This window comes from Oryctolagus cuniculus, chromosome 3 (assembly GCF_051225735.1).
Source record: "Oryctolagus cuniculus isolate XC-2025 breed Fujian yellow rabbit chromosome 3, ASM5122573v1, whole genome shotgun sequence".
Lineage (NCBI taxonomy): Eukaryota > Metazoa > Chordata > Mammalia > Lagomorpha > Leporidae > Oryctolagus > Oryctolagus cuniculus.
Window position 1 is genome coordinate 60,514,662 of NC_142869.1, and position 144,179 is coordinate 60,658,840.

A 144,179-nucleotide genomic window follows, 5' to 3' on the forward strand; every position below is an offset into this window, starting at 1 on the left:
TTGAAAATCTTGTAGCAACAAAACTTTACAAAAATATTTGGATAAGTATTTCCCAAGTTACAGGATGAATGAAATTATCCAAATGCTATATTTATAATTTTGCATACAAAATATGTGCCAGCAGGGATTCCATACTGAATACAATTAACTTTTTCCTTTTAGACATATTAATTAGTATCTATAATGTGGTAGGAAATGTTTTAGACATTGGAGAGGTATGGTACAAATCAATACAAGTAAGAATCCTTGACTTCATGGGTTTTATATTCAGCTCAGGGAGGCAGAATGTAAAACTGTAAATTTTTTAAAAATACATAATACAGTAAAAAGTTAAAATCTTTTAAAGGCAAAGAATGATAAAAATATTGATGAAGGATGATGTCTTAGTCCATTTGCGTCACTATAACAAAATATCTGGGCCTGAGTAAGTTATAAGAAGTTTATTTTGGCTCATAAAGATTGGGGCATGGTACTTTCTCAGCTTCTGGTAAGGGCCTCATGGTGGATTACAACATGACAGAGAGTGGAAAGGGAAGTGGAAATGTGCCAAAAAGGACAAAGGAGCTGAGCAGTTGTGTAACAACCTGCTTTTGCAATAATTAATCCAGTCTCAGGGGAACTACATTAATCCCTCAGTGAAGTTGAAGCCCCCGTGATCTACTCACCTCTTACATGCCCAACCATTTCTCAACCCTGTTACTTTGAACACCAAGCCTCAACGTGATTTTTTGGGGTAAAAACACACTCAAACAATGGTAGATGGGAATAAGAGTGGGAAGTTTCGATTTTGTGCTAGAGAAGTACCTCACTCAGAAAATTAATTGAGCTGATCTTTCTCTGAGGATAAGCACCAAAGGGAAACAGCAATTTCAATGTCCCTGAGGCAGCATTTAATCTGACTTGTGTAAAAAATAGCAAGGTGGGGTGGAATTTGGTGTAGCAGTTAAGTCTCTGCTTTGGACGTCTCATCCCATTTGGGAGTGCTTGGCTGTATTCTCCACTCTATTTCAGATCCAGGCTCCTGCTAATGCACACCCTGAAAGGCATCACCACAAGATGACTTTTCAAGTACCTGAGTCCACGTCATACATGTAGGAGATCCAGATGGAGTTATGGGGTCATGGCTTTGGCCTGGCCCAGCCCTGGCTCTTGTGAACATTTGGGGAGTGAACCATGGCTGGAAGAATGATCTCTTACTCTCGCTTCCTCTCACTCTCTCTCCTCTTCCCTCCCTTTCCCTTCAAATAAAATGAAATCTAAACAATAATTTTTTTATTTTTTATTTTTTTTATTTATTTATATTTTTTACAGGCAGAATGGACAGTGAGAGAGAGAGACAGAGAGAAAGGTCTTCCTTTTGCCGTTGGTTCATCCTCCAATGGCAGGAGCCAGGTACTTATCCTGGTCTCCCATGGGGTGCAGGGCCCAAGCACTTGGGCCATCCTCCACTGCACTTCCCTGGCCACAGCAGAGAGCTGGCCTAGAAGAGGGGCAACCGGGACAGAATCCGGCGCCCCGACCGGGACTAGAACCCCGTGTGCCGGCGCCGCATGGCGGAGATTTAGCCTAGTGAGCCGCGGCACCGGCCTTAAACAATAAATTTTAAAAATGTAAAAAAGAATAGTAAGGTGGCTAGTGTGGCCATTGATGAGTGAAGGAAGGAAAGATGTTAAGAACAGGGACTGCAAGGTAATGGGGAGCAGAAACAGGTCATCCGTACCTTGGCCATCACAGGGAGGATGTTGGCTTTACCCTGCAGGTGATGAGACATCCATGGAGCATTTTGAACACAGTGGACATGGCAGTTCAGGCTCCAACAGGACCACTGTGGCTATTCTGAGTAGTAGTAGAATGGGGCAAAATTACAGAGAGAAAAATTCGCAGTTAACTCCAATGATCAAAGTGGCAAATGGGAAGGACTCATCCATGAAGGTGGCAGCAGGACTGAGGAGAAGTGGTCAGATCGCGTAGCACATAGGATTTCTCAAGTGTGCAGACTGTTTCTAGCGGTGAAAATTTTGAATCTAAAATGTCTTTATCTTCATTTAATGAAGTGTGCTTTTTTAAAAACCATGGTACTAAATCTGTCTATGATCTTTATTATCTGTTCATTCATTTCACTCATGTTTAGCAAAGAGATACATTTCTGAAGTTTAATGTTTCTTGTTGGCCTGTGGATGTTTTATTGATGAAGTTTTGATTGTACCTTAGCTTAGTATTGAATAATGAAGAAATGTTCAAGAATCTATAAACTTTATTCCTAGTGTCATGTTAAAGAAGATCCTTGAAGGAAAATACTATTGAAAAAGTTATTTACCTTAGTCAGCTCCAGATAAGTGAAAATTAACTCTTGGTTGCCTAGAAAGGGAGAAGAAAAGGAACAGAGTAGAGTTCTGAATATGTTTTCAAGGGGTATTTGCTATCTCTATTGATAACTAACTCTATTGCTAACTATCTCTACCTCCCAAAGGTGGCATTTTTTGACTCAATGATTGTTTAAATACCCACAGCGGTTTTACTTTATATTGCAATCCTCATAATGCTGAGAAAACCATCAAATATTCCTTCTGACACAAAACAGCCAGTGTGTGTGGCAATCTAGGGCAACTGCTTGCCAAGTAACCTATGGACTCTTAAGCATCCTCAAATATTTGGCCATTTTCTCTGGTCTCTTAGTTCTGCATGGGTTCCTCTTCCCCAGTGCCTTTCTCTAGCTTAGTCATGAAACTCAGTTCAACCCCATGCATGTTAAGGTGACACTTCCTATATTAAAGCCTCACCATTTTTCAAACTAAAAAGGAACTATTCCCTCTCCTCTCCCACTTCCGTATCTCTCTCTCTCCTGACTCTTTTTGGCCCAGTAACATGGTTAGTATCACACCCCCAATCCAAGCCCCATCAGAGTCTTTAGAATAAAATCTTTCTATATACTTCATTTTTGACAAAAATGCCTTGTGAATGTCTCTTGAATTTATTTCACATCCACTGGGCCTGTGTTTATAGCTAAACCTGGCCAAAAAGGAATGCCAATTCTTGAACAATTTGCATTATGATGATTATTAGAAATATTGTGCCAATTATATTTGATAAAGAAAGCCAAATTATTAGCATTCTAAAATGTCAGGAAAAGAAAAAAAAGCAAAAAGAGAGTAATAGGCTAGGATACTTATCAGATGCCAAGCAAGCAATAGGTCTGGTTCTAGGTAGATCTTATATCCAAGAAAGAATAAAAACAAAGACTTTATGTATAAAAATTAACATCAGTAGAATCAAATAAATTCCTATCAAGGAGGTAGAATAAAAAAATTAAAATGATTCTAAGGATTTAAGAAGGGGGCCAGAATTGTCACACAGCAGGTTAAGGTGCTGTTTGCGATGTTGTTATCCCATATCAGTGATGCTACAAATCCCAGGTGCTCTGTTTCTGATAAGCTTCTTGCTAATGTACCTGGGAAGGCAACAGATGATAGACCAAGTACTTGGGTCCCTGCCACCCATGTGGGAGACAAAGAATTTCTGACTCATTGCTTTAGCCTGGCTCATCCCTGGCTATTTTAGCCTTTGGGGAGTTAACCAACCAATGGGAACTCTCTCTGTCTCCCTCTCTCTGTCACTCTGACTTTCAAATAAATGAATAAATAAATAAATCTTTACAAAAACTTAAGGAAAATGACATAAGCCTGGTAAAAGTATGGATAAATTTACACCAAGTCCATTAAGAGCTAGAGGCATGTCATCTATTGTCCAAACAATATCTTTGGTGTAACAAAACAATTGTGCAGACATGTGTAATCAGCTAATTGCAAAATGGCACCTATAGATGCTTTTCTGAAAATTTAAATGTAATTCCAGTCATCAATAAGTTGGAATCAAGGTCAAAAATGTATTAGTATGACATATTTTGAAAGCAGGCAAAATATTCCTGGAAAAAAGCTGATTGTTATTAACACAGGACAATCTAAGATGAATTTTCTTTCAAAGAAGCTGAAGAAACGAACTAACATGAGATCAGAATATGAAATCAGATTCATCTGACTCAGATTTTAATATCAAACCTTTCTAATAAAAAATTATTAGGCATTTAAGAGACTCAGATGAAGTAGAATGGAATCAAGCCATCAAGGGCAGTGACATTTACCCACCTATAGCCTATGATAATAGATAAGGTCTTTAGAGGAGGCTCATGGAACAGGAGGGCATGATTAAACTGTGAAACATCTCAATTTTCTACTCAGTACAGTTTTGCACCCTATGTAACAATCCTCTAGGGAGCCATGCATCACAGATCCTGTGATCCTTTGACAGGGACATCTTGTCAAGAGCATTTCTTCCTCTTATCAAATGATGTTAGTCTATTTAAATAGACATCCACTGGACAAAGAGATCACATTGAGTACCTGACTTCTTTCCCTTCCATGACAGACATCTCCCTAGTTAAATGAAGAAACGGACTATGCGGATTCTGGACAATAGCTCAAATACGTTATCTAAACTTCCTGCCAGGAGAAGCCTTGTTTCTTATGACAATGTAGTGCTTTTAGTAAGCAAGTGTAAGGTAAATTTCAGGAGAATGAGGGGGAAAGAATTTTAAAAGAATTAAGATGAACTCGTGCTTTTAAAGCCCCTGAGTCTAAAATTTGATGACAAAATAATAACAATATTAGGAGAAAATGTAAAACATTAAAAATAAAAGCTTTGCTGTTTTTGCTTCCTGCAGCTGAACAAGAAGCCAATAGATGCTCAGGGAATTTCAAGACGGACTATCTGCAAGACATTGGCATAGGTCAAGAGTTACTGGAAAAGAAAAGAGAAGCACAGGCAATCAAAACCAAAATTGACAAATGGGATTGCATCAAGCTGAGAAGCTTCTGCACTGCAAAAGAAACACCCAGCAAAGTAAATGACAACTGATAAACTGGGAGAAAATATTTGCAAACTACACAACTGATAAAGGGTTGATATTCAGAATCTATAAAGAGCTCAAGAAACTCAACAATAAAAAAACAATTCAGTTGAGAAATGGGCAAAGGACGTGAACGGTCATTTTTCAAGAGAGGAAATCCAAATGGTCAACAGACATTTGAAACAAATGCTTAGGATCATTAGCCATCAGGAAAATGCAAATCAAAACCACAGTGAAGTTCTACCTCACCCCCTGTTAGAATGGCCCTCATACAGAAATCAACAAACAACAAATGCTAGTGAAAATGTGGGGGAAAAGGAAACCTAATTGGAATGTAAACTGGTGCAGCCACTGTGGAAGACAGTATGATACCTCAGATATATGAATATAGACCTATGCTATGATCCAGCCATCCCACTCCTGGAAATTTACCCAAACCAAAAGAAATTAGTATATGAAAGATTTATTTGTACCCCTGTGTTCATTGCAGCTTAATCCACAATGCAAAGTTATATGGAATCAACCCAAATGTTTATCAATTGATGACTGGATAAAGAAATTATGGTTTATATACACTATGGAATACTACTCAGCTGTAAAAATAAAATAAAATCCTTTTCTTTTGCAACAAAATGGATGTAACTGGAAACCATTGTACTTAATGAATTAAGCCAGTCCCAAAAAGAAACAAGGTAACGACAGGGAGAGGGAGAAGAAAGATAAGGGTTTTCTGTGATCAGGCTCTGTTTGTTGCCAACATCAATGAGTGAGAAAGAAAGATTTCATTGTGAATCAAATTCAGAGTTGATTGCTACCTGGGTCTGGACATTTTTAATTACTGAATGGAGAAGGTGAGATGTGTGTGTGTGACTTCTATTACCTCCTCAGAAACAATGTTTATCCAATTATCAAGATGGGGTCAACACATGTGATTAGATTTAAAGACACTGTGGGGAACAAAACAGTTGTCTTTCCATGATATGAAAAACGATGTTTAAGGTACTAGTCACTTTTCATTACTAACTTTAACCTTAATATTTTCTCAGAAAACATAGTGAGCATAGCTAACAGTACCTTAATTTATAAATAAGAAAACTGAATCTAAAGGAAAAAAAACATGATTTGCATCAGTTTCTATTCATTAAAAAATTCAAAAGTCCATATAGACAAAAAGTACATATTTATCACTTTACAAGCTTTTGACGTGCATATATACAAAAAGGAAAAATTGTGCTGTATATTATAGACAACAGTCACTATTCACATATTAGGTTTTTTGTTTTCAAATTTTCCACAGACAGGATCTTCTGTGAATATTTATTTCCACCAAAAATATATGTATATTAAATTTCCATTTCAAAATACATCTTTTAAATATTAAAGGCAGTAGTAAATCCTATTTAACTACCCACTAATTTCAGGTATACTGCATAATCTTATATTATTACAAGCAATAATTTTATGCCCTTCGTTATATATTTTTCCTGCGTTCCTACTCATTTTAAGAATGAATTCTTGAGGATCTGACACCGTGGCACAGTATGTTAATCCTCCACCTGCGGCGCCGGCATCCCATATGGGCACCATTCTAGAGTTCTAGTCCCAGCTGCTCCTCTACCAATCCAGCTCTCTGCTGCGGCCTGGGAAAGCAGTAGAAGATGGCCCAAGTCCTTGGGCACCTGCACCCACATGGGAAACCAGGAAAAAGCACTCCTGGCTTCGGATGGGTGCAGCTCTGGCCACTGCGGCCTTTGGGGAATGAACCAACGGAAGGAAGACCTTTCTTTCTGTCTCTCCCTCTCACTGTCGGTAACTCTACCTCTCAAATAAATAAATAAAATCTAAAAAAAAAAAAAAAAATGAATTCTTGAAAATAGAATAAAAGGTTCAAAATACATGCATTTTATTCATGCCAAATTCTTCAGACAATTATTAGTCCAATTTCCACTTCATTCTTGACAGTATGTAGAAATCATCTTAATCTTTATCTGAGATTTGAAAAATAGTACCTCATTACTCTTTTATATTAGTTTCCTAAGGCTACCATAACAAAGTACCATAAACTGGTAGCTTGAAATAACAATTATGATTGTCTCACAGTTCTGGAGCCTGTTGTTGCTTAAGTATTTAAGAAGGAAGGTAGTTTAAGCAGATGAGAATTCCCAAGTCATTACTGCATTGTGCATAGTCTTAGCATTGCAGTGCATGAGGGCAACAACCAGTATCAGTTGCAAGATTGGTGAGAATGAAGATTAAGGAAGGGACACAGATGAAGAAAGAAAGTAAAGAGCACATGCACATGGTTTTCTTAGGAAGACTCTGGAAATCTGCTAGACAACTCTACTGCTTACATCTCTCTGGCCACATGTTTCATGTAGCTGTACCTATTCCTGTGAGAAGCAGCCAAATATAATCCTTATCCTGAACTTTCTTTAGGTCAGCTGAAAATTCTAGAACCATGGAAGAAGAGGAAAGCAGTTCAATAAATACTAGCTGTATCTATTTAAATATAACTAGTAGTTCACTAATTATTTCAAGTATTTCTTTTTCTTTCAGTATTGAGCTGTCACTTTAAAATAAATTTTATTTTAACAGACACATACCATTGTACACATTTATGGGGTACCGTGTGACATTTCAATACATGTATATGCATTGGGCAATGTCCAATCAGGGTAAACATATCTATCTCCTCAAAGTTTTCTGTGGTGAAATCATTCAAAAGCCTTTCTTCTAGTAGTGTTTTAGAGAAATATACAGGATATTATCACCATCTCTTGTCACCCGACTGTGAAAGCAGACCTCTGAGCTTCTTTTTGTATCTATTACATAGGAGCACAACAACCCTGTTTTGTTATGAAAATAGCTATCTTCAGAATTCCCTTTTACACTTCCAGTTTTTCTTTATAGAGGTAATCATTATCAATTCCTTGGATATTTCATACTTAAAATTATCTTTATCTAAAACTTTATCTTTAAAAGTTTATCTTTAAAAATAGACTTATTCTGCCATTTTATTTTTTCTTTGTAAATTTTATGAAGATTAAAAGAGAACAAATTTCATGTATTTCATAGATAAAATTCTGAGATCATCAAACTTCCCTCTCTCAATCCCCCCTCCTTCCTTACATTTATTCTTTAATTTTTAACACCATAATTTCAAATTACTTTATAATTACAGGTGTAATGCACCACTAACCATAATGCTCAACAAATAAAAAGTAGAAAGACCACTGTTCCATAGGAGTATAGATAAGGACTAAAAGCAATAATCAAGTCACAAGATGTCAAATCACAAGATGTGTAATTCTTACACATTTTTGTATTCTATATTAATTACTACATATCAGAGAAAACATATTTATCTTTTTTGGAATTGGCTTATTTCACTAAGCATAATGGTCTCCAGTTGCATCCACTTTGTTGCAAAAGATAGAATATTCTTTTTATGGCTAAGAAGTATTCATTATGTACATATGCCACATTTTCTTTATATTTCCATTTTAAAGATTTGTTTGTTTATCTTGGTTGTACAGGATTGGCTTTTCCACCAATACTGTCCCTCATAGATGTATTTTCCCTCCATCCAGGATGGAGGTTAGCTCAGAATTTTGTTTTGAAGATAACTTCAAATAAGTCAGTTTTAAAAGATGAGAAATGTAGTATAAAATTATTTCATTTTTTCTTGTATATTTTCCCCCAATTAATAGTTGTCTGTTTTTTTGCTTAAATTTTTTTTTTGTTATACATATACCTGGTTACTTTTGGAGGGGGGAACATAAAATACATTCTTTCAGAAAAGTCTTGATAAACCACGGAGTATTAACTGTAGTCACCCTGCCACATATTAGATCTCTAGACTTACTCATCCTACGCAACTCCAAGTTAGTACCCTCTGGCCAACACAACCCCATTTTTGTCCCCTCCTTCTCACTGATAGCCACCATTCTACCCTTTGTTTCTAAGCCTTTGACATGTTTTTCCATTCCAAATACAAGTGATATAATGTAGCATTTGTCTATTTCACTTGGTAAAATATCCTCCAGTTTTTACCCATTTTTATCTCAAATGGCAGTATCTCCTTTTTAAAGACTGAAGTATTCTACTGTGTTTATATACCATATTTTTAAATCCATTCAATCAGTGATGGATACTTAGGTTGTTTCCATATCTTTGCAATCGTGAATAAAGTTGTAATGAATATGGGAGTGCAGATGTCTTTATGAGGTACTCATATTTCCTTTAGATATATATCCAGCTGTGGGATCACTGGGTTATTTGTCTTCAATTTTAAATTCTTCCCTACAGCATCGACCAAGAGTCATTCTCTCCATTTTATCTTTTTTGGCTTTCATATCCCACAGCTCACATCTGTACTGATTTATCACTAGTTAGTGCACACCTGCCATCCTTCCCTTCAGTACCATCCTGAAGATTCTATTCACTCCTCTCCTGTGTAAGCTTCTGATTCTTGACCACTATATCCTTTCCTTAGCTTAATTAATTGAAGTAAGTCTTCCAACAGTTAACTGAGATTGCTGTCTGTATGACAAGCTTTTGAGAATTTTCCATTTTGCAAATATTATAGAAACTTGTTCTTAATATTAATTTTATGTTTGAATATATGTTTAAATTCTTGCTATCTAAAATATAGATAAATGTCTGTATTTGTTATATGCTGTGAACCCTTTATAACTGATTTAATTTGATGCAAAGATTTCTAAAAATTAATGTACATTTTGTCAACCTTAAAGTCCTGAAATACAATTTTTTAAATAACTTGACCTGAATCTACTTCATAAACATCCGGGCTTCTTGTGTGATTGAATTTGATCTCTTTTTTGGCACTTTATGCCTAAGGTAGAGAGGGCTCTAGCTGTCTGAAGAGGTATCTTTTGTATTCGGGAAAGCATTTCCTTGCATCCTGGTGAACTCAGCAGTCAAAGAGAAAATTTAGGCCAGAGAAAATCTCGGCATTGACAGTCTTTTTATTTGGGTTAGCAATGAACTTGATCTCCTGTTGCTATATGGCTGAATGTAAATCCTTTGTTGCATTAAAGGTGACACTCAGTGCTCCTATCTGTTCGTGGGCTGGATCTACCTTTCCATCTTTCTTCTCACTAGTGATGATAACACTTTGCCTAGATTTTTATCTGCTGCATTTCCTGACAGGGTACTGCTTACTCTGTTTAGCTGGGGCTAAGCTAGCCTCATCTATACTCAAGCAATAAGTACTTTAAATTAATGAAATATTGAAAATTTTTTTAATTTCATTGGTACCATTTTTTGCCTGGCTCTACCCTCTGATAGTTATAGTGATTTCTTTGAGAAAAATTTGGAAATTCTCTCCTCTTTTCATCTTCCTGACATTTCTTCACTTTCAATAAGTAAGATACAGAATGATATTTCATAATAAACTAGATTTCATCATTTTGTTGGGAAATTTAGGAGAAAAAAGACAGCATAACCTAAAAAATTTAACGGAATGGTGATAGACTTTTTTTCCCTATGTCATCAGACTTAATTACTGAATCCAGAGTGGAGGATAAAATGTCACATATCCATCAATGTGAAAAGAACAAAATTATGGAGGAGAAGAGAAAAGGAAACCACTTTAGAATTTATTAGAAGATGGTTAAACTTGCTCTGCAACCATCAACAGTTCTCCCAGAACTCCCTCACCACAGGCGACACACAATGAAAACTAAAGCAGTAAGGAGAGATGTGAGAGGGAGGAAATCTTAGAAGTCCTGAGACATTGGCTGTAGTCAGAGCGAGAGTCTGCAGAGAGTCAAGGTAGAGGATATCCAATAGAATAAGATGCTATAACCAAGGGAATTTCATTCCTCAACAGAACATGGGTACAGTAGCAAATGTGTAGATATTCTCTCTCTATCTGCTTCAGCTGGCAAGAAATGAGATGGAAAGAGACAGCAGGGCAGAGAAGAGCTCAACACTTTCATCATTTGGAATGGCAATTTTGATTACTTTTCTGGTGGCTCAAATAGATACTGTGGTTGTTAGCCTGAACTGTGTATAATTTATTGAAGAGGACCACCTGCTCAAAGAATAACCTCAGTAATGAGAAACCATGGGGAGTTCTTCTGGGTTATATAAAAAAGGAAAAGCAGGAAAATTGTAGTAGCAATAAGGATGCTCCTACAAGATATTTGAAGAACTCAACTGTACCTTCAACTAAAGTGAGAGTATTTGTCTATCATCAAGAGAAAAACTAATCACCAGGCAAAGATCACCTGAGAAGCAGAAATAGCCAAGGGAAAAATCACAATATCAAAAAAGTTGCAGGTGTGTCTGGCCTTTTCTATCTTATCTATTCCCTTATCTCAGTAGACAGAATGATTAGAAGTGAGAGGGAGGGGAGCAATGGAAGAGTAGGCTGTGTCCCATTCCCAACTTCAAGATGAAATTAATTTGGATATGAAATATATGTATTTTAAACTGAGTACAAATAAAAATAACTTTAATAATTGAAAATCATAAAAAGTTATAGAATCTGAAATAGCTTTAAGGGGGACAACAAAGAGAAATTCTTAATGTTCAACTGGAACAGCAATTAGAGGAAAAGAATAAGCAAATGTTGTTATTTTAGTATCCTATTGGGTTAATACAATTAATAGGAATAAATAAAAAGGAAAAAGTAGTGAAAAATGTAAATAAGTCCTAATAAAACTATGGAGATAAATGTGAATTGTATTTGAAATCAGAGGGTTAGGAGTGAGGATGTTAAGGAGATGCCAAAGGATTTAAAGAATCTAAAATTGCCAATAAAAAAGCTATGAGATATGATTTCCAGGTTTTGAGGGATCAAAGAGAATAAATGATCAGAAACATCTGCATGCATTCTTTTATTCAACTGATTGAACATCTTTATCTGTCAAATGCTGGATAACTCACTAGGACATAGTAGGCTGCTCCTGCCCTTTTGGAACTTAACGTTCTTTCGCTCTAGGTGCTCAGAAGACAAGTTTAGGACTAATTAGTAAAGACACAGAAATTCCAATGATGCATGATCTTTCATGCAAAAGGGAAATATAGCTTGCTGTGCAGTTGCTATGAGTTAGTTTCTTTCAGAATATTTAATCCTCAACTTAAATACAAACTCCTTACCCCTATGTGGAGAAACTCAGAATTATGATGTGATGTGCTCCCACTAACCCACCCACACAGAAGTAAGTGATATTGTAAGACCAATTATGTCTAGTACCAAACCTTATGTTTTTTACTACATCTTGTTACTCTCTGTGAAACAACCATGTACAAATACACTAAGCATACGGAAGAGGTATCTTAAATTTACAATCTAGAGATAAAAGCAATGTGGAGACATCTTAATGTGAATATTACTGAGCAAATTCTATACAATGTGGGGTCATTTTGGATTTATCCTTAAGATATACTTTCATAAGAATTATGGAATTGTGTTTTTGAGCCTCTGGATAAGATGACCCATTTAAAATCATATAAAGTAGATGAAAGTAATTTTGGTTATTTAGAAGTAAAGTGCTATATTATTTAAAGGAGCTTCAGTTTATTTTTGGAATTTCCTAATTAATTGTTGTGACTCCATGATTTTAAAATATTAACAAAAATCAATTTCCTTTGTTGCATTACCATACTACAGAGAATGTCTACCACCATTCCCCAAATATGAAAATATAAAGAAAAAAGAAGTAATAATTATCTTCCTATGGTAGATAATACTATAAACCCCATCATGTAATAAAATATGCAGTACTTTCTCTTATATGATCAGAAAAGCCACAATGTCATGACAAAGTGGTTAAAAGACTAAATTCTGACTCCTGGAATATGCTGATCTGCCCAATTATTAAATGATCTCAAGAGAAGATAGTCATAAAATTATTATTCTTAGACACATCCTACCATTTATAATTTTAATGGAATGTGCTCATTTTTTGAAATTCTTTTATTGAACAGCATTTAGAAGACAGTTACTCTGTCCTATTTGGTATGAGAAATGAGAAGAAAAACAACAGAATTGCTATCATTTGGAGATGCATGTAATTCAACACTTTTGGAAAATAATTTCTTTTAACTCCATTTTCCATGAACTTTTTGAAGTCCCATCATGTTCTGGGAGATCGATATGTTGTTTTCTTTCTGTATTATACTGTTTTTTTTAAAATATATTTATATTTAAAGATGTATTTTACCTGATAATATTAACAAATTTGCACCTCCACCAGACTATTTATCATATGATGTAATTTCAGTGTTTTTGGCCAAGTGAATTTAAATTCAGGTTGTTAAAAAATGGGAGCCTCAGTTATGAAACATCTCAAAGAAGTACTGTAACTCCTTTCTATGTATAGCAACGGGCAATGTTAAACATAAAGACTGTCTCCATATTGAAATAAGTACAGTTATTTCCTGAAGAAGCCTCTGTTATTTATTTTGTTGGCCCTCTCTCTTCTATCAGCAAGTGCAAGCACAATGAGATCCTGGAACAAATGAGCTTATTAAGATCACGGTTAGACATATCGTTTTTCAAATCACACATTACAAGACAGATATGCTGGCAAAGCTGTAATAAATGTCAAGGCTCAAGGAATCCACCATTCTTTTCAGCAGCATGATGGCTTGGCTAGAAAAGCTTTTCATAAATTTCCGTGCACACCTGTCAAGTGGCAGGTGTGATAGTCTGCTATCACCCAGGAGCCTAAGTTGTGATTTCTGGGCAGGCAGCACTGTTATCGTTTTCAGCACAATCATGTGCTTTTCTCTGTTTGTGACCAATGAAATCTGTGATCACACTGAGAATCTGTGCGTGTTGGCAGATCTGCCAGTGGTACTCAACACATTGAGATTATTTTAGATTGGCTGCCATGAGGTGTAATTTCCCATTTGTTAACGCAATGGGGTTTCACAACTATGACAATTGAAATACATTCATTTCTATTTGGGTTTTGTCCTTGTTGAAGACACAAAAACCCAATTCTCTCTCTTCTATAACTCCTATAACCTTTTATACATCAATCGTCTACCTGAAATAACTGTGGTACTATTTTGTCACATCCTTCTTAGGTGAGAAACAGAAAAATATTTATTTTAAATAAATTTTGGAATCCTAATTAAATGAAATAAAATTATAATTCACATATATGCATATGTGCATACTTAGAACATTTCTGAATGGAAACTCATAAACTGCTGACAAGATACCACAAAAGGTCCGGTGTTCTGTTACGTTCAGTTCGGTCATCAATGGTGCTGTTATCATTCCATGCTGGAGTTCTGGTTTAAGTCCCAGCAGCTCCAATTCCAAACCAGTTCCCTGTTGATGCACCTGTTGAGAGCAATGGAGGATGTTCTAGATGCTTGGAACCCTGCCACTCCTGTGGAAAACCCAGATGGAAGTCTGGACTAATGGCTACAGTCTGGATTCATTCATTCATATTCACTCTCTCTCTCCCTCTCTCTCTCCCTCTCTCTCTCTCTTTCTCTCTTTCGAGAAAATACCACTAAAAAGAAAGGGAGATTTGGAGGGATGTGAGTCAAGGGCCTTCCAATTTCTTCTCTGTATAATAGGGCAACGCTTGATTTTCTATGATGATACTATATCCATGTATTTCATATATAATAAAAAGAAAATTTTAAATCAAATATTGATAATAACAAAAGAATAGGGGAGCAAGCATTTGGTGCAGCTGGTAAGCTACATCTTGGCCTGCTTGCATCCCATATTAGACTGCCTACATTAGAATCCTGGCTATGCTCCTGATTTCAGATTCCTGATAATGTGCACTCTGGGAGGCAGTAGATGATGGTTCAAGTTCTTAGGTCACTGCCACTCACATGGGGAATCTGAATTGAATCCTGCATGCTAGACTGTAACTTGGCGCAGGCCCAACTTCTGTGGTCACTTGGGGAGTGGCCCAGTGGATGACAGATCTCTGTCTCTCTGTGCCTGTCTTTCAAATAAACATAAACAAATTTTTTAAAAGAAGATGAGAATAGGAGATCCTAAAAGCAGACTTTCTTAAACAGTGACATTATTTTTACAGTGTTCTCACATATATTGTATCAAAATCCTCAGAGAAACTCAGAGGCTGGCATGAATAGATTCAGATATTAGCTATTTTATATATCATTATACATAATAATTTTATGTATAATAGTTATGTATTTATATTATAACAGCTATTAAAATAGATATTCCAGAGAACATTCTACCTTATTTGCATAGGTGAAATCTGACACTTCATGAGGTTCTGTGATGTGGTTAAGTTTCCAGACCAGATTCTAAACTAGAACTGAGTTCTAGTTGAAGCCTCTAGACCTTCAAACTCCCACTCCCACGACTTCACTGTTCTCTGCCCTAAAGCAACATCACATGTTATTTTCCCATTTTTACATTTTTCTTTCTTTCTTTCTTTTTTTTTTTTTTTTTTTTTTTTTTTTTTTTTGACAGGCAGAGTGGACAGTGAGAGAGAGAGAGACAGAGAGAAAGGTCTTCCTTTTGAAGTTGGTTCATCCTCCAATGCCCGCCGCGACCGGCGCACCGCGCTGATCCGATGGTAGGAGCCAGGAGCCAGGAGCCAGGTGCTTCTCCTGGTCTCCCATGGGGTGCAGGGCCCAAGTACTTGGGCCATCCTCCACTGCACTCCCGGGCCATAGCAGAGAGCTGGCCTGGTAGAGGGGCAACCGGGACAGAATCCGGCGCCCCGACCGGGACTAGAACCCGGTGTGCCGGCGCCGCAAGGTGGAGGATTAGCCTATTGAGCTGCGGCGCCGGCCCATTTTTACATTTTTCTAACATGTATACACTGTGTATTATTTCAAGTTACCAATACAGTAATAATTCTATATTAATAAACTAGATCAATTATGTTGTAGAATTGTTCACACAAAACAGAAATTTAAATTCTGGAACACAAATAGAATTTTCAAAAATATGCTTTCAAGTGAAGACAAAAATAACTGTAATTATGTTTAATACAATACTTTTTTTTGCAAGATATGGAAAATGTTGGGTCTCTGGTTTGTCAACTGATGTATGTCTATTATTTAAATGCCATTTTAAAAATAACTACTTTTGTAAATATTAGTTTCTATTCATAGCCTAGAGTAGTAGAGTAGAATTTATAAAAAAAAAAAATCTACCAGTTTAGTACTGGTACACTTTCAAAAACTCTAACAAATAATCACTAGGGAAAAAAATCTTATATGAGAAGTTTAGGGAAATGCTCACCTGCCCACCCCTGCTGTACCCCAAATTGCTGCCCTTTTATGGCAATATAATTTATAATTATTTTTTCTTCCTTAACCCCTTTTGTAAATGTTTTAGAGGAGAGTCTAAATATTGGAAAAGGACTTACTTCATGTTTACATCATCAGCTCACCCCACCATGGATAACTGATTTTTATTTAGTTTAATTTTAATTGGTTTTTAACAGATTCAATGAGCTTTGTAGAAACAATTCTACAAATATAATAATATCTGGAGCCAGGACTGTGGTGTAGTGTGTTAAAGCAGTACTAGCATACCATATGGGTTCCAGTTCGAGTCCTAGCTGCTCCACTTTCAATCCAGCTCTCTGCTATGGCCTGGGAAGGCAGTAGAGTATGGCCCAGGCCCTTGGGACCCTACACCCATGTGAGAGACCTGGAGAAAGCTCCTGGCTTCAGATCAGCCCAGCTCTGGCTGTTGCAGCCATTTGTGGTTTGATTGTGCAGATGGAAGATCAATCTCCCTCTCTCTCTCTCTCTCTCTTTCTCTCTCTATTTCTCCCTCTCTCTCCGCCTCTGCTTCTGCCTCTGCCTCTCTGTAACTGTGACTTTCAAATAAATAAATCTTTAAAAAAGATAGAATATGATATTCCCTTCCTTCTTTAGTCCCTCCATCCCCTTCTCTCCTTCCTATCCTCCTTTCTGCTCCCTTTTTATTTTTTTAGTTTTTGAGGTAATATATTTTAAATTTACATTACAATGAAAAGGCTTAAAATTCACAGAATAAGAAGTTTAAAAAGTAAAAAGCAAAAAGACCCAAGTTTATTGGGAATATAGACAACAGCTATAGACAATAATCAAATGGCAAAATAACAATTTTAAAAATACACAGTAAATTGTAAAGTAATTATAGATCATTAAAACTATAGTGATATAACATGCTTAACCATTGGTTTCACAAAAGTATAAAACAAGGTTTTTCAAGCTATATTTGTAGCAGTATTGATAGACACAGACATTTCTTTCTTTTTTCTTCTTTTTTATTTTTAAATTGTAGTTCCCACATCTAAGGGAGAATGTGTGGTATTTATCTTTCTGGATTTAGCTTATTTCACTTAACATAATCCTCCAATTGTGTCCATTTTGCTGCAAATGAAACAATGTCATTTTTTCATGGCAGAATAATATTCCATTGTGTATATGCATCACATTTTCTTTAGCCATTCATCTGCTGATGGACAGATTGGTCGATTCCAAGTTCTGTCTATTATGAACAGTGTTGCTATGAATATAGTGGTGCAGGTATCTCTTTGATATAATGTGTTCAAGCCTTTTGGGTACATACCCAGTAATGAGAGTCCTAGATCAGATGGCAACTCTATTTCTAGTATTTTAAGAAATCTCCACAGTTTTCTGCAGTCTACATTCCCACCAACAGTGTACAAGTCTTCCCCTTCATCCACATCCTCACCAGCATTTGTTACTCTCTGTGTTTTGAATTTTAGCCATTCTGACAGAGGTGAAACAATATCTTATTGCGGTTTTGATTTTACATAATCAGTGTTAGAACTAAAACAATAGCACATATTCTAATCTCTATGCAGAAAGACCACATTCACACACTGAAAATTTCTTGGTAATCTTGAAACTTCACCCGAAGCCACAGGACCTTATCACAGTGATTCTCAACTCTGCTCCTGGGACTCTTTGGAACTAGGGTAGGAATCAGGAATAAATACATGAAGAGTTTAAAATTTCCCAAACAACATTAAGCAAATCATCAGAATCAACTAAGCAGTCATAACCACCAGATAGCAGATTCTCACTTGCCTTTCAAAAGCTCCATGCTGCCCTTTGCGGCAGTCACTGTTTCTATGAGTTCCCTCTGAACTTGTTCCGGAAGGCAAAGCGCAAGCCAATGCTTGACTATACACTGGGGATGCTAACTATGCACCTCAACTGGAAACACCGACTCTCTTTTAGCAAACTCACTGACTGTTTTCAGCTAGCATTCACCCTGGCACACACACCTGTGGCGGGCCATGATCAGTGACCACCACAGAACACAGGTTGAGAACTACAGCTCCATTCCTTCTCTAGGCGAGTCCACAGTTGAAGTTAGCACAATGACACTTGCAAGTGGCCAACCATTTCCCAAGAGTGCCTGTCGCACTAGACTGCATAGTCCCCTTGAGACAGCTGTGATTTATGCATTCCATATCTTCCCTGAAATCCCCTGGATCTGCACTAGTGGCTGTCCATCTATTGCCTGTCTTACTTGCTGGATGGACGAGCTTTGAGTCCCATCTTTTGTTCCTGGGACCTTGGACGCAAAAGATACAAACTCATCACACTGAACAAGCAAGTGCCAATTTCATATTTGTCTTTATTTCCAACCTATCTATCTTTCCTCCGAAAATTGTGAATATTTATTAAATATGAACCATATATTTTTATTCATTTATATAAAGGAACATTTCATGAATTTCATATGCATAGATTTAAGAACATAATGATACTTTCTAACCTTTCTCCTCCTTCCTTTTTTATTTTTCTTTTAATTTTTGCAATGGCATACTTTCAATTTACTTTATGATCACAAGCTTAATCCTCCACTAAATAAAGAATCCAACAAATAGTAAACAGAAAGGCCATACTTTCTTAGATGTATAGGCGGGGCCATACACAATAATTAGATTTCAAGTTGTCAGTTTCACTCATGCATTACCCTTTCTTGTACTCTGTGTATTCCTTTTTTTTTTTTTTTTGCAACAAAATGTATGCAATTGTAGACTGGTACACTTAGTGAAATAAGCCAGTACAAAAAGGCAAATATCATGTTTTTCAGGTGTATTTCTAAAAGCTTTACATAAACCAAATCATTTAATCCTCAAATTAACCCTAAAAGAAAAGTACTGCCTTGTCCACATTTCATGAATGAGCTAATCAAAGCACAGAGAGACTAAGGAATTTGTCTAAGAAGAGAAATTTGGAAAGCGTCAACGTGCTCTGGAGTTTGTGGTCTTAACTACCATATGAGGGGGTTTCATTGACAGACTTTACTGCTCACTGATTTGTCTACTGCTTGTGTCTCCATCTGGAAAACAGGGCTGAAAATTTCTGACCCCTTGGCCTCTATACAGTCTCATGGATTGAAAAACAAACTAATGTAATTAAACTGTTTATTCTGGAATCAATTTTTTTGTTTTTATTTTATAGTATTCAAAATTTTAAAAGGTTTCTAAAGCTTGGCCTTAAATTTTTTTTAGCATCTCATTTTTATTAAATAAAGCACATAAATTTATAAATTGAATTAGGGAGCAGTGCAACGCCAGATTATTATTTAAATTTGCTGGTAAAATAGATGTGTCTCATTATGCAGTCACTTTTTTTTGAAACTTTTACTAAAAATTTGTTTTTTTTAATTTGAAAAATGGAGTGATGAGGTGGAGTAGAGACAGAGAGAGACAGAGAAATTCCATCCATTGGTTCACTCCTCAAATACCTGCAACAGCTGAGGATGGGCCAAAGTCAGGAGCCAGAATCTCCATCTAAATCTCCCACACGGATGGCAGGGGGTTGAGTACTGGAGACTCCATCTGCTACTTCCAAGGATGTGCCTTACTGAGAAGCTGAATCAGAGACTGTAATTGAGACTTGAACCAAGCGCTCAAATACGGGATGCCAGTGTCCCAGGCAGTGGCTTAACCTGCTGTGACACATATCTGCTCCCAAGAATGAATCCTCGGGCCAGCACTGTGGTGTAGTGGGTAAAGCCACGACCTGCAGTGTAGACATCACATTTAGGCGCCAGTTCGGGTCCCAGCTGCTCCACTTCTGATCCAGCTCTCTGCTATGGTGGCCTTAATTTTTAATGTATAACATTTATCTCTAGAATGCTTAAGTGGTACCCTCCAAAGGCCATGCATTTTATGGAAATAGGTGAATTTTTTAAGTCCTCTTCCCCCTCAAAGTCTTAGGAGCTAACCTTGAAATCCCTGCTGGCCTCTTAGCACCTTATAAGAAATGCTCTGGCTCTCTCTGTGCACATGTGCCTTTCCTTTAAAAAGCTATTGAAGTTGTCACTTGACAAGGGATTGAGAGGAATTGTGAATAATCAGAAAGGGCATGCACCACGATTCTACACCTCAAAAGTGACATTCTGTCTTTGATGAAATAATGCATCATGTAACTGTAGATTTCATAAAAGGCTTTAATGGAAGTTCTGGCACTTAAAGGAATTCACAGCTTGTTTCCAGCATGAAATGAATGTTTTAATTGACAACCTTCTTTGCTATCCTTTGGTAGGGGCTTCTTCTCCCTCCCTTTTCCTGCCTGCGGCTGAGTGCCTGGCACTGTTCTAGGTCGCAGAGGTGCAGAGACAGAGTCTATAGCATTGCCTGATTCCCAGGATTTCAGTTAGTTCTTACAGAAATGTCAACACCAGGAGATACATGATTTCCAGGGGCCAGCTTTGCACTCATATATTAGCTTGCTAGTTTTCCAGTTTCTAAGTTATACTAGCTATTCTATTGTCCTATCTGTTTTCCCACTAGTCTTGGAAACAAATATTCCATTCTTATCTAAACTGTTGATCAAAAATTGTTAAGTATGTGAATAAAACAATGAAGACTATCAATCCAAAGGAAATGCTCATTAAGTGCTGACAGCGAAATCATTACTACTTGAATAGTTTCAGGGAAAGTAATCAGACTCCTGATTAATTCAAAACTGTGATCCTCTGGCAGCCAATGCAACCCTGAATGAAATGGGCTTTTCCTGATCTAGCTCATTCCCTACAAGGAAAGGATTTAAAGGAGAAATAACACCTATAAATAGCTCTTGGGCTGCGGCACTGGGGAGCTGATAAATTTAAACAGAGGATAAGTGGCTCAGTGCTTTATTTCTCTGATGTTCTTGCAATAAAGACTTGCATGATGGCCTTCCAAAAAATTTTTAGAGGGTTGTATGTTCAATTTGACAAGAAACAATTGTTTTTACTTAAGAAAGGTGTGGGGTGATTATTTTTCATTTACAAAACAAAAGCACTATTTTATTTGCTTTAGTGTAAACATTGCAATGTTCCCCCAGATGCATTACTGAGGCTTTGTCACACCCATTAAGCCACCTACTGGCCACAGCGCCAACATCCTTCACTGACAACAAGCAACATGTGCACACTTTGCCTTCTGGGCACGCCAAGACCTTTGGTCACTTGCTACTTGAATATGCTTATACAGAAAATTAACATGGAAATCTGAGGTACCATCATTCCTTTACAGGTAGCCACGTCATTAATATGAATTTAAAAATCACAAGATCAAATAAAACCATCTGTTACTTACTGAGACAAATCACATAAAAAATGCTCAGTAATTGTTAAACTTCCTCATTGACACCATCATTGACTTTATGAGAGAACTGTGTAACTAGGTCATATGATATCTGTAAATTAGTTTTCATAGGTACGTGAGGTAGGTAGTACCATTATTTATAGTTTAACATATAAGGAACAGAGGCTAAGAAAGAACAAATGACTTGCTCAAGTTCATTTAGCGGTCAACTATCCAATCAAGATAGAAACTATGGTCTGTATGATTCCAGAATTTAAGTGTGTCCTGGACCAATCTGCTACTTAGATTGAGATGTTAAAGCAATGTAAGCTATTAGCTCCTTTCACAGCACTAGAGGAAAGTCAATTTGCAGTCACCACTGAGTTAAATATGTTCAACCCTTAGTTTCTTATTGTGACAGGTTACAATAAAGCTCTGTCTCACACACACACACACAAATTATCCATATTATGCTTATTCTTTTTAAAATAAGAATGGAATAGTTTTTACATTATGTCTTTTTTTTTAACTTTTATTTAATGAATATAAATTTCCAAAGTACAGCTTATGGATTACAATGGCTCCCCCCCCATAACTTCCCTCCCACCCGCAACCCTCCCCTTTCCCACTCCCTCCCCCCTTCCATTCACATCAAGATTCATTTTCATTTCTCTTTATATACAGAAGATCAGTTTAGCATACATTAAGTAAAGATTTCAACAGTTTGCACCCACATAGAAACACAAAGTGAAAAATACTGTTTGAGTACTAGTTATAGCATTAAATCACAATGTACAGCACATTAAGGACAGAGATCCTACATGAGGAGTAAGTGCACAGTGACTCCTGTTGTTGACTTAACAAATTGACACTCCTGTCTATGGCATCAGTAATCACCCTAGGCTCTTGTCATGAGCTGCCAAGGCTATGGAAGCCCCCTGAGTTCACCGACTCTGATCATATTTAGACAAGGCCATGGTCAAAGTGGAAGTTCTCTCCTCCCTTCAGAGAAAGGTACCTCCTTCTTTGATGACCCTGTTGTTTCCACTGGGATCTCACTCGTGGAGATCTTTTATTTAGGTTTTTTTTTCCCCCAGAGTTTCTTGGCTTTCCATGCGTGAAATACTCTCATGGGCTTTTCAGCCAGATCTGCGTGCCTTAGGGCTGATTCTGAGGCCAGAGTGCTGTTTAGGACATCTGCCATTCTATGGGTCTGCTGTGTATCTCACTTCCCATGTTGGTTCATTCTCTCCCTTTTTTATTCTATCAGCTAGTATGTGCAGACACTAGTCTTGTTTATGTGATCCCTTTGGCTCTTAGTCCTATCATTATGATCAATTGTGAACAGAAATTGATCACTGGGACTAGTGAGATGGCATTGGTACATGCCACCTTGATGGGATTGAATTCGAATCCCCTGGTATGTTTCTAACTCTACTGTTTGAGGTAAGTCAGCTTGAGCATGACCCGAATTGCACATCTCTTCCCTCTCTTACTCCCACTCTTATATTTAACAGCAATCACTTTTCAGTTAAGTTTCAGCACTTAAGAAGAATTGTGTATTGATTACAATATTCAACCAAAAGTATTAAGTAGAACAAACAAAAAAAAATACTAAAAGGGATAACATATTTAGTTGTTCATCAACAGTCAGGGCAAGGGCTGATCAAGTCACCGTTTCCCATAGTGTTCATTTCACTTTAACAGGTTTCCTTTTTGGTGCTCAGTTAGTTGTCACCGATCAGGGAGAACATATGGTATTTGTCCCTTTGGGACTGGCTTATTTCACTCAGCATAATGCTTTCCAAATTCCTAACAGGGATCACTTTTCAGTTAAAATTTAAACACCTAAGAATAATTGTGTGTTAATTACAGAGTTCAACCAATAGTACTAGAACAAAAAAAAATACTAAAATGGATAAAGTATTACATTGTACATCAACAGTATGTCTTTAATTTTTAACTATTTCATGGGCATCTGTTAAAGTTAATACATACTGATCAAACTGATTTCTTGTAATTGCCTTCTATATCATGGCATGGAGTAACTAGCCATATCTAAATATTCTTCTATTGGAGGACATATAAGTTGTTTCCAAGTTTGGGTCTAACAAACAATGTCACAATAGTTTCTGGGTATGCATACGTACACGCACATACCACGCAAACATATCTATTTGTTTCTGTGTATTATATGTATATAAAAAGTGTGTGTGTCAGTGGGGACTTACTTTTCACTGATAGCTTGCTAAATAAATTTAACAAACACTACATTTTCTAAACTTGTATTATTTCTACTTTCCCTAGTAATGCATGAGAATATCTCTCTCTCCATTTCTTCTCTACATCTGACTCTATTACTATTTTTACTTATTGTCAATCTAATGGGTAAAAAGAAGATATCTCATTTTATTTTACCTTTCCTGATCACTAAAAATGTAAGATATTAAAACACAGATTTTTACATTTTACTTTCTACTAAATGTTCGTTATAGTGTTGATCTATTCTATTTGGCTTGGATATTTTTGAATTGTGTTGTTTAAGGTCATTGTGTAATTGTCAAGACCTGTGTGATCTATAGCAAGTTAGTCAGCAACAGTTCTGTGATTCTGGAAGAAAATACAAGACTCCTGGCTCAGAAACAAAGACCATTACTTCTCACATCACAGGAAGCAGCAGGGGCATCAGCACATTTGTGTCACTTTTCCTTGCCTCCAACTCCCACAGTGATGTCAACAATAGACTCACATGATTCTGCAAAGGCAGTGGGTTGTACTACTAAAAAGAAACCCAACGTTTTATAGGAGACAGTAAGCAGTCCTTCCCTTTGTTCCAACAGGAGACGCTGTATCTTCCAAGGATGTTTGGTATCCATACAACCTGGACCAAACAGGCCAGAACAAAGGGAAGTTAATGGCTCACATAATGTGCAAAAACACTCAAGAACCACAGAGAATTGTTTCCCAGCCATTAGCAATACCCCCCTTGTCTAGGGCATTGCATATGTTCTTTCCCAATAGCTATTTATAGTAGTGTTTATATGCTGTCCTTTCCTGGCCTTCTTCCTATCATCCTTGTTCTGATTTGTGTATTATTCTCATTTTAAATTCAGTATAATATGGAAATCATCTCCCTAATTTTGCAGACAAATTGTTGCTTTGCTCCTGGTTAAAATTATAACAGATAGTGTCCAATTGCTGTTTTGTGAAAATATATATCTTTTGTTATTTCTATTGTTTTTGCCCTGACAAATAAGAAGTAAAAATGTAGAAAGACAAGACCACAGGGACTTTTAGCTCAATCAAAACGTAAACAAAAAGCTCATAGCTCCTTAGTGTCAGTGCAGTTCAAATGTTAGCAACGTCAGGACCCCACACGGAGGAAGGCACGGGGTAGATCTATGCTTTGTGGGAATTGAAACTTCTACAACTTGGCAAGGGAGGGAAGCAGCAAGGCCTGGAGTGTAAGAATACAAAACTACAAACACAACATGGCCATAGTCTAGCTCAGAGTCCTTCCAAGTGTGACATCCTAAAACATCAGCTAAACTCCTTTGGCTTCACAGTAAATCTAGGTTAATCTGATAAAACAGTGAAAGAAAACACTGCAGACAATCTCAGCATGCCATTTTTGATTTTGTGGCCCAAAATTCTTCTTTATCAGTTCAGCTATGTATGCAGCACTGTTCCTTCAAGGAAAACATTCCATCGTTTCTGCCCTTCCTCATCCTGCATGATGCCGACCTCCAGTCCAAGATGAGTGCTATTTTATTGATTATATTAAGAGGTACAAAAATTCTCACACCAGCTTTAGCAGGACTGAATACTTTAGGGCTGTGTGGAAATGGAGCTGGTGGTGGATATGAATTGAATGAATGAATTAGGTCAGAGACAAAGGAGTAAAGTATTTTCAAGCAGCCCGAATTGCTCCTGTTTTATCTTTCTGATTATTTATTTATATATGTATCTTATGATATATATACACAAACACATACACAGCCCTCCTTATCTCTGTGTACTGCATATGTGGATTCATCCAACCACGGATTCAAAGTGTCACATTATTGCTGCTGTGTTCTATGTATTTAGGACTGTGATGGTTATCTGTGTACTAAATATGGATGTACTTTTACTCTTGTCATTATTTCCTGAACATTGTAGTAAAACAAATATTTATATGGCACTTACATTGTACCACACACATATCACAGATAATCTATAGAATACTTAAAGTATAGGGTATAATGTGTGTAGATTATCCATAAGAACTTGCACATTCATGGATTTTAGTATTACAGGCTATCCTGAAATCAGTCTCCCTCAGATACCAAGCAATGTCATATATATATGACAGCATTTGGTAGAAATGCCTTTTTTCTCTGAACTGTCCCAGTCACTTGCCTCTGTTTAATAGTTAGCTTAAAAAAGTAAATAAATAATATAAATTATATGCCTTAGCTCCATGTGTTATTATTCAAACTATCAATATGTAAATATTGCTAAATATTTTTGTAAATATTTTGTAAACATTATTAAATATTCTTACAGAATTTAACTATCTTCTTATAGGTTTGAAACAAATACATCGATATATACAATACCAGATAGAATATGCTTAGTGGCCTGAGAGAGCCACAGGAATTCACGGGAATCTAAAGCAGAAATTCTTCATAGAGGGAATACCACTAAAAATGAAGCTTGTGCACAGATAGAAGAAAGTATTCCAGGGAGATCGGAGAGGGGGATGCAGATCTCTGAGGAGCAGAACATTGCAAGAGACAGGTCAAATTTCAGTTTTACTTGAACAGCACATTAGAATCAAAGCAATCAAGTGAGAAAGGCAGTGGGACATCATCGACAACTTTGCACCTCCATCCCAGTGTAAATGGGGAGCCATCTTCAGCAGGCAAATGGACTGAATGAGGAAGTAATTTTGGAAATTAATAATTATTAATAATAATAATTAATCTGAAAGAAATGCTGTTTAGGAGATGACAATACAAAAGAACCAACCGCTAAAGGCAGAAGTGCAGAGAGACCAAAGAAACAGGTTTCCAAACTGAGGATTACTCAATGTGTCACACATTATGGTGGGGGAGAGGCTTACTCACAGACACATGGTTTTGTCCCACCCCTGCTCTGTGAGACATGGAATTCCATGTCCCCAGTCAGTAATAAACAGTTTATATGTTCAGCCAGGTGTCCCCTGGCTAACTTAAGTGCACATCGACCTTCCCAAAAAATATTAACATTCCGGGCATTAGCTAAGGGACATTTCAGAGTTCAGCCCTGTGAGACAAGCCCACCTGGTTACTTTAATGACTTTCCTTATCCCATAAGGCTTAGGATGATCATCAGCATTATCTAAGGGGCAAGATTTCAGTTATGACGAAAGTGGTTGTGGTCATGTCAAGCTGAATCCCCACAAGTGCATAAATTTGATTATGGAGAAGAGACTGAAAAACACTTGGAGGTCAGTTTGGTGGCTGACAAAGTAAGCAAGGCATTGTGGTGGATATGGAAGGCAAAAAACAGAAAGAGGCTGTTTATAGACCTCACTGCAGAGATTAATCCATACAAAAGAAATAATAGGGAGATACAGCAAGGAAGAGAATGATAGACATCACTCTGATCTGTGACTTTGGGACCCTGAAGGGCAAACTATTTTATTTGCAGTACATTTTCATGCTGACCGTGCATGTTCTTTCGCTCTTCTTCACCATTTCATTCACTCAGTTTTAGTAGTAACACTGTGGACATTGCACAATGTACCAGAGAATAAGAGAGCTCAAGTACTCTTCTTTAAGGAGTAGATGAACAACTTCCTAGAGATTTAAACACAGGCAATTGCAAGTGACAAAAACATGCAAACAGAAATATCACTAAGTACCTCAAAGTGTATTAAAAAGAACACCAACAACAAGTGGATATCCCCCAAGGGAAGAAGGAAAGAAAAGACAGGAACATGGAGAGAGGATGGTTTTTCAGAACAACCATGAATATCCTGTTCCTACATTTTATTTCTTCACCTCCATCTTCATCCCAACCATGCCCAGAGTGCAAGTGAGTGATTCAATAGGAAAGATGACATAATGTTATAATATATTATAAAGAATTATCTTGGGGTGGGAGTTTGGCACAGTGGTAAAGATGCCACTTGGGATGTCTGTATCCCATATTGGAATGGAGTTCTGGGGTTTGAGTCCCCACTCTGCTTCAATTTCCAGCACATTCTGGAAGGCAGCAAGTGATGGCTCAACTAACTGAGCCCTGCCCACTCACACTGGAGACTCAGTTTGAGTTCTGGGTTTCTGACTTTTGTCTGGTACAGCTCTAGTTTTTGCAGACATTTAGGGGATGAACCAGCAGATAGATGATCTCTCTTTATCTGTTCTGTCTCTGTTTTTTAAAGAAGCAAATGAAAATTTCAAAAACAAAGTATCATCTCATTCCTATGTAGTACCTCTTCCCACGTATTTTTGTACTTTGCAGTTTTGTAAACAAAGAATTATGCAATCTTGATTTTGCCTACAAAATATCAACAGATTCTTGACAGCTATCAATAAAGACAGAATGTAGTCCAAGGCTCTGTGCCAGAAAAGTGGATTACATTCTACCTGAAAAGAGGTCAACTCGGCATCACTTTTAAAGGACTTAAAATTTTGCCTCTAAAAGTAGAATATTTGTCAAGGATTTCAGCAGGTCCCTTAATATGTGTGGGCAAGAATAAGTACTCAAGCTTAAGAACCAGGAATCTAAGTGTGTTCCATACCTTACTGGTTGGTTTGATGTGCTACAGGGTCCTTTTGAATATCTAATGAAGCAAAAAGCATTAAAAATTCCATAAACTATGAAGTTTTATCTCTGCAAAAGCCTTATACAGTTATTTCTACAGGTTCCATAATTTGTTGTGTCACTCAAATCCTAGAGTTGGCAGAGATTTGGAGAAGGCTGTCAGAAATGGTTCTCACATAGAATTCTTGAGCTTTTCAGTTCTTCTTTGTGAACTGGCCACTACTTCCTAGCAGGACAACCAATATTCTGAAGGAAGCAAAGCAATTTTCACTTCACTAGATCCTATGAAATTTGTTAGAAGATATAAACAAAGGTCAGATCAGGTTTTCTCAGACCCCAACCTATAGTTCAGAGACTTCTCCTAGAAATAGAATACAAAATCACAACTATATAATTTGGCACAAAATGAACATTTCTGTAGAATGAGGAATCACAGCAATTTCAAATTTTGAAAGGCTGATGAAAAGTCCATATTTTCCAGGAAAATAACATGACAAAAATTTAATAAATACCTGACACAAATCCAAAAACATTTTTATCTAAAATGTTTGGCTACCTACTCTTTTATTACCTTTTCATATGACCATAATGTTGTAATAACACTTTCCAAAGAGAAAGCACAATTTAGTCTGTCCTCTAGAGTGGTTGATTAACATATTTTTATTACAGGTAACTGAAACATTTAAAACATGGCTCTTCACATTTAGATGTGCTATCTCTTTTGTAATAGTGTTTCATTGTACCTTCATACCACAAATTCTAGCAAATTCTATTATCTCTGTGAAGATTAACTTATTTATATGAAAAGTAGAATGACACAAAAAAGAGAAACAGAGATTGCCCACCCACTGATTCACTCCCCAAACTGGTTCCAATAGCCCTGGCTAGACCAGGCCAAAGCCAGGAGCCTGGAACTCCATCTGGGTCTCCCACATGGGTGACAGGGACCAAGGAACTTGCACCATTTTCCACTGCTTTCTCAGATCCATTAGCAGAATGCTAGATCAAAAGCAGAACAGGTGGGACTCAAACTAGCACTCATGTGGAATGCCAGCACCACAAGTGGCAGCTTAAACTGCTCCCCCACCATGCCAGCCCCTCCATATCTCTTTAAAATCTGCTATGTACAATACACTTTTAGCTGGGTATATTTATTATTAAGAATATTCTTGGGGCTGGCACCATGGTGCAGTAGCTTAATCCTCTGCATGCGGCACTGGCATCCCATATGGGCACTGGTTCTAGTCCCAGCTGCCCCTCTTCCCATCCAGCTGTCTGCTATGCCTGGGAAAGCAGTAGAAGATGGCCCAAGTGCTTGGGCCCCTGAACCCGCATGGGAGACCAAGAAGCAGCACCTGGCTCCTGGCTTCGGATCAGCACAGCTCCGGCCATTGAGGCCATCTGGGGAGCGAACCAACAGAAGGAAGACCTTTCTCTCTGTCTCTCCCTCTCACTGTCTCTAACTCTACCTCTCAAATAAATAAATAAAATCTTTAAAAGAAAAAAAAAGAATATTATTGATAGGAGATACTTCTGTTTAGAATTTATACAGATGAGAACAGAATCTTTGGCTTAAAATTTTATACACCTGTAACGGACATTCAGTCTATGGGTTAAGTTCCTGTGTCTCACATAAGAGTACTTGGGTTTGATTCCCAGCTTCAGCTCCTGATTTCAGCTGCCTACTAATGCAGACTTTGGGAAACAGTCATGATGCCTCAAGTGGTCGAGTTCCTGACATCCTTGTGGGAGATGGGGATTGAGTTCCTGGCTTCTGGCTTCAGCCCCTGCCCAGTCCCAGTCACTGTGGATATTTTAGGAGTGTACCAGTGATGAAAACTATCTAGCTAACACACATACACATCCTCTCTCTCTCTGCCCCTCAATTATATAAGTTTAAAAAACACTTTATACACCTGATGATTGAAAAAAGTTAACAGTAACTACTTCTGCCTTTATATGTTTTCAACATTGCTTGTTTGTCCACATATATCCTGTGATAGGACCTATTCAAATCTGTTATAATTTATAGCCTCACAACTTCCTCCCATGTCACTGGGTGAGAAAGCAACTAGGAGCAAATATTACCTTGAGCCGTGGATATGACCATACTACACCTCCCTGATCGGCGACAACTAACTGAGCACCAAAGGGGAAACCTGTTAAAGTGAAATGAACACTATGAGAAACAGTGACTTGATCAGCTCTTGTCCTGATTGTTGATGTACAATGTAATACTTTATGCATTTTAGTATTTTTTTTGTTCTAGTACCATTGGTTAAACTCTGTAATTAACACACAATTATTCTTCGGTGTTTAAATTTTAACTGAAAAGTGATCCCTGTTAAATATAAGAGTGGGAATAAGAGAGGGAGGAGATGTACAATTTGGGACATGCTCAATCAGACTTGCCCCAAATGGTGGAGTTAGAAACGTGCCAGGGGATTCCAATACAATCCCATTAAAGTGACATGTACCAATGCCATCTCACTAGTCCAAGTGATCAATTTCAGTTCACAATTGATCACACTGATAGGTCTAAGAGTCAAAGGGATCACACAAACAATACTAGTGTCTGCTAATACTAACTGATAGAATCAAAAAGGGAGAGAATGATCCAACATGGGAAGCGGGATACACATCTGGCCTCAGAATCAGCCCTTAAGGCATTCGGATCTGGCTGAAAAGCCCATGAGAGTATTTTAGGCATGGAAAGCCAAGACACTCTGGCAAAAAAAAAAAAAAAAAAAAAAATGACCTAAATGAAAGATCTCTGAGAGTGAGATCCCAGGGGAAAGAACAGGGCCATCAAAGAAGGAGGTACCTTTCTCTGAAGGGAGAAGAGAACTTCCACTTTGACTGTGACCCTGTTGGAATAAGATCGAAGTTGGCGAACTCAAAAGGCTTCCATAGCCTTGGCAACTCATGACTAGAGCCTAGGGAGATTACTGACACCATAAACAAGAGTGTCAAATTGTTAAGTCAACAACAGGAGTCACTGTGTACTTACTCCTCATGTGGGATCTGTCCTTAATGTGTTATCCAATGTGAAGTAATGCTATAACTAGTACTGAAACAGTATTTTACACTTTGTGTTTCTATGTGGGTGCAAACTGATGAAATCTTTACTGAATATATCAATCTTCTGCATATAAAGATAATTGAAAATGAATCTGGATGTGAATGGAATGGGAGAGGGAGCGGGAGAGGGGAGGGTTGCAGGTGGGAGGGAAGTTATGGGGGGGAAGCCATTGTAACCCATAAACTGTACTTTGGAAATTTATATTTACTAAATAAAAATAAAAAATAAACCTTTTTTTCAGTGTCTTCAGCTAGAAATAAGATGTATCAATTTGTGAAAATTCTCTTCATGTGAATGATGTGTAATAAACTATTTAAAGGACTAGACAAGTAATGAAAAGGGGGGAAATAAAAATAGAGCAAGGGTGATTGACAGCCCAAGATATCAGTCTGAAAATGGCCAAGGTCTGCTCTTACTGGTGAATATTTTTTCAGACACATTTAAAAAAACTCCAATATAATGTTGTTTAATCTTAATAAAATAGCTGCTTTTTTATTTGGATAAATCTATCTGTTTAGAATGCTTGGGCCATTAATCCATATCACACACATTAGCTCTCTACAAACATTTTCAGTCAACTGTTCACTTCTGTTATAACTATTATATTCTATGTAATAAAAGTATTTTTAACATTTTAAAAAAATATATGTTCCTTTATAAATATTTTCAAACCACATGGATATGTGAGCACACTGCTAGGGCCATCTCTAGCCCTTGGTAGTGGCCCAAGAAAATGGCAGCCCTAAAGGTAAAGCTTAATTAGCCTCATGGTAAATCTACCTATGAATCAATGATGTATGAAACCAACACATTGATTTCATTCTCATTCCTATGAGTATCACAGGAGATGAATTTCAAGTAGAGATTGGGGACAAGTCATAGTTCTTCAAGGTTGATCAGGATCAGGGTGTGGGGTCATGCAGGTACAGCAAAAGGCAGTTTATCCAGGAAAATAGCATGACAGCATTGGAATTCTCGTGATGCTGTAAGAAGTATCAGATCCAAGAGACAGCAATGAAAAAACAGAGATCAGAGTTCAGGATGGGGTGCAACCAAAGAAGCAGCCGGACCTAAAGCTGCTTCCTCCATTGGACCCCGGTTTTCTAACATCTGGACATTTTCTAAATTCATATGTCACAAAGGACAGTCAATATAAAGACCCATTCACCTTAGAAACAAAGAACAGAAACCACACTGGAGTTAGTATGAACTGTTAAATGCTGAGAGAAACTGCTGCTCTCTCCCATGCGGTTGTCATTCTGGGGCTTTACCAGGAATTTCAAATTCTCCTTCAAATGAGTTGTCTGTCAATGGGTAACTGCTGAGGAGAGGACAAGGCTGTGCCCGCAGTGCTTGGAGTGCAGTAACAATGACAGGTAAAGAAGTCCCAAACATTATCTTTTGGGACCTTTGGACTTTTTTTAAGCTAAGAAATTTATAGTCATGGGGAGAGACTACCAGCGAGAAACCTTATAAAAAGAATCCCCTGCCCCAGAAAAAAAAATCCTCAAACTTGTAGAAAAATGTCACCATACCGCTTTTGGTTCCACTTCAACTCAGGGAACGGGATAGCAAGAAAGAAGATGAGATTAGAGGCCTGTGTAAACTGCCATTCTCCTTGAAATATCTCTTTCCTGAAAAGTTACAAAATTTAAATGGTTCAGGGAGGAGTCATATGGAAAACCTAACTATGCATTCTGAAATAGTGTCTCTCAAAGGGTGATTCAAAGGGTGCCTCTCTGAAATGTAGAATCCCCAGCTCACAGAGAGATAAAGGGATTGGATTCTGCATGCAGAGCCCACAGATGTGTTCTGTTGATAGGTATCCCAGAAAATTCTTCTGACCAGTGTTCTAACTCTTGAAAATGACAGAAGCTCTCAAAAAGGAGTAGGGGTTTTGGCAGGGTCCAAAATAGTACAAGGAATTACTGCAAGTCCCAATTCTGCAGCTAATTACAAAAGGATGACCACATTCGAAGTCTCTCTTTCATTCTCCCTGAGCTATCCTTCCTGAAGGTTAATTCTAATACCAATTCCACTTTGTTGCTTCCTGTCACTGCTCCCTTTCCTGTCTCCCCTATATTTTTCTCTGATGCCAGTTAATCTAGGATGTTTCCATGGCCCTCCTGCTCATTCTGAACCCTTAGGACTGATAACAAATGTTTATTTCCTACTTTTTAAAAGACGACCTACTTATTTGCTTGAAAGTTGGGGTTACAGAGAGAGAGGGAGACACAAAGAGAGATATTTCTTCCACTGGTTCACTCCCCACAGGGCCACAGCAGCTAGGGCTGGGCCAGGCCAAAGCCAGGAAACAGAAACTCCATCTGGGTCTCCCACATGGGTGGCAGGGGCCCAAGCACTTGGACCATCTTCTGCTGTTTTCCTAGGTGCATTTTCAGGGAGTTGGATTGGAAGTGGAGCAGCTGGACCTGAACCAGCATTCATATGTGATGCCAGTGTCACAGGCAGATGCTTAATGTAACTATGCCATAATACCAGCCCCTGAAGATCTTAAACCCACCATTGTTTTCATTCCTCTACAATATTCCTGCAATGTTACCATATGACTTCAGTTTGACTGGCTCTATTGAGAGAAAGCTCAGGGTTGTTTGTTCCCATTTCTAGACACTACTGATCATGATCAAGTCATGGCTCCCTATAGTTAGCACCACTGATCACAGTTGTACCTTCTGAAAATATGTCTGGCAATTGTGCTCCCCTTCGATCCAGATCTCATGCGCAGAGTCATCACTGCTGTTTCCTGTGGTCTGCATAGGAAGCTAGAGTCAGGAGCTGGAGCTGGGTATTGAACTCAGTTACTCTGATGTGGGGAGCTGGCATTTTAACCACTAGGTTAAACACCTGCCCCAGTGCTTGCCTTACGTAAGTAGAGTTTAAGTGCTTATTGAAGATTGATTTCTAATGTCTTATATCAAAGTGAGATGGTCATCCACCGACAATTGTTCTATTTTAGAAGTAGAAGGGGATTGATTTTCTCAGACCAGAGAGACTATAAATGGGCATACATCTATCAAAGACATCCAAGCATCCAGCATTTTCCCTATGGTATCAAAATGAATTTCTAAACGATTATGTGACTTTCAATGATGGTCCTAATTTTTAAAAGTACACTTATATGCAATTTTCTAGGTGAAAGGTGACAAGGAATGTGAAAATTTCAGCTGTTTTGAAAGGAATACCAAAAGATAATGATTAGCAAATAGCCCTATACTAATTGTGAGCATTTGAGAATAAATTAGCAGATGGGAGCTCTGCCTCTCAAATAAATAAAAAATAAGTAAGCATTAATGTAAATATGTTCAAATTTATGTTATCTTAAAATGAAGCCAAAAAAACTTTCGAAATGTGCGTTTATTTTTACCTGTTTGAAAGGCAAAGTAATAGAGAAGAGAAATCTTCCATCTGCTAGTTCACTCCCCAAATGCCCACAAAAGCAGGACTGTAACTAAAGAGCCTGGAACTCAGAGGCAGAGGCACAAGCATTTGAGCCATCATCCATTGCCTTCCAGGGTGTTCATTAGCAGTAAACTGGACAGGAATTAGAAGTGCACTATGCTATTGGATGCAGGTGTCTCAAGCAGAGGCTTAACCCACTGTGCCTCAATACCTTCCCCGCAAAGTAATTTTTAAACATTATGATTGCTTTGAGTTTTACAATTACTCATGAGGTATTTAATATGTGTCAGATGATAATGATATCAATATAAAAAAGACATGACCCTTGCCCTTGACATAAAAACTGGGGAAGGAGACAAATACAAATGGTTTACCTGAAGCTAATAACCTTCTGCCCATTCTAAAGACTGAATTAATCAGAAAAGACCTTCTTCATTCTTCTGCCACTAATTCTTCCATCCTACCAACATCTATAACCATATATGCATTGCCTCTACAAGTGACTCAATGGATTCATTCTCCTTGTTCTGCTTGTATCCTCCCACATACTGGATTTCATTCCTGCCTTACTCAGGGCATTAGCTGTGTGATTACCTCCTCTATCTTCTGCTTCGTCACATCATTATTTCCCTCTCTTTTTAAAATTGATGGAATCATAAAAACTTGCTGAGTATCTGTTACAATGAGCCCACAGGCCATCTCTATCCCCACCCCTTCTCAGTCTCCATTCACCCTCTTAGCTCAGATTTTCAGTGTCTTTAGCTCTACTTCATCACTCCCTCTTCCTTAAGTTTTTTTTTTTTTTGTATCTTGAAATTCAGTGCATATTTTCTTGATTTATTTTCTACCCATCTGGCTACTCCTTCTCAGTCTCCTCTGCTAGATTCTCTTCATCTCCCCCTCCATGATGTCCTGCACTAAGGTGATCCCACCTACCCCAATGATCTTCAATATATCCTACATGCTGACTCCCAAATTTAGATCTCCCTCTCAAACCTCTTCTCTGAATCTTTACACATGCTACAGTACACCTAATGCACATTTCAACTTTATCAAATCAGAAACTGACCTCTGGGTGCTCTCCCTTATCCCTTGCCAATCATGTTCCTTTAAAGATCCCCATCAGTGAAGTCATTACTAGAAAAGATCCACTTTCATAGGGGAAGACTTTGGAGTCGTCAACGATTCCACTCCATTTCTTATAACTTACTTTCAATTCATCAAATGGATCCTATTGGGTTGACATTCAAATATGATACAGCATGTAATCACTTTTCCCTCTACCAGCTTAATCTAAGCTATTGACATCTATCTCCTGTGTTCATCTCCCCCTTTTTCCAAGCATTCTTCCACTTCTGCTATGGCAAATCAACTTCCAGTCTCCCAAGGGCAGCCAGAGTGAGTCTTTCAAAAGGAGACCATGTCATATCAGTGTGCTCCTGGATGACCTGCAGTTTCCAAATACATGGAATAGGGCCGGCACCACGGCTCACTTGGCTAATCCTCCACCTGCAGCGCCGGCTCCCGGGGTTCTAGTCCCAGTTGCTCCTCTTCCAGTCCAGCTCTCTGATGTGGCCCGAGAAGGCAGTGGAGGATGGCCCAAGTGCTTGGACCCCTGCACCTGCATGGGAGACTAGGAGGAAGCACCTGGCTCCTGGTTTCAGATCAGCACAGCGCATCAGCTGTAGCAGCCATTTGGGGGGTGAACCAACAGTAGGAAGACCTTTCTGTTTCTCTCTCTCTCTCTCTCTCTCTCTCTCTCACTGTATAACTCTGCCTGTCAAAAAAAAAAAAAAAACACACAGAATAGTCCTAAATCCCTATTGCAGTCTATTAGATCCTACCTGATCTGGCTCCTCTACTCTCTACTCCCATTTTCTGCATTTTCTCTCCTTGCCCATGAGGCTTTGTTGGCCTCTTTGCAAGACTCAAGCAATCTCCTGCCTCAGTATCTTTATAATTACTGTAACTTCTTCTTGAAATAATCTTCCCCAGATAGTCACACAGCTCATCACCTGCCTTCATTCATGTCCCTGCCAAATGTTATCTCCTCAGAGACAACTCTGACAACACTACCCTTTCTCCATTTCCCTATCTTGCTATAATTTTCTTCCCTGAATTTATCAGAACCAGATAATGTATTATGATTTAATTGTTCTTGTATTTCTTGTTTATCCTATTGTCATATAAGCTCCTAACCACAGAGTTTTATTTTGCTCTCACTTTTATTCCTGGTGACAAAAACTATCCTTGGAATATCACAGACACCCCGTAAGCATTTGCAGAATAACTGAATGTCACTATTCTACCCGACATCACCTAGAGCATATATTTTCAACTTTTGTAAGCCTTTCTTCTTTCACCTATTTGTCAACCTTGTGCTTTCAGAAGCAGTATGCACATGATGTTTAGAGTTAACTAAAAAAAATGTATTTACAATACCACCTATCTTTGGCAAATCTTGTCCTGAGGTGACATCAGACAATATATAGCACAGTAAATGCAAAACCACAGCTTACTAAGAAGTTGGTAAATAAATTACCATTATATCACATTAATTTTTCATTTTTAATTATCTCTATGTACAGAAGATCAACTTAGTATATACTAAAAAAGATTTCAACAGTTTGTACCCACACAGACACACAAAGTATAAAGTACTGTTTGAAGACTATTTTTACCGGTAATTCTCATAGTACATATACAACACATTAAGGACAGAGATCCTACATGGAGAGTAAGTGCACAGTGACTCCTGTTGTTGATTTAACAATTGTCACTCTTATTTATGACGTCAGTGATCTCCCGAGGCTCTTGTCCATGAGCTGCCAAGGCTATGGAAGCCTCTTGAGTTCACCTACTCCAACCTTATTTAGACAATGCCATAGTCAAAATGGAAGTTCTCTCCTCCCTTCAGAGAAAAGTACCTCCTTCTTTGATGGCCTGTTCTTTCCACTGAGATCTCACTAGTGGAGATCTTTCATTTAGGTTTTTTTTTTTTTTTTTTTTTTTTTTTTTTTTTTTTTTTTTGCCAGACTGCCTTGGCTTTCCATGCCCGAAATACTCTCATGGGCTTTTTAGCTGGATCCAAATGCTTTAAGGGCTCATTCTGAGGCCAGAGTGCTGTTTAGGACATCTGCCATTCCATGAGTCTGCTGTGTATTCCACTTCCATGTTGGATTGTTCTCTCCTTTTTAATTCTATCAGTTAGTATTAGCAGACACTAGTCTTGTTTATGTGTCCCTTTGACACTTAATCCCATCATTATGATCAATTATGAATTTAAACTGATCACTTTGACAAGTAAGATGACATTGGTACATGTCACCTTAACGGGATTGTATTGGAATCCCCTGGTGCATTTCTAGCTCTACCATTAGGGGTAAGTCCGAGTGAACATGTGCCAAACTGTACATCTCCTCCCTCTCTTATTCCCACTCTTATATTTAACAGGGATCACTTTTCAGTTAAATTTAAACACCTAAGAATAATATTTTTAATATTTTAATGTTAAGCAAAACTATTTACAAGAGTTTGTATACATTTCCACTAGAAAAGAATGATCTCTAGGTGCTAGCTTACAATTGGAGAAATTGTAACTCTTCAAAGAGAATTGCAGTATATCTAATGGCTTTACAACATATTGATGCAAAAAGCCATTACTCTGTTTTCTCAATTAAGTTTTGATTCACTCCCTGACCTGTAGGGTTTAAAGTTTGAAAAGTTGACAACACTGTAAATGCACTCTATCAATGGCAAGTGGATACACATATTTGAGAATTTTCCTAATAAGTAAGCCACCTAAAATAAATATAAATGCTAAGGAGTCCTAGCATGCAGAGACTAAATGGACTGAAGCTTCTATTATCCCTGCATAGACTTGGATATACTATATACCTCTTTAAGGTACGCAAAATCAGGAGTAAAGGGCTCTTCCTTCTCAATCTTGTTAAGAATAAATTTTCTAATGCTTTTAATTTGGCACTAACAAATTAACTAAATCTCCAATATGGTATTCGAGCCATTGATCAAGAAGGAAGAGGTCTGACTTGTAGTCTTTGGTCATCTACTGAGTGGATGTATTGTATATGCCTCAATTTCTATTTCCCTCATTAATTAATAAGAGGAAGAAGTGATAATTCTTTGTGTCTTCTACTAGATAATAATTTACAACATTAAACCATAAGCCACTATTAGAAAGGTAAGATTTAAACTTGTATCAGGATAAACAAATTTACATTTGGGTAACAACCAACCTTCAACTCAAGTGACTTAAAACAATAAAAGTCTATTTAATTCATGCAACAAGTTAGCAGGCACAGTGTGCTGCTAATTCAGATATCTGGTGAACAGAGGTTCCATCTTAACACAAACTTCCACAATCACTGAGGGAGAAAGAAGAGAATGTGGGACTTAAGCCTTCTGACTTGAAGTAATACACATCACTTCTCCTCACATTTCATTAGTCAAAGTGACATGGGTACACATAACTTCAAATGAACTGGGAAAACAAATCCCTCTATGGATTTCCCCCTAAATGGCCACAATGGCCAGGACTGGGCCAGGCTGAAGCCAGGAGTCAGGAGCTTTATCTGTGTCTCCTATATAGGTAGGGGTGGCAGGGGCTCAAGTACTTGAGTCATCTGCTGCCTTCCCAGACACATTAGCAGGGAGTTGAATCAGAAGTTGAGCAGCAGGGACACAAAATATTGCCCATATAGGATGTTGGTGTTGCAGACAGCAGCTTAACCACAATGCTGGCCCTTAACTTATAGCAATTTTAATCTCAGAGATTAGTGTATAGCTAGATTTATCATTCTTTCTTTAGTTGTGTTTTTGTTTTATTGTGTATTGTAAACCCTGAAAAGTATTTTGAACACCAGTATTATAGAAAAATCCTGTTACTTCTAATTTTTATAGTTGCTATGGTGTCAGGTTGTAGAATTAAGTCTTTAATCCATGTTGAGTGAATTTTTGTGTAAGGTGAAAGGTAGGGGTCTTGCTTCATTATTCTGCACGTGGAAATCCAATTTTCCCAGCACCATTTATTGAATAGACTGTCCTTACTCCAGGGATTGGTTTTAGATCCTTGTTCAAATATGAGTTGGCTGTAGATGTTTGGATTGCTTTCTGGTGTTTCAATTCTGTTCCATTGGTCTATCCATCTGTTTCTGTACCAGTACCATGCTGTTTTGATAACAACTGCCCTGTAGTATGTCCTGAAATCTGATTTTGTGATGCCTCTGTAATTAACACACAATTATTCTTAGGTGTTTAAATTTTAACTGAAAAGTGATCCCTGTTAGGAATTTGGAAAGCATTATGGTGAGTGAAATAAGCCAATCCCAAAGGGACAAATACCACATGTTCTCCTTGATAGGTGACAACTAACTGAGCACCAAAAAGGAAACCTGTTAAAGTGAAATGAACACTGGCAGCGGAGCCAAGATGGCGGAATAGTGAGGGCGCGCACCGATAGTCCGGGAAAATTTAGTTTAATAAAAGGGGAGTTACGGTAGCCGCAGAAAATAGAACCAAACAAAAATTGCAGGGGAAACCCTTCTGAATGGAGCAGGCGTGAATCGGACGACCTACTGGGAGAACAAGGTCGCCCACAGCACGGAAGCAAAGTCGCGGGACCCAGCCGCAGAAGCCCCAGGGTCTGCGCGACAGTGCTCCAAGGAGAGTGCACGCCACACAGAAAACAGCGGGGAGACTTGAGATGCTCAGGGCTCCGAGTCCACACATCGGCGCTGGAAGGGGAGGTGAGCTCAATAACCCGAGACATTGGTGGGGAAACGGGGGTCAGAATCTAGAGGGGGGCCGGAAAGTGCAGCAAACTCACTACCGGAAAGAAGGAAAAAAAAAAGCTTTGGGGTTTCTCTTCCCCCTAACCTTGCAAAGGTTACAAGGCTGCAAGACTTGAAGAATTCCCAAGAGACAAAGAGCAGGCCTCCTCTTTGGATTTACATATCAGTGGGGGAGAGTTAAGGAACTGAGTCACTACAATTCAGTAGCCTAGGCAACCCAGTGGGAGTCCAGAGGAGCCAAAGACTGGAAGCTAAATACCATCAATTCTGCACAGCCCTGCCCTGCAGTGTTACTTACCCCCTGAATAAATAAAATAAATAAAAAGAGAGAGATTTACCACGCATAACCTGAGGGTGTCACCTTTGCACACCCTTAACCTGGAAGAACCAGGCAGAGCTCTCAGGCCGCACCCATCTCAAGCCTCCAAGGCTCCTCCAACAGCAGGCAGTCCACTTAACACGGACACAGTATAAAAAAAAAAAAAAAAAGAAAAAAGAAAAAAAAAAGCGCACAGTGACGCAAGAAGAATTAACTATGCCGAGTAACAAACACAGAAATAGAGGGAGCAAGATCAACGATGACACTATGATGCCTCCAAATAAGCAAAACACCCCAAGCCAAGAGTATGAAGATGATGAGATAGAAGAAATGCAAGATACGGATTTCAAAAAATTTATGATAAGAACATTCAGAAGTTTTCAAAAGCAAATCCTTGAACTACAGAAATCCTTAATGGACAAGATTGAAAATCTTTCTCGTGAAAATGAAATTTTAAGGAAGAGTCAAAATGAAACTCAGAAACTAGTAGAACAGGAAAGTGTAATAGTCAAGAGAAATCAAAATGAAATGAAGAGCTCAATAGATCAAATGACAAACACATTAGAAAGCCTTAAAAACAGAATGGGTGAAGCAGAAGAGAGAATATCGGACTTAGAAGATGGAGCACAGGAAAACATACAGTCAAACCAAAGAAAAGAAGAGGAAATTAGAAACCTGAAAAATATTGTTGGGAATCTACAGGATACTATTAAAAAAAACAACATTCGAGTTCTAGGAGTTCCTGAAGGCATGGAGAGAGAGAAAGGATTGGAAGGCCTTTTTAGTGAGATACTAGCAGAGAACTTTCCAGGTTTGGAGAAGGACAGAGATATCCTAGTACAGGAAGCTCATAGAACCCCCAATAAACATGACCAAAAGAGATCCTCACCACGACACGTGGTAATTAAACTTACCACAGTGAAACATAAAGAAAAGATCCTAAAATGTGCAAGAGAGAAACGTCAGATTACTCTCAGAGGATCTCCAATCAGACTCACAGCTGACTTCTCATCAGAAACCCTACAAGCTAGGAGGGAATGGCGAGACATAGCACAGGTGCTAAGAGAGAAAAATTGCCAGCCCAGAATATTATATCCTGCCAAGCTCTCATTTGTGAATGAAGGTGAAATAAAGACCTTTCATAGCAAACAGAAATTGAAAGACTTTGTGGACACTCGTCCGGCCCTGCAAAAGATACTTAAAGATGTGCTACACTCAGAAACACAGAAACACGGCCATCAATATGAAAGAAGGGAAAGGAAGAACACCTACCAGTAAAAGAGCATGGGAAGCTCAAAGCGTATACTAGAAAATATTTCCGGGAAAATGGCAGGGCAAAGTCACTACGTATCAATTGTCACATTGAACATTAATGGTCTGAATTCTTCAGTTAAAAGACACCGTTTAGCTGACTGGCTCACAGAACACAACCCAACTATTTGTTGCCTACAAGAAACACATCTCTCTAACAAAGAGGCATGCAGACTGAAAGTGAAAGGTTGGAAAAAGATATTCCATGCCAACAGAAACCAAAAAAAAGCAGGTGTAGCCATATTAATATCAGACAAAATAAACTTTAATACAAAAACTGTTAAGAGAGACAAAGAGGGACACTATATAATGATTAAGGGTTCAATTCAACAGGAAGATGTAACTATTATAAATGTATATGCACCTAATTACAGGGCACCGGTCTATTTAAAAGATATGTTAAGGGACTTAAAGGGAGATTTAGATTCCAATACAATAGTACTGGGGGACTTCAATACTCCACTCTCAGAAATAGACAGATCATCCGGACAGAAGATCAACAAGGAAACAGCAGATTTAATTGACACTATTGCCCAAATGGATCTAACAGATATCTACAGAACTTTCAACCCTACATCTACAGACTTCACATTCTTCTCAGCAGCGCATGGAACCTTCTCTAGGATTGATCACATACTAGGACATAAAGCAAATCTCAGCAAATTTAAAAGAATTAGAATCATACCATGCAGCTTCTCAGACCACAGCGGGATGAAGCTGGAAATTAGCAACTCAGGAAACCCCAGAAAGTATGCAAACACATGGAGACTGAACAACATGCTCCTGAATGAACACTGGGTCATTCAAGAAATCAAAAGAGAAATCAAAAACTTTCTGGAAGTAAATGAAGACAACAACACAACATATCAAAACTTATGGGATACAGCAAAAGCAGTATTGAGAGGCAAATTTATAGCAATAGGTGCCTATATCAAGAAATTGGAAAGGTACCAAATAAATGAGCTTTCAGCGCACCTCAAGGACCTAGAAAAACTGCAGCAAACCAAACCCAAATCTAGTAGGAGAAGAGAAATAATTAAAACCAGAGAAGAAATTAACAGGATTGAATCCAAAAAAACATTACAAAAAATCAGCCAAGCGAGAAGCTGGTTTTTTGAAAAAATAAACAAAATTGACACCCCATTGGCCCAACTAACTAAAAAAAGAAGAGAAAAGACCCAAATCAATAAAATCAGAGATGAAAAAGGAAACGTAACAACAGACACCACAGAAATAAAAAGAATCATCAGAAATTACTACAAGGACCTGTATGCCAGCAAACAGGAAAACCTATCAGAAATGGATAGATTCCTGGACACATGCAATCTACCAAGATTGAACCAAGAAGACATCGAAAACCTAAATAGACCCATAACTGAAACAGAAATTGAAACAGTAATAAAGGCCCTCCCAACAAAGAAAAGCCCAGGACCAGATGGATTCACTGCTGAATTCTACCAGACATTTAAAGAAGAACTAATCCCATTTCTTCTCAAACTATTCAGAACAATCGAAAAAGATGGAATCCTCCCAAATTCTTTCTATGAAGCCAGCATCACCTTAATCCCTAAGCCAGAGAAAGATGCAGCACTGAAAGAAAATTACAGACCAATATCCCTGATGAACATAGATGCAAAAATCCTCAATAAAATTCTGGCCAATAGAATACAACAACACATCAGGAAAATCATCCACCCAGACCAAGTGGGATTCATCCCTGGTATGCAGGGATGGTTCAACATTCGCAAATCAATCAATGTGATTCACCACATTAACAGACTGCAGAAGAAAAACCATATGATTATCTCAATAGATGCAGAGAAAGCATTCGATAAGATTCAACACCCTTTCATGATGAAAACTCTAAGCAAATTGGGTATAGAAGGAACATTCCTCAATATAATCAAAGCAATTTATAAAAAACCCACAGCCAGCATCCTATTGAATGGGGAAAAGTTGGAAGCATTTCCACTGAAATCTGGCACCAGGCAGGGATGCCCACTCTCACCACTGCTATTTAACATAGTTCTGGAAGTTTTAGCCAGAGCCATCAGACAAGAAAAAGAAATCAAAGGAATACAAATCAAGAAGGAAGAAGTCAAACTATCCCTCTTTGCAGACGATATGATTCTGTACTTAGAGGATCCAAAGAACTCTACTAAGAGACTATTGGAACTCATAGAGGAGTTTGGCAAAGTGGCAGGATATAAAATCAATGCACAAAAATCAACAGCCTTTGTATACACAAGTAATGCCATGACTGAGAAAGAACTGCTAAGATCAATCCCATTCACAATAGCTACAAAAACAATCAAATACCTTGGAATAAACTTAACCAAGGACGTTAAAGATCTCTACGATGAAAATTACAAAACCTTAAAGAAAGAAATAGAAGAGGATACCAAAAAATGGAAAAATCTTCCATGCTCATGGATTGGAAGAATCAACATCATCAAAATGTCCATTCTCCCAAAAGCAATTTATAGATTCAATGCAATCCCAATCAAGATACCAAAGACATTCTTCGCAGATCTAGAAAAAATGATGCTGAAATTCATATGGAGGCACAAGAGACCTCGAATAGCTAAAGCAATCTTGTACAACAAAAACAAAGCCGGAGGCATCACAATACCAGATTTCAGGACATACTACAGGGCAGTTGTAATCAAAACAGCATGGTACTGGTACAGAAACAGATGGATAGACCAATGGAACAGAATTGAAACACCAGAAATCAATCCAAACATCTACAGCCAACTTATATTTGATCAAGGATCTAAAACTAATTCCTGGAGCAAGGACAGTCTATTCAATAAATGGTGCTGGGAAAACTGGATTTCCACGTGCAGAAGCATGAAGCAAGACCCCTACCTTACACCTTACACAAAAATCCACTCAACGTGGATTAAAGACCTAAATCTACGTCCTGACACCATTAAGTTATTAGAGAACATTGGAGAAACCCTTCAAGATATTGGCACAGGCAAAGAATTTCTGGAAAAGACCCGGGAGGCACAGACAGTCAAAGCCAAAATCAACTATTGGGATTGCATCAAATTGAGAAGTTTCTGTACTGCAAAAGAAACAGTCAGGAGAGTGAAGAGACAACCGACAGAATGGGAAAAAATATTTGCAAACTATGCAACAGATAAAGGGTTAATAACCAGAATCTACAAAGAGATCAAGAAATTCCACAAAAACAAAACCAACAACCCACTTAAGAGATGGGCCAAGGACTTCAATAGACATTTTTCAAAAGAGGAAATCCAAATGGCCAACAGGCACATGAAAAAATGTTCAAGGTCACTAGCAATCAGGGAAATGCAAATCAAAAGCACAATGAGGTTTCACCTCACCCCAGTTAGAATGGCTCACATACAGAAATCTACCAACAACAGATGCTGGCGAGGATGTGGGGAAAAAGGGACACTAACCCACTGTTGGTGGGAATGCAAACTGGTCAAGCCACTATGGAAATCAGTCTGGAGATTCCTCAGAAACCTGAAGATAACCCTACCGTTCGACCCAGCCATCCCACTCCTTGGAATTTACCCAAAGGAGTTTAAATTGATAAAGAAAAAAGCGGTCTGCACCCTAATGTTTATTGCAGCACAATTCACAATAGCCAAGACCTGGAACCAACCTAAATGCCCATCAATGGTAGACTGGATAAAGAAATTATGGGATATGTATTCTTTAGAATACTATACCGCAGTAAGAAACAACGAAATCCAGTCATTTGCAACAAAATGGAGGAATCTGGAACACATCATGCTGAGTGAAGTAAGCCAGTCCCAAAGGGACAAATACCATATGTTCTCCCTGATCGGTGACAACTGACTGAACACCAAAAAGGAAACCTCCTGAAGTGAAATGGACACTATGAGAAATGGTGACTTGATCAGCATAGCCCTGACTGCTAATGGACAACTTAATACATTATCCCTCATAGTATTTTTTTTTTGTCTGTTCTACTTAATATGACTGGTTTAATTCTGTAATTATCACACAGTTATTCTTAAGTGTTGAAAATTAACTGAAATGTGATCCCTGTTAAACATAAAAGTGGGAATAAGAGAGGGAAGAGATGTATAATTTGGGGCATGCTCGGGCTGACTTGCCCCAATTGGTAGAGTTGGAAACATACTAGGGGATTCCAATTCAATCCCATCAAGGTGGCATGTGCCAATGCCATCTCACTATTCCAAGTGATCAATTTCAGTTCACAATTGATCATAATGAAAGGACTAAGAGTCAAAGGGAGCCCATAAACAAGTCTAGTATCTGCTAACACTAACCGATAGAATAAATAAAGGGGAGAGTGATCCAACATGGGAAGTGAGATACTCAGCAGACTCATAGAATGGCGGATGTCCTAAATAGCACTCTGGCCTCAGAATCAGCCCTAAAGGCACTCGGATCTGGCTGAAAAGCCCATGAGAGTATTTCAGGCATGGAAAGCCAAGACACTCTGGCAAAAAGATCTCTGTGAGTGAGATCCCAGTGGAAAGAACAGGTCTTCAAAGAGGGAGGTGCCTTTCTCTGAAGGGAGGAGAGAACCTCCACTTTGACTATGACCTTGTCTAAACAAGATAAGAGTCGGAGAACTCAAGGGGCTTCCATAGCCTTGGAAACTCATGACTGGTGCATAGGGAGATTACTGATGCCAAAAACAGGAGTGTCAATTTGTAAAGTCAACAACAGGAGTCACTGTGCACTTACTCCTCATGTAGGATCTCTGTCCTTAATGTGCTGTACACTGAGGCTTAATGCTATAATGAGTACTCAAACAGTATATTTCACTTTGTGTTTCTATGGGGGTGCAAACTGTTGAAATCTTTACTTAATGTACACTAAACTGATCTTCTGTTAAAAAAAAAAAAAAAAAAGAAACTATCAATTCCCAACTTGACTCTCACTGGGATTAAACATGACAATAGGTCTGATCTGATTTCATCATCATTTAAAAAAAAATCATCTATTATTTTTCACTTTATGTTTTTGTGTGGGAACAAACTGTTGAAATCCTTACTTAAGGTATAATAAGCTGATCTTCTGTATACTAAGATAATCGAAAATGAATCTTGATGTGAATGGAAGGGGAGAGGGAGTGGGAAAGGGGAGGGTGGTGGGTGGGAGGGACGGTATGGGGGGGAAAGCCATTGTAACCCATGAGACGTACTTTGGAAATTTATATTCATTAAATAAAAGATAAAAAAAAAAAAAAAAGTGAAATGAACACTATGAGAAACGGTGACTTGATCAGCCCTCACCCTGACTGTTGATGAATAACTTAATATGTTATCCCTCTTAGTATTTTTTTTTGTTTGTTCTACTTAATACTTTTGGTTGAATACTGTAATCAATACACAATTCTTGTTAAGTGCTGAAACTTAACTGAAAAGTGATTGCTGTTAAATATAAGAGTGGGAATAAGAGAGGGAAGAGATGTGCTATTCGGGACATCCTCAAGCTGACTTACCTCAAATGGTAGAGTTAGAAACATACCAGGGGATTCCAATTCAATCCCATCAAGGTGGCATGTACCAATGCCATCTCACTAGTCCCAGTGATCAATTTCTGTTCACAATTGATCATAATGATAGGACTAAGAACCAAAGGGATCACTTAAACAAGACTAGTGTGGGCACATACTAGCTGATAGAATCAAAAAGGAAGAGAACGATCCAACATGGGAAGTGAGATACACAGCAGACCCATAGAATGGCAAATGTCCTATACAGCACTCTGGCCTCAGAATCAGCCCTTAAGGCTTGCGGATCCAGCTGAAAAGCCCATGAGAGTATTTCACGCATGGAAAGTCAAGACACTCTGGGGAAAAAAAATCTAAATAAAAGATCTCCACGAGTGAGATCCCAGTGTAAAGAACGGGTCATCAAAGAAGGAGGTACCTTTCTCTGAAGGGAGGAGAGAACTTCCACTTTGACCATGGCCTTGTCTAAATATGATCAGAGTCGGTGAACTCAGGGGGCTTCCATAGCCTTGGCAGCTCATGACAAGAGCCTAGGGTGATTACTGAGGCCATAAACAAGAGTGTCAATTTGTTGAGTCAACAACAGGAGTCACTGTGCACTTACTCCTCATGTAGGATCTTTGTCCTTAGTGTGCTGTTCATTGAGATTTAATGCTATAACTAGTACTCAAACAGTATTTTTCACTTTATGTTTCTGTGGGAGCAAACTATTGAAATTTTTACTTAATGTATGCTAAACTGATCTTCTGTATATAAAGAGAATCGAAAATGAATCCTCATGTGAATGGAAGGGGAGAGGGAGTGGGAAAGGGGAGGGTTGCGGGTGGGAGGGACATTATGGGGGGGAAGCCATTGTAATCCATAAGCTGTACTTTGGAAAGTTATATTCATTAAATAAAAGTTAAAAAAAGAAAAAAAGAAAAGAAAAGTTCATATTCCTAAGAATCGGAAAGACCACACACAAGGACTGGGTTGTGTATATACCCAAGGCCATGTGTATGCTCAGGAAAGATTTGAAATGACACTTAGCTCTCACGTCAGTCTCTATAAAATCAAGAAGTGAAGACTAACGCATAGTTGTAAACTATCAGAACATCTAAGGTATCTCCTAACACACACACAAATCCCCTTAACTAACTGGAAGACTTATTTTTTGCTCTACTCAATCATAAGGTGCCATTAAGCTAAAGAAACAGTGATTTCAATGTGTATGGAGTTCAGACTTTACAGAATTAGTTTATGAAAGTTGATGAACAAACAGCAAAAAGACTCAAGAGGAGATCTAATTTCTACAGTTGCCACATATATTAAGATTCCCAGTTTTTCACAAAAAAAATGAAGTATGAATTGAACAGTGAAGAATAGCCCATATTTAAAAAATAGCCTATAATCCAGTGAAGATAGCCCATATCTAAGAAAGCTTAGATGTTAGACTCAGTAGATAATTTTTTAATCAGCTACTGTAAGTATAAATACCATAAGAAACAATGCCTAAAGAACTAAAGGAAACATAAAAAAGATGTTTTACAAAATGTAAACAATAAAGATATCTAAGTTTTATTTTAAAACAACAATCAAAATGTAATTCTAGAGTTAAAAATGTAATAACTAAAATAAATGTCTTAACTGTAGAAAATTTTTTTTTAATAGTAACATTATTTTTAATAACCAAAAAATTAAAAATGAATAGCTCAAATTCACTGATGAACAGATGAACAAAATGTGATATATCCATACAATGAAATATTATTTGCCCATGAAAAGGAATAAAGTTACCAGTATATGCTCCAACCCGACGGATGAGCCTTGACAACATTATGCTAAATGAAAGAAGCCAGTCATAATAGACCACACATTGAATGACTTTAATGTGAAATATTTAGGATAGGCAAATCTGTGGAGACAAGAAAATAGATTAGGGACAGAGAGTAAGGGTGGAAAATGGGCAGTGACTGCTAATGGTTTAGAATTCCTTTTTGGGTTGTTGAAAGTATTAAGATGAGATTGTAGTGATGGTAACACAGTTATTTAAATGTACTAAAAACCAGTGACTGTGTACTTGGAACGGGCAAATTTTATGGTGTCTTAATTTCTTTCATGTGATGGTCAGTCAGGTGTAGCCACAAGAAGAGAAGCACAGAAAACAAAGTTTATTGCACTTAAGATTCCCCGAGAGGAGGAGACTGTCATATAGGATCACGGGGATGGTCAGATGGCAGAAGACAGGAATGAGGAGCGGGCTTAAGATTGTATCTTTTCTTGGTAGTCTCCTTTGGACGAGTAAGGCAGTTTCAGATTGGTGGATTTAAGCTACTGGAGAGGTATTTAGGCACCTTGTACCCAGCTTTGGGATGATTAAGTGAGAGAAACTTGGCTCCCTAATGTGGCAGGCCAATACAGTGTGACCCCACATTGGTGGGTTTATACATCACAGACCAGCTCCTGCCTGTTGTCTCTTTTTTTTTTTTTTTTTTTTTTTTTTTTTTGGAATAGGTAGAGTGGACAGTGAGAGAGAGAGACAGAGAGAAAGAGAAAGGTCTTCCTTTGCTGTTGGTTCACCCTCCAATGGCTGCCGCGGCCGTCGCGCTGCAGCCGGCGCACCGCGCTGATCTGATGGTAGGAGCCAGGTACTTCTCCTGGTCTCCCATGGGGTGCAGGGCCCAAGCACTTGGGCCATCCTCCACTGCACTCCCTGGCCACAGCAGAGAGCTGGCCTGGAAGAGGGGCAACCGGGACAGAATCCGGTACCCTGACCGGGACTAGAACCTGGTGTGCTGGCGCCGCAAGGCGTAGGATTAGTCTAGTGAGCCGTGGCGCCGGCCCCTGTTGTCTCTTTTTTTTTGTTTTTTTTTTGTTTTTTTTTTTTTTGTTTGTTTTTTTAATTTATTTAATGAGCATAAATTTCCAAAGTACAGCTTATGGACCACAATAGCCTCCCCCCCCCCCCGCCCGTGTCTTCCCTCCCATCCACAATGCTCCCCTCTCCCACTCCCTCTCCCCTTCCCCTTCACATCACAATTAATTTTCAATTATCTTTATATACAGAAGATCAATTTAGCGTATATTAAGTAAAGATTACCACATTTTGCTCCCACACAGAAACATAAAGTGTAAAATACTATTTGAGTACTAGTTATAGCATTAATTAAACACCTAAGAGTAATTGTGTATTAATTACAGAGCTCAACCAATAGTTTTAAGTAGAATATAAAATGCATCTTTTGCATTGTTGTGGCTTCCCCCCGACCTCCCTCCCTCCTGTGGCCCTCCCCTCACCCACTTCCTCTCCCCTCTCCCCCCTTCATCACGTTTCATTTTCGGTTACCTTCATATACCGAAGATCAATTTAGTCTATACTAAGCAGGGATTTCAACAGGTTGCACTCACACAACCGAACCAGGGATAGGGTATTGTTCGACTAGTAGTGTTGTTTTTGAGTTTCATAGATAAACATATTAAGGACAGAGATCCTGCGAGGGGAGCATGAACCCAGTGACTCCGTTGCTGATTTAACAATTGGCACTCTTATTTATGACGTCAGCAATCACCCGAGACTCTTGCTATGAGCTGTCTAGGCTATGGAGGCCCCTTGAGTTCACCAACTCTGAATTTGTTTAGTCAAGGCCATATCACAGTGGAGGTTCCTTCCTCCCTTCAGAGAAAGGCGCCTCCCTCCTTGATGGCCTGATCCTTCTGCTGGAGTGTTGTTCGCCAGGATCCTTCATTTAGATTGTTTTTTGCCACCGTGTCATGGCTTTCCATGCCTGCGAGACTCTCATGGACCTTTTAGTCAGATCCGAATGTCCCAAGGGTTGATTCTGAGGCAGGAGTGCTGTTTTGGGCATTTGCCATTCTATGAGTCTGCTGTGTGACCTGCTTCCCCCGCAGGATCATTCTCAACCCTTTTGATTCTATCTTTCATTATTTGCTTACACTGGTCTTATTTGTGTACTCTCTTCGACACTTACCCTATCTCTTGGATCAGTTGTGTATTTATATTTGTCTCTTTACCAAGTGTGCTGGCATTGGTACCTGCCTCCTTGGTAAGATTGAGTTGAAATCCCCTGGCACATTTCCAGTTCCACCATTGGAGGTAGGTCTGATTGAGTATGTGCCGTCCTATATATCTCCTCCCTCTCTTATTCCCACTCCCATGTTCCACAGAGATCAATTTCCTATTAATTTTTAAATGCTTAAGAATGGTTGTGCATTGATTGCAGAGTTCAACCAGTGGTCTTGTGTAGAGCATACCGAGCAACAACAACAAAAATACTAAAGGAACAAAATAGTAAGTTTTTCCTCAACAGTCTAGACAAGGGCTGCTCATGTCATTGTCTCTCATAGTGTCCATTTCACTTCAATGGGTATCATTTTAGGTGCTCGTTTAGTTGCCATCAATCAGGGAGAACATGTGATATTTATCCCTTTTGGACTGGCTTATTTCACTCAGCATGATGTTTTCCAGCTTCCTCCATTTTGTTGTGAATGCCCGGATTTCGTTGTTTTTTACTGCTGTATAGTGTTCCATAGAGTACATATCCCATAGTTTCTTTATCCAGTCATCCGTTGATGGACATTTAGGTTGATTACATGTCTTAGCTATTGTGAATTGAGCTGCAACAAATATTGAGGTGCAAATGGCTTTTTTCACCCCTTTAATTCCATTTGGGTATATTCCAAGGAGTGGGATGGCTGGGTCCTGTGGTAGTGCTATGTTCAGGTTTCTGAGGACTCTCCAGACTGTCTTCCATAGTGGCTTTACCAGCTTGCATTCCCACCAACAGTGGATTAGTGTCCCCTTTTCTCCACATCCTCGCCAGCATCTGTTGTTGGTTGATTTCTGTATGTAAGCCAATCTAACCGGAGTGAGGTGGTATCTCATTGTGGTTTTGATCTGCATTTCCCTGATGGCTAGGGATCCTGAGCATTTTTTCATGTGCCTGTTGGCCATTTGGATTTCCTCTTTTGAAAAATGCCTGTTAAGGTCCTTGACCCATTTTTTATTGGGTTGTTTGTTTTGATTCTGTGGTGTTTTTTGATCATTGTGTAGATTCTAGTTGTTAATCCTTTATCTGTTGTGTAGTTTGCGAATAACGTCTCCCATTCTGTTGGTTGCCTCTTCGCTTTCCTGACTGTTTCCTTTGCTGTTAAGAAACTCTTCAATTTTAGGTAATCCCATTTGTTTATTTTATCTTTGATTACCCGTGCCTGTGGGGTCTTCTCCAGGAATTCTTCGCCTATTACGATATCTTGGAGGGTTTCCCCTATGCTCTCAATTAGTTTCATGGTGTCATGGCGCAACTCTAGTTCTTTGATCCATGTTGAGTGGATTTTTGTATAAGGTGTAAGGTTGGGGTCTTGCTTCATACTGCGGCATGTGGACATCCAGTTTTCCCAGCACCATTTGTTGAAGAGGCTGTCCTTGTTCCAGGGGTTGGTTTTAGGTCCTTTGTCAAATATGAGTTGGTTATAGATGTTTGGATTGATCTCCGGTGATTCTATTCTGTTCCATTGGTCTATCCATCTGTTTTTGTACCAGTACCAGGCTGTTTTGATTATAACTGCCCTGTAGTATGCTTTGAAGTCTGGAATTGTGATGCCTCCGGCCTTGTTTTTATTGTAAAGGATTGCTTTAGCTATTCTGGGTCTCCTGTTTCTCCCTATGAATTTCAGCATCGTTTTTTCTAGGTCTTTGAAGAATGACTTTGGTATTTTGATTGGTATTGCATTGAACTTGTAAATTGCTTTTGGGAGAATGGACATTTTGATGATATTGATTCTTCCAATCCATGAGCATGGCAGGTTTTTCCATTTTTTTGTGTCGTCTTCTATTTCTTTCTTTAGTGTTTTGTAATTTTCATCATAGAGGTCTTTGACCTCCTTGGTTAAATTTATTCCAAGGTACTTTATTGTTTTTGTGGCTATTGTGAATGGGATTGATCTTAGTAGTTCTTCCTCGGCCCTGGCATTGTCCATGTATACGAAGGCTGTTGATTTCTGAGCGTTGACTTTGTATCCTGCTACTTTACCAAACTCTTCTATGAGTTTCAGTAGCCTCTTATAGGAGTTTATTGGGTCCTCTATATATAGTATCATGTCATCTGCAAACAGGGATAGTTTGACTTCCTCCTTTCCCATTTGTATCCCTTTAATTTCTTTTTCTTGCCTGATGGCTCTGGCTAAGACTTCTAGGACTATATTGAATAGCAATGGTGAGAGTGGGCATCCCTGTCTGGTGCCAGTTCTCAATGGAAATGCCTCCAACTTTTCCCCATTCAATATGATGCTGGCCTTTGGTTTATCATAGATTGCCTTAATTGTGTTGAGGAATGTTCCTTCTAACCCCAATTTGCTTAGGGTTTTCATCATGAAGGGGTGTTGTATTTTGTCAAATGCTTTCTCTGCATCTATTGAGATAACCATATGATTTTTGTTTCTCAATTTGTTAATGTGCTGGATTACGTTGATTGACTTTCGAATATTGAACCATCCCTGCATACCAGGGATAAATCCCACTTGGTCCGGGCGAATGATCTTTCTGATGTGTAGTTGGATTCGGTTTGCCAGAATTTTATTGAGTATTTTTGCATCTATGTTCATCAGGGAGATAGGTCTGTAGTTTTCTTTCTCTGCTGTGTCTTTTCCGGGCTTAGGAATTAAGGTGATATTGGCTTCGTAGAAGGAATTTGGGAGGATTCCCTCTCTTTCAATCGTTTGGAATAATTTGAGAAGAACTGGGGTTAGTTGTTCTCTAAATGCCTGGTAAAATTCGGCAGTGAAGCCATCCGGTCCTGGGCTCTTCTTTTTCGGTAGTGTGTTTATTACTGATTCAATTTCTTCCATGGTTATGGGTCTGTTTAGATTTTCTATATCTTCACGGCTCAGTTTAGGAAGGTTGCATTTGTCCAGGAATCTATCCATTTCTTCCAGGTTCCCCAATTTGTTAGCATACATCTCTTTGTAGTAGTTTCTGATGATTCTTTTTATTTCTATTGTGTCAGTTGTTACATTTCCATTACTATCTTTGATTTTACAGATTTGGGTCTTCTCTCTCCTTTTTTTGGTTAGTTGGGCCAATGGTGTGTCAATTTTGTTTATTTTTTCAAAGAACCAGCTCCTGGTTTTGTTGATCTTTTGTATTGTTTTTTTGGTTTCAATTCTGTTTATTTCTTCTCTGATCTTTAGTATTTCTTTCCTCCTTTTGGATTTGGGCTTGATTTGCTGCTGTTTTTCTAGTTCCTTGAGGTGCATAGAGAGTTCATTTGTTTGGTTCCTTTCCAGCTTCTTGATGTAGGCACTAATTGCTATAAACTTTCCTCTTAGCACTGCTTTTGCTGTGTCCCACAGGTTTTGATAGGTTGTGTTATCATTTTCATTTGTTTCTAGAAATCTTTTGATTTCTCTTTTAATTTCTTCGATGACCCACTGTTCATTTAGGATCATGTTGTCCATTCTCCATATATTTGCATATGGTGTAGAGATTCTTGGGTTGTTGATTTCAAGTTTCACTGCACTATGGTCTGAGAAGCTGCATGGTATAGTTTCAATTTTTTTGAACTTGTTGAGGCTCCCTTGATGGCCTAGTATATGGTCAATCCTAGAGAATGTTCCATGTACTGGGGAGAAATACGTGAACTCTGTGTCTGTGGGGTGGAGGGTTCTGAAGATATCTATTAGGTCTATTTGGTCTATGGCGTCAATTAGCTCAGTTGTTTCCTTGTTGAATTTCTGTCTGGTTGATCTGTCCATTGGTGAGAGTGGGGTGTTGAAGTCCCCTGTTACTATTGTATTTGAGTCTATATCTCCCTTTAAATCCTTTAGTAATTCTTTCAGGTAGCCAGGCGCCCTGTAATTAGGTGCATATACATTTATAATAGTAATGTCTTCCTGTTGGATAGATCCTTTAATCACTATATAGTGCCCTTCTCTGTCTCTTTTAATAGTTTTTATGTTAAAGTCTATTTTGTCTGATATTAGGATGGCCACACCAGCTCTTTTTTGACTTCCATTAGCTTGGAGTATCTTTTTCCATCCTTTCACTTTCAGTCTGCATGCATCTTTGCTGATGAGGTTTGTCTCCTGAAGGCAGCATATAGTTGGATCCTCTTGTTTTATCCAATCTGCTAGTCTGTGCCTCTTTGTCGTGGAATTAAGACCATTCACATTCAATGTGATTACTGTTAAGTACTGTCTTTTTCCCTTCATGTTTCCTGAAACGAGCTGTTTATGTATTTTGAACTTTGTTTGTGGGTTACTCTACATTCGCTTTTTTTTTTTGTAGTGAAGTTCTTGTTTTTGTATTTCTGTGTGCAGCACGTCTTTGAGCAAGTGTTGTAGGGTTGGACGTGTGGATACAAATTCTTTCAGTTTCTGTTTGTCGTGGAAGATCTTTATTTCCCCTTCATTCACAAATGATAGCTTTGCAGGATATAGTATTCTAGGTTGGCATTGTTTGTCTTTTAAAACTTGGAATATATCATGCCATTGTCTCCTTGCCTGTAGTGTTTGCGATGAGAAGTCTGGGGTGAGTCTGATTGACTTACCCCTGAATGTGATTTGTCGCTTTTCTCTGGCACATTTTAGGATTTGTTCTTTGTGTGTCACTGAACTGAGTGTTGCCACAATGTGTCGTGGTGAATTTCTCTTCTGGTCTACTCTGTTTGGGGTCCTGGTTATCTGTTGTATTTGTGTGTTGTTATCCAGCTGCCTTTGTTTAAAGTTTTCTGATATTATTTCATTGAAGACACCGTCTAATCCATTCTCTCTTTCCACCCCCTCAGGGACTCCTATTATCCGAACATTACACCGTTTGATTGAATCTTGTAGGTCTCCGACCGTGTTTTTTAATTTTTTAATTTCTTCTTCCTGCGATTGAACTGACTGTATTATTTCTGGAAGTTTGTCTTCGAATTCTGATATTCGGTCTTCTATTTCATCTGTTCGATTTCCGAGGGATTCCACGGTGTTTTTTATATGGTCAATTGAGTTTTTCAGTTCTAGTATCTCATTCTGGCTTCTCTTTAAGATCTCTAATCCTTGGGCTTGTTTTTCATTCAGCTCTTGACACTGTTTCTCATTATTTCTAAGTATTCTGATTATTAATTTTCTGAATTCTTTTTCTGGCATGTTTTCAACTTCTTCTTCTTCTGCCTCTGTTGGTTTAGCCTGCTCCATTGGCAAATTTATATTATCTTCTATGTTTTTTTGGTTTTTGGTTTTGTTTTTTGGCATTCCGTCTGGGTGATTTTTCAGGTTGATTTCCCTCTACTATAGGCTGCTGTGAGTCTCTACCAATATTCAGTGTAACTAGGCTGCTCTACACAGCCCGCAGGTAAACAAACAGGGTGGCTGCTCTCTGCCCACTGCAGCTCTGGATCCTGTGCTTTTTCCCCACCAGGAGGCGCTATTCAGTAACTTGAGTAGTCGGGTCTCAGGACTTTGGGCTGCCCTCCCTGGAGCACCCTCAGCTCCACCTTTGGGCTCCGCCTCCGAAGGTTAGTGTGGAGGCAAAGATAGTTCTCCTTTAAGCCCGAATGTAAACAAACAAAATGGCTGCTTCCCGCCCGCCGGGGCTCCAGGGAGGCTCCAAGAGACACTGGCTTACTCAGTCTCTCAATTAGTGTCCCTGAATCGTGCACTCTCACCGCCGGCACCACTCACTCTGTTCCCGTTCTCTATTTCCTCTCCCACTCAGTCGTGCATGTCCCAGTGTCCGTCCCAGGATGTGTTGGGGGAGGGGCGGCGGCAGCTGTGCCGCGGTGCTGGGCAAGTGCCCCGTCTCACCTCGGCCTCCAGCGCTGGTGCGTACACGCTCCTGCTGGTGTCCTGAGTCCCAGGCGTCCGCGTCCTCCCCGCTCGAGGGAGGGCAGCCCCAACACCCCAGATTGAGGAAAGGCTTAAAAACTACAAATTTTCATCCCTCTTTGAACCTTCCCTTAGTGGAGCTTCGCTGTGCTCCCTCCCTCTCTATTCTGCCATCTTCCGCGATCCCCCCAACTGTAGAAAATTAATAACATATTTGTGCTATCAGAAGAATCACCAGTCTTGAAAATAGGTCAATTGAGAATACCTAGTTTGGAGTACTGAAAGAAAAAAAATGAATAAAAATGAACAGAGACCTACATACTTACAGGGCACATATGCAAAATGGGAGTCTCAAAGGAGAGAAGAAAGAAAAGTGTAGAAAGACTATGTGTAACCATATTGGCATAAAATGTTACACACTTGAAGAAAGACAGTAATTAATACATCCAAGAAGTTTAACAAATTCAAAGTAGAATAAGCTTAAGAATATGCATGCCCACACTCATCAAAGTACAAAATTTAAAAGCCAGGCACAAAGACAAAAATCTAGAACACAATGAGAGAAGTGGTTAATCATATCCCAGCAATCATCAGTACAACTAATAGCTGGGGTCCAGAGGTCAGTGGGATGAAATTTTCTAAGTACTGAGACCAAAAATCTATATCCAACAAAACTATTCTTTTTTTTAACTTTTATTTAATGAATATAACTTTCCAAAGTACAGCTTATGGATTACAATGCCTTCCCCCCCCATAACGTCCCTCCCACCCGCAACCCTCCCCTTTCCCACTCCCTCTCCCCTTCCATTCACATGAGGATTCATTTTCGATTCTCTTTATATACAGAAGATCAGTTTAGCATACATTAAGTAAAGATCAACAGTTTGCTCCCACACAGAAACATAAAGTGAAAAATAATAGATGATTTTTTAAATGATGATGAAATCAGATCAGAACTATTGTCATGTTTAATTCCAGTGAGAGTCAAGTTGGGAATTGATCATATCTTCTTCTTTTTTTTTTTTTTTTTTTTTTTTACAGACGATCAGTTTAGTATACATTAACTAAAGATTTCAACAGTTTGCACCCACATAGAAACACAAAGTGAAATATACTGTTTGAGTACTCGTTATAGCATTAAGTCTCAATGTACAGCACATTAAGGACAGAGATCCTACATGAGGAGTAAGTGCACAGTGACTCCTGTTGTTGACTTAACAAATTGACACTCTTGTTTATGGCATCAGTAATCTCCCTATGCACCAGTCATGAGTTTCCAAGGCTATGGAAGCCCCTTGAGTTCTCCGACTCTTATCTTGTTTAGACAAGGTCATAGTCAAAGTGGAGGGTCTCTCCTCCCTTCAGAGAAAGGTACCTCCTTCTTTGAAGACCTGTTCTTTCCACTGGGATCTCACCCACAGAGATCTTTCATTTAGGTTTTTGTTGTTTTTTTTTTTGTTTTTTGTTTTTTGTTTTTTTTCCATAGTGTCTTGGCTTTCCATGCCTGAAATACTCTCATGGGCTTTTCAGCCAGATCGGAATGCCTTTAGGGATGATTCTGAGGCCAGAGTGCTATTTAGGACATCTGCCATTCTATGAGTCTGCTGTGTATCTTGCTTCCCATGTTGGATCACTCTCCCCTTTATTTATTCTATCGGTTAGTATTAGCAGGTACTAGACTTGTTTATGTGCTCCCTTTGACTCTTAGTCCTTTCATTATGATCAATTGTGAACTGAAATTGATCACTTGGACTAGTGAGATGGCATTGGTACATGCCACCTTGATGGGATTGAATTGGAGTCCCCTGGTATGTTTCTAACTCTACCGTTTGGGGTAAGAGCTCTCAGGCCACACCCATCTCAAGCTGCTAAGCTCCATCAAAAACAGACAGTCCACTTAATCTAGAGTCATAGTATAACAAGAAAAAGCACCACAGTGAAGAAACCAAATATCTCCAAGATGCCAAACAACAAACGCAAAAACCGAGGTAATAAAAACAAGGAAGTCACCATGACGCCCCCAAATGAAAAAGGCACCCCAATTCAAGATTATGAAGATGATGAGATAGAAGAAATGCAAGAAGCAGATCTCAAAAAATTGATAAGAACATTAAGAAGTTCTCAAAAACAAATTCTTGAACTACAGAAATCCTTAATGGACAAGATAGAAAATCTCTCTCGTGAAAATGAAATATTAAGGAGGAATCAAAATGAAACGAAACTACTAGTACAACAGGAAACTGATAGTGACGAGAAATCATAATGAAGTGAAGAATTCAATAGATCAAATGAAAAACACAATAGATAGCCTTACAAACAGAATGGGTGAAGCAGAAGAGAGAATATCGGACCTAGAAGACAGAGAACAGGAAAGGATACAGTCAGACCAAAGAAAAGAAGAGGAAATTAGAAATCTAAAACATATTGTCAGGAATCTTCAGGATACTATTAAAAAACCCAACATCCGGGTTCTAGGAGTTCCTGAAGGCATGGAGAGGGAGAAAGGATTAGAAGGCCTTTTTAGTGAGATATTAGCAGAAAATTTCCCAGGTTTGGAGAAGGACAGAGAAATCCTAGTACAGGAAGCTCACAGAACCCCTAATAAACACAACCAAAAGAGATCCTCACCACGACACGTTGTAATTAAACTCATACCAACAAAACTATTCTTAAAAAAATGAAGGTGTTGGGGCCAGCACTGTGGCATAGTGGGCCAAGCTGCCATATGCTGTGTCAGCATCCCATATGGGCACCAGTTCGAGTCCCAGCTCCTCTGCTTCCGAATCGGCTCTCTGCAGATGGCACCTTGGAAAGCAGCAGAAGATGGCCCATGCACCAACATGAGCTCCTGGTTCCCAGTTTTGGCTTAGCCAGCCCAGCCATTGTGGCCATCTGGGGAGTGAACCTGTGGATGGAGGATCTCCTCCTCTTCTCTTCTCTTTCATCTTTCATCTCTCGTCTCTCGTCCCTCATCCCTCGTCCCTCTTCCCTCTTCTCTAAGTCTTTCAAATGAATTAATGAATCTTTACAACAGGAGTCACTGTGCACTTACTCCCCATGTAGGATCTCTGTCCTTAATGTGTTGTACTATGTAAATTAACGGTAAAACTAGTACTCAAACAGTACTTTATACTTTGTGTGTCTGTGTGGGTGCAAACTGTTGAAATGTTTACTTAGTATATACTAAATTGATCTTCTTTATATAAAGAGAATTGAAAATGAATCTTGATGTGAATGGGATGGGAGAGGGAGCGGGAGATGGGAATGTTGCGGTGGGAAGGAGGTTATGGGGGGAAAAGCCGCTGTAATCCAAAAGTTGTACTTTGGAAATTTATATTTATTAAATAAAATTAAAAAATACATTAATACATTCATGAGTAACCAAAAACTAAGATAATCCATTGATATTCTACCTGTACTGTGAGAGATAACATAGGGAGTCCTTTCAGCTGAAATGTAATACTAGAAAGAAAGTCAATTCCACTCTGAGGATTGAGAACACAATAAAAGAAACTATGAGTGAAAAAAGATGAATGAAAAAATGAAAAGATGAATGAAAAAAGTTTCAACTAGATGAAAAAAGAATAAGTGTATTTTTGTACTCTTTTAGTCCATTACATTTAAAAGAAAATAAAAGAGAATCACATAAATTGACAAGTAGAAATGATGCATATAATGCACAAAGATATAATGCATAAAATTATAATGCATAACCATCACAATAATGGCACAAGAGAGGAAGCAAATATAAAGTTTCTATCACTATTCAAATTAAACTGGTATTAATATTAAATAGATCATTATAAGTTAATATGCTAATTATTTATTTAAAACAAAAGTAAAAAGGAGTAACAAAAGAAATTATAGATATATGGGATGTAGAAGGCAAGGAACAAATCGATAGACATAAATCCTGTTTTACTGGGAGTTACATTAAATGTAAACGGATAAACACTCTAAAGAAAAAAGATATTAACTAAATGAATGAAAACATTATTCAACTATATGCTATCTAGAAGAGACATACTTGAGAACATGTAAATAGATGAAGAATAAAAGGATGAAAGAAGATATATGATACAAGAGAGATAAATTGACCATAGTAAATCAGATAAAATAGACCATTAGGAGAAAAACTGCTATTATAGATACAGAAGAAAGCTTCATAATAAGGAAATAGTTAATGTATTAGGAAGATATTACAACCAAATATGCACCTAACAATGCCTCAAAATATATAATGCAAAAACTGAAAGAACTGAAGACAAAATGGATAATTTAACATTAAGAGTTAGAGACTGTAATAACTCAGTTTTATTAAGTACTGTACTATATTACTGTAATATAAGAAGACTTGAAAAAGACTGTAAGCCAAGTTAACCTAACAGATATCCTTGGAACACTCCATTAAGCAATAGCAGAATACATATTCTTCTCAAGCATGTATGGGTCATCTCTAGTATAGATCATTTTAAGAACAAAAATGAGTCTTCATACATGTAAAATGTTTAAAATAAAGTATGTTTTAAGTTCACAATGGAATGAAATTAAAAATTAAAACTGAGGAATTGAAAAAACTTACTGAATTCACACATTTTAGAAATTAAATGAGTAATCAGTGTAATTCTAATGAGTAATCCTAAATAATCAGTGGGTTGGGAGAAAAATATTAGAGATGAATTAAAACAAAACATATCAAAGTTATGAGATACAGATAAAGCAGAACTTGTCAGGAAATTTATAGCTGCAGATGCCTATGTTATAAAAGAAGAAATGTGTAAAATAAACATTATGAAGTGTTGCTGTTGCTGTCGTTTAATGAGGATTTGCAGTTATCTGTCTTCCTTCACAATTTTAAACCTTCATTTAAGATAGCATTGGCAATCATAATTGATTTTTGTTAACTCTACTGATTGAATTAAGCATAGATTCATCAGCTCAGTTTCTTTATAACTAATATGTGTGATAGTGCATTTTTTCAACAGTTTAGCAAGAAAATGCTAGTTTCGCCATCTAGTAACTGAAGAAGAAACATTTAATTTTTAAGGTGATCCTCTTTAAATTATCAAAACTGAGACATATATGAAGATATGTGTGAAGATGAATTTAGTTGTTATACATTCGAAATCATTCCTATGTTAATGTTCACTTTTGATGTATTATACTGTGCTCATACATACCCTTACTATTAGTTTGGCAGAATTTAAGTCACCATATATATATATATATATATATATACATAAATATATATATATATACACACACACACACGTGTGTGTGAGTGTTTTCCAATCTATTTCATTTGTAAATGTTAAGACTAAATTTTTTTTTACCTTTTGCAGATAACTGATATTCTATACAGCGTTACCTGATACTTTTTCATACCTAGAAATTGCATTACTTTTCATTACTATAGTACAAGTTCTCCAGGTCTCTTTGAGGTTACAGTTGGCATGCCCTCAGTTATTTAAACATTAAACATTTCTTGAGTGTGTATGTTGAGGTCACTTAAGTTTATAACAGACATGACAGTCATGTTATTCCTGCATCATGCACACTTACTATATATTGCTGTGGTAAAAAAGTGAAGAAAAATAGCAATATATGTCATTATTTTTCATACTCTTATTCTATAACATTTTTTATTTTTTGTTTTGTTTTATAGAAAAAGGTGATAGGACAACAATAAAACCAAGAGATTTTACTGTCAGTGATTTATCTGAACTCTCCTGGCCAATAGACTTACATAGAGCCAAATTAAGATACTAGAGTAGCAATTTTGAAAGTCCCCAAACGACAAATATCACATTTTTCTCTGATATATGGTAGTTTATATAGAATACAAAAAACACAATATATAAGAATGAAACTGAAATTATTTTATTATTGTTTATAGTCCTTGTCTATATTCCTGTATGAAACAGACATGATTTGATTGTTGCTTATAGTCCTTGTCTATATTCCTGTGGAACAGTGGTCTTTCCATTTTGTACTTCTTAAACATAAAGTTTATGGGTGCATTAATCCAGTCCTTATAAAGTAAATTAAATGTACATTATTGAAAAAATTAAAGGAAATAAAAAATAAGGAAGGAGGGGGAATTTGGGGGTAGGGTATGGTTATCCTCTTAGAATTATATCCATGAAGCACATGAAATCCATTCTCTGTATATTAACAAAATTAAAAAATTTTAAAAGCTATTTTTTTCTTGTAATTTTATATGAACTACCAGTACCATGAATAATAAAAGAGCTTTCAAGGAAAATCAAGTGATTTTCTAGTTGTGCTTGTGTCAACTAAAGCAGCAGCATGGACATAGATATAACCAGTCAACTTTATGCACTATCATAAATATTAAGATTCCTAGTTGTGATTGGAGTGGCAAAACCATAAACCATACATATTTTTGTAAATTTTCAGATTTTTATATAGAAAGAATTTATATGACATAAATGTTATAAAAGTAATATGTTTATTTTTTTAATGAAAATTTTTTTAACTTTTATTTAATGAATATAAATTTCCAAAGTACAGCTTATGGATTACAATGGCTTCCCCCACCTTAACGTCCCTCCCACCCGCAACCCTTCCCTTTCCCACTCCCTCTCCCCTTCCATTCACATCAAGATTCATTTTCAATTCTCTTTATATACAGATCGGTTTAGCATACATTAAGTAAAGATTTCAACAGTTTGCTCCCACATAGAAACACAAAGTGAAAAATACTGTTTGAGTACTCGTTATAGCATTAAATCTCAATGTACAGCACATTAAGGACAGAGATCCTACATGAGGAGTAAGTGCACAGTGACTCCTGTTGTTGACTTAACAAATTGACACTCTTGTTTATGGCATCAGTAATCACCCTAGGCTCTTGTCATGAGCTGCCAAGGCTATGGAAGCCCCCTGAGTTCACCAACTCTGATCATATTTAGACAAGGCCATGGTCAAAGTGGAAGTTCTCTCCTCCCTTCAGAGAAAGGTACCTCCCTCTTTGATGACCCGTTCTTTCCACTGGGATCTCACTCACAGATCTTTCATTTAGGTTTTTTTTTTTTTTATTCCCCAAGAGTGTCTTGGCTTTCCATGCCTGAAATACTCTCATGGGCTTTTCAGCCAGATCCGCATACCTTAAGGGCTGATTCTGAGGCCAGAGTGCTGTTTAGGACATCTGCCATTCTATGGGTCTGCTGTGTATCTCACTTCCCATGTTGGATCGTTCTCTCCCTTTTTGATTCTATCAGCTAGTATGTGCAGACATTAGTCTTGTTTAAGTGATCCCTTTGGTTCTTAGTTCTATCATTATGATCAATGTGAACAGAAATTGATCACTGGGACTAGTGAGATGGCATTGGTACATGCCACCTTGATGGGATTGAATTCGAATCCCCTGGTATGTTTCTAACTCTACCGTTTGAGGTAAGTCAGCTTGAGGATGTCCTGAATTGCACATCTCTTCCCTCTCTTATTCCCACTCTTATATTTAACAGTGATCACTTTTCAGTTAAGTTTCAGCACTTAACAAGAATTGTGTATTGATTACAGTATTCAACCAAAAGTAAAGTAGAACAAACAAAAAAAATACTAAGAGGGATAACATATTAAGTTGTTCATCAACAGTCAGGGCGAGGGCTGATCAAGTCACTGTTTCTCATAGTATTCATTTCACTTTAACAGGTTTCCTTTTTGGTGCTCAGTTAGTTATATCCTATCAGGGAGAACATGTGGTATTTGTCCCTTTGGGATTGGCTTATTTCACTCAGCATAATGTTTTCCAATTAGCTAAAAAATTATACAAGGAAATTAACACACTATGTCATTATTTTCAATATGCAATCAACTATTAAACTAAAGTGTTTATATACATTCCATCACCGTTTGTTGAAAAGTCTATTTTTTCCTCATTGAATATCTTTGTATCTTTCTCAAAGGTCAACTGACCATAATGTAAAGGTTTATTTCTGGATTCCTAATTCTGTTCCATTAAACTGTATGTCTTATATAAGAATATACTGTCTTGCTCACTTGTAGAAAGTTTGAAATGAAACAGGTGGAGGATTAGCCTATTGAGCTGCGGCGCCAGCCTCTGCTGTTCCATTTCTAATCCAGCTCCCTTCTAATGCACCAGGAAAGCAGTGGAAAATGGCCCAAATGCTTGGGCCTCTGCTACCCGTGAGGAAGAACCTGGGTATGGAGACCTGGCTTCAGCCCTGCACATCCCTAGTTATTCCAGTCTCTTAGGGAGTACACCAGCAGATGAAAGACATCTCTCTGTATCTCTCCTTGTCTTTCAAATAAATGAAATAATCTTTAATATATAAATATATGTAAGTATATAAATTTCTTTAAAGCTCAGTTAAAAAGATAACCCAATTAAGATATAAGCCAAGGACTTGAATAGACATTTCTCCAAAGATACACAAATGACCAATCAGCATATGAAAAAATGCTCAGCATTAGTCATTTGGAAAATGCAAAATAAACATAGTAAGATACAATTGCACTCTCATTAGGATGGTTGATATACAAAAGGTAGAGAAAATCAAAGGTTGGTGAGGATGTGGAGAAATTGAAATGCTCATACATTATTATAAACACTGCAAAATGATGCAGCTATTTTGCACAAAGAAGTTTGGCAGTTATTTAAAATGCAAAACAGATGGGACTTTACGATCTAGGCAATTTCACTGCTAGGTACATACCTAACAGAATTGAAAATGCGCACAGAGAAATGTGCACATGAATTTTCATAGAACCAGTTTTTATAGTAGCCAAATGATATAAACAACTCATGTATCAATTGATAGACAAACTGATAAAACAACTAATGAATGAATAAACAAAATAGTGTGCCCATAATTAAGATACTGTTAACTCTAAAAAGAAATGACATACTAATCCATGCTATAACATGTATGAACCTTGACAACATTATGCGAAATAAAATGAGGCAAACTGAAATGACTACATATTGTATGATTTCAATTACCTGAAAATTTCAGAATGAGAAAATCCATAGACATAATGCAGATTTGTGGCTACCTGGGCCTCAAAGGAGGGGGTTTGGGAAGTGGTTATTGATGGAAATAAGAGGGGAATGAGGATGTGTTCAGAAATCAGGTAGTGTTGATAGTTGTACAATTCTGTGAGTATCATTGAGTTGTGCACTTCAAAAGCATGAATTTTATGCTATGAGAAGTACATCTCAAAAGAGCTGTTATTATATAAAACAGTTTATGAGTCATCTTTAGTTTGAAATATACCTCATAAAACATGAGCATTTTTTCCTTATATTCATCCACAAAGACAGTTTCTGGTTACTTCAAAATGTATACATATGATTTTTCACCAAGTGTTGGGAAATCAACTTTTATAATCTGTAAGTCACTTCTATGGACATATTGATCTATGGACCATAATAAAACATATTTGAGTGTTTGCAGTATTTATTTATCTAGCTCTGTTTCTGCATATGGATTACTCCTGAAAATGTTCACTGTATCTTCCAAATTAGGAAGACATTGACAAGTTGTATTAATTTTTATCAGGTCTATGTAATTGTTTTCAAATTTTAAGTATTGAAAATTTTGTCAGTCACAAATGTTTGTATCATTTAGTATGTGTCACCAGTTAGATAGCTGTGAAAACTAAAGGAAGTTCCAATTTAAACACTGACACTGCCATTACTTTCCCCAATGTAACCCAATCTGGAAGATGGTATTATCACTTCTGTAGGGCAGCAAATTCATCAATTTATATAGGTCATGCTTAGTTTGCTCTTCCACACTCCTTATCTATCTCATACAGACGCTCTTTGGGAAACCACTGGTATGAGAGAGCAACAGAAGTGTGAATTTTCTAAACACCTTTTTCTGTCAAGATATTCCTTTAAATTCTTGCTTATTCCATTATAAATTTGAAGCTCAAGTCATTTTCTAGTTGACAGCACTTTGTATCTTTTGATTGAACCAAGAAATAAAGGAGACTTTCTAAGGAATATCAGAATTATCATTGACCATTACAAAAGAACCAATTTTAGTTAGAAACACATCAGTTTGTTTCACTTGACAACTAAACTATTGGAAGAAAACTAGATTATAAATACTGTGATAGACATTGTAAACACTAAAGAGTATCAATTAAATTGTCAATGTCATATGAGCAAATAGTAAATACTTAATGTTTAGGATCTTTTCATCTATATCATATAATCATAACTTATCCCAATTATTTTATACACTAAAATGAATATTAACATTTCTATTTGTGACTCAAGTGGCAAAACATAAACCTGATATTTCTATAACTTTTCAGAATTTTTATATGGAAAGAATTTGTACAAAAGAGACATTTTAAGAGTGATATGTTTAGAAGAGTATTATTAGCTGAAAATATATGAAAGGAAATTAAACTACTGATTATGACATTATTTTAAATATGTAGTGAACTAGTGAAATAAAGTGGTTTATATATGTCCAATCAGAATTTTTCTTTACAAATGAAGTCAATTGATGTATTGTTTGTGTATGCTGATTTTCTCTGTATCTTAAATTATTAACCTAAATTTTAATCTTACTAAACTGGGTAAGATTGTGTGATTTTATGTGTAAAGAATAAAATTCTCATTTGGCCTTTTGGGATGCTTGGAACAGACAAACTATTGATTACCAAAAAGCAGATTTAAATTGACCTTATGATTTTGAGGCTGACCAGCTGTGTGCTAACATTTGAAAACATATTATATGTGTAATATTCTGTGTTTCTTTTCTCATGAAAAGTGTCCTTGGGTTAGTTAGAGTTGACAAACTGAAACTCTATCTAAAGAAGAAAGCGGGAAAAAAAGAAGGAAGAGAAAGAAGGAGGAGGAGAAAAAGAAAACAAAGAAGAACTTACAAAAGTAGACTTGTCAGAAATGTGAATACCCCAAGGAAATGAAAGCCAAAATTTAGATAAAAAGTCATAGGCTGATGCAGTGAAGCAATTTTTCAGTAAACATGTGCTATTTTTGGCTTGCAAAATGTTGTTTTCTATTGGCTTTTAAATAGTTTTAATTGGTCTTATACATTTAAAAAGTGGAACATTTTACTCCAAAATTTCTAAATCTGGCTTTTTTAGAAAAAAAGCAATTTGACAAATCCAGGCCCATTTATGATACGTAGCAACACAGTAGAAATTAGGAAACCATGTGTTTTTATGTGGAGAGGGAGCATGCCAAAAACGTTTCTATGATTTGTTGTAATTTAAACTTCTCAGTTTTGCTGATTATATCCCCTGCCTCTCTAAGCACCAATAACTTCATAACCACCACCCAAATATATTTAAATGGTCCTATTAAACAAAACGGCACAAAAAATTTAGTTTTAAGAACTGAATTGTCCCATGATATACCTTGCACGGCTTTATTTTGACACTTAAAACTTTGATCAATTTTTAGAAGGCTTGATCCACACGTCTGATCAAGCCTTGTTATCATGTTGGCAGGAAAAGGAAGCCGAACAGCCTCGGGTACCCTGTGCTCTCCACCTGTTTATTACCCAAGGGAAATGAGTGAACTAGTGCCTGCCTCGGATCATCGTGAGAGAAAATTGCTAAGCATTTGGAATATTTTCTGGCACATAGTTGATACTTAATATGAGTAATACCGTACTTATTGGAATCAGAATTTTCAAAGCTAAGGAACGAACAAGGCATATCTTCCTAGATAGCACATGAAAATTTAGAAAATAAATATATACATGGAAACAAATATTTTATTAGATAGAAAAACACAACTGCTTGAGTATTTGCTACAAAATGAGCTCCTGAAGATTCACATGGTCGAATTCTTCCACTGCAAGATGATAATGGCAACGTTTGAGAGGAACCAATGTGAGAACTCCCCCAGTTGTGTAGTTTAATAATATTCACAAAGAAACATTATCTTCAACCTAACACAAACAGAAACTAAGAAGTGATTTAATTTAACATTTTTTTTTTTTTTGACAGGCAGAGTGGACAGTGAGAGAGAGAGAGACAGAGAGAAAGGTTTTCCTTTGCTGTTGGTTCACCCCACAATGGCCGCCGCGGCCAGTGCACCACGCTGATCCGAAGGCAGGAGTCTCCCATGCGGGTGCAGGGCCCAAGGACCTGGGCCATTCTCCACTGCACTCCCGGGCCACAGCAGAGAGCTGGACTGGAAGAGGGGTAACCGGGACAGAATCCGGCACCCAGACCAGGACTAGAACCCAGGGTGCAGGCGCCGCAGGTGGAGGATTAGCCTAGTGAGCCACGGCACCGCTGGCCTAATTTAACATTTTTATGGCACAATCTCACAAGACATTTCTCCTTGGATCTCTTGCATTTCTGCATTTCTTGGGAGCAGAAGCACTGACAGGCTTGTGGCCTAGATTATCTCCCTAGGGATGTTTATTTAGTCACAGTCTTGCTAAACAGAGGTGGGGAATGTCTGTTTACTCTCCAGAATGATAAAGGCAATGTCTTCCTCTGAAGAAAATATTGGGTTGATTTTTGATTGTTTAAAATTTGGGGGATTTTTAAGGCTTGGTGTTACTCCTGTAATGCAACCCACTACATGGGCAAGCATCACACAGCCCTTGTTATGTTGCCTTGTGAGAACTGAGCCTTGTCAAACCAGCTTAAGAAATTAATGACATTCTGGCTACTGATGTTGCTGTGAGACATCACCTATCCATTTTCTCTGATTCGGAAGTTTCATGTCTTCTGTTTGCATCCATAATACTATCACAGACTAACTTGTTCACTTATCAGTAGGATAAAATCTCAGACTTCTCAAAGTTATTGACATATATGCTATAAATCAGTTTGAAATGTAAATGACAGGGCCAGCACTGTGGCACAGGGGATAAAGTCACCACCTGCCATGCCAGCATCCCACAAGGGCACCGGTTCTAGTCTCAGCTGCTCCACTTCCAAACTAGCTCCCTGTTAATTCACTTGGGACAGCATCAGAAGATGGCCTAAGTCTATGGGCCCCTGCACCCACATGGGAGACCTGGAAGAGGCTCCTGGCTCCTGGTTTGCCCAGCCCTTGTCCTTGCAGCACTTTGGGGAATAAACCAGCAGATGGAAAATCTCTCCCTCTGTGTCTTTCCCTCCCCCTCTTTCCATAATTCTGCCTTCAAATAATAATTTAAAAAAGAAATGTAAAAGACAACAAACACAGTTATATGAAAGACAGTAAGTTAGACAATAGTTTAAATATGACAAAACATTTGGAAGTCAACAGGAGAAAGATGATTATGTAAAAAAATGAGCCAAATAATGAGCATATATTACCTTTTAAAATAAATAAAAATATAAAATATGTATCTGAAAAATATTGAAACCTGTTAATGATCAAAAACCACTTAATCCTAGAAAAATTTAAATCAGGAGGAAAAAAGCTAAAAAGTGGTAAAATTAAATTTAATATAGACGCTGAGAAACTTTCTCTGTCATTACCAGCTGGTGGAATCATGTAAATTGTAAAATACTTTTGATGGGAAATTTATAATATATATCACAACTCCTTAAAAAATGTATATCCTTTGAATGCATCATCCCATTTTAAATATATATCCTATAGGAATAAGTACGAAAAATATAATAGATCACCATTTTTCATAAATCTGTACAACAGTAAATATTTCTAATGACAATTGATTATAATACAGTAATTGAATGTTATAGTACTCTATTAAAATAATCTAAATGTTACAACAAAGGATAATAGCATTTGTGATGTATTTTGAAAGGAAAAAGTAACAATAAACAGAAATTTATATATTAGAGCCCCAATTTTGATTATAAAAGAATCTATATTCATAATTTTTCATAAAAATTTAGAAACCTATAATCAAAAAAGTTAACAGTGATTTTCTCTTAAAGTAATTTTAATTAGATTTTTCTATTCTGTGTTTTGTTACAATTACTTCTAAGTTTTAAAAATCCCAAAAGAAAAAATAAAATTAGTTTCAATTTTGGGACTCATGGTTTACATATGAGCTCTCTATCTAATAAACGCTCAAAAATCCACCTAGTAGCACAGATTTCTACTTCTCCATGCATGGTGGTTCATGTCATTAGTCTGAACAATCCGCAATTTGCATTCTCCTACATTTTAAAAAGAAGCATGCTTTTTTCATTTTTTGATCCTTGGAATCACAGAATAAAAGTGTATATGCTATACTGGTATAATACCCCTTGCAATATCTAAAGATCTTGTCTACTTCTGTTACCTATTTCCATTTTATCTTCTCTAACTTAAACACATAGTTTCTTTTTTTTTTTTTAAGAAATATTCATTTCATTTATTTGGAAGACAAAGTTACAGAGAGAAGTAGAGACAGAGAGAGAGGTCTTCCATCTGCTGGTTCACTCCCCAAATGACCACAGTGGATGGAGCTGAATATCTGAAGCCAGGAGCCAGGAGCCTCCTCCAGGTCCGCTACATGATTGCAGGGGCCTTAGGTGTTGGGCCATCCTCATTGCTTTCCCAGGCACATTAGCAGAGGGATGGATCAGAAGTGGAGCAGCCAGGACTCTATTGGCACCCATAAGGGATGCTGAAGTTCCAGACTGGGACTTTAGCCCAAAGAGCCACAGCACTGGCCCCCTGGTTTCCTTTGTTGCCTTGTATATAACTTAGTTTCTAGGCCTATTTCTATCAATCACTTATTCACTCACCTGAATCTGTTTATTTAGTTCTAATTAATATACTGGCTTTGTGTATTAAAAATTCTATCACTCTAATCTTGCATATTGAACTTTTTACTTCCTAAAACTGTGTTTATGAAGGTACTGCCAAATCAGATGTCTATTATTTGTATTTTCCTTATTTTGTGTTTAAGTATTTGTATCTGTGTAACAAAAGTTATATATTCATAGTTTTATTATATGTATTATGTATATTTATTATATGTATTTTATTAACTTGGGTCCCTGAAATAATCAGAACACAACAATCTATCTTACAAGTTTGACAAATCCAGATGAATTTTGTGTGTCTATAACTGCCCACCTTTGTATAATTAAGAACATTTATCTAGGGGCCGGCACTGTGGCATAGCGGGTTAACACCCTGACCTGAAGCAACAGCATTCCATATGGGCATCGGTTCTAGTCCTGGCTGCTCCACTTCCAATCCAGCTCTCTGCTATGGCCTGGGAAAGTAGTGGAAGATGGCCCAAGTCCTTGGACCTCTGCACCCGTGTGAGAGACCAGTAAGAGGCTCCTGGCTTCCGATTGGCACAGTTCCTGCCATTGCAGCTAACTGGGGAGTGAACCAGCGGATGGAAGACCTCTCTCTCTGTCTCTCCCTCTCCTTTCTATGTGTAACTCTGACTCTCAAGTAAAATATAAATAAATCTTTAAACACTGCCAGCCCAGAATATTATATCCTGCAAAGCTATCATTTGTGAATGAAGGGTAATAAAGACCTTTCAAGCAAACAGAAATTGAAAGAATTTGTTGCCACTCGTCCAGCCCTGCAAAAGATGCTTAAAAATGTGTTACAAACAGAAACACAGAAACACGGTCATCAATATGAAAGAAGGTAAAGGAAGGAAACCTCACAGCAAAAGATCACAGGAAGTTCAAAACATATATTAGAAAATATCTTTGGCAAATGGCAGGGCAAAGTTACTACTTATCAATAGTCACATTGAACGTTAATGGCCTGAACTGTCCAGTTAAAAGACACAGATTGGCTGATTGGGTTAAGGAACAAAACCATCTATTTGCTGCTTACAAGACCACATCTTTCCAACGAAGATGCATACAGACTGAAAGTGAAAGGCTGGAAAAAGATATACCATGCCAACAGAAATGAAAAAAGAGCGGGCGTAGCCATCTTAATATCAGACAACATAAACTTTACCACAAAAACTGTTAGGAGAGACAAAGAGGGACACTATATAATGATTAAGGGATCAATTCAACAGAAAGATACAACGATTATCAAGGTATATGCACCTAATTACAGGGCACCGGTTTATTTAAAAGATTTGTTAAGGGACTTACAGGGAGACTTAGACCCCAATACAATAGTACTGGGGGACTTCAATACGCCACAACCAGAAACAGAAAGATCAACAAGACAGAAGATCAACAAGGAGACAGATTTAAACAACACTATAGCCCAAATGGATCTAACAGATATCTACAAAACTTTTCATCCTACACATAAAGCATTTACATTCTTCTCAGCAATACATGGAACCTTCTCTAGGATTGACCACATACGGCCATAAAGCAAGTCTCAGCAAATTCAAAAGAATTAGAATCATACCATGCAGCTTCTCAGACCATAAAGGAATGAAGTTGGAAATTAGCAACTCAGGAATCCCTAGTGCATATGCAAACACATGGAGATTGAACAACATGCTCCTGAATGAACAATGGGTCATAGAAGAAATCAAAAGAGAAATCAAAAATTTTCTGCAAGTAAATGAGGATAACAGCAAAACATACCAAAACTTATGGGACGCAGCAAAAGCAGTGTTAAGAGGAAAGTTTATATCAATAGGTGCCTACATCAAGAAATTGGAAAGGCACCAAATAGATGAGCTTTCAATGCATATCAAGGATCTAGAAAATCTGCAGCAAACCAGACCCAAATCTACTAGGAGAAGAGAAATAATTAAAATCAGAGAAGAAATCAACAGGATTGAATCAAAAAAAAAATTACAAAAGATCAGCCAGCCAAATGAGGAGCTGCTTTTTTGAAAAAATAAACAAAATTGACACCCCATTGGCCCAACTAACTATAAAAAAGAAGAGAAAAGACCCAAATCAATAAAATCAGAGATGAAAAAGGAAATGTAACAGCAGACACCACAGAAATAAAAAGAATCATCAGAAATTACTACAAGGATTTGTATGCCAGCAAAGAGGGAAACCTATCAGAAATGGATAGACTCCTGGATACATGCAACCTACCTAAATTGAACCAGGAAGACATAGAAAACCTAAACAGACCCATAACTGAGACAGAAATTGAAACAGTAATAAAGGCCCTCCCAACAAAGAAAAGTCCAGGACCAAATGGATTTACTGCTGAATTCTACCAGACATTTAAAGAAGAACTGACTCCAATTCCTCTCAAACTATTCAGAACAATCTAAAAAGAGGGTATCCTCCCAAATTCTTTCTATGAAGCCAGCATCACCTTAATTCCTAAGCCAGAAAAAGATGCAGCACTGAAAGAGAATTACAGACCAATAACCCTGATGAACATAGATGCAAAAATCCTCAATAAAATTCTGGCCAATAGAATGCAACAACACATCAGAAACATCATCCACCCAGAACAAGTGGGATTTATCCCTGCTATGCAGGGATGGTTCAATGTGCGCAAGACAATCAATGTGATACACCACATTAACAGACTGCAGAAGAAAAAAACATATGATTATCTCAATAGATGCAGAGAAAGCATTTGATAAAATACAACACCCTTTCCTGATGAAAACTCTAAGCAAACTGGGTATGGAAGGAACATTCCTCAATGCAATCAAAGCAATTTATGAAAAACCCACGGCCAACATCCTATTGAATGGAAAAAGTTGGAAGCATTTCCACTGAGATCTGGTACCAGACAGGGATGCCCACTCTCACCACTGCTATTCAATATAGTTCTGGAAGTTTTAGTCAGAGCTATTAGGCAAGAAAAAGAAATTAAAGGGATACAAATTGGGAAGGAAGAACTCGAAGTATCCCTCTTTGCAGATGATATGATTCTTTATTTAAGGGACCCAAAGAACTCTACTAAGAGACTATTGGAACTCATAGAAGATTTTGGCAAAGTAGCAGGATATAAAATCAATGCACAAAAATCAACAGCCTTTGTATACACAGGCAATGCCACGGCTGAGGAAGAACTTCTAAGATCAATCCCATTCACAATAGCTACAAAAACAATCAAATACCTTGGAATAAACTTAACCAAGGACGTTAAAGATCTCTACGATGAAAATTACAAAACCTTAAAGAAACAGAAGAGGACACCAAGAAATGGAAGAATCTTCCATGCTCATGGATTGGAAGAATCAATATCATCAAAATGTCCATTCTCCCAAAAGCAATTTATAGATTCAATGCAATACCAATCAAGATACCGAAGACCTTCTTCTCAGATCTGGAAAAAATGGTGCCGAAATTTATATGGAGGCAAAAGAGACCTCGAATAGCTAAAGCAATCTTGTACAACAAAAACAAAGGCATCACAATACCAGATTTCAGGACATACTACAGGGCAGTTGTTATCAAAACAGCATGGTACTGATACAGAAACAGATAGATAGACCAATGGAACAGAATAGAAACACCAGAAATCAATCCAAACATCTACAGCCAACTTATATTTGATCAATAATCCAAAACCAATCCCTGGAGTAAGGACAGTCTATTCAATAAATGGTGCTGGGAAAATTGGATTTCCACGTGCAGAATCATGAAGCAAGACCCATGCCTTTCACCTTACACAAAAATTCACTCAACATGGATTAAAGAATTAAATCTACGACCCGACACCGTCAAATCATTAGAGATCATTGGAAAAACCCTGAAAGATATAGGTACCGGCAAAGACTTCTTGGAAAACACCCCAGAAACACAGGCAGCCAACGCCAAAATTAATATTTGGGATTGCATCAAATTGAGAAGTTTCTGTATTGCAAAAGAAACAGTCAGGAAAGTAAAGAGACAACCGACAGAATGGGAAAAAATATTTGGAAACTATGCAACAGATAAAGGGTTGATAACCAGAATCTACAAAGAAATCAAGAAACTCCACAACATCAAAACAAACAAACCACTTAAGAGATGGGCCAAGGACCTCAATAGACATTTTTCAAAAGAGGAAATCCAAATGGCCAACAGGCACATGAAAAAATGTTCAAGGTCATTAGCAATCAGGGAAATGCAAATCAAAACCACAATGAGGTTTCACCTCACCCCGGTTAGAATGGCTCACATTCAGAAATCTACCAACAATAGATGCTGGAGAGGATGTGGGGAAAAAGGGACACTAACCTACTGTTGGTGGGAATGCAAACTGGTTAAGCAACTATGGAAGTCAGTCTGGAGATTCCTCAGAAACCTGAAGATAACCCTACCATACAACCCAGCCATCCCACTCCTTGGAATTTACCCAGAGGAAATTAAATTGGCAAACAAAAAGCTGTCTGCACATTAATGTTTATTGCAGCTCAATTCACAATAGCTAATACCTGGAACCAACCCAAATGCCCATCAACAGTAGACTGGATAAAGAAATTATGGGACGTGTACTCTATAGAATACTATACAGCAGTCAAAAACAGTGAAACGCGGTCATTTGCAACAAGATGGAGGCATCTGGAAAACATCATGCTGAGTGAATTAAGCCAGTCCCAAAGGGACAAATATCATATATTCTCCCTGATCGGCGACAACTAACTGAGCACCAAAGGGGAAACTTGTTGAAGTGAAATGGACACTATGAGAAACAGTGACTTGATCAGCCCTTGTCCTGACGTTTGATGTGCAATGTAATACTGTATCCATTTTAGTATTTTTTTTTTGTTCTAGTACCATTGGTTGAACTCTGTAATTAACACACAATTATTCTTAGGTGTTTAAATTTTAACTGAAAAGTGATCCCTTTTAGGAATTTGGAAGCATTATGCTGGGTGAAATAAGCCAGTGCCAAAGGGACAAATATCATATGTTCTCCCTGATTGGTGACAACTAACTGAGCACCAAAAAGGAAACCTGTTAAAGTGAAATGAACAATATGAGAAATGGTGACTTGATCAGCCCTTGCCCTGACTGTTGATGAACAACTTAATACGTTCATCCCTCTTAGTATTTTTTTTTGTTTGTTCTACTTAATACTTTTGGTTGAATACTATAATCAATACACAATATTCTTAAGTGAAACTTAACTGAAAAGTGATCACTCTTAAATATAAGAGTGGGAATAATAGAGGGAAGAGATGTGCAACTCGGGACATCCTCAAGCTGACTTACCTCAAATGGTAGAGTTAGAAACATACTAGGGGATTCCAATTCAATCCCATCAAGGTGGCATGTACCAATGCCATCTCACTAGTCCAAGTGATCAATTTCTGTTCACAATTGATCATAATGAAAGGACTAAGAGCCAAAGGGATCACATAAATAAGACTAGTGTCTGCAAATATTAACCTATAGAATAAAAAAGGGAGAGAACGATCCAACATGGGAAGCAGGAAACACAGCAGACCCATAGAATGGCAGATGTCCTAAACAGCGCTCTGGCCTCAGAATCAGCCCTTAAGCCATGCAGATCTGGCTGAAAAGCCCATGAGAGTATTTCAGGCATGGAAAACCAAGGCACTCTGGCAAAAAAAAAAAAAAAAATGACTTAAATGAAAGATCTCTGCGAGTGAGATCCCAGTGGAAAGAACAGGTCACCAAAGAAGGAGGTACCTTTCTCTGAAGGGAGAAGAGAACTTCCATTCTGACTACGACCTTGCCTAAATATGATCAGAGTCGGTGAACTCAGCGGGCTTCCATAGCCTTGGCAGCTCATGACAAGAGCCTAGGGTGATTACTGATGCCATAAACAAGAGTGTCAATTTGTTAAGTCAACAACAGGAGTCACTGTGCACTTACTCCTCATGTAGGATCTCTGTCCTTAGTGTGCTGTACATTAAGATTTAATGCTATAACTAGTACTCAAACAGTATTTTTCACTTTGTGTTTCTATGTGGGTGCAAACTGTTGAAATCTTTACTTAATGTATGCTAAACCGATCTGTATATAACAAGAATTTAAAATGAATCTTGATGTGAATGGAAGGGGAGAGGGAGCAGGAAAGGGGAGGCTTGCAGGTGGGAGGGAAGTTGTGGGGGAAGCCATTGTAATCCATAAGCTCTATTTTGGAAATTTATATTCATTAAATAAATGTTAAAATAAAAATAAATAAATCTTTAATAAAAAAACATGTATCTTTATAAAATGTAGTCAAGTACTTTATGCTGTCCCTCAGAGAATTAATTTGTCATTTGAGAGCATGCCACATGAGGAGCACTAGGGATTTAAACCGGGAGAACAGATCATTTTTTGACATAAAAGAGTCTTAAGCCTTTTGAGGCACAGGAACTCACAGGAGACAGGCAGTATAAATAGCTGAAGTAGGTTCATGCCCTTGGCGACCCAGAGGGACTAGTAGCCATTTCTGATTGTTCCACTGGGGAGTATGCTAATACTTTAATCTTTAATGAGAATTCAGGAATCTGAGTTTCTTTTTGAAATGTGAAATCATTCAATTTTCAAAGCTTCCACTAATTTTGAAAAAGTTCAAGCTCTTTCACCCAAATTAAATATAGTTACAGTCTAAATGTAACCCTCTGGTTAGACACTTAGTTGTCTGAGTGTATAAAACCAAAGAGAGGAAGTGAGAATCTTGCCATTCAATTTACCAGTACTGATAGTATGACAGCATTGTCAGTTTCATGATTTGCATTTATTGAAAACTCACATAATTCTGGACACTTTACTGATTGCTGATTCAAAAAGCACTATCTTTGGGCTGGCATTGTGGTGCAGCAGATTTAGCCACTGCTTGCAACAATGACATCTCAATTCAGAGTCCCGGTTAAAGTTATGGCTGAAGTGCTTCCCATTCAGTTCCCCGCTAATGCATGGGAAAAGCAATAGAAGATGGAGCAAGTATTTGAGACACAGCCACCCTCATGGGAGACCCAGATTCAGTTCCTGGCTCCTCTATTTGGCATGGCCCACCCCTGGCCCTTGAAGCCATTTGGGGAGTGAACCAGCAGATGAAAGGCCTCTGCCCACAACACACACATTGACTTTGTCCCTCTACTTGTTGAATAATAAATATTTTTAAAAATACTATTCTATATTATATACATTATCAATTTAAAATATGAGCATCATCAGCCTACTAGTATCCACCTAGAGTAGTTTCAAGACAGTAAAATTCAGAGCTTTAAGTCACAGTTCTTCTAAAAGTCTTAACAAAAATTCTTAGATCAGGATTTAGAATAAAAAATCTTTACTCAGTATCTCTTTATTGCCATGAGGAAAGTGAGACTTACAAAATGAATGTTTCATAACTTAAATATTTTAGGGGTTTCTCCTTGCAGTGACGAGAGCACAGCGGGCATTGCAGTGCTGGGGCCATAAAGCACAAGCATTTAGGAAGCTTCTGCTGTTCGTTAATCATCTCTTGGTTGAAAGGAGTGCTGCAGACCCTGTAATCAAAGGAGGCATTGTGCTCCCAGAAAAATCTCAAGGAAAACCACTGTAAGCAACAGTGGTAGCTGTTGGATCAGTCTCTAAAGAAAATGGTGGAAAGATGCAACCAGTGAGTGTGAAAGGTGGAGATAAAGTTCTTCTTCCAGAAAATAGAGGCATCAAAGGAGTTCTAGACAATAAGGATTATTTTCTGTTTTGAGTGGTGACATTCTTGGAAAGCGTGTATACTGAAATCTCTATTGAAGTGGCATCATATGAAGCTGCCCATTCCAATGAAGTTTGAAATCCTTCATCATGTAATCCCATGCTTCTTTTATAATAAACTAATGCTGTCTAAAATAATGATACCCATTGTCTCTAACTTTACTTTCACTGTTCCAGTTAACCATTTCCAAATCAAATATATAAATAAAATTTTTAGTGATTTATGATTCTTAACAAGACTTCTTGGCGATCTCACCTGTACATAATTAGGCATATCCACCATTGACACACTGTCAAAATTCCAAGAGCAAAACACTTTCCTTTGACCTACGGCAACTGTATAATTCTATTCCATGCCTGACAGCTGATTCTCACAAGACCTCTGGCATACCAAACATAATCCATGACAACTGATACTAGCAAACAGCAATCACTGCAGACAAACAATGTTTTTGACTAGTTGTCTGAAACAACCAAGAATGGATTATTATAGATTTGACTTGATCATGTATAGAGGTAGCCTGTCAGTATATCCAAATCTGGAATGACTAGGAAAATGTTCACTGTATAAGCTGATGTACTTAGAAAATGCAAATGAACAATTTCATGATTTACTTTTTAATACCAATTTTTTTTTTACAGGCTGAGTGGACAGTGAGAGAGAGACAGAGAGAAAGGTCTTCCTTCTGTTGGTTCACCCCCCAATGGCTGCTGCTGCCGGCACATCGTGCTGATCCAAAGCCAGGAGCCAGGTGCTTCCCCTGGTCTCCCATGCGGGTGCAGAGCCCAAGCACTTGGGCCATCCTCCACTGCACTACTGCACTCCCAGGCCACAGCAGAGAGCTGGCCTGGAAGAGGAGCAACCGGGACAGAATCAGGCGCCCTGACTGGGACTAGAACCAGGGATGCCGGCGCCGCAGGTGGAGGATTAGCCAACTGAGCCGTGGTGCCGGCCTAATACCAATATTGAAACTTTTCTCCACTGCTTTCCAGTAGCCATCCTTTATGCTGAAGGGAATTCTGGCTAACAGGCAGGATTTCAGGTCAAAAGCCTGGATTTTGCTCATCGACCTGGAAGCAGCACAGAAGTCTACATTTTAGCAAGCACTTTAGAGGATTATGAAGCAGAACATCTTGCAAACTATATTTTTAGAGCTAGTTCTTAATATCTATCTATACATATGAAAACTGTACACAGCCTGGATTCTCCAACCCCTTACTTTGGGGTTACACATTATAGATTACACATTTCACTTTCAGAAGTCATTACAATCTAAATAAGACTAGACAAGACAGTTTTCTCTTTGTTTTGTGAATGGGAGTGTCCTACTGGTCATACTTCCAATTCCCTCTTTCTCCATCAATACTTTCAGTGTAAAAGTATTGATATTAACACCTAAGATATGCAATGAAGGTTGCTACTGTCTCCCTTGCCCTTGTAGCTAGCCCAAGCTTCAGCCATCGCCAGTACTTGGTTGTACAGCCAGCCCTAATTTTTGTCAGTATCTGTGGCCAGAAACAGACAAAACCTCCAAGAAAGATGGCTCCAAAATGTGTTTGTGTGAGTCAATTTTTGCTGTGCCTGGCAGAATTTTAGTTTATCCTACCCAACCCATTAAGCAAGGTCAGACTTCATACATGAGCTTCTCCTGCTTTGGTTTCTCTAGTGGACAAGTTATTGTCAGTTGTGAGCAGTGATTCGACTATGGGTCAAGGCCCCTTTGGACTCTTTAAAAGAAATTTCTGCACAGGGAACCACCATCATTAACAGCAAATGGATGGCCGGTGCTGTGGCTCAATAGGCTACTCCTCCGCCTGCAGCGCCGGCACACTGGGTTCTAGTCCTGGTCGGGGTGCCGGATTCTGTCCAGGTTGCTCCTCTTCCAGGCCAGCCCTCTGCTGTGGCCCGGGAGTGCAGTGGAGGATGGCCCAAGTGCTTGGGCCCTGCTCCCGCATGGGAGACCAGGAGAAGCACCTGGGTCCTGCCATCGGATCAGCGCAGTGTGCCGGCCGCAGCGCGCCCCGCCGCGGCGGCCATTGGAGGGTGAACCAATGGCAAAAGGAAGACCTTTCTCTCTGTCTCTCTCTCTCTCTCACTGTCCACTCTGCCTGTCAAAAAATAAAAATAAAAAAAAAAAAACAGCAAATGGTGGCTTATCTGATAGTAGATAGGAAATTGGAATCAATTAAGTGAGTAAGGACTGAAATTATGAGTGTGAGCACTGACCATTACAAAATTCATTGACAGGTACATGACATATTACTTTATCAAGCACTTTAACTTGGACTTATAATTCTTTTCATACAAAAAGGAACAAAATGGTTATTCCTTTAACGTCCTCTTCATTCAAAAATGGTAATGTGCTATTACTTAATTATCTCATGTATTTTGTGAACAAAATTGTAATCTTCGTGATGATATTGTACCTTACATATTTTTCCTTTATCAATCATTACATCCTGTACGTACACTGTTTTCGTTCACAAATGTTTGTCAGAAACTGGTTAATAATTTTCCTTCTCCTCTTGAGGTACCAGTTAAACTACAGTTTCTGCCTACTCTTGAAGTTGCATATGGTCATATGACTGAGTTCTGAAGAATAGAAATATAGACAGAAGTGAGACAGACAATTTATGTTTATATTTATGGAAAAATGTTTTATTTCTTCTGGGATTTTTAAAGATTAATTAATTTATTTAGTTTTTAAGGTGGACAAATTTCATGTATGTCATACGTACAGATCTAAGAGCATAGTGATATTTCCCACCTTCCCTCTTCCTTCCTTTCTTTTTAATTCTATCTTTTAAGTTTTACAAAGATCTACTTTTGGTTTATTTTATACTCATAAGATTAATCCTATACTTAGGAAAGAATTCAACAAATAGTAAGCAGAAAGTAACACTGTTCCTCAACAGTAGAGACAAGGGCTGTAAACAATCAAGGAATCTCAGAATGAGACAATTTCTAAGCCACTCCCACACAACTCTGTACAGGCAATTCTCTGGGCCTTTTTCCTCTCCACACTAGAAAACTTGAAGGTCTGGAAAAGAACTGATCTGCAAGCACAGGAAACCAGTTCTTTGAAACACTGCTTACAAAGAGGTATCCAGATTACTGCTTAAGGAACAATCAGGATCAAGTATAGAACAAGAAATAAAGACTCCATCATGTAAACTCCCTGAAATCCTAAAGTTTTGAAATGGGAGTATTTAGTCTACTTTATACATATCACTTTTCTTGATTGTAATTATATAGCCTTTATGTATATATGACTTATTTATTTATCTCCTTAGTCTAAAAGTCCCTTAAAGGTTGGAATTATGTCTACTTTTGCTCCCTAGCAAGGCTCTCTCTTCTGGTACAGTGCCTAGTAAGTAGTCGATCCTCAATAAATCCTGCTGAATGTATGAATATGGAGAAACATATGCAAACGGGATAAGTTAATAAATGCTTATTGAACTGAAATACACAAGCAAGGAAAGTAAGCCAAAACTAAACTTTAGCACACTCCTTTCATTTCCTATTTTCTTTTCTCCTCTAATGCAAAACTTCAAAAACATTTGGTGGGTTTGTAACATGCTTAAATATATCCAATCATACCACAGCTACCTATCAAATGACCTGTGGTATTTTCTACTCTCATACAATGGTTATACAATTATTTTTTTTCTTTTTCTAAGCATGTGTGTTCCTATGTTACATTTTTTAGCAGTCAACCAATATCACACCTGTATTGGCACTGCTGGATTGTATGCTAATTTTGACTAATTTGACTAATTTGTTCTGATATCCTGTATCTTCCTCCCTAGCAGACAACTCCAGATGCTAGCCTAATAAAAACTTGCATCTTTAAATGAGTCCCTGTGTAGACCAGAGTAGGTGGACAACCTCAGCACAAAATGTTGAAAAGTAATCTCTTTTTTTCTTCTCTGATTGCAAAGCCAAATCAATGCCAGCAGGCACCTTTACATGTTATTGCACTCACTGCCAGTCAGTGCCAAAGTAGATGATGTTAACAGGATCAGGGGAAGCAGTGTGTGCCTTAAAGTGTGTGTGCTGCTGAGACAACAGGGTGTACTGCAGCTGGGATACACATTTACAACATCCAACAAACAAACTATGCAGTGCTTGTGAAAAGCCTAAATATGGTTATCAACCAAATACCTGAGGAGGAATAACCTCAGAAATTCAGCACAGGGGCCTGTGGCAAAGCAGGTTAAAGCTATGGCTTGATGCATCAGCATCCCATATGGGTGCTAGATTGAGTCCCGGCTGCTCTACTTCCAATTAGGCTTTCTGCTCCTGCACCTGGGAAAGCAGTGGAAGAAGATCCAAGTACTTGGGCCCCTGCACTCATGTGGGAGACCAAGAAGAAGCACCCATCTGGGGAAAGGGCAAATGAATGGAAGAACTCTCTGTTTCTCCCTCTCTCTTTCTCTGTAACTTTGCCTTTCAAATAAACAAAATTAATTAAAAAAAAAAGTTCAGCACAATCCAGATAGTTACAGAAAGGATAGGGAACAAATTTTCATAGATATCCATAAGATCTCTTACTTGTGAAGGTTTTCTTTACACGGTAGCAACCTGCCCTGGGTCTATTCAATGGGACTACATAAAGTAACCTAACTGGTTGACCATAAATAAAAATGCCGCACCAACCTTTATGTATACATATTCAGAATTTGGTTTTTCTCAAGATTCATTTCCCTAGAAGACTATTTGACACCTGATTTGATAGATTAAAGATGGCCACAAATTATTGCATAGCGTACTCATCCGGAGGTGAAGTCCACTCACTCTTCTTTTGCATGTGGTCTGACATGTGATTACCTTGACCAGGGTGTAAAGCAAAAATGATGCTATTCCAGCCCTGACCTCATCTTAAAAGGAGGAAGCTGCCAGTGTTTTTAATCTTGGAGGTCTGAGTTCCGTAAGAGAAATTTGACAACCATGCTGAAGAGACAACAGGAAGAAGTCCTCCAACTAGTTGGGGAAAGAGACCCCAGGCTCCTAGCTGTCAGGATCAAAACACCAGGCTTGTGAGTGAAACTGTCTCATTCCCTTCAGACCAGCCGAGACACCAGCCGGGATCTCACCAAGTGATCCAAGATGACAGCTCATACAGGAGTGGAATCATTTAACCATTCCCTGATGCAAAAACTTGTTTGATATAATACAACAGCTGCTGTTTAAAGGTACTAAGCCTTATGGAAATTTTTTACACAGCAATAGAATAAACTGGAACACATGGATATCAAAGATTTGGAAGTATAGCTATTATTATGTGAATGTAAGATCCATATGTTGTCAACAAAACAGTAAAATGGGCCCATCTAAAACACAGGGGAAAGAACCCAGGTAGATTGTTACCTGCTGGAGGTATGGGTCACCTCAGGGCTGGCCTAACAGAATTGTATTCCCCCTAACACTCAGCTTAGTCACCATTCCTTAGCTTCTGCTAACTGGCTGAGGGTATATTTTTTTTAACCAAAGGCCATAAAATTAAATTAGAATTCACTGCTTAAGCGTAATGATTTCCTACTGTTTATGTGGGTTATCATTTACAACCAACTGGCATTTAATCAAACCACTATTTTTATTTCAGGACTGGAGGCCACAGCATTGTATATTCTCCAACTCCCTGTTAAGCAAAGCATCTTCATCCAAGCTGTGAGGGGATATCAAATTGTTTATGAAAAATCAGCGTGAAGTATTGTTTTCTAACATATTTATGATTTCACACCAACTTAGGAAGGATTTAGTTCATTTTGCTGATTGACAAATAATTTTACATTTACATATATAATAATATCAAAATCTCCTGGAGAAAAACATAGAAAATAAAGGCATATAATCACATTCTGATATAAATTGACTAACAAAATCATTCCTTTCTTCAATTCTGATTCCATTCTAAAGTGGAAAGTATATGTATGCTATTGCCCAGCCTAAGTGCATAATGGGTGCATGTACAATTTGAATATTCTTATGTCCACACTCTGATTCCTGCTATTTCCTCACCCTAGAACTTCTTCCCTTCTTCCTTCTTTCTTCTTAAATCAACACTCAACTAAGGAATCAAAACTGTGGTGCAGAGGGTTAAGCCATCACTTATGATAATGGCATCCCATATTGCAGCACTGGTACAAGTCCCTACTGCTCTGTTTCCAATCCAGCTTCCTGGATTAGCATCTGTGAAGGCAAGAAATGATGGCCCAAATACTTGAGTCCCTGCAACCCATATGAAAGATCAGATGGAGCTCCAAGCTCCTGGCTTCAGCCTGGCCCAGTTCTGGCACTTGTCATTTAGGGAGCAAACCAGAGGATGAAACATAGGTATCTCTCTCTGTCTCTGTCTCTGTAACTCTACCCTTCAAATACATAAATAAATCTTAAGGGACCAACATGGTGGTATAGCAGGTTAAGCCACCACCTGTGATGCTGGCATCCACATGTGGACCACTTCAAGTTCTGCTAATCCACTTTTAATCTAGCTCCCTGTCAATGTCCCTGGGAAAGCAGCAGAATATTTCCCCAAGTCCCTCGCGGGGGACCAGGATGTAGTTCCTGGCTTTTGGCTTCAGCCTGGCCCAGTCCTGCCTTTTGTAATCAGTTAGGGAAGTTAATCAGCATATCGATTAAAATTCTCATTCGGTCTCTCTCTCTCTCTGTAACTCTGCCTTTCAAATAGATCATTAAAAAAAAAAAAAAAACTCAACTAAATACCATATCTGTAATGTTCAATCATGAATTTATCTACACTGAATGTCTTTAGACACTAAGAAATAGCAAGTCTCATCCTCTTCTCTACCCTGCTGACCTCAAATACCTACATGACTGTAGGAAAAAAGTAAACAAAACACCCTACTGCACTTATTTATTTCCTGTTAGCTATACATTTGCAACTTCATTAGTCCTAATTTCTTGTCTCACCAATCTACAAATTGTCACCTCTGAATATCTATAATTACTTACTGTGTCTGCTACAATCTTAAAGTTCTGACTTAATGTTAACTTTTAATGAAGTTATTTATGTCTCCCTTTCCTAATAAACTAGAAATTCCTTATTGCAAATATCTGATTCTTTTACTTTCCCTAACACAAACACAGTGCCTTCCTTGCACATAATAGGTATTTATTCAGCAAACAGTGTTAAACTGATAACATCTGTCAGAACTGTAATACGCTTGTTGATTGTTATGAAAATCACATGTGTAATCCCTCTCCTACCACAGTTCCTTAATAGTGCTGATGCTTGGGAAAGAGGAAATTTTTGCCTAGTGAATGACTATTTATTATTATTTGCTGTATTTGTGCTATTTAAGCCATGGCATAACTAATTTCATCTAATAAGATATATTCTGATAAGTTTTATTAATTAATTTTAATTCACTGGCTTCAATCTATCTTTAAAGGTTATTAGACAAAACTTTGAAAATATAAACATCACAACCATGCTTTGGGTGAATCATTTTCAAAATAAAACAAGTAGAATAAGCAAGGTATTTACATACATGGACAAACTTGGTTTACAGAAATGTACATTTTATTTTATATGTGTCAGTAGCTGTCATGGTTGTGCCACAGCTGTTAGAAATTACAGGTTTTCAGTGAAAAGCACCAGCCATCATTGTAATTATTATTATTTTATCAAAAACAAGCACAGAGAGTATTTTACCCTAACAAAAGCCCTCTAGGTCTTTGTTTATTCACTGCACCATATATTCTGCCCTCCATGCCAACTGAGCGAAAGTTCTCTTCCCCTTGACTTAAAACCTATTATTAGAGGAAGCAAAGGTTCCCATCTTAAACACAACGTAATATTGGTGCTTGGATAGAGAGAAAACTAATATTAGAATGTAAATAAAAGAAAGCACAACCTAAGAAACCTTATTCAGTAGGTTTCAGAAACACTCCCAGGTGGAGATTGCATTTACTATGCAATGTCAGGTCAAAAGAAGTGAGTCATGAGCACACAATAGCCTGATTGAATTGAAAACCTCAGGTACAAGAATAATGGCTCAAGAAGGCTAAGCCTTCCTTCTAAGCAGCAGTCACAGCAAAAGCTACTACCACTGTGGCCTGGATATCTCACCTCTGATAGTGAAAGACTCCCGCATGAACCATCTCTCATGGCATGAAGGCATCTCTTTCTTCTTCAAACTCTCTAATGAGTCTGTAGAAGTTGAATTTCAGCAAAGGCAGATAGCTCAGTGATCCAGTGCCTAGGAGAAAAGAGACACAGCATCAACTACTCGCTGAAGAACAGCTGTTAGGCAGAGCAGCCTCCACCTAGGGGATGGATTATTCGAAAGGGGCATTGGGCATTTCTAACAGCCTAGGTTAAAGCCACTACCATCATAAAGCATTTCAAGTGCATGCTGCACATTAATATTATACATCCTTCTATGCCAACAGTGCTGACAGCAAAGTAGTCATATGATAGAGGTTCCATTTCCCAAGAATTATTCAGGAAAGAAGAGAGGTTCAACAGCTTCTTGAGCAAAACAAGAATATTAAAGACCTTAGTCTGCTTTTCCAAGAAACTTCAAGCATTTCTATTCATGGTATGAAGTCTCCCAGAGGCTGATGCTAGAAGAATGACATATGCCTAAAATGTCATAGTATGGTATAATATAGTCTTATGTTAGATGTCACTGTTAGGCTCATAAAATGTAAAACTCATGAATAACAAGACAACTTATCTTTTGAAATATGAAGCCTTTTTTTCCAAATAAAGCAGGAACCTTTATGTAGTAGTGCTTAACAGAGTTTAGTGTCAAAATCAATGAATTTTTAAGAGATTTCTATTATTCATTCAAAAAGCAGAAAGTGAGAGAGAGAGAGAGATCTTCTATCCATTGGTTCACTCCTTAAACAGCCTCCACAACTGGCGCTAGCCTAAACCAAAGCTAGGAATCTGGAACTTCATATGGGTCTCCCACTTGGGAAGCAGAGGTCAAGCACTTGGGGCGTCCTCTGTTGTCTCCCTGGTGCATTAGCAGAGAGCTGGATGGTAAATGAACAGCCTGAACTCGAACTGGCATTCATATGGGATGTGAGCATCACAGGTGGCGGCTTAACCCTCTGAGTCACAAGGCAGCCTAAGAATACATTTTTTTTTAAAGATTTTATTATTTTAGAGGTAGAGTTACAGACAGTGAGAGGGAGAGACAGAGAAAAACAGCCAGAGCTGTGCTGATCCAAAGCCAGGAGCCAGGTGTTTCTTCCTGGTCTCCCATTTGGGTGCAGGGACCCAAGCACTTGGGCCATCTTCTACTGCTTTCCCAGGCCACAGCAGAGAGCTGGATTGGAAGGGGAGCAGCTGGGACTCGAACTGCTGCCCATATGAGATGCCAGTGCCTCAGGCAGAGGATTAACCTACTGTGCCACGGTGCCAGCCCCCATAGAATACATATTTTAAAAGATGATATTTTGGGGCTAACATTGTGGCATAGTGGGGTAAGCTGCCCTGGCCATGGTGGCCATTTGGGTGGTAAATCAGAGGATGGAAGATGATCTGTGTGATATGTGTGTGTGTGTGTGTGTGTGTGACTCTGTGTATCTCTCCCTCTCTCTTTGCAACTCTGCCTTTCAAACAAATTATCATTAAAAACAAAGATTTTATTTGTGAATCTAAGACAGCACTAGACAATATACAACTTATTCATACTATATATTAAAATGCATACATTTGCCAAACTTTAAGTATCATTAGTTTCATTATATTAAGATGTGATATACATCATTGCATTTCCAGTTTAAATTTACCATCATTGTTTGCATATTTTAAGAGCTTCTCAATATCATTACCATATTCCAAATAGAGGCCTTTGTTTTAGGCTTAGTTGCTACATGAGAAAAACTTGGGACTACTTAGACACTGCTCTAAAGTTGGAGAGAATGGTTCTCAGGAAAAAAAATCAGTTAAACTGCATTAATCTTAGGAAAATATGGGGAAAGATCCTATGTGGGTCACTGGTCTGTCTTTTCAGTGTCAAATTGAAGAGCTATTCTATAAGGTCATACCTGAATATTTAACCCAATCAAAAGTTCTCCTTTTATTTCCACAGTCCAGTAGTCTCAGCATTAATTTCCTCTGAAAATTAACCTGTTGACATTTCTCAAAGTTGTTCTATCCTGAAATTAGCAAATATTCTCCTTTTTTAATTTAAAAATCTGTTAAAGGCTTTAAAAAAAAAGGCTTTGAAAAGTAAAAATTAACATGTCCTAAATGTAGACATCAATTGCATTCTCTTGGTTTCAGGAAAAATATTCTAGCCAATTGGAAATGTTTCAAAATTTCTAAAAAGCAACTAAAAAGAAAGAATGAGGACACTGTCACCTTCAGAAGTAGAAACTGAAGCATAAAAACAATTCAAAAAAAAACACATAAGCTTTATAGACATTGCAGTCAGCAATGAGAAGGAGTTAAGCTGGGTATTGTTCAATTTATATAAAGAAAGATGCAGCAAATATCCAAAGTGCCTCAAGAAATAAAATGGTTATTGTAGGTAGTTTGATGAGATTCAAACTCTGTGGAGAGGAATTGAGCAACCAATTTGTTACATCAAGGTAAATCTGAAATAAATGCTCAGATTTGCCCAGAGCACTAGAAATAAAAATCAGTACCTTTTTTCTTCTTCTACAGTCAGGGGTCAGGCACTGTGCATCATTCTATCAAGTTTCCCTATACAAAGGTAGTTAACACACAAGGATACTCCTGCCTACCTAAGAGGTGACAAGCTCACACACATCACAGATGCATTAGTGTTCAACTATCATAACCCATGCAGAAATAAGATGAAAACACCATAATCTAAGAGAGATGAGAGAAATCCCATTTAGAAAACCTAAGAAGGTGTCACCAAAATGAGAATTTTTTTTCTCAATGATGTTAGTTTCTGCTGAAAACACCTGAGAGCTAGAAAATACTTTGAGAGCAATTGAGGAAATCTGAGTTTCCCAGAAATTAGGTGACATTCTGGATCTCTTTATCTCTTGGGTATGAGAAAATATTGTAGTTGTGTAAAATGTCCTTAGACTTAGAAAATGTATACTGATACAGTCATGGATAAACTTCAGGGGAAAAATTTTGGAAAAAGAAAATAAAGTAAATTTAACAAAGTGTTAACTTTTCTGGAGATTTCACAATTTTTAAAATAAAAATTTCAAGGAATAATAATCTTGAATAAAATATATTAGATTTTATGAATTTTAATAATTTCTAACTAGATTAGCTACTGATTATTTCTTTCTGAAAATGTGTATGAGGTAAACTCAGCACAAAGAATGAATTGCTCATATATTTTTTTATGTCATCTGCTTAAGCTTTCAAACCAACATGTGTCTTTTCAACCTACCACTTTGGCACTTGGATATGTGTGGTGAGAGGTGACCCTGTGAAACTTAGCTGCAAACCAGCTTCGTATATCCATGTGAATCTGAAATGTCACAGGGGCACAGAAATGCTGAAGAGCCGAGCGACTTGGCAGAATCGTATTTTATTGTGGATTGGAGGAAAGCGTTCAACTTTTGGAAAGAGCAGAAATTAATAATGGATTACATACGTATACTGCAAAATAGTACAGGACATAAAGGAGCCAAGTCAAAGAGCCTGCAACTCTTTAAATTTTTTTTTCCTTCTGGGGTGGGTATTTTCACAGCAGTTAAGCAGTTGCTTGGAACACTCACATCGCATGCTGGAGTTTCTGGGCTCGGGTTCTGGCTTGAACTTCAATTCCAATTTTTTGCTAATACTAAAACTGGGAGGTAGCAATAGATGGCTCAGGCAGTTGGGTCTCTGAAACCCATATGGATTGAATTCTGAGCTCCTGGCTTCCACCTGGCTCAAGCTGTTGCAGGAATTTGAGGAATGAACAAGTGGATGGTTCTCTGCCTTTCAAACAAATAAAATTAACCTAAAATTTTTGAAGGGTTCCTTTAGTCACTATGTATAGTCACTCATCTATAAATATTAATTTCATTTACATGAAAATCCATTCCTCTAAGTGTAGCCTTACCAAACTTTTACGAGCAATAGTTTAAAGCATTATTGCAAAACCTATAACTATTCTGAGAGATTCTTTAAATGGCAGGTATGTTCTATACCATCCCTCTAGAGTACAGATGTCAAAGTAATGAATTTTTCATTTTATTCATTCATCGTTTCACTCAATAAAGGTTTTATTGATTTTTAGATAGACTGTAGGCCCACACTTGTATCTTGTCTTCCTAGACACTGTCTATACAGGGCTCCACTGGCTTGCATTTTATTACCCATAGATAGAGCCATCTACTGGTAAATGTAATTCCAGGAACTCCTGTCATCTAACCTTCCTTTAGAGGGGCATTTAACTTAGCAGTTATGACAGTTAAGAAGCCCACATCCAATATCAAACCACCTTGGTTCAATACCCAGCTCCAGCTCTTGACTCCAGCTTCCTGCAGATCCAAACCTTATGAAGTATCAGTGATGAATCAAGTAATGGATTTCCTGCCACCCACCCACTCACATGGGAGATGTGAATTGAGTTTATGGCTCCATACTTTTGAGTTGCAAACATTTAGGGAGTGAATCAGCAAATAGGAGATCTGCCCCTTTCGCAGTCTGTCTCTATTCTTCTCAAAACTTTCTTCAGGATACACGGAACTTCTTGGACTTTCAGTTGCAAAATGCTGGAATTGCCCAAAAATCACCTAAGAAAATTTTTAGAACTGATGAGTAATTGTTAAAGGCTATAAGATGCCAAGAACTTACATGAAAACAAGGTTATTTTACGAGACTTCCTAGGACAAACATCTGATCTGGGGAATGTGATAAAGTTCGTATTTCCAAGTTTATTCCTTCAACTTTTTCTTTCTATGACCATAAGGAAAAGGCTCTTTTTTATTATGTTAGTTTGCCATGGGGTGCTGACTTAAGAGATTGTAAAAAGATTCTGCAATGTAACAAGTCAGCATGATTTATAAAACTTTGTAAAAATGAAGTGCTTTGCAGGACCTAAATATTGTGTTGTTTGCATCCATTTTGCAATAATGTTCCAAGGCTAATATTTTTCTGAGATCAGAGCACATGTTTCTGTCTTTTCTATGTCATTGCAGGATCTCAAGGAAGCTATAAGTGCTGAGGACAAGGGGGAACCAGTAGCAACAATGCATTTGGCTTCAAAAAGATAAGTGCCTAACAATGTGTGCAGTTTCAATTGCTCTCATTCCTCAGTACAATGTGACTCTGAGTGGAGTATCTCAGCCTTCCACACAGCATAGCGATTGGATTCTAATAGCTAATGTCCAAAGGGAGCCAGGTGTGAGCAGCATCAGGTCTTATGTCCTTGGTGCAAAATTTTGTAGTGTAACTTATGCTATACCCATAAGTGCCTCTAGATTCAAGGAAAGACAGACCCTACTTTTGAAGGGACTACTTCAATCACATTGTAAAAAGAGTAAGTGGGATAAACAACATTATGGTGACCATCCGTGAAAAAAGCCATACTCACTGAATATGATATTTAGATGTAGAAAGGGATGCCTTTCTCCATAGCTCCTGACCAAGATTCCTTCATGAGATATATTTAAAGATGACTTGGAAAGAAGAGAAATATTAGGCATTACACCCAGCAGATTCCCGTAGCTACTGGAACTTTTCCTAAGAAACATCCACCATAGCACCAGGAATCATTGGTGGGGAATTCTTGAACTTCCAGATTTCCTAAAAAAAATAGCTTTCCTGACCTGTGCCCCCATGGGCTTTCTAATGGCTATGAAACTTTAATTCCTTTAATTAAAACTTCTTTGCTCAAACTATTTACAGTAACTTCTATTTCCTGACTAAGCTCTAATGGATATGGATAGGCTTTAGGATGGGCTAATTCTAGTGCTCAACATATTCATCAGGAACAGAAGCTCTTTTAGCATATCTAGGTAACATACCAGAGTCTAGCAAGACATTTGTAATAAACAGGCGAATACTCCAATACTCCTTTTTTGAATTTATTATCCAAATTGTATTGTTGCTATCAAACAGGGAAGGGCGAGATGAATGTTAAGAAAACCATAACATCCTCTATGCATTCCTTTATTGGAGTTTTATTTTTGTATGTTACCCAAGTTAGTCTAATTCATCATTTTGTTAGGTTTCTGTCTATATATTACAATAATTGTTACTGATGATGATTTTGGGAAGGGACTAATTTTTCTAATACATAACAACTTGTTAGAGATTAGGCTCAGCAAGAGAAGAAAACTCCAGAAATATTTGTTGATTTGTTTTTCTCACATAGGACTGGGAATCATAATGTACCTTAATCCCCATTCTTGGACAATCCGATCTTCCAGAAATATTTTTAAAAATTACCCCCACGTAAAATAATACAACCTTATTCTAAAACAGAAGTAATATTTGTATGTGACCCATAAACAGTGTGATTACCCACATTAAAGAAATTAACAAAATATAACTTTGAAATACTGAGCAAAATGTTAGCTTTTTTTTCACAACTGAACCTGATTCATCAAGTTGTAATGCATTACTTCCTTATTCTGATCAAATATTGCTAAATACCCTGTATCCACCCAATCTAACCCTGCAATTGTAACTTTTCATACAATGAACATATCTTGGTGTTGCCCCTAAACTCAAGGAAGGTTTTACATTTTAAACTTCTCCAGCCTTTTATTCAGGCTAACTTAAGTTTTATGACCCCACCAGTGTAAGTTTAGGAACTTCAACGAACTTCAAAAAAAAAAAAAAAAAAAAAAGAGAGAGAGAGAGAGGTGCCAACCTATAAGATAGCATACTTATGATTATAGCTGTGGGCAATGATTATTTAATTCCATTGGTGAGTTTGCCAGTAACTTTAGAAATGACTTCAAAATTTTCTGTCCAAGATGCAGAAAAGCAAATGTTTGTCTACTGAGTATCATTCCCCACTGATCAAGGATTCTCCAGGATATCTTAACTTTCTTGCCCTCCCAAAATAAGCACACATGAGAAATGACTAAGCAGTCCCCAATGGCTGTGCTACATATCAGCAGAAAAGCCTCAAAGGAGGCAGCAGGATACATGGGCTGCCACTTAGGGCAGGTGTCTTCAGGTTACACAGGTAAGTAACTGGTTGCTTTAACAATGGCCACAGCAAATGGGAGATTAAGACACTGTGAGGTATGGATAATAGCTAACTAACACAATAAAGTTTATAACCACAGCAAACTAGGTCACAGAGACGTCAAGGAGGTAGTCGGTGCTCAACTGTACACAAACCTCAATTCAAGGTTAGTACAACAAGGAAACATGCCTGCTCGCAGCACTGAGACTTCGATTTTCATCACTTCCATTTCAGATTTGACCCAGTCTTGGTCAGAACTATAAGAACTCTAGGTTCCTTATTGCTTCTCAGCCCTTAAGCATAGAGGAATTGAAGTCTGTAATTTACTTACACTTAGTATCCATGGTTGCTATATATGTCCATTTATGGTGTTACTGAAAAACAAAGCACTAAGAGAGAACTTAGTGACTCTCCTGGACTCCAGCTGTACTCCACATTCTCCTACTACGGCTAACAATTCTAGCTTTGTGTAGCAATCAGAATCACTTACCTTTATCAATAACCAACATGGTAGTTCCTTTCATTTTTTCTAGCTTGGCCACTGGCATGGGAATTCTGAAAGATCCTGTGACAGTGGCAGCAACAAGTTCATTGTAATCATCAGCATATCTTCAGTGGAAGTAACCTTCTCTACCCTGGGAATCAAGATTCTATACCCGAGGAGTCTAAGGTTTCAGGATAAGAAGAACAACTTCCCCAAATGATGTATTTGTAGAGATGGTAAAAGAATTTCATTCCTGTACCAAATTCCCCTGTCCTCAGGAGGCAGTTGCTACAGTAAATAGCCACAGATCCATTGGGAAAGGGTTGGGGAATATATTAATCTGTAATACTTTGTGTGGCTTGCAAGATTATTCCTCCACAGGACCTACCTTTTTTTTAACTTTTATTTAATGAATATAGATTTCCAAAGTACAGCTTATGGACTACATTGGCATCCCCCACCCCACCGATGACTTCTCTCCCACCCGCAACCCTCCCCTTTCCCACTCTCTCTCCCCTTCCATTCATATCAAGATTCATTTTCAATTTTCTATATATACAGAAGATCAGTTTAGTATACATTAAGTAAAGATTTCAACAGTTTGCTCCCACATAGAAACACAAAGTGAAAAATACTGTTTGAGTACTCGTTATAGCATTAAATCTCAATGTACAGCACATTAAGGACAGAGATCCTACATGAGGAGTAAGTGCACAGTGACTCCTGTTGTTGACTTAACAAATTAACACTCCTGTCTATGGCATCAGTAATCTCCCTATGCTCCAGTCATGAGTTTCCAAGGCTATGGAAGTCTTTTGAGTTCTCTGACTCTTATCTTGTTTAGACAAGGTTATAGTCAAAGTGGAGGTTCTCTCCTCCCTTCAGAGAAAGGTACTTCCTTCTTTGAAGACCTGTTCTTTCCACTAGGATCTCACTCACAGAGATCTTTCATTTAAGTCATTTTTTTTTTTTGCCAGAGTGTCTTGGCTTTCCATGCCTGAAATACTCTCATGGGCTTTTCAGCCAGATCCGAATGCCTTTAGGGATGATTCTGAGGCCAGAGTGCTATTTAGGACATCTGCTATTCTATGAGTCTGCTGTGTATCTCGCTTCCCATGTTGGATCACTCTCCCCTTTATTTATTCTATCGGTTAGTATTAGCAGGTACTAGACTTGTTTATGTGATCCCTTTGACTCTTAGTCCTTTCATTATGATCAATTGTGAACTGAAATTGATCACTTGAACTAGTGAGATGGCATTGGTACATGCCACCTTGATGGGATTGAATTGGAATCCCCTGGTATGTTTCTAACTCTACCATTTGGGGCAAGTCAGCTTGAGCATTACAGGACCTACCTTTAATTAATGGGATGTGACTATGAGAAATTACTTATATGTGGAAGCTGGTAAGGGTTAGCATTATTCCATCACAGAGATTTGTTTTGTTTTGTTTTTTGGTTCTACAAGTCAAGCAAAACCCTAGTCAGCAGTTCCTGTATTTCCTCTGTAGGAACACAATGCTCTGTTAGTCAGTGGCCCAGGTCCCTACAAATCTAAGTGGTAGACATTCTAGCTTTGCTCCCAGTTATTACCTTGCTGCTATTAGGTAAGCTCTACCAATGATCCTCTGATGCTTCAGAAGCCTATCTATCCCAGTAATATTAAACACCATGAACAGCAGTATCTCCTACTATCAACACTGATTTGACATGAAAGGATGACAAATTTGAGTCTTTCAAAATTACTAATGGAGCAGCAGTTTAATGAAGTGGTTAAAACACTGGTTATGATGCCTTCATTCCATACCAGGGTGCCTAGATTTGATTCCCAGCTCCAATTCCTGTTAATGCAGGCCCTAGAATGTAGCAGTGGTGGTTGAAGTCCCCAGTGGCTGTATCAGCAGAGAAACCTCAAAGGAGGCAGCAGGATACATGGGCTGCAGCTTAGGGAAGGTGTCTCTTCTCTCTTTTAAAAAAAAAAAAAAAAAAAAAAAAACACAACACTGGCCTCAGTGTCTTTTATTATTATTATTATTTGACAGATAGACAGTGAGAGAGACAGAGAAAGGTCTTCCTTCCATTGGTTCACCACCCCCCCAAATGGCTGCTATGGCTGGCACTGCACTGATCCAAAGCCAGGAATCAGGTGCTTCCTTCTGGTCGCCCATGCAGGTGCAGGGCCCAAGCACTTGGGCCATCCTCCACTGCCTTCCCGGGCCACAGCAGAGAGCGGGACTGGAAGAGGAGCAACCCGGACTAGAACCTGGCTTCCATATGGGATGCCGGCGTTGCAGGTGGAGAATTAACCAAGTGAGTCACAGTGCCAGCCCCAGGTAAGGTGTCTTACTGGGATCCTGCAATGTATATGGGAAACATGGATTGAGTTCCAGACTCCAATCCCCTGCCTGTTGCAAGAATCTGGGAAGTGAACCTGTGGATGGAAGCACTCTCTCGCTCTCACTCTCTTTGCCCCTCAAATAGATTTTTTTTTCAATTCTAAAAACTTTTTTTAAAAAATTCTAGTACTCATCATTACATTTCTCAACGTCTTAATGAAGAAAGTGTCCTCAATCTTGCTAAGAAGAGCAGTCAGCTGGTGGGTTCTCTGTTCTCATGTGGTAAACACAACCTATCATTTCTCTCCCCAAGCCTTCAAACCCTTTTCTTAATACTCTGCCAAGGCAGTTCTAGCCTCTCCAGTTCATTGTTGTATGCAAGCTTCAGGAAGCCATGCCAGCAGCATATTAAGGCCAGCTCTATGCGTCCTTGCCAGGACATTAAACTGTAAGTCACAGAGGAGTTGCATTTGTGCCAACATTCTTCCCATCCCGGCCTTACATTCTCTTGCTCTTCCACTTCCCTTGAGAGCCTCTCCCACATGTCTTCCCTCATTACCAGCTGGCACGTGTTAACAAGACCTTATAGTGCTTTGCATGAGTATATTATTTCCTCCTGGGCTGTGCTATTATCTGACCCAAGCTAGCAATCTTGAGTCAGCAAAGGAGGTGGGAGGCCAAGGTTGAAAGGCTAATCATCATTTGTGAGGCAGCCACAACAGCTGAGGTAGTTATAGGTCTCTTGAAAAGGCAGGCATCCAACTTCTAGAAAGGAAAAGGAAGCCAAGGATTCAAAATTCTACGGTTTGTCCATCTAAATATCCCTACCTGGGCTTCCAGAAAGTCCAAGTCTTCCTGTCAGGGCCATGGCTTTGGCACAGTACTTACAGAGTTAATTCACTGAGCCTCACTTTTAGTTTTGCTGCTTTAGCTGTATGAGATAAAGGTCTCCTAACCTTTACAACCGAGGTTTTCTGACATTCTCAGTATGCCTTGTGTTCAAAGAGGGATAATCTGAGCCTATCAGTTTCTTTTTTCAGAGCTTCTACATTTGTTAACAAGAGAGCCAACTCCATAGTCCTTTTAAGTACCATGGCCCCATACTGTTTAAATGCCAATCCAAACCATAACTACTGCTTCATTTTCCTTATATACTCCTTCTCAGCATAACCCTGCTCCCTGTTGAGTCGGAGATTGTGATTCTGATGTGTGCCAGGGTATCCTCAGCACCCTTCTTACAAGTACTATGGTCCCTTCGCTCTCAGACTGAAATTCTCCAAATCCGTGTTATAAAGGTTTGCCTTCCAAAACCATTTATGGTACCTACCATCTTGTCTGGATTCTCCGACACAAGTGTGTCCATGTAGTATCACAGGAAATAACCCCAAAGAACTAGAGAGAGTTGAATAAAAAGACTAAATGAAGAATGAGGAAGATTATGTAACTGTCTGCCTAATACTTGGAACACAGAATTATTTATTAACTATCAGCTTCCATGGTTCAAGGACTGTCCTGGGTTCATGATTCCCACACTTTGCTGCACATTAGAATCACCTGGAAAACTTTTTAAAAGCCTGAATCCAGGTTGAACTCATGCCAATTAAAAGAGAATGAGGATATAAGAGTCTGTATTTTAAAGACAGTATATACAGTACATTTTGGGAATAAATTATCTAGGGAATATTAGAAAATATTAACTCCTTCCCAGCTCAAGGTGTCAGCATGCACCAGTATGACTGAACAGGATCCCACAGGAAGTTTCAATCAACAGGGAAAGGAAAGCACCAAAAAGAAAGAAAAATATATGAGGCACAGGTAAGGTGAGGGCTTCTCAGGTTGTATTTGTGTGCAACCAGCTACTACAGTAATAACCACAGCACAAAGGAGGACAAAGTTGTCAGGCAGAGTATAATAAGTATGACAAATTGATGGTGCGTTTAAGGTAAATCTTGGTTGTGAGATAATACGTTAGTCCATTACTAAGGATTTAGTGAAAAACAACAGCCCACAGTAACTGGCAATGAACACACTCAAGTGTGAAAGGAAAAGGCAGGCCCTGCTGGTGAATTGGCTACTTGCTAAACTGAAAGGCCAGAACAAATAGCAGACAATGCAAAACAAGAAAAACCTTACTCAAATCACTATTAGACTTTCCTACGTGGAATTTATTCAATCTTCATGAAGCAAATCTGAACTAATTATTATCAAAAACATCATTATAGCACTGTTCTTCAGATATATTTTATATTATAAGACTATGAAATGACATGAAGAATGTGCATTTAGGGTCCTTAAGTAGCTCTGACTTATCCTACAATTTCAAATTCAAGTTAAAACAGGGACTAGTTTAGAAAAATAAATTTATAACCTGTACATTTAAATTTTGACTAATATCTTACAGATTTAATGATCCAGTTGCATAAACATTTCTTATCACTTACTTTAAAAATAATAATCAGGGGCCAGCGCCATGACTCACTTGGTTAATCCTCTGCCTGTGGCACCAGCATCCTATATGGGCACCACGTTCTAGTCCCAGTTGCTCCTCTTCCAGTCCAGCTCTCTGCTGTGGCCAGGGAAGGCAGTGGAGGATGGCCCAAGTGCTTGGGCCCCTGCACCCGCATGGGAGACCAGGAAGAAGCACCTGGCTCCTACCTTCGGATTGGCAGAGCATGCCAGCCGTAGCGGCCATCTGGGGGGTGAACCAACGAAGGAAGACCTTTCTCTCTGTCTCTCTCTCTCATTGTCTAACTCTATTTGTCAAATAAATAAATAAATAAAATAATAATAATCAAATAAGAGAAGTAATTCAGTTCCAGTGGGGTAGCATAGCACCTCTTAGCCCATCCCTCCCTCTGTTTAAAATTTAAATGCAAAAACCCACAACCAGCTATCTGTATAAGAATACTAGAAATAAAGAAGAGAAATTATACAGGAGAGTCAAAAACTTATAGAGGCAAACCATATGTTATTTTTTTCTCTCTCTCAACCTTTCCCTAAGGGTAGAGTGATACATCATTGTGATCTTTAAATAGTATGATAAAAAAAGTCATCATTTAGGCCAAAAGAATCAAGACAAAAATATTCTAGAAAGATAACTTGGGGACAAGAAGTTTTGAAGGAGAGAAAATTTTCGAAGGAGATTGCCTAACCCTATATTGGAATCCATGTAAGACTCTGCCTAACCCTTTAATAATGTATTTACAAAGCAGATGCAGACCAACGTAGCAAAGCCGTAGAGAATTTACCTTCAGCTTGAGTGCCCATAGAACACGCAGAGCTGATGCAATGAGCCTAACCAGGTTGGTTGATCAAAAGAAAACAATATTATTTTCCAGAGGACCATAGCAAGATTTACAGTTGTTACAGCATTCACAGTGACCAACTCACAATGACCATGGCTATCAAAACATATCTCCCTATTTTGTTCTGTCACTGGACCATAAATTCCAGAAGGAAAGATACCTATCATTAACTATCCCCATTGCAAATATGAACACAAGCTCAATCTTTAAATTAAAGTTCTCTCATTGGCCTCTGTACATCTTCCAAATGCTTGTCTAGCATAATTTCTAGAATATTGTATCTGAGGTTTTTTTTTTTCTATGAGGGAAAAAAAGTACTGTATTAGGGTTCTCCAGAAATACAAATCAGTAAAATAGAGAGATGATAAAGATAAATAAAGATATATTAAAGGAGATTTATTAGGGAATTTGGTTCATATCATTATGGAGGCCAAGCAGTCCCAAGATTGGCTGTCTACAAGCTGTAGACCTTGGGATTCTGGCAGTGGGGCTCAGTCCAAGTACAAAAGTCTCATGACCAAGAAAGCCAATCATGTAATCTCTGTCTGAGTTCCAGGCCTGACAGCCCTGGGACCTCTGGTGTAGGTCTGAGTCCAAAGGCCAAAGAACCTAGAATCTGGAAGTACAAAAGCCAGAGGAGAGAGTATCCTTCTTTAGAAGAGTGAGGACAAGAGAGAATTCCCCATTCTCCCACCTATTTGTCCCATCCACGCCCCCCGCCAATTGGTTGCTCATATTGGGAGATCTTCCTCTCTTATTTCAGAAACTTGCAAGCCAATTTCCTCTGGAAGCAACCTTAGTGACACACTCAGACTGGTCCTCAACCATCCTGGCATCCCTCAGTCCAGTGAAGCAGATACTTAAAACTGCCCATAACCAATACCAACTCTCTGATCAGTCAGTATTTGGGGCCCCACTCTTTGTTATTCTCCTTTAAATGAATGGGCTTCATTTAAAATGTTCTTTTTTGAAATCTGGATGAGGTTTCAGATTCTTCAGAAGCTGCTGAAGCGACCTATTGATTGAATTAGTTTAGTTGTTCATTCTTACCATTTTGATCTTTGTATAAGCAAAGGTGAACTGAACAGCAGATGGAGAAAAACATTATAGCCACTCATACCCACTTCAGAATAAACACGAACTGAACTGCCAGCTGTGACTACTAAGGTGGACAGGACATTAATCAAAATCAAAGTCTAAATCAAAATAAAATTAACCCTAACAACCATTATACTCATATTTAACCACAGAACTATCAAAATGTAATAAACTATATTTTTTCAATTAAGAGAAGAAAACATGCTTTCTTAATGTTTTCTTTGAAATTCTGTATAATAATATGATTAAATATACTCTATCCCTGTATCCCATGTAAATGAGAAGAGCTGAATGTTTGGGGAATTACTTTCAACCTAAATATTTACTCAGGGAAGTGAGTTACTTGAGGTTTGTATAAACAACTTACTTAGGCATAATGTTTATTTCTAAGTTGTAAAGTAATGATATAAAACTCTTTGGAGCTGAATTCTGCAAGCCTCTATAATGTTTGCCATTTTAAAGTATATTACTTTCCCCCTCCTGTAAACATTTTTAATGAAGAATTTAAATGCATGCAACCATATGTCTCTTTCCAAGCAACAACTACTCAGAGGAAGCAAAGTCCCCAGTGATCAGTTAGTTTATGTGTTAAGTGAAATAATATCCTAAGACAGACACGCACTGGAACACTTGATGTATAATGTAGCTTTCACTATGCTTCATGTAAATATAAGCCCCAGGCTATTTGCACTACTATGTTATTCAAAAAGAACAATTACATATTTTTACTAGCAAATGGACTACAGAGATGAGATCCAAGTATGGACACCACTAAATTTTTGAGAGATAACTCACAAAGAAAACTACATAAAGCATTACAACTTGAAGAGGAGGGTCTGAGAGACCACCTCAGTCAAGATTCTATTATTACACACAGACCCCAAGAGTCCAACAGTCTGCCAAAGGTGTGTCTTTTCCTCCCTGAGAGAGCTATACACAGACCTCGCACTAAGTGATTCCTCTGCTTCCTTCAGTTTCTTTAACAAAGCAGGACTGCTGTTTGAAATCATGCTTGACCTTTCTCTTACATATAGTCCAAAAATCAAAAGCAAGCAGCAAAAAATCTTCTGTTGGGGGTCAAGAACATTTGAACAACATCCTATCCTGTGTTGCCAGTTTTCAGCTGAGCAGCTATGGCTCATTTCTAAGAGTCGTTGGCCATCTTCCCATGTTAGATATAACATAGATATAATTTTGATATTGTATATTAGAGTCAAATTTTATTTCAACTATTAAAGAGTCTGTCTCTCATAAATATCTCTAATGAAAAACACTCAAAAATTCATTTCTTTCCTGATATCCTGGGTATATCTCATGATATTCATTTATTATCAGAGTTTTAATTTTTTAGATCTCCCAATTATAGTTAGTGCCCAATGACTGAAGCATGGCACGCCTTTTATTTGATAATTTTTCTCAAATAGAATGTTTGTATTATTGAAATGTGTGAGACCCAGAGGAAGCTCCTGGCTCATGTCTTCAGACAGAACCAGTTCCAGTGGTTGTGGCCGTTTGGGGAGTGAACTAGATTTCTGTCTCTCCTGCTCTCCCTCCCTCTCTCTCTCTCTCTGTAAACTCTTTCAAATAAATTAATAAATAAATCTTTCTAAAAAAAGATATTTGGATAAATCGACATATAATAGAACACATCAATAGAAGTGTTAAGATAAAGCTCACCATCAATGAATTAACAGTAAATTATTAGTAACAATATAATCAAAGAGTATGATAAATAATACAATTTTTCATAAGTGCCATGGACAATTTTTTTCTAAGAAGTATCATTATCACCACTGTTTATATTTTGGAATAAATGGTATAATTTATATGTTACACTATAATAAGGACAGAACGAGGAAACTTTTGCTTTGTAGTAGCATCACCACTTCTCTATTTTCAATTTTGACCTATGATAAATCTTGTTTATATTATCTAAGAACATACTAATTTATAACCAGTGAGCCAACAAGGATTTTATTGTAAATATTCTTGTGATTTAGACTGAAAAACAGGGATACAAATAAAGTATAGGTTTTAGAGGTACTCACAATGTATAAGATAGCAAAAACAAATACACAGCAAGCCAAGAGCCATAAAATGCTATACAGCTGGTATTGAATTACATGATTCAAACTACAGGAGTGTAAGATTAGTGAGTGAGCAATATATGGAAGTGCAAGTTTACACCATGGATCTGGAAAGAATTAAATTGAGTCTTGAATGCAGGAAGATTTTGAAACAGTAGAAATAACACAAGAGTACTAGAAGGGAAATTGGAAATTAGAACGATACTGGGCAGAGGGACCATAAATAAACATCACTGATAAAGAAAACAACATAGGCTTAAATAAGGGTGTCATAAGATATACACAAATAATAGATAAATGTATACAAAAATACACATACACATATGTTTGAGAGGGGAGGAGAAAAAAATACATAGGAAACCTAATGAAATTCAGTTATTGTATTCAGTTACAACTTTAACTACACAAAGCAGAGCTTGCTTTCATTGACAGATAACACTTATTGAAAGGTAACACAGGACAAAGAAATCTACTAGAGCTAAGTTTAATTTCATTTCACGGTTTCAGTTCTAATACTCCAAATAGTGAATACCCTGAGATTCACTAGTGCAATTTAAACTCTTAGTCAAGTCCATGAGAATTTAGGATTAAAAAAGGAGAGTGATTTTTTTTTTTCAGTGCTGATAGTAAGGCTACAGATGTGGACACTGAGTTTCTTCTCCCACATTAACTGTGAATCCTGGCATGATCATGAAAAATTAGGATTTTCCTTGTAATTCCTATTCTGCATTTATAATAAATGTGAATTTGCCCTAGTGGACATGATACGGATTCAGCCCAACAAGTTGTCGTTGTATTAATAATCTTTACATCCTCAGTCAGTGCCCGCTTATGTGAGAGATCCAAGTAAAGCACTGAGACATTTCTCCTCCCTAAGGTTCTTGACTGGATATGGCACTCACTAAGTTAGCAGGATGTGGGAGTTTAGTTGTAAATGGATGCAGGAAAAGCAGGAGCAAAGTAAGAAAGGTAGAAATAAGTTGACAGGGTTAGGAAAATGAGGGCTAATGTTCAGAAGCGTAAGAGTGTCTAAGGTTGAGTTAGCAAGAGAACTAAAGGTGAGATGGAATAAACAATGTAGTTGAGGAGTCTGGAAGTTCTGTAAAGCAAAGCAAATCAAGTGAGAAGAAGTGAGATATAATGTAAAACGCACACTTTGATCCAAGATTTGAATTCTGGTATTGGTATTGGTATCACTATGGGTATTACAGGGGAGCAAATGACAAATATTTCCTTCCCTCAAAGAGCTTAATCTTGGAGTGACGAAGCTATCTGAGAAGATACAATAACATATAATCTAAATGAGTTTGCTAAACATTAATAAGTTTCTGGGAACAACAGATGAAGCACTGTAAGTATTCTCCATTGTGAAGGATTAAGATTTTAATGAAAACAGAGAGATCATTTAAGATGATTCTGAAACCTCTGGTCTCAAGTCTCTAGTTTTCTAAGTTTGGCCTTGACTCCAGTGTTTACATCAGACTTAATTCAAAGTTTTAAGAGGTCTGTTTTCTCCCCAGTGACATCCTCATCAGATGTCCTGCTCTAGATCAATGTCCTGGATAAGCCCTCATGCTCACTCCCATCTACTCCAGCCATTCAGTAACTGCTTCTCAGTGGAGCTACTGCTCACTTTAGTTCTCCTTGTTCCCAATGCCTATGCATTCATCACTTTCTTTAGTTTCTGCTGCATATTCAGGCTTGACAATGATATGTAAGAAAGAAAAATGGGGGCAGTGTGTGGCGTAGTGGATAAAGCCGCCGTCTGCAATGCCAGCATCCCACATAGGCACCGGTTCGAGTCCCGGCTGCTCCATTTCTGATTCAGCTCTCTGCTATAGCCTGGGAAAGCAGTAAAAGAAGGCCCAAATTTTTGGGCCCCTACACCTACATGCGAGACCCTGAAGATCCTGTGCTTTCAGACCAGTGCAGCCCTGGCCATTGGAGCCAATTGGAGAGTGAACCAGCAGATGGAAGACCCCCCTCCCCCACCTCTGCTTCTCTCTGTATGTAACTCTGACTTTCAAATAAATAGATAAATATTTTTTAAAAAAGTAAAATAAAGTGGCAGGACATTTAAAACTAAGTATCAGTTATCACTGCCACAAAATTCACTGTGCAGGTAATCCATTGGTAATGCCCCCACAAAGAAATCCTTAAGGACCATTTGTCTTCTGCCTCCCAACCTGTCATCCCATTGGTTAGGCCTACACTCTCCAACTTCAATCTTTCCTATTTCTGGACTTTTTCTCAAGGTACTGTTAGGGTCCAAAAAAGCCCACCGCCCAAGGAATGACTCCAAGAGACTTTTTCTCTCATGCAACCAGCAAAGGGTTAAATTTATTGATCCAACATGTTGGGGCCCTCTGACAAGGACAGAGGAGCAGTGAGGAACTACAGCATAGGGTTTATAAAGGCAAAAACCGCAAAATCGGGAGGAGGGAGAGAATACACGGTTGCTAAGCGGTTGCTAAAATCTTACAATCAGCAATTATGATCTTAAGACACAGACAAATCACATCTTCATTATTAGCCCAGGTAACCCAGGTGCAACCTTTCTACTTTTAAGCTTGAGCAATCATGCTAGGGGGTTTTTACTTTACTCTGTCTTATTTTCACAGCTGCACCAGGAAGGTTTAAACCTGTAAGCTTAAGCTTAACTTTTTACACCCGCACATATACAATTTTAACTTTTCAGTACAACATCCCAGTCAGAGTTTAAGGCTTACCAAAGAAAGAATCAATTAATCTCATAGTATCTGCTCACTATGGAATGAATATTTTATGTGACAATTACAGCATCCGCTTTTGGAATCACTGATTCTGGATTTCCAAAGCCATGAATAGGACAATATCATTGGACTCTCACCAAAGATCCTTCTTCAAAGGCAGTCTTTGGTTTTCACTCTAGAACTCGGAAACTACTATGCTTTAGAAATACAATTCATCCTTATTTCAAACATAGAGGCGGGATGAGCAGTGCTATAAGAAATTCATGCACTGGAGCACCAGCTGGTCTCTCCGCACCATTTCCCAATGTCACTTTCACCCTCCTCCCATGCTCACATACGCATTCTTTCAAAGTCTTTCTTTTTTCAAAGACACAGAGAGAAGGAGACATCTTCCATTTGCTTGGTCACTCCTCAAACGCTTGCCATAGCTAAAGCTGAGCCAGGCTGAGACCAGGAAGCAAGATATCAATCTGGGTCTCTCATGTGGATGACAGGAACCCACTACTTGAGCCATAACTGCTGCCTTCCGAAAGCAATCATTAGCAGTTAGCTGGAATTGGGAAGCAGACCCGGACTTGAACCTAGGCATTCTGATGTGAAATGAGGGTGTCCCAAGCAGCATATTAACTGCTGTGCCAAACAACAACACTTTGACTTTTATGTTACTGGGTACTCTACTACCTCTATTATTTCCTTCACCCAGTATATCAACCTTTTCAAATTTCTCCAAGCTTAACACTTTCTTTTCAGACTCTGTCCACTTCTTATTCCTATCTGGACTCTACATTTTTTCCACTTACAAACCTTTCAAAAGTCTGATTTTGTTTTCTGGAAAGTGGTATTGCACTCTCCCACTTGAATTACAGATTAGTTAAGTATAGAGTAATAGACTGGCATTTCTTTTATCTCAGCCTAACCCATTGGATGTATTATTTCCTTGTCTTCTGGTTTCTGCCATTGTTGGGACAACACTTTGATTGTTTTCATCTTTTAGATCTCCAACTAGAAACATGTTGGGCTTTCTCTTTATGTCTTCCATAGTTCTTAACTCCCTTTTCAGTATTTACCTTCATCATATTTTATGTGCTACATTTTAAATAAATTCCTCAGAACCATTCTCTAGTTCTTTGATATATTATTTATGAATCTAATCTACTGTTAACCTATTCATTGGATACTTTTTAAATCAATTATTTTAGTTTCCATTTCTAGAAGTTCTCTATTTTTATTTCTCTTCCTGATAACATCATGTTCTATTTATGTTTTAGTTATTAGTAACATTCTTATGTTATAGCCTCAATTCAATAGCTCCATTAGTGGGAGGACAGTGCTGTGGCACAACAGGTTAAGATGCTGCCTGTGATGCCAGCATCTCATGTGGGCACTTGTTCGTATCCTTGCTGCTCCATTTCTGAATCAGACCCCTGCTAATGGCCTGGAAAAGCAGTGGAAAATGGCCCAAGTACTTGGGCCCCTGCACCCATATAGGAAACCTGAAAGTAGCTCCTGGTTCCTGGTTTCACCCTGGCTCAACCCCAGCCATTGCAGCCAAGTGGGAGTGAACAAATGGATCAAAGATCTCTCTCCCTCTCCCTCTCCCTCTCCCTCTCCCTCTCCCTCTCCCTCTCCCTCTCCCTCTCCCTCTCCCCCTCTCTGCCTCTCTCCTTCTCTGCCTCTCTGCCTCTCTGCCTCTCTCTCTCTCTCTCCATCTCTGTGTGTATATGTGCGTGTCTTCTTCTAACTTTCAAATAAGTAAGTAAATCTTTTTTAAAAACATTCATTTATTTATTTTAAAGGCAGATTTACAGAAAGGAAGAGGCAGAGAAACAGAGAGGCCTTCCATTCACTGGGTTCACTCCCAAAATGGCCACAATGGCTGGAGCTGTGCCGATCCAAAGCTAGGAGCTAGGAGCTAGGAGCTTCTTCTGGATCCCCCATGTGGGTACAGGGGCCCAAGGACTTGGGCCATCTTCTGCTGCTTTCCAAGACCAATACCAGCGAGCTGGATTGGAAGTAGAGCAACCAGGACTCGAACCAGTGCCTGTATGGGATATGCCAGCACTGCAGGCAGTGGCTTTATCCATTATGCCACAGCGTCGGACCCAGTAAGTAAAACTTTAAAAAATTAGTTCTATTAGTGAAGATTTTATTGGTTTATCCTATCATCATATCTGCTGATTCCCGCTTGTGGTGGATTGTTCCTTCATGTATTTTGTCAATTTATATTTTATGCATATGTTAAATAAAACTTTATTTATGCTATTCTGTAAGTCTTGAATTGAAGTTACATCATCCAGAAGGATTTTGTGCTTGACAGCATTCAGTATCAAGAGGTTTTGCCAGGCTGTGAACACTTGTATTTCAAAGACAAAACTGGGGATTCTTTACCTAAATGGGTTGGTACCGATCAGAATTACAGATTAGTATGGACACAGTTCTTCTGGCTCTCAGTACAGGATTTTTGCTCATGTATAGAATAAGACACAATGTTATCAACACATAGGTTTAAAAGGTAATTGGAAACTATTTGGAGGTTTTGAAATAAGAAACGCATTAAAATAATTCATTCTATCTACTCTGAGGACATTGGAGAACTGTTTCTTGAATTATCTTCCTTTTGTCTCCCTCCCTAACAGATATATTGCTTACAACTGGCAGAAAATTGAAACTGGTATGCCATATTTTCCCCTCTATTTAGCTCCCTCTTCCTCCACTCCCCAATTCCACAACGTTAATACATAGAAAAGAAGATCAATAAAATTCATTTCATTATCACTGACCCCCAATAAGTTGTGGCTCCATGAATGTGAACACACACAAGCTTCAAGACTGTTACATAGGCATGCAAAATATTTACATAAATTGACTTGTGATTTTGTTATAAATTAGATGAATTACTCAAAGGAAAGGTGCTGTGTAAGTGTGAAATGATAATGATGATGAAATATCCATTATTAACCCTATAAAAAGAAAAGGAAATATTTTGTGTATACTTAGGACATAAACACATTCTTTTACCAGAAACAATTAAACAGCAAATAAAACATGCTTATGTGCTAGAAATGGACAGCTGGATTTATGCCACTCTTGCAGTATCTCCATCACAAGCCATATGGTTCTTGCTCATTAATGCAATCTTTAAGGAAATTTCACTTGAGACTGAGTCTGAAGTATGATAAATAAACAAAAGCTTACTATTGTACCTCTTTTGTGCCTTAAGTGTTGTTACTAAATTTACATCAGCAGTTGGTTTGATCCCAGCCTCACCTCTGCATCTAATTTACGTGTTTAACCTGTTTAACTTAGTAGAACTAGTGACTGGGTTTCTTTTTCACTCACAAGAAGTTATTTGGAACAAAGAAGCTAACTATAGTCAATGAAGGCATCCATAGCACAGACATATTTTCAAACATTCTAACAACTATATTTAGTTTAGTTTGAGTATCAATATTGTAGCAGTCCATACAGTGGTTAAATAAATCCTACTATCCAAGAAACCACTTGAATTTAAGGTTTATAGATTTTTGTTTTCAATTCTGAGGAAATACATTTCAAAATGAAGATTTACTCTGTAGGATTTGTTGAGAGATAACCAGCCCTTCCCTGAATAGGGATTTCGCCAAGGAGAATGTTCTTAAGAAGCCATTCAAAAGTCCCACATAACAAGAGGAATATTTGAAAGCTATTGTGCCATGTTCTACAACAAATAGAGCATTTTCACACTCGTGATAGCCTTATATTTAAATAAACACATATTTTTTTCTTCTTCTTTGTTTACTATAACACATGCATTTTAATAAATAGAAGGTGTCATGATCCAATGGTGACAATAAAAATTATAAGCTAAGGGGGGCCCTCACAGAGAAAAGAAGGCCAGGGCACAAGGCCCAACAGACGTCCAAGGCACCAACAGGTGTCCTAACCCGGCACTAGTGCAGGGACTCCGCTCCTTTCCAGGAAGAAAGTGATTGGCCCTCCAGGCAGGAAGTCCGGCTCCCCTGCCAGGACACGCCCCCTGGGAGCTGCCCCGGGCTCAGGGCACTCAGCCACCTGCAGTGGAGCAGTGGACGCAGAGGCATGCTGGGAGCAGAAAACCCAGCGAAAACAGAGACAGTCCAGGACTACGCAGAAAGAACAAATAAAAAACAAAAACAAAAACAAAAACAAAACAAAAAAATGGCAGAGGTTCAGAGCTGGAGGGCAGAGTGCTGGCCCCAGTGGACCAGGTGAGAAGAGAACCCACAGGCCCACAGTGCTGTGGATAGCAGCAGGAGGGAATGCTTGGCAAACTGCTTCTGAAATTCCATGGGGGGAAAAAATAAATGAACAATTACCATACCCCTCCCCCTATCCTGCAGGGACTGGCAGCTGGCCGGCCAGGTTCAGGGTTTTTTAATTTGTTTTTTGTTGTTGTTGTTGTTTGTATTTTTGGATGTAGGCAGGCAGCTTATCGAAAGGGGGAGCCCTGCCTATCAAAAGATCCTACCTGCCCACCACTATTGAGAAATGAGACAGGCACCAGTAGGCGGGGGCTCTGTGCACACATCCACAACCCAAAGACCTATAGCACCTCATAACAGAGGGAAATGTGCTCACAGGAAAAAAGCCACAGACCAAACGTACAGTTTATTAAGCAGAGCGAACCAGTGCTGAAAACACCAGGGACTAACACCCTTAGCTGTGAAGAGAAGGGTGGGTCACACCAACTGAGGTGAACAGAGCTACAAAGCTCCATGGGGGCCTTACCTGGGATACTTGCTCCAACCTGGAATTCTAAACAGTGCAAGCAAGCCACACCCAGCATACACCTCTTGGAACACACTGAAAGTATAGATATCCCACTAACCCACAAAGACAAAAAACAAAGATAAAATGCTTAAAAACAAAAGAAGAAAACTTAAACAAGAAGAGGGGAGACACTATGCACCCCCAAAAGGAACTCTGTAACATTTCAGTAGCAGAAGCTGAACATGAAGAGATTGAATATATGCCAGAAATGGAATTCAGAAAATTAATCATCAGATTACTTAGAAGCAACCAGAAGCTAATTCATGAACTAAATGAAAATTTCTCTCATGAAACTGAGATATTAAAGAGAAATCAGATTTAAATACCAGAAATGAAGAACTCAATATAAAATAAAAAAATGCACTGGAAAGTCTTAAACACAGAGTAGAGGAGACAGAAGAAAGAATATCAGAACTAAAAATCAAATTACTGGAAATTTTACAGTAAGACAAAAAAAAAAAGAAGAAATTAGAAAACTAAAAAACATTGTTGGAGATCTACATGATACTATCAAATGACCCAACATCTGGGTTCTAGGAGTTCCTGAAGGCATGGAAAGAGAGAAAGGATTAAAAGGCCTTTTTAATGAAATAATAGCAAAAAAATGTCCCCTATTTGGAGAGAGAAAGGGACATCCCCACATAGGAAGTATGCAGAACTCCCAATAGACATGACCAGAAAAGATCTTCACCACAACACATTGTAGTAAAACTCTCCACAGTGAAACATAAAGAAAAGATTCTAAAATGTACACCACAGATACGCCAGATCACATTCAGAGGAACGCCAATTAGACTCACAGCAGCCTTCTCATCAGAAACCCTACAGGCTAGGAGGGAATGGTGAGATATATTCCAAATCCTTAGAGAAAAACTGTCAGCCCAGAATACTATACCCTGAAAATCTCTAATTTATGAATGAAGATGAAATAAGGTCTTCCATAACAAACAGAAATTGAAAGAATTTGTAACTACCCACCCAAGCCCTACAAAAGATGCTCAAATAGGTGCTACACACAGAACCACAGAAACATGAACATCATTATGAAACAAGGTGAAGGCAAAAAAATGCCCAGTAAAGTACAAAGGAAACCTAAAGTAAAAAATAGGACTATTAATGAAAATATGGCAGGGCAGAGTCATTATTTAACAATAGTCACCCTGAATCTATATGGTCTCAACTCTCCAGGTAAAAGACATACACTGGCTGCATGGATTGAAAAAGAAACCCAACTATTAGCTGCCTTGCGGAAACACATCTCACCAACAAAGATGCATGCAGACTGAACGTTAAAGGATAGAAAAAGATATTCCATGCCAACGGAAACCAAAAAAGAGTTGGTGTAGCCATTCTAATATCAGACAAAATAGACTTTAATACAAAAACTGTTAAAAGAGACAAAGAAGGGCACTACATAATGATTAAGGGTTCAACTCAACTGGAAATGTGAAAATTATAAATGTATATACACTTAATTACAGAGCACTTTATCTCAAACAAATGTTAATGAATTTAAAGCAAGACATAGACTCAAATATTAATGTAATGGAGGATTTAATTCCCCACATTCAGTAATGAACAGATCAACAAGACAGAAAATCAGCAAGGAGACTTAAGACTTAAGCAACACTATAGACCAAATAGACCTAACAGGTGTCTACAGAGCTTTCCACCCTAAAGCCAAAGAACACACGTTCTTCTCACCAGTGCATTGAACATTCTTTAGTATTGACCACCTGCTAGGCCATAAAGCAAGTCTTATCAAATTCAAAAAAATCAAAATCATACCATGCATCTTCTCAGACCACAATAGAAAGAAGTGAGAAATCAACAACTCAGGAATCTCTACAACATATGCAAACACATAGAGACTGAAAAACATGTTCCTAAATGAACAGTGGGTCATAGAAGATCAAAAGAGAAATCAAAAATTTCTGGAAACAAATGAAGACGACAATACAAAATGAAAAAAACATATGGGATACAGAAAAAGCAGTGTTACGAGGAAAGTTTATAGGGGCCAGCACCGTGGTGCAGTGGGTTAATCCTCCCCTGTAGTGTCGGCATCCCATATGGGCACCAGTTCTAGTCTCCGCTGCTCCTATTCCAATCCAGCTCTCTGCTGTGGCCTGGGAAAGCATCAGAACATGGCCCAAGTCCTTGGGCCCCTTCACCCACTTGGGAGACCCGGAGGAAGTTCCTGGCTCCTGGCTTCGGATCGGCACAGCTCTGGCCGTTGCGACCATCTGGGGAGTGAACCAATGGAAGGAAGACCTTTCTCTCTGTTACTCCTTCTCACTGTCTGTGACTCTACCTCTCAAATAAATAAATAAAATCTTTAAAAAAAAAAAGAGAGAAAAGTTTATAGCAACTGGTGCCTACATCACACAAGAGCTATCAATGAATCTCAAGGATCTAGATAAACAGCAAACCAAACACAAAACTAGTAGGAGAAAAGAAATTATTAAAATCAGAGAGGAAATCAACAAAATCAAAACCAATAAAATAATACAAAAGATCAGCAAAATGAACAGCTGGTTTTTTGGAAAAAATAAAATTGACACACCATGGGCCCAATTAACCAAAAAAAAAAGGAGAGATATGACCCAAATTAACAAAATCAGATTTGAAAAAAAAGGGGGGGAGGGCACTGGCACCATGGCTCACTTGGTTAATCATCCACCTGCGGGGCCAGCATCCCATATGAGTGCCAGGTTCCAGTCCCAGCTGCCCCTCTTCCAGTCCAGCTCTCTGCAGTGGCCTGGGAAGGCGGTGGAGGATGGCCCAAGAGTTTGGGCCCCTGCACCCACATGGGAGACCAGGAAGAGGCACCTGGCTCCTGGCTTCAGATTGGTACAGTGCTGGCCATAGTGGCCACTTGGGGAGTAAATCAACAAAAGGAAGACCTTTTTCTTTGTCTCTCTCTCACTGTCTATAACTCTACCTGTCAAATAAATTAAAAAATCAGAGATGAAAAAAGAAATGTAACAACAGACACCACAGGAATAAAAAGAATAATCAGAAATTACTACAAAGAACTGTACACCTACAAAACAGGAAAACTAGAAGAACTTGATAAATTCCTGAGCACATATGACCTACTTAAATTGAGCCACAAAGACAGAAAATGCAGGCAGACCAATAACCAAGACAGAAATTGAATCAGTAATAAAGATCCTCCCAACAAAGAGAAGCCCAGGACCAATGGCTTCACCACTGAATTCTACCAAACATTTAAAGAACTTACTCCAATTCTTCTCAAGCTATTCAAAACAATCAAAAAGCAGGAATCCTCTCTCAATTCTTTCTATGAAGACAGCATCACCTTAATTCCTAACCCTGAAAAAGATAGAACAGAGAAAGAGAACTACAATCTCCTTGATGAATACAGATGCAAAAATCCCCAACAAAATACAAATCAACAACACATAAGAATGATCATCCACCCCAGACAAAGTAGGATTTATTCCTGGCATGCAGGGATGGTAAAGCACTCGCAAATCAAGCAATTTGATACAATCTGTTAACAAATTGAAGAACAAAAAGCATAGGATTATCTCAATAGATGCTGAGAAAGTATTTGACAAAATACGACACCCCTTCATGATGAAAAATTTAAGCATATTGGGTTTAGAAGAACATTCCTCAACACAATCAAGGCAATTTATGACAAACCCATTGCAAGCATCTTATTGAATGGAAAAAAGTTGGAAACAATCCCACTGAGATCTGAAACAAGACAGGGGTACCCACTCTCACCACTGCTTTTCAATGTAGTCCTGGAAGTCCTATCCAAAGCCATTAGACAAAAAAAGAAATCAAAGGGATACAAATCAGAAAGGAGGAAGTCAAACAATCCCTATTTGCAGATACTATACTTAGGGGATCCAAAAGACTCCAACAAGAGACTATTAGAACTCATGGAAGAGTTTGCAAATACAGCAGGATATGAGATCAACACAAAAAAAAATCAACAGCCTTTGTATACACAGACAATGCTACAGGTGAGAAAGAGCTTCTGAGATCAATTCCATTCACAATAGCCCAAAAAAAATCAAACTCCTTGGAATAAATTTAACCACGGATGTCAAAGACCTCTATGATGAGAATTACAAATCATTAAAGAAAGAAATAGAAAAAGTTACAAAGAATGAACAAGTCTTCCATGTTCATGGATTGGAAGAATCAATGTCATCAAAATGTCCATACTATTGAAAGCAATTTACAGATTCAATGTGATACCAATCAAAATACCAAAGACATTCTTCTCAGACCTAAGAAAAATGATGCTGAAATTCATATGGAGGCACAGGAGACCCTGAATAGCAAAAACAATCTTATACAATAAAAACAAAGCCAGAAGCATCACAATACCAGATTTCAAGAATTACTACAGGGCAATTATAATCAAAACATCCTGGCACTGGTACAAAAACACATGGATAGACTAGTGGAACAGAACAGAAACACCAGAAATCAATGTAAGCATCTACAACCAATCTTTGACAAAGGAGCTAAAATCAACCCCTGGAGCGAGAATAGTCTCTTCAACAAATGGTGCTGGGAAAACTGGATCACCACATACAGAAGCATGAAATAAGACACTTTGCACCAAAATCCATTCAAAATGGACTAAAGACCTAAATCTATGACCCAACATCATCAAATTACTAGAAAACATTGGGGAAACCCTATAAGACATTGGCATAGACAAAGAGTTCTAGATAAAGACCCAGAGGCACAGGTCATCAAAGCCAAAATTGACAAATGGGATTTTATCAAATTGAGAAGCTTCTGCACTGCAAAAGAAACCAGCAAGGTCAAGAGACAACAACAAAATGGGAGAAAATATTTGAAAACTATACAACTGATAAAGGATTAATAACCAGAATATAAAAAGAGATCAAGAAACCCAACAAGGACAGAACAAACAATCCTGCTTAAATTTTATAATCATGGTTTTTCATAAAGTGAATCAATAAGTTCACTTGGATTTTATATTTGTCTAACACTATTAGAATATAGGATTCTATTTTATGTTTGGGTGTATTTAACATTATGGTAAAAACCACAGCAAGTCAATATACAAGTCTTGTAAGAATTTGGAAAAAAATTTGGGTTTTCCAAAGGAATGCAAATGATAAGCAAGCTTCAAAATGGAGCTATATCAAATAATAGAATGATCTTTCATGACTGTAAAAATAAACTTTGACCCCAAGAGATCAAATCAGTATGATCTATTAATCATGTGATCCTACATATTCATGGAACTTAATTAGAAAACTACAGAAACCTTGTAAGGATGTAAGAATTTCCCACTATAAAACTCTACTATTGGGTCTGGGTGTGGCACAGAGGATAAAAGCTGCCACCTACAATGCTGGCATCCAATATGGGTGCTGATTCTCATCCCAGCTGCTCCACATTGGATCAAGCTCCCTGCTAGTGGCCTGAGAAAAGCAGCACAAAATGACCCAAGTCTTTGGGCCCCTGAATCCATATGGGAGACCCAGATGAAGCTCCTGGCTTTGGCTTGGCCCAGCCCTGGCTGGTTGCAGGTATCTGGAGAGTGAACTGGGATGGAAGATCTCTCACTCCCTCTCTGTCTCTTCATCTCTCTCTGTAATTCTGACTTCCAAATAAATCAATCTTTAAAAAAAACTCTACGTTTTATTTACAAACTGCTGAAATTCATGTAGCTGAAGTTCTAGGAGACAATCTACATTTACTCTATAGGTAACAGAAGCAATCTATGAGCTCTGCCTTCTTAGATAGTGGTCATAACAAATGAGACAAGTATTTCACCTCCTTCATATGCATCAAAATTGGAATTCTGCTAAACACAGCTTTCAGTCTTGTAAACTGACCCAAATTCAGGAATTGCATTTAGTCTCCCAGAAGACAGTACAAGATATTGTATTTCTACTAGCCAAACAATTGACCCAGTTCGTCTACTTTTCAACTTCTGACTTTATTTTCACTTGATATTAGTTTTCTCTATTTAAGTGTATCTATGACTGCTTTTCTTCCTACAGAGAAATGTGTCTCCTATTGCCAATCAGTAAGCAAATTGTAGTTTCAATTATTCTGCAACAGGTTAAACAACAACACTTCTAGATAACACATGCCCCCTTGAGCCAGTGTTTTCCAAGGAACAAGAAGACAGAAAAGAATTATCTTCACTCATCTTTCCTCTTAACTTGGCTTTGCAAAGGTAACTTGCTGCCCCATTCATAGACTGAATGTGAGGGAGATAAACCTCGTCTAGATGATGACCAATGCACTAAAGTACACTGCACAGGGATATCTGAATAGAATATAGGGTTTTTGTAATTTTTTAAGTTCAGGAGATATTTGGGGGCATCACAATTCTCTTATCTACAAAATATATTCAGGGAGATCTTAGGATTTAGATTCAATATCTAGCTGGCAAGAAAATATGTCACATAAGAATGGGTTTCATGACACAGTAAAACATAGATTCAAATTATGAAGCTGGATGTTTTGGTACCCTTACTGACAAACTGAAATTGTTGAGGGCATGGAAGTGGGGGAGACCCTAGAGTGTGATGTATATTTAATTTAGCTGGAACTATTTTTAAAACAATTTACATTTAAACCTTTACACAGTGCACTGAAATCTCACTACTTCCTATTTGTCCTACAGCAGGTCAGCTTCACTCACTTACAATACCTAAAGAATACCTGAAAGCATTTGCTTGGTAATCCCTAGATAGCCTTTGAAAATTCTCTCTGTCACGGTTTATGGATCCTGCCAATATCTGAAATAGCTTCTATGCCTAACAATCCTCTTTACTATTTCAGATTGGTATAATATTCAACATGCATTAAGTCCTTAGGGGATTGTATGGGAAAGGTCAGCTGTAACAGCCGATTATTGCTCATTATTATTAAGACTCCTTTGTTCCATACAATCCCTTCATACAGTTGGGGAACACTCCTCAAGGGATGCATTTATCTCTGTGTATTTTTGCAATAAAAGAGGTATTCATTTGCAGTCTTTGCCTTCTTTTAATTCCTCCCCAAAGAAAGCCTTATCTGCTTAATGCTTTTAAATTATTACTTTAAAATCTATCCCTTGTGATGTATATTAGATTTATCTTGACCTGTCACCTCTGAAATTACCCTGACTTTCCCTCAAACAGACATGCAACCCCTAAACTTACATCTAATTTTCAATGTAACTTTCATGACTAGGCATCAATCCTGCTTCTAAAAGACACAAATTAATACAAAAGTGCTTAAAAACCATATTATCATGACCATTTAAAAAACAGCCTTAAAGTAATTTACTTTGTAAATAAACATCACTTTCCTTTGTTAATAATCTTATTTGTCATCATTTACTGTATGTGTTTTTCTTCTTCTTTCAAGAATGTTTTGTGCTATTGATCCTGTGATGACACAATTATGAAAAACAGTGGCTGAATAATCAATCAGCCAAAGGGAGTCTGAAGAAGGAAGTACACTGCAATAATGTGAATATGAAACTGCCAGCTGCAAGCTTAAGGCATGCATCAGATGGGAGACTACAGCCTTGAGAACTAATTCATGAGTCATATCCATTAGGTGGAAGAACAGGTTACCAGCATTAAAATAATTGATACAGTACAAGCAAGGCTTAGGAAAAGCATCTCCCATTAGAACATAGAGCCTCTGAGGAAAGGAAGCCAGAACTGTGAATGAACAGGATTGGCTTTCATGATGATAAAAAAAAACCATCCATAAAACTATCTAGTGCTCCCCTCACACCCACTTATGCTGTAAAGAGACTTGCTCAAACATTAACAATGTCCTCCAAGTGAGAGGCTTGGATTGAATTCCTGTCTTCAGCCCCAGGCACAGCCCAACCATTGTAGGAATATGAGGAATGAACTAATGGATAGGGTACCTCTTTCTTTCTTTCTTTCTTTCTTTCTTTCTTTCTTTCTTTCTTTCTTTCTTTCTTTCATCTATCTATCTATCTATCTCTCTATCTCTATCTCTATCTCTCTCCCTCTCATATTTAAAAAAATGTTAACTTAAAAAAGATTAATGGCTGGTGTTATGGTACAATGGGTTAAGTTACCACCTATGACACCGGATTCCCCTATGTGCAATGGTTCAAATCCAAGATGCTCCACTTCCAATCCAACCCCCTGCTAATGTACTTGGGAAAGCAGCTGAATATTGCCCAAGTGCTTGGGCCCTAGCAACCACATGGGAGACCAGCTTCCTGGCTTCTTTCTTTAGCCTGGCCAAGCCATGGCCAATGCAGCCATTTGCAGAATGAACCAGCAAATGGAAGATTCTCTCTCTCTCTCTCTCTCTCTCTCTCTGTCCATCTCTCTCTAACTCTGCCTTCCAAATAAATAAGTAAATCTTAAAATGAAAATCAAAATTAGAAAACACAATGGAGTAACATCTTTATATAGCTATCAAAAATTTGATCAACCTAGAATCCTAAAGCCTGAAAAAATTTTTCCAAAACATGAAAGTGCAGTGACTATCTCAGAAACACAAAAGACACAATTTTGACACTAGGAGAGGTTGCAGCAGCTCTTCTGTGTATTGTGACCAGGTAATTTTACTAGAGGAAAAAATCCACATTCCCCAAAGACCTTGCGTCTGGCAGGGGGTGTTAACAGGGTGCTGGGTACCCATGTAGGACTGTGAGATGCCCCCATCCTCTCAATATATCACAGGCTCCAGGGCTCAGGCTGCCAAGGTGCAGCACTCACAGGCACCTGGCTCTGGGAATATCACTGCTCTCTCTGTGGGTGGGACAGGCTAGCAGAATGGAGCAGAAGGGAGTCATTCCATGACTGTGGGAATCTTGCATGCAGTGACCGTGGGATCTCTATGACTGCACAATAGGGTATAGCTGGGTCTCTGGGAAATCACTGTGTATAGTGTCAGAGGCCCAGAGCCCCCTGGCTGCCTGGGGTGGGTCACTGCAGTGGCTTCTGTTCTCATACTGAGGACTGCATAGATTCCTAGTGTAGTTCATGTGGCAGAGCAGGTGAGGGTTGAACCCACTATGGGCTAAATCTGGGCACTGATCACCTTGGAAGAGAGGAGGCAAGGGTGTGAACACACCAACAGAAGTGCTCATCATCTCCACCTTATTGACAATTTAGATCCACCATGCCCAACTTGGGCATCACCCTAGATACTTATCCCACCCTGGAGCATGTATCAGAGCTCCCTGGCCACACCCAGCACACGCCTCTGGGTACTCATTTGAAAAAGCAGACAGCCCACTAAGTCACAGAGGCATAGTTCAAAGATAAAACACATCAGAGGAGAAAACCAACAAGTATTTCTGCAACTGCCTAAAAATAAATGCAGAAATTCAAGAAATAAGAATAAGGAAGGGGGGCCGGCGCCGTGGCTCACTTGGTTAATCCTCCACCTGCGGCGCTGGCATCCCATATGAGCACTGGGTTCTAGTCCCGGTTGCTCCTCTTCCAGTCCAGCTCTCTGCTGTGGCCCGGGAAGGCAGTGGAGGATGGCCCAAGTGCTTGGGCCCCTGCACCCACATGGGAGAACAGGAAGAAACACCTGGCTCCTGGCGTCAGATCAGCACAGCGCCGGCCATAGTGGCCATTTGGGGAGTGAACCAACAGAAGGAACACCTTTCTCTCTCTCTCTCTCTCTCACTGTCTATAACTCTACTTGTCAAATAAATAATTAAAAAATAAGGAAGACAGCATGATTCTCCCAAAGGAACACAATAACACTTCAACATTAGATGGTGAAAACGAAGAGATTGATTAAATGCCTGAAAAGGAATACAAAATAATGATTATGGGATTACTCAGAAATGATGAGAAGCAAATTCATGAATTAAAGAAATCCATAGATTATATGGAGGAAAAATTTTCCTGTGAGATTGAGATTTTGAAGAGAAAACAAATTTAAATATTAGAATTAAAGAATTCAATATGTCAAATAAAAATATAGTAGAAACCTTTAACAACAGACATGGTGATGCAGAAGAAAGACTATCTGAGCTAGAAGATAAATCTTTCAAAATATCTCAGTCACACCAAAATAAAGAAGGTAAAACTAGAAAAATTAAAAACAATGTTTGAGATTTATGGGATATGATCAACCAACCCAACACACAGATCTTAGGAGTTTCTGAAGGAATGGAAAGAGAGAATGGATAGGAAGGCACCTTCAGTGAAAAAAACACAGAAAACATCCCTAATTTGGTGAAAGGTATGTCCAAGTACACGAGCACATGGAACTCCTAATAGATATGACCAGAAAAGATCTTCATTATGAAACATTATGGTCAAATATTCAATGGTAAAGCATAAAAAAAATTCTAAAATGTGCATGAGAGAAATGCCAGATTACTTTTGGAGGATTCCAAATTAGCCTCATAGCTGTTTTCTCATCAGAAAACCTAGAGGTTAGGAGGGAATGGAGAGACATAGTCCAAATCTTAAAAAAAAAAAAAATTGTCAGCCCAGAATACTGCACCCTGCAAAAATCTCATTTATGAATGAAGGTGGGAGAAAAAACCTCGAAAACAAACAGAAATTGAAAGGATTTGTAACTACTCATCCAGTCTTAAAAAACATGCTTAAGAACATGCTACACAGAGAAACCAGAAAGATAGTCACCATTATAAAAGAATGTGAAGGCAAAAAATCTCCTAGTAAAAGTACAAAGGAAATCCAAAGTGAACTACACACATATTTATGGAAAAATGGCAGGCCCAAGTCATAACTGATCAATATTAACCTTGAATATAAATCAATGAAAAATGTAAATCAACAAAGAAACAATAGTGCTAATCTATACAATGGAACAAATGCACATAACCAATATCTACAGAACATTTCATATAAAAGGTGAAGAATATACACTCCTTTCATCAATATATAGAACATTATCTAGGATAGACCTTATGCTAGGCCATAAAGAAAATCTCAGTAAATTCAAAGACAGATTACTTCATAGCATGCATCTTTTCTGACCACAATAGAACGAAGCTAGAAATTAACAGTTTAAGAATTTAGAAAATATGCAAACACATGGAAAGTGAACACCACATTCCTCAATGAACTTTGGATAATAGAAGAAATCAAAAGAGAAATCAAAAAATTTGTGGAAATGAATGAAGATGATACAACATATCAAACTTTGAGGATAGAGCAACAGAGGTGTTTAGAGGGAGGTTTATAACTATTAGTGCCTAGGTACACAAATTGGAAAGGCATCAAATAAATGAGCTACTGATACATCTCAAAGACCTAGAAAAATAACAACAAACCAAACCAAAAATTAGAAGGAAGAAAGAATTAAAATTTAGAGAAAAAATACACAAAATTGAAATAAAATACAAAAATCAATGAAATTAAAAAATGGATAATAGAAATAAAAATAATCAATGGGAATTAACACAAACAGCTATATACCAACATATTGGAAAAAATCTCAAAATATTTGATAGATTCCTGGACACATACAACCTACCAAAATTGAGTCTTGAAGACACAGAAAGCCTGAACAGACCAATAACCAAGACATAGATTCAATCAGTAATAAAGACCCTCCCAGCCGGCGCCACGGCTCAGTAGGCTAATCCTCCACCTTGCGGCTCCAGCACACCGGGTTCTAGTCCCGGTCGGGGCACCGGATTCTGTCCCGGTTGCCCCTCTCCCAGGCCAGCTCTCTGCTATGGCCAGGGAGTACATTGGAAGATGGCCCAAGTACTTGGGCCCTGCACCTCATGGGAGACCAGGAGAAGCACCTGGCTCCTGCCTTTGGATAGGTGTGGTGCGCCAGCCGCAGTGCACTGGCCACGGCAGCCATTGGAGGGTGAACCAACGGCAAAGGAAGACCTTTCTCTCTGTCTGTCTCTCTCTCTCACTGTCCACTCTACCTGTCAAAAAAAAAAAAAAAGACCCTCCCAACAAAGAAAAGATACAAAAAAGAAAACAACAGAACAATATCACTGATGAACATTGATGCAAAAATCTTCAACAAAATACTAGCTAATGAAATACCACAACACATCACAATGATCATTTACCTGGACCAAAATAGATTTATCACTGGTATGCAGGAATGGTTCAACATGCACATATCAATAAATGTGATACATCATTTTAACAAACAGAAGAATAAAAACCATATGATTATCTCAAACATTCAGAGACAGCACTTTATAAAATACAACATCCTTTCACAATAAAAACCTTAAATTGTATACAACATCCCTCAACAAAATCAATGGAATTTATGACAAACCCATAGCCAGCATCTTATTGAATGGGGAAAAGTTGGAAGCATTTCCACTAAGATCTAGAAAACAGACAAGGATGGCCATTTTCTCCATTACCATTCAATATAGCTCTGGAATTTTTAGCCAGAGCCATTAGGCAAGAAAAAGAAACCAAAGAGATACAAACAAGAAAGGAGGAAATCAAATTATCCCTATTTGACAGGTGACATGATTCTACATATATGTGAGATTCAAAGACTCCACTGAGAGTATTGGAACTCATTAAAAGATGCAGGATATCAATCAACACACAAAAATCAAAAGATTCTGTGTACACAGACAATGCCATGGCTGAGAACGAACTTCTAAGCAGTCCCATTCACAAGAGCAACAAAAAAAATTTAAATAGTTTGGAATGAATTTAACCAAGGAGGTGAAAGATATCTACAATGAAAATTACAAAACATTAAAGAAAGAAATAGAAGAAGACAGAAAAAAATGGAAAAATCTTCCATGTTTCAGGATTGGAAAAATTAATATCATCAAAATGCCCATACATACTACTGAAAGCAATTTACAGATTCAACATGATCTGAATCAAAATACCATCAACATTCTTCTTTTTTGTTGTTGTTGTTTTTTTGTTTTTGTTTTTGTTTTTGTTTTTTTTGACAGGCAGAGTGGACAGTGAGAGAGAGAGACAGAGAGAAAGGTCTTCCTTTTGCCGTTGGTTCACCCTCCAATGGCCGCCGCGGCCGGCGTGCTGCGGCCGGCGCACCGCGCTGATCCGATGGCAGGAGCCAGGAGCCAGGTGCTTTTCCTGGTCTCCCATGGAGTGCAGGGCCCAAGCACCTGGGCCATCCTCCACTGCACTCCCGGGCCACAGCAGAGGGCTGGCCTGGAAGAGGGGCAACCGGGACAGAATCCGGCGCCCCGACCGGGACTAGAACCTGGTGTGCCGGCGCCGCTAGGCGGAGGATTAGCCTAGTGAGCCGCGGCACCGGCAACATTCTTCTAAAATCTAGAAAAAATGATGCTAAAATTCATATGGAAACATGAGACCCAAAATAGCTTAAGAAATCTTAAACAATAACAACAAAGTCAGAGGCATCACAATACCAGATTTTAAGACATACTACAGGGCAATTATAAGCAAAACAGACTGGTACCATCACACAAGTAGACATGTAGACCAATGGAACAGAATAGAAACTCCAGAAATCAATTCACACATCTATAACCAATTAATCTTTGACAAAGAAGCTAATCCCAATTCCCAGAGAAAGGAGAGTAGCTTCAAAAAATGGTGCTAGAGAAACTGGAACTCTGGATACAGAGTTATGAAACAAGATCCCTCTCTTATACCTTATTCAAAAATCAACTCAAAATGTTATCAAAGATCTAAAATGTATGACTTGATGCCATCAAATTCCTAGAGGAGAATATTAGGGAAACTCTGAAAGACATTGGCACAGGCAAAGTCTTATAGAAAATGACCCAAGAAGCAGAGGCAATCAAAACAAAGAATAGGCAAACAGGATTACATCAAGCTGAGAAGAGTGTGCACCAAAAAAGAAACATTCAGCAACATGAATAGGTAACTGACAGAATAAGAGAAAATATTGGCAAGCTATGCAACTGATAAAGCATTAATATCCAGATTCTAGAAAGAGCTCATAAACTCAACAACAACAACCAAACAATCCAATTAAGAAATAGACAAAAGCCTTGAACAGGCATTTTTCAAAAGAGGAAATTCAAATGACCATCATACACATGAAAAAATGTTCATTACCACTAGCCATCAGGAAAATGCAAGTCAAAACCACAATGAGGTCCCACCTCATCCCAGTTAGAATGGCTCTCATACAGAAATCTACAAACAAATGCTGGGGAGGATGTAGAGAAAAACCTACCCTAATCCTGTTGGTGGGAATGTAAACTGGTGCAGTCACTGTAGAAGACATTATGGAGATACCTCAGAAATTCAAATATATTCCTACCGTATCACCAGCCATCCCACACCCGGGAATTTACCCAAATGGAATTGAAATCAGCATATAGAAGAATGATCTGTAGCCCCATGTTTATTGCAGCTCAATTCACAATGGCTATGATATGGAATCAACCCAGATGTTAATCAACTCATGAATGGATAAATATATATGTATATATACATATATACACAGAGAGAGAGAGAGAGCGAGAATGGAATACTAGTCACCTGCAAGAAAGAATGAAATCCCGTGTTTTGCAACAAAATGGATGCAAATGGAAACTATTATTACTTAGTGAAATAAGCCAGTGCCAAAAAGACAAATGCCATATATTCTCTCTGATATGCAGCAACTAATAGAGTACCAAAATAAGTTATGTTATGAGTGAAACTGAAATTTCGAGATTCAACAATTGTTTTTTTTAAAGATCTGTTTTATTTATTTGAAAGACAGAGTAACAGAGACAGGTAGAGCCAGAAAGAGAGAGGGAGGTCTTCCATCTGCTGGTTCACTCCCTAGATGGCCACAATGGTCAGAGATGAGCCAATCCACAGCCAGGAGCCAGGAGATTTTTCCAGGTCTCCCATATGGGTGCAGGGGCCCAAGGACTTGGGCCATCTTCTACTGCTTTCCCAGGCCATATCAGAGAGCTGGATTGGAAGTGCAGCAGCCGGGACACAAACTGGAGCCCACATGGGATGTCGGCACTGCAGGTCAGGGCGTTAACCCGCTGCCCACAGCCCCAGCTTCTCAGTGACTGTTTAGAGCCTTTGTCTGTACTCTCATGGAACAGTATTGTTTTCTTCATACTATTTGTTGAACTTCCTTAAGTGTAGGGTTAATCTTATGAGTATAAAATAACTAAAAGGAGATCATTATAAAAATTGAGAAAGAATAAGAAAAAAAAGGAAGAGGAAGTGTGGGAGCATGGGTAGGAAGTATCATTGTGCTCCTATCTATATATATGAAATATATGAAATTTGTTCACCTTAAAAATTTTTAAATAAATTTTAAAAAATTATTAAAGGATGTTCTTCAGATGAAATGAGTGCAATATGATATAGAATTTGGATCTACAAAAAGAAATGAAGATATATTGATATGGAAAACCAGAAGTGAATCATAAGAGTCTTTCTTATTTTAATATCTATGAAAATAAATATTCTCTAAAGTAATCACAGTTGTATTTTTGATAAAAATAACCTAAAGTATATAATAACAATTGCAAAAAAGAATCAAATAACTGGATTAAATTGTGACATCATGAAATTCTTAAATGAGGGTTATATGGTAGAATAATACATCAACAAAAAACTTAGTAAAGAAAACATGGTAAACGGCATAGTAGCCATTTAAAAAATATGTGCCAGTAAAAATGGTTTTAGGTTATGGAAAGAGGGCAGCCAATTGAGTCATGAACAGTCAACAAGAAGCTTAGAGTATAAGATACTGCAGAGAATATGGTAGATGGAATTTCAGCTCATAAAACTAATGGCTTCATAAACTGAAAATCAACCAGAGTGAAGAACCAGGACTTGGGACTTATGCAGAGCCACATTGGGATGTTTACTTATTGCTGAGAGATTTCCATCACCAACAGGCAGGAGAATTATTCACAGGCCACAAACAGGGAATCATCAGGAAACTAGATGTTTAATAAAACAGAACCACAAGAACTAGGAGCCATTACCCATGCTTTACTCATTTCTGAATACTCAAGTTACCTAGCAAAGTACATTGAAGATATAGTAGTGAACAAAATGGACAACTCCTTGCATTCACAAAGCTTAGACTCAAGAAGGGAAGATTGATAGAAAACAAGTATATATATGCAGAATATTTCAATCTGAGATAAGAAAAAAATACCATGAAGTCAAAGAAATGGAAATCTGAGAAGGAATGCCTGGTTGCTGAGCAACATAACTTGGCACAATCAGAAAAGACCTCCCTAAAGAGGTGCTATTTTGGGCTGACTTGAATGATAAAAGCAGCCAGTTCTACATTGTTGGCAGAAGAAATCATGAATGAAAAATCTCTGATGTAAAGACTTCTAGGGTAGTTGCAGCATACAGGAGTGACATGTCACAAGAGCCATAGGCAGAATCCAGATGGGCATGTGAACCAGGCGACATGTTCAAATACTATTTTTTTGAGATGGGAACTGATTAGTGTGTTAAATAGAAATAACATATGATTAATATTTTGAAGAGTGGAACCAGAAGTCAAAATAATTCAACAGAAAGATTCCTGAGCCAGGCACAAAATTATAATCAAACTGGTGACACAGGGCTAACTTTTGGCATCTAACTAATATTTTTTTTTTCAATCAAAATTCGTTTATTGGGTACTTGATATGAGTCGCCATTATACTGAGCTTTTTTTTTTTTTTTGCTTTGCTTTTTCAGTTTTTTTTTTTTAAACTTTTATTTAATGCATATAAATTTCCAAAGTACGACTTATGGATTACAATGGCTTCCCCCCCATACCGTCCCTCCCACCCACAACCCTCCCCTTTCCCACTCCCTCTCCCCTTCCATTCACATCAAGATTCATTTTCGATTATCTTAATATACAGAAGATCAGCTTAGTATACATTAAGTATGGATTTCAACAGTTTGCTCCCACACAGAAACATAAAGTGAAAAATAATAGATGATTTTTTTAAATGATGATGAAATCAGAGCAGACCTATTGTCATGTTTAATCCCAGTGAGAGTCAAGTTGGGAATTGATAATTTTTTTTTTTTTTTACAGAGGATCAGTTTATTATGCATTAAGTAAGGATTTCAACAGTTTGCACCCCCAGAGAAACACAAAGTGAAATATATTGTTTGAGTACTCGTTATAGCATTAAATCTCAATGTACAGCACATTAAGGATAGAGATCCTACATGAGGAGTAAGTGCACAGTGACTCCTGTTGTTGACTTTACCAATTGACACTCCTGTCTATGGCATCAGTAATCTCCCTATGCTCCAGTCATGAGTTTCCAAGGCTATGGAAGCCCTCTGAGTTCTCCGACTCTTATCTTGTTTAGACAAGGTCATAGTCAAAGTGGAGGTTCTCTCCTCCCTTCAGAGAAGGGTACCTCCTTCTTTGATGACCTGTTCTTTCCACTGGGATCTCACTCGCAGAGATCTTTTGCCAGAGTGTCTTGGCTTTCCATGCCTGAAATACTCTCATGAGCTTTTCAGCCAGCTCCGAATGCCTTTAGGGCTGATTCTGAGGCCAGAGTGCTATTTAGGACATCTGCCATTCTATGAGTCTGCTGAGTATCTCACTTCCCATGTTGGATCACTCTCCCCTTTATTTACTCCATCAGTTAGCGTTAGCAGGTACTAGACTTGTCTATGTGCTCCCCTTTGACTCCCAGTCCCTTCACCATGACCAACTGTGAACTGAAATTGATCACCTGGAACAGTGAGATGGCATTGGTACATGCCACCTCGATGGGATTGAATTGGAATCCCCTGGTATGCTTCCAACTCCACCACTTGGGGCAAGTCAGCCTGAGCATGTCCCAAATTATACATCTCTTCCCTCTCCCATTCCCACCACCATGTTCAACAGGGATCACATTTCAGTTAATTTTCAACACTTAAGAATAACTGTGCATCAATTACAGATCTAAACCAGTCATATTAAGTAGAACAGATAAAAAAACTACTAAGAGGGATAATGTATTTAGTTGTTCATTAACAGTCAGGGCTATGCTGATCAAGCCACCATTTCCCATAGTGTCCACCTCACTCCAACAGGTTTCCCTCTTGGTGTCCAGTCAGTCGTCACCGATCAGGGAGAACATATGGTATTTGTCCCTTTGGGACTGGCTTATTTCACTCAGCATGATGTGTTCCAGATTCCTCCATTTTGTTGCAAATGACTGGATTTCGTTGTTTCTTACTGCGGTATAGTATTCTAAAGAGTACATATCCCATAATTTCTTTATCCAGTCTATCGTTGATGGGCATTTAGGTTGGTTCCAGGTCTTAGCTATTGTGAATTGAGCTGCAATAAACATTAGGGTGCAGACCTCTTTTTTGTTTGCCAATTTAAATTCCTTTGGGTAAATTCCAAGGAGTGGGATGGCTGGGTCGAACGGTAGGGTTATCTTCAGGTTTCTGAGGAATCTCCAGACTGACTTCCATATTGGCTTGACCAGTTTGCATTCCCACCAACAGTGGGTTAGTGTCCCTTTTTCCCCACATCCTCGCCAGCATCTGTTGTTGGTAGATTTCTGCATGTGAGCCATTCTAACCTGGGTGAGGTGAAACCTCATTGTGGTTTTGATTTGCATTTCCCTGATTGCTAATGACCTTGAACATTTTTTCATGTGCCTGTTGGCCATTTGGATTTCCTAATATTAAAAGTGATTAACACTCTCACCACTCCATTAGTGTTACTGTCATGTACTAGCTGTTTATTATGTCCTAGGAACTTTGTAAAGAGTTTCCCTATGTACTTCTTTATATCTAAACATCATAACCATCCTGACAGGAATCTAAGCCTTTAAAAACTGTTAGATTAATTGCCACATGATCATACATATTTCTTACTGCTGCTGTAAAAATTACTACAAGCTTAGTGAATTATAGCAACACACTTTATTCTCTTATCCTTCTGAAGGTTAGAAGTTTGAAAGGTGTCAACAGGGCTGCTTTTCTCCTGAAGATTCTTCCTGATTTTTCCACGCTATAGAGGCAGCCCATCCTTGACAAATTACCCCTTTTTTCATCTTCAATATATATCACTCTAATTATTTTAAACTCTGCTTCCATCCTTATATGTTGCCCTGGCTGTAACTTTACTCCCTTTTTGTAAGGACCATTGTGATAGCATTGAGTCGATCCAGATAATACAAGATCATCTTTCCACTTCAAAATTCTAAATTTAATCTCACACACCGTGTCCTTCATCATATAGAGTAACATATTCACAGGTTTGAGGATGAGAATATACACATCTTGGAGAGCCATTATTGAGGCCTTGCACAGCCAGGATTTGGGTCCCCCAACTTTTGGGGACAAATTGAAAGAAAATTCACAAAGTGAAGGAATTTCTAGACATAAAGTCAAAGACATGCATTCATCCTCCACAAAAGACACTGACTTGGGAAGAAGTAGGTGTACAACAGAAACGCAGCCTGGCCAGGAGCCCACATGTACTGACCAGATTGGCATCATTTACTAAAAAGAGGAAACAATCAGCATTTATTGTGCCGCCCACCCTATACCATGCCCGTAGTTCATCTACGTCTTCGCAGCCAATATAAAAATATTTGCTATGGTCCCTGCTTTACAAATGAAACTTGAGCTCTGAAGTAGTGGGCCAGCATTGTATTTCAGGTTTCAACTCTTGTCCTATGTGATTTTTTTTTGACAGATAGAGTTAGACAGTGAGAGAGAGAGAGATAAAGAGAAAGGTCTTCCTTCTGTTGGTTCACCCCCCAAATGGCCGCCACGGACGGTGCTGCGCCGATCCAAAGCCAGGAGCCTCCTCCTGGTCTCCCACGCGGGTGCAGGGACCCAAGCACTTGGGCCATCCTCCACTGCCCTCCTGGGCCACAGCAGAGAGCTGGACTGGAAGAGGAGCAACCGGGACTAGAACCCAGCACCCACATGGGATGCCGGCACCACAGGCAGAGGATTAACCAAGTGAATCACGGCGCCGGCCCCCCTATGTGATTTTTTTGAAAACTTTCAGAAAGAAAATTTTAAGAGAATAACTTGTCCAGGTAGGATACTAGACTAAGGGGCAGATTAGCTAAATATCTCATTTTTAAGGAGGTGAGAATGATTAACTTGAAAGAGAGAAGTCTTCAGGAAGATATGATGGGAGCCAGCATGTGACATAAAGGGTAAAGCCGTCGCCTGCAGTGCTGGCATCCCATATGAGCACCAGTTCAAGTCCGGCTGCTCCACTTCCAATCCAGCTCTCTGCTATGGCCTGGGAAAGCAGTAGAAGATGGCCCAAGTCCTTGGGCCCCTGCACCCACATGGGAGACCCGGAAGAAGCTCCTGGCTCCTGGCTTTGTATCAGCTCATCTCTGGCAATTGCAGCCATTTGGGGAGTGAACTAGCAGATGGAAGAACTTTCTCTCAGTGTCACTCTCTCTTCTGTAACTCTGCCTCTAAAATAAATGAATGAACATTTTAAAAAGAAGAAGAAGGAAAAGATATGATGGTGCTGTCACAAAGAAGAGTTCCAAGATTGATTTTTTAAAATTTATTTGAAAGGCAGAGTTATAGAGAGAGAGAGGAAGGAAGAGAGAGGGAGAGAGAGAGATCAACTTTCCATCTGCTGGTTCACTCTCCAAATGGCCACAACTGGGGCTTGTCCAGGTCAAAGCCAGGAAGCTGGAACTCCATCCAGGTCTCCTACATGGGTGGCAGGGCCCAAGTACTTGGGTAATCCCTGCTGCTTTCTCAGGCACATGACCAGCAAGCTGGATCAAAAGCAGAGCAGCTTGGACTCAAACAAGTGCTCATATGGATACCAGTGTCACAGGTGGTAGCTTAACCCACTGTACACACAGACCACAAGTTAAACATTTTTAAAAAGTAAGTGCTGCAAAGAATATGGATTTGAGGCAAAGCTTTTGGTTGATAAACAATGCAGAATGTTCTAGAATAGACCAGATTTTTTTCCAGTATAGGGGTAAGAAGGTGAAATCAGGACTAAGAGTACCTCTGTTTGAGTACTGAGCTCCGCTATTTACTACATCTATGACTGTGGTGGAGAGATTTAACTTCCCTGTTGACCAGGTCAATTAACTGGAAATGAGGACAAATACAGTACAATACCTTATAGATTTGTTTAAGGTAATCAATAAATTAACAGCTATAGAGAGATTAAAATAATTTCTGGAAATAATAAGCACTCCATGAATATTAGTTATTATTATTATAATGTTTATAGGAGGCTGAACTAAAGTAGCAGGTGTTAGTTAAAAGGAATAATATGGATTTGTAGGGTTGGAAAATCTCTACTGCTAGAATGATTCAAAGATTAAATAGTCACACTTAAGGGACATTTGAGGCAGAAATTTCCTTCATTGGATGGAAAGTTAAGAGTAATCCACTGGGGCCTGGAGCCAGGTGCTTCCTCCTGGTCTCCCATGCAGGTGCAGGGCCCAAGCACTTTGGCCATCCTCCACTGCCCTCCAGGGCCACAGCAGAGAGCTGGACGGGAAGAGGGGCAACCAGGACAGAATCCAGCGTCTCAACCAGGACTATAACCTGGGGTGCCAGTGCTGCAGGTGGAGGATTAGCCTAGTGAGCCGCGGCGCTGGCCTCTACCAGACATTTAAAGAAGAAATAACTGCAATTCTTCTCAAATTATTCCAAAAATTTGAAAGGGAGGGAATCCTCCCAAATTCTTTCTATGAAGCCAGTATCACTTTAATTCCTAAACCCAGAAGAGATTCAAATGAGCAAGAGAACTACAGACCAATTTCCCTGATGAACATAGATGCAAAAATCCTCAACAAAATACTGGTCAATCGAATCCAACTACACATCAGAAAGATCGTTAACCCAGACCAAGTGAGATTATTCCTGCTGTGCAGGGATGGTTAACATTCACAAATCAATCAATGTGACACAACATATTAACAAATTGAACAACAAAAACCATAAGATGATTTCAATAGATGCAGAGAAAGCATTTGACAAAATATAACACCCTTTCATGAAGAAAATTCTAAGCAAATTGGCTTTAGAAGGAACATTCCTCAACCAATCAAGGAAATTTACAACAAACCCATGTCCATCATAATATTGAATGGGAAAAGGTTGGAAGCATTCCCACTGAGATCCAGAACCAGACAGGGATGCCACTCTCACCATTGCTGTTCAATATAGACCTGGAAGTTTTAGCCAGAGTCATTAGGCAAGAAAAAGAAATCAAAGGGATATAATTTGGGAAGGAGAAAGTCAAAATACCACTATTTTCAAATGACATGATTCTATATTTAGGGGATCTGAAAGACCCCACAAAGACTATTGGAACTCATAGAGGAGTTTGATAAAGTAGCAGGATATAAAGTCAGTACACAAAAATCAATAGCCTTTGTATACACAGATAATGCCATGGTCAAGAAAAAATTCTAAGATCAATAACATTCACAATAGCTACAAAAAATACCTTAGAGTAAATTTAACAAATGATATCAAAGATCTCTATGATGAGAATTACAAAACATTAAAGAAATAGAAAAAAATACAAAAAAATGGAAAAATACTCCATTTTCATTGAAAAGAAGAATTAGAATCATCAAAATGTCCATTCTTCCCAAAACAATTTACATATCCAATGTGATAACAATCAAATTATCGAAGACACTCTTCTCAGATCTAAGAAAAATTATGCTGAAATTCATATGGAGGCATAGGAGACCTCAAATGGCTAAAGCAATCTTATACAATAAAAACAAAGCCAGAGGCATCACAATACCAGATTTCAAGACATACTACAGGGAAGTTATAACAAAGACATCCTGGTACTAGTTAAAAAAAATAGATGGATAGACCAATGGAAAGAATAGAAACTCCAGAAATCAATCCAAACAACTACAACCAATTTATATTTGATCAAGGAGCTAAAAACAATCCCTGAACAAGGACAGTCTATTTGACAAATGGGCCTTGAAAAACTGGATTTCCACATGCAGAAGTATGAAGCAAGACCACTACCTTACACCTTACACAAAAATCCATACTACACAGATTAAAGATCTAAATCTATGACCTGACACCATCAAATTATTGGAGAACATTGAGGAAACCCTGATAGACATTCTCACAGGCAAAGAATTCCTGGAAAAGATCCCAGAGGTACAGGCAATCAAAGCCAAAATTAACAAATGTGATTACGTTAAATTGAGAAGCTTCTGTACAGCAAAAAAAAAAGTCAGGAAAGTAAAGAGGCAACCAACAGAATGGGAAAAAATATTTGCAAATTATACGGCTTATTTATGGCAAATGTCCAGGTACTTAAAATTCTGACCAAGTGTACAGTATACCCCTTCAGAAATCTGAGAAATAAGATGCATGAAAATGTTTTGTAAACTGTAACAGTTAGCTGTTCATCTGTGCAAAAGCAAAGTAGCATAATTATTAAAAATCTATATCATGAACATATAGAAAGTTCTTTTTACACACTGAATAAAATCATATATTATCAGTTCAAAATACAGGCACTGACACACAGTAGGCATGTTCCAGTTCTTTAACAACTCTCCATGGGAAGTATCTATTGCACAGCTCAGTAAACTAAGCTTCAGAGAGTTCAATCTCTGATTTGCTCACTCTGCTCTAGCCTTCCTGACCAGTTTTTGTATCTCCAGTGTCCCAAGCTGCCATCATCCACATGTTCTTTGTACTTGCTGTATCTTCTGATTGGAAGGCCTTACCCAGCCCAGTCTTCACTTTCGTTCATTTCATTTCACTGAAAACTCTCAAAACTTTGAAGAACTCTCATATTCTTTACAGGGCTGAAATCAACCCTGAAATATTCACTATAATTTTATCTGGTGCTAGAACAATGCTTGTCTCATTGTTGATTCTCAAGAAATATTATAATATTTTAATTAATGAATGAACTATATCTAAAATTCAATTAAAAGGACCCTCCACCAAACATAAATTCTTTACACAGAAAGCTTATTTTAGGACCCAGCACTGTGGAACCATGAATTAAGCCATTGCTTAGGATACCCACATCCCATATTCAAGCACCAGTTTGAGTTCCAGCTGATCTATTTCTGATCTAACTCCCTAATAATGCACCTAGGAAGCACTGGATAATGTCCCAGGGACTTCAGTCCCTTTAACTCACATTGGAGAAACAAATGAAGATCCTGGCTCCTGACTTCTGCCAGGCACATTCCTGAATCATTGAGGTCATTTGGAGAATGAACCAGCAGATGAAAGATTCTCTCTCTCTCTCTCTCTCTCTCTCTCTCTCTCTCTCTCCCTCCCTGCTTTTCTCTCTCTCCTCTCCCTCCCTTCCCTCTTCCCCCTCTGTCACTCTGTCTTTCAAATAATAAATCAATTTTTTTAGAAAAAGAGATCACTTAATTTGCTTTTAATATATCCCAGATCTACTAACACAGGAAAACTATTATCTTAAAAAGATTCTTCTAATTTATATTATTAATTAAATGTGGATTTCTTGCAGTATGCCCAGGAACAGCTTACTCAAAAACTATTAATTAAGTTTTGAACTGTGTCCAAAAAGTCAATGGCAAATTGGTTGTAAGAAATTTTGCAACTCTAATTTACAAGTGAACCAGGTAGCATGATACTCTACTGGCTCATTTTTACCATATAGTTGAAATAAACTAATCAATCTGATCAGAAAGTTATAGTTAAAATGATCTTTATTTATGTCCTAGCCCAATATGCAGGAAAATCCTAAAATTCATTGTGACAGACTATGGGGACTAGACATGTTCATTTATCCCCACTGACAACATCACTAACAATTATTCTAAACTTTGCTCCCAGTCAGCAGGAAAATTAGATATGGGGCCTATAGATCTCATTTGCTATAGCTTCCTTTCATGAAAATTAGATGTAACAAAATCTTGCAGCATGGTGAGGACCATGCTACTCAGAGGTAGGAGACAGACAGGAGAGGACTCAAACCCAGCCTGCATTTTCAGTTCAACCTCTTCTACACTAGTTCACATTACCCTTCCCTGCATTTCTGGAATTCCTTGTGTCATGTTCAAAGTTTTTTTTAACTTTTATTTAATGAATATAAATTTCCAAAGTACAGCTTATGGATTACAATGGCTTCCCCCCCATAACGTCCCTCCCACCCGCAACCCTCCCCTTTCCCACTCCCTCCCCCCTTCCATTTACATCAAGATTCATTTTCGTTTCTCTTTATATACAGAAGATCAGGTTAGCATACATTAAGTAAAGATTTCAACAGTTTGCTCCCACACAGAAACATAAAGTGGAAAATGCTGTTTGAGTACTAGTTATAGCATTAAATCTCAATGAACAGCACACTAAGGACAAAGATCCTACATGAGGAGTAAGTGCACAGTGACTCCTGTTGTTGACTTAACAAATTGACACTCTTGTTTATGGCCTCAGTAATCACCCTAGGCTCTTGTCATGAGCTGCCAAGGCTATGGAAGCCCCCTGAGTTCACTGACTCTGATCATATTTAGATAAGGCCATGGTCAAAGTGGAAGTTCTCTTCTCCCTTCAGAGAAAGGTACCTCCTTCTTTGCTGACCCGTTTTTTCCACTGGGATCTCACTCGCGGAGATCTTTCATTTAGGATTTTTTTTTTCCCCAGAGTGTCTTGGCTTTCCATGTTCAAAGTTTTAATCTCATCTCTTATATCTCTCCTTTATCTTTCTGGAAGAAAATGTTCTGATAACCAAATTAAATATTGCTAGCTTCTGCCGAAGTAGCATGCACTTGTTAAATACACTTTATGATAAATACCTAACTACATTCAGTTCTAGTTCTTGATTGTTGCCTAAATCATTGATCTAAAATTATTCCCTTGCAAATCCACAAAATTATTAATGATATAATTTTGCTTTATTTGAGGGGGTCTATTTTTCAAGGTCAGCTTAGACCTTGTAATTTAAGCTCTTCCCTGGGGCGGGGGGGGGGGGGGAGTGGGGAATGTAAATAACCTTGGAAAACATATGCTTAAATGCTGACAGATAGGATTTGACTAACAGGTGCAGCTGAAAAAAAAATGCTTCTGTGAACTATATCCTCCTACATCCTAATAATGAACTTCCTGAATCCTAAGAGCTTAATTTTCCATTTCATAATAATCATGCTATTATTGTCATAGAAATTAGATGTGCTCATCTTGCTCTCTGCCAATCATGATTATTTTCTTATTGTTGTAACAAACTAATGGTTTATCTGACAGAACAAGACCACAACTAAATGATTTTAATAGAAAAATGTAATAATTTTGTGAAATAAAATTAGTTACTTCTATGAAACTGAAGAGATTTCAAGAATGAAATTTTTTTTTTTGCTTTTTCCTGATATAAAATCATTTGGTTAAGGAAGATTTATTGTGGGTACGATGAGGCCTGAAAATGTTATAATCAAGATTGATTTAGACCAACAGAACCAGACTGAGGATATATAAAGCTATCGCAGTACTGACATCAATATATCACAGTCGCTGAACCACTAAAAATAGCTGCTGTGTGAACAAGTATGTAACTTTTAATTGACATAGCCCATTGCTGAAACATGAAACTTGAATTACAATATATTCTGTTTTTGAAAGAACAAAACTGATAGTCAAAAATAACAGTAATAAGAGCACCTAATAATCAGGAAAGAGCAACTAGTGCATATAAATTAGATATTCCTCTGCTACTATCAGCTCATATCTGTTACTCTGCTTTGATGAATATCAGACTATGAAACTAGACCAAGTTAGATGGAAAATCTAGCTTCAACATTTATTAACACTGTGACCCAGGACAACTCATTTAACATAGGACAACATAAACGATTTTGCAATTGATATGTAAATTATTCTTTCTGCTTCTTATGATTGTTACAAAGGTAAAATATGTTTAACTTTAATAGGACCTACCAAGTCTTCAGCAAAAGTAGCCCAGCAGTTTAATCAAAACAGCATGGTCCTAGTACAGAAACAGATGGATAGACCAATGGAACAGAATTGAAACACCAGAAATCCATCCAAACAGCTACAGCCAACTTATATTTGATCAAGGATCCAAAACCAATCCCTGGAGTAAGGACAGTCTATTCAATAAATGGTGATGGGAAAATTGGATTTCCACGTGCAGAATCATGAAGCAAGACCCCTACCTTTCACCTTACACAAAAATTCACTCAACATGGATTAAAGACTTAAATCTATGACCTGACACCATCAAATTATTAGAGAGCATTGGAGAAACCCTGCAAGATATAGGTACCGGCAATGACTTCTTGAAAAACTCCCCAGAAGCACAGGCAGTCAAAGCCAAAATTAACATTTGGGATTGCATCAAATTGAGAAGATTCTGTACTGCAAAAGAAACAGTCAGGAAAGTAAAGAGACAACCGACAGAATGGGAAAAAATATTTGGAAACTATGCAACAGATAAAGGGTTGATAACCAGAATCTACAAAGAAATCAAGAAACTCCACAACATCAAAACAAACAACCCACTTAAGAGATGGGCCAAGGACCTCAATAGACATTTTTCAAAAGAGGAAATCCAAATGGCCAACAGACATATTAAAAAAATGTTCAAGATCACTAGCAATCAGGGAAATGCAAATCAAAACCACAATGAGGTTTCACCTCACCCCGGTTAGAATGGCTCACATTCAGAAATCTACCAACAATAGATGCTGGAGAGGATGTGGGGGAAAGGGCACACTAACCCACTGTTGGTGGGAATGCAAGCTGGTAAAGCCACTATGGAAATCAGTCTGGAGATTCCTCAGAAACCTGAATATAACCCTACCATACAACCCAGACCTACCACTCCTTGGAATTTACCCAAAGGAAATGAAATTGACAAACAAAAAGCTGTCTGCACATTAATGTTTATTGCAGCTCAATTCACAATAGCTAAGACCTGGAACCAACCCAAATGCCCATCAACAGTAGACTGCATAAAGAAATTATGGGACATGTACTCTATCAAATACTATACAGCAGTCAAAAACAACGAAACCCAGTCATTTGCAACAAGATGGAGGAATTTGGAAAACATCATGCTGAGTGAATTAAGCCAGTCCCAAAGGGACACATATCATATGTTCTCCCTGATTGGCAACAACTAACTGAGCACCAAAGGAGAAACTTATTGAAGTGAAATGGACACTATGAGAAACAGTGACTTGATCAGTCCTTGTCCTGACAGTTGATGTACAATGTAATACTTAATCCATTTTAGTATTTTTTTTGTTCTAGTACCATTGGTTGAACTCTGTAATTAACACACAATTATTCTTAGGTGTTTAAATTTTAACTGAAAAGTAATCCTTGTTAGGAATTGGAAAACATTATGTTGAGTGAAATAAGACAATCCCAAAGGGACAAATACCACGTGTTCTCCTTGATAGGTGACAACTAACTGAGCACCAAAATGGAAACCTGTTAAAGTGAAATGAACACTATGAGAAACAGTGACTTGATCAGCCCTCACCCTGACTGTTGATGAGCAACGTGATATGTTATCTCTCTTAGTATTTTTTTGTTCTACTTAATACTTTTGGTTGAATACTGTAATCAATACGCAATTCTTCTTAAGTGCTGAAACTTAACTCAAAAGTGATCACTGTTAAATATAAGAGTAGGAATAAGAGAAGGAAGAGATGTGCAATTCAGGACATGCTCAAGCTGACTTACCTCAAATGGTAGACTTAGAAATATACCAGGGGATTCCAATTCAATCCCATCAAAGTGGCATGTACCAATGCCATCTCACTAGTCCCAGTGATCAATTTATGTTCACAATTGATCATAATGATAGGACTAAGAACCAAAGGGATCACATAAACCAGACTAGTGTCTGCAAATACTAACTGATAGAATCAAAAAGGGAGAGAACGATCCAACATGGGAAGTGAGATACACAGCAGACCCATAGAATGGCAGATGTCCTAAACAGCAATCTGGCCTCAGAATCAGCCCTTAAGGCATGCAGATCCGGCTGAAATGCCCATGAGAGTATTTCAGGCATGGAAAGCCAAGACACTCTGTCAAAAAAAAAAAAAAAAACCCTAAATGAAAGATCTCTGCGAGTGAGATCCCAGTGGAAAGAACGGGTCAGCAAAGAAGGAGGTACCTTTCTCTGAAGGGAGAAGAGAACTTCCACTTTGACCATGGCCTTCTCTAAAAATTATCAGAGTCAGTGAACTCAGGGGGCTTCCATAGCCTTGGCAGCTCATGACAAGAGCCTAGGGTGATTACTGAGGCCATAAACAAGAGTGTCAATTTGTTAAGTCAACAACAGGAGTCACTGTGCACTTACTCCTCATGTAGGATCTTTGTCCTTAGTGTGCTGTACATTGTGATTTAATGCTATAACTAGTACTCAAACAGTATTTTTCACTTTGTGTTTCTGTGTGGGAGCAAACTGTTGAAATCTTTACTTAATATATGCTAAACTGATCTTCTGTATATAAAGAGAAACAAAAATGAATCTTGATGTGAATGGAAGGGGGGAGGGAGTGGGAAAGGGGAGGGTTGCGGGTGGGAGGGACTTTATGGGGAGGAAGGCATTGTAATCCATAAGCTGTACTTTGGAAATTTATATTCATTAAATAAAAGTTGAAAAAAAAATACAATGGGAGTCCCTGTGCACTTACTCCCCATGTAGGATCTCTGTCCTTAATATGTTGTACTATGAGAATTAATGGTAAAAATAGTCTTCAAACAGTACTTTATACTTTGTGTGTCTGTGTGGGTGCACACTGTTGAAATCATTATTTAATATATACTAAGTTGATCTTCTGTATATAAAGATAATTGAAAATGATTCTTAATGAAGAATGGAATGAGAGAAGGAGTAGGAAATGGGATGGTTGTGGGTGGGCTGGGGGTTATGGGGGGAAAAACTGCTATAATCCAAAATTTGTATTTTTGAAATTTATATTTATTAAATAAAACTTTTCTATTAAAAAAGTAGCCCAGAGTATTAATAATATACTAATTAATTATTTCATTAACTCTGGTTATGTTAAAATGATCGTGACAATTTGAAAAAATTATTTTAAAATGTTTCATTAGAGATTAGTTAATTCAAAATATATAGTAATTTTGAGTCATCTCTGTGTACCTTGCATATGGTGATTTTAGTGTAAACGTACAGATATGTCCTACAAATAAATATCTAAGATTAAATCATTTTGAATGACATAACATACTACCAGTGACAAATTTCAATAAAAGTCCTTTTGATCCTTTTCTTTATTCCCCCACAAAAAATTATAATCATAAGTGACTATAAGAATATTCATAGAAAATATATTCACAAAATCCCAAGCTAGAAACAACCCACATGGCCAATAGCAAGAGAATGTATAAACAAATCATGATATATTGATATGCTAGAGTAGCACACAGTAATAGAAATAAATTAATTATTGATACATGCAACAACATACTTGTGTGGGGAGCAATCCGGACTAGACTGAGTTACTGGAATTAAGACTTATTCTATGCATCTGCTCTCCCACAATATGGCGCTGGGAGAGAAGTAAACAGCTTCTGCACAGCTGCCTCCAGTTCAACCAATAAACTGTAGGACTTGCTCCTGATTGGAGGAGAGCAGCGTACTCGGCGTGTGGGCAGCCGAGTTGGGATTGGCAGAGGAGGACTGTAAAGGAGGAGAGAGACGGCATGCACCGGGAACATCTAAGGGGAACATCTAAGGGAACACCTGTGCAGCCCCCGAGAAGAGCCGGCCGGCGGTGTGCCGCTCCCCTGCGGAAGTGGGGAATGTGGCTAGGGGGAACTGCCCTTCCACGGAGGTGGAAGGGATAGTAGCCAACCCGGGAAGAACCAGCAGCAAACCCGGGGAGGGCCGAGCAGACGAAAAGAACAGCGCAGGGTCCTGTGTCGCTCCTCCACGAAGAGGGGGAGCGACATAATGGTGCCGTGACTCGGATAGGAAACCTGACTCGGATAGGAAACTTAGGAGGGAAGAAATGACTCGGATTAGGAAACCTAGGTCGGATAGCAAACTTAGGAGGGAAGAAACGGGAAGAACTGGGAAAATATCGGAGAGAGAGACTAGCAAACAGCCTAGGGAAAAGCCGGACGAAAAAGGTGCCGGAAGAAGCTATTGAAAGCCTAGGCATAGACTCAGATACGGACTACGGGGGGAAGCTGGGAGAAATCTCTAAGGTCGAAAGCGAAAGTGAAAGCTAGAACAAACAGACTCGGACGCGGACTGTGGGGAGAGGCCAGGAGAAATGAGGGAGGAATATTGTTGGAAGAAAACTTAGGGAAACATACCGGGTAGAGAAAAATGTTAGGGAAATTGAAGCCGCGGGGGGCAGGCCAAGGCGGACACGAAAGCCACTTTGGGATTCTCAAGTTAGCCCGGGAATAGGGGGCGAAAAGTTGAAACCAGAAGCTGAAACGTAAGCCAGATTGGGATCCGTCTGATTAGCCCGGGGAGCAAAGGACGGGAAGCCAAACCGTGGGGCGGAGACGTAAGCTGGGTTGAATTCGCCAGGCTAGCCCGGGGAACTTAGATTGAATGCTAGTGGCGGACACGTAAGCTACGCTGTGTGACTCGCGGAAGCCGCCGCGTGCAGAGAGAGCACGGGGCGTGAATAGATAGGGAACGGGGCTGGCGCGAGGCCGTGGTTCAGACGCGAAACGGTTAAGTGCGAGACTGCGGAGTGTGCGCGCAAAGCGGGCTGAAGCGGCTCAGCCGGAAAGCCGCAGAGAAATAGCCTCGGGGCAGAGCCTGCCGGCAGGGCGAGGCACCGGGAAGCTGCGGGGATAAGAGAAACAGAAGTTTTAGAAGTAAAGTGAGAGAAATAGGAATGCTGGAAGATAGAAGTGGAATGGGAGAAATAGGAATGCCCGGAGATAGAGAAATAGAGAAATAGAAAGGCCTCCCCTCAACATGGCAATAAGAAAGCTTGGATTCGGTCTGCCTGATTAAGTGAGGCGATGAGCACCTGCGGGCAGCTAGCAGCTTATGCGCCGCAGGTCACCGAAGACAGGCACGAATTAACATCAGTAAGGCCTCCCCCACAATACGGCAATGAGAAGGCTTGGATTCGGTTTGCCTGATTGTTAGGGCTTGTAAGCCCCTGCGGGCAGAGCAGAGCATGCGCTGCAGGGCACCGAATACAGGCACGCATCAGCGCCTAAAAACCTCCTCACAACATGGTGAAGAGAGGACCCGGATTCGGTTTGCCTGATTGATAGGACTTGTAAGAACCTGTGGCAACTCTAGCAAGCAGAGCAGAGTGTGTGCCACGGGGCACCGAAGACAGGCACGTATCAACGCCAAAAATAAAAAGAAAGGGGGATCTGTGGGGAGCAATCCGGACTAGACTGAGTTACTGGAATTAAG

At 38.4% G+C, this 144,179-nt stretch overlaps 1 pseudogene; it reads left to right on the plus strand.

Moving 5' to 3' along the window:
* The first annotated feature begins 4,453 nt into the window (after positions 1–4,453).
* LOC149127349 (10 kDa heat shock protein, mitochondrial pseudogene) lies at positions 4,454–79,961 on the plus strand (annotated as a pseudogene).
* The last annotated feature ends 64,218 nt before the right edge of the window (positions 79,962–144,179 follow it).